Raw genomic sequence first — 120,136 nt, forward strand, 5'->3', positions numbered from 1 at the left:
CAAACTTCACTCTCCAGTGGAATTCATCAATAGATGCACCATCAGTAGATGATGTGCGAGATCTGATCAGCAGGTAAATAATGTAAAACCTTTCTATATGCTCTAATTACCGTTTTATTAATGATATGATGATATACGTGTTTCAATGCTATATGTCTCAATAAATTATGTAAAACCTTGCTAAACCTTTTATCTGTTCGGCCGTATTGACTTTCATCTCGGCCTTTTTGACTTTTTGTCACAGCCCTTTTGACTTTCACCTCCACCATTTTTACTTTTTCTAAGACTTCACACCCTTTGGTCCTTCGGCCCTTTTGACTAGTCCCCAATACAATTTAAGGTGTGTGTGTGTATGTGTGTGCATGTGTGTGTGTGCGTGCATGTGTGTGCGTGTGTGCGTGCGTGCGTGCGTGCGTGCGCGTGTGTGTAGGGGTGGGTGAGGTCCTTATGGAGAAGTCTACGTACGGCACATAGGTTGTGGTACCAAATTCTACATATAGTTTCACCAGTAAGTGCCTATTCTACAGGTCTTCCTGATATGTTAAATATGCGCTAAATATACCAAGTATATTTTGATTTTAGAAGCAAAACATATTGCCGTCTTTGATTCAATAGCAGGCAGACACTACGTCGGTCTGCTTGTTCATCTCAGCATCCGAGTACGTTAAACCATATGGTCTCTGGTTAAAACAGGGGGAATAGACGACGTATCTAGCGTTAAAGATTATGCCTGGTTGGACTGTCAGCCATGTCAGGGAGCCTGACCACCGGATCCCGTTAGTCGTCTCTTACGACAGGCATAGTTTGCTGAAGTTCAGTTCTAATCCATCTTCACGGGTCTATTTCGGTCATGAATAGGAGTCATTACCTAAATAAACTTCGAGTGGTATTGAGAGTATATGTGTTTGGGTGAAATATGTAGAGGATATCATATGAGTGCCCATGTCATACTATGTTTACGACACGAATGCCTGATGTTGGTATTTCCCGCGCGAGAGCGAGTAATGTACCAATATTTAGGCACGAGTGTCGTAAACGTAGTATGATATATAATATTCTGTTTATACCGAAGTCGTCAGTTTGAGGAAAATAAACCCAAATCTACTTTCAAACGCAGGCAGGCTACCCTCCGTCGCCGCATGTAGAACGCAACATCGCAGGAGAAAAGTGACATCGTAGCATCGTTCATGACGTCATGTCACCATGACAAAGTGATGTTGTGCCCCAGGGCATCATATGAAAAATATGAACCCATATATATGTTCGCCCTCATAGGTAATAAATATCATTGTTGGTGTGATTACATGACGTGTAATTGCAAATATCCACAAAAACACATTATCGACATCTGGTTTGCTGTTCTACGTGGTATATTGAATTTACCATGCCAGATAAGTTTAATCAATGATACCATAGCGTTCCACAGGATATAGAGGATATTATAAGAGTGCCCATGTCACACTATGTTTACGACACGAGTGCGTAAATGTTGGTATTTCCCGAGCGAGGCACGAGTGTCGTAAACATCGTATATTATGGGCACAAATATAATATTCTGTTTATTACCGAAGTCGTCAAATTGAGAAAAATAAACCCAAATCTGCTTTCATGGGCTGCCTACCCGCCGTCGCTGCGTGTAGAACGCAACGTCACAGAAGCATCGTGACGTCATGGCATTGTTCAGGACGTCACGTTTCCATGACAAAGTGATATTGTGCCCTAGGGCATCGTATGAAAAATATGAGCCCCGATATCTTCGCCTTCGTAGGTAATAAATAGAGGATACTAAACGACCTTCCGTGTAATACCATTTTTATTATACGGGTTAATGATTTGGTATCAGACGAGCGAAAGCGAGTTTGATACTAAATCTTTAACGAGTTTAATGAAAATGGTATTTCATGGAAGCGAGTTTAGTATTCTGTTTTTTACTCGCCAACATAAATCGACAGAAACTGCGGCGAAATTGCCTACAGTGTGAGGACTCTCAGCTTTCAAGTCAAGAAAGGTCTAGTAAAACGGCGACATCAACATTAGCATTGTGACGTCACAACGTTGAACCATTTAAACGTCATACGTCAAGTGGTATTACACTAGTGTGATATTGAAGTGAAAATATTACACTGCAGTATCTTCAACGGGCGAGTAATAAATGTATACCTCCACTTAAAATTCCTTAAGCGTAACAGATAAAATGCACTTAAAGTAAGTAAAGGTCACCATCATATATCCATGGTTCACAACCGTTACAAGTTTTAAGCAAACTGTCAAAAGAAATAATTTTTGTTGTATCATATTATGAGAAACGCTGGGTATTGGGAACCTGTATTCTAATCCAGATGCAGTCACTTCCCATGTTCTTGACAAGGGTTCCTGTCAGTGATGAACTGCAAGCTTAATACGGGGTCACCCCCGGACAACACACTAACAAGATATGGAACTGGGTAACCCAAACCCAAGATGAGAATCAAACAAGTCTCTCGACTTACTGAAGGAAGCAATTTTACTTACACCACAGGTTTAACAGAAGAAGTTTGCTGTGAAATAAACAACACAATCAACTTCTACATAGACAATTCATCCAAAAGTTTTGTTCCCTTATTCTTAATTTTCAATATTTTCTTCATACATATTTTCTTCTTCATACATTGTATAGCAATGTCCACAGTTGTTACAGCTAGGATGCATCACCCTGCACAGACAACTCATACTGAAGTTCCTGAAAGGCACTTAGAAGTTGGACTGCCTCATGTCAAACAACAAGCACTAAACAAAAACTAGAAAAAGCACAGAGATACATACGTATACAAAAATAATTTATTGCAAACCAATCCATTTACATTCATATTTAACTTGTTTTTCAAAAACACTGCCAAGTGTGTCTGGGTATGACTGTGATAAATGTTATTGTTATATAATTATAAAATAGCTGGTGTCAATCACAAAGATTTATCCACACAACATATTTTAAAGGACATGCCATGGTAAGCTGACAAACTCATTCGAACCAGTACAAATAAATAAAACCTTCAGATCAACAGGACCCGTTTCTGTAATGTTGGCACTCCAGACACTATGACACAACACCGCAAGGTTCAAGTCTGGGAGAGTCTTCAGTTTTCAGCGATTGTCTAAGATCCTGAGAAAGCACTGGCTTTACACTTTGCATTGATGGGAAAAGAACTGATGGTTTCTGAACATCGCACAATTGCATATGCTACCCAACAAGCATGTTTCTGTTATGAAACATGGTGATGAAATATATCTTGAAGCTTGATTTTTGAAAGGCACTTCCAATAAACTAGTCTACAGCACATTTCTGAATTTGGGCCATATATTTGACAGCGAATAAACTATATCGCTATAAAAATTCAAAATGTTTCAAAATTTACATAGATGTTAAGATACCTATAACATGAACAATGCTGGTATTGGCTAACATCAATCCCTCCTTTGTGGTCCCATTTTGAACATGGGAGAAATCAACAAGTTGTTTCAGATTTGTACTCATAACTGGACACATGGACAACAAGCAGTGTCAGTCCCTGCACAAGAGTTCATGGTATACTGATTCTATGAGCAAAAATTTCCCTGATGTTTCAGTAGTGATGTTCATTAAATAACTAAAGTTTGGAGTAAGTTGCTGTTTCTTTTGCCATGGCTGCCATGGCTGATTTGATCAAATCTTCACTCTGAAGCATGCCTTGGTTCCACACACGCTGAAAAAGAAACAAGGTGTTACTTTCTTCACATTGTGGGTAATTTATATTTCTTGGCTGGTCAGTTAACTGTAACATTTCTAACAGGAATGTGAAGATAAATTAAGTAGTTCATTATAACAGAGCTCCCTCCTCATCAAACTGAAATTTTACTAAATATTTTTAAATACTACCTAGCATGTGAGATGCTTCTGTGTACAGGTGTATAATATTTTTCTTCCTAAAATACATCTAAAAATGAATATCTACATACTTGACAAACATTCTTTCTAAAAAGCTAATAAAATGGATGAGAGGGAATGTTACATACGCCACATGTTCTATACGACTTATGATATATTCCTGACAACTAACAGAATGGATGAGAGGGAAAATTACATACACATTAGGCTCCCTGTTACTTACAATATGTTCCAGACAGCTAAAAGAATGGATAAGAGGGAAAGGTACATACACTTCACATTCCCTTTTACTTACAATGTGTTTCAGGCCGTCTGCCACTCCATGATCCCGGGAATACACCAGACTGACCTTTGAACCCTGTACAGCTATGGGACTCTTGCTGGCTATAAGCACGGCCAGCTCAAGGGCCCCTTCCACCATGGCTTGCTTATCAGGGAAGATGCGACTGTAAAATTGAAAGCCATAAGTTAGTACCAGTACCTAAGGCAGAAGAACTACTGTGAAGTAAGTACTAGTGAAACGTAGGATCTGTTAAGGCAAAAGGTGAAAAGGTGAGTGAGTGAGCAAGTTGAGTCTGATGCTGGTTCAAAGAGTGCTGCAGCTACAACACACAAATGATACAAGGAAACCTTTAAGTGCTGCACATAATACACTAAAACCTATTTGGGATACAAATGGTGAGGGAGGGAAGGAGTACAGTTTGAGCAGGTATAGCAGAGTGCTTCTTACAAAATCTGGCTGAATCTTGAGTCACAGGATCATGAGTCAGGGAGGATGATCATACAAAGCTTTTGGCAATAGTCCAGCAATATGACCATGCAGAACACCATAAATGGACATCACACGTTGTACACATATGGGTAATCACATCATGGGGAATCCCATCCTGGCCTTCACCACTAAAAGATCAAATACTATAACCACTTGGCTACCTTACATCCCTGTAATATGAATCCAAAATGTATTTAGAATCCATTGACTTCCAGAATTTTTTCAAAAGAGGATAATTTTTTTTCTTCAACATATGGGTAATAACAGAAAATATACAGATAACCATTTACACATGGTTGTGTCTAAAAGGTGTTGTCAGGCAACACTGCCATTTAAGAAGAGTACTTGCTAACCTGACAAAGCCCATGGAGAGAGCTTCATCAGCATAGAACTTCCGGACAGAGTAGACCAGCTCCCTCACCCAACTGTCATTGCCCACCACCTTGGGGAACCTCTGCAGTGTTCCAACATCTGCTGCCAAGCCAATGTCCACCTCCTGGACATAGATTAGACTGATTTTATATTGATTTATTTTTAGTATTCAACCATGAATAACAAATAGGTTCAAACATGTCAACCTTCAACCTATTATAACTTAGACTGAATGTTGTCTGTTTCACATCTTGTCATCATGTCTATAGATTGGAGAAAAACCTCTGGAATATATTTTGGAAATTTCATATTTGAGTTTTTAATAGTCTTGCATGGCATTTGTTCAGCCTATTTTGATGTGCACTTCCAAATTTCACTATTTACTCATACCATGACAGTACTAATTCACAGCAAAAGATATAGATGTTTTAAGGATGGAGGACAGGTATGATAATGTAAAGTTGATATACTGTAAAATATAAATTCAAATCTTTAAAGGTAATATGAAATTGGAAAGGTCATGGAAAATCTCAAATACTGACTCCATCATAGTCCATGCGACAACAACAACAAAAATTTTTCCTTGCCTTAATCTGAAACCATGCATCGCTGGTACAGTAGCGTATATCACAGGCAGAGGTCATGTCAAGGCCCGCACCCACACAGGCATTGTGCATGGCTGCAATCACTGGCTTAGTACACTGTAAAAAAACAGTAGAGGGAACTTAAGTGTGGCAGAATGGGTGTTGTAACACCGGGTGCTACAGGAGGAGTCAGACATATTGTCTACAACCTAACAGCAGAGGGCGACTGTGAGTGTGGAAGAATGGGGTGTTATAACAGCAGGTGTTACAGGAGGAGTCGGACATGTTGTCCACAACAACCTAACAGCAGAAGAGTACTGTAAGTGTGGCAGAAAGGGGTGTTGTAACACCAGGTGCTACAGGAGTCAGACATACAAGAGGTTCTTATGAACAGCTGAACTGCCTGTCAACATAACTATAATTTTCATGGATAGTCACAAGGATAACACTTTCAAGCATATTTCCTTTTATTAAGGGTCTATCGTAACTTTACCACCATATAAACCATGTAAACCTAATAAACGCCATTATGTTGTAGAATCAAACTACTATTGCTGTAGAATGAGAAACACTTTGTAATTATATGGTTGTTTTTTTAAGTTTTAAGTTCTCAAAAACCAATGTTACATGGAAGCAGCCCACATTTGACATAGGAGTCATCAGGTCAGAAGATAAACACTTGAAAAGGTCTAAGACTTGCAGAACATCTGAAATTGGGCATACTGGTGAACCACTTTTAGCAATATTCCAGCTGTACCATACTGGGTAAATGGGTTACATGCCCTCTCGATAACAGTGAAGGATTCCTGCATTGCATTGATGGTCTGACCCATCCTGAAGGCCTTCCTTCCCACATCATCATCGCCCTGTATGATGCCAGCAAAGTCTACCATATCCAGGCCTGTAGTCAGAAGGAAAGAAAAATTTCAAAAGGAACCAGACCTTTATTTTTTCTCAGCTTTGTGGGTTTATTGTTGTTATTGATCTTTTTCATAGTTGATGAAAATATTCAACACAACCATTTCCCAGTGCTCAAAATAGACACAAAATCAGACTTTTTGTGAAAATATAGGGTTAGTGTTGTCGTTGCAGGTTGACAACAAATCAGTCCTTATTTATTTATTGTGAACTTGACAGGAATGTTAATACACATTAGACTTTCATCATTCATATTTGAAATTTCAATTCAAATACAAAAATTTCATCTAATAAGCGAAATTCATAACATGTCTCTTGCATCCCAACAGTTGGTATAGTGTTTAACCCTGTTACCTGCAATGGTAATTGCTACAACCAAGATTCCCCTGACTAACACAAACAGACCAAGGCAAATCCCTGCACAGTACTGTCCCACCTGCTGTGAAGATCTTCCCGGCTCCAGTCAGTACCACAGCACGACACTCACTGTCTCCATCTAGGTAGTTGAAGCACTCGACCATCTCCCTGCGGAAAACAGTCTCCTGCTACAGTTACATGAACTATTACACAATGTTCCAAATTTCATACTTCTGACCTTATGGAATAATATTACCATATATATTGCACATCCCATACAGTGGCATACTTCTACAGGAAAACATTCATATGTACAGTACGGGAGCACTGAAATGAGAACTGAACGACTGTACCTCCAGAAAAACCTTCAAAAGCTTTTAACTTAATCTCACTTGTACTCCATGATGTCTGTATCATTCCCTCAGAACGTATATGCCATATCCCTGTATTACATTTCATACATTTTGACTTTGACTTGTTTGCCAATCTCAACTTCATCCCCTTTGTAAGGCCTACAGTGCTAACACCTATTTCTATGACAACATTACGCTTGATTATTTGAACACAGAACTGTAAATCCATACACTATGACACAGATTTAAAAGCCGATCTCAACTTCATCCATTTTTCAACGCCTACAGTGTTAACACCCAAATGTATAAGAACATTATCCTTGATTATTTGAACTGAGAACTGTTCATTCACTTGTGCTTGTATTATTTTTCATTTTACATTTCAATAAAGATTTGTTCACCAATCTCAACCTTATCCTTTTGCAAGGCCATGGTGTTAATACCTATTTGTGTAAGTACATTGTCCTTGATTATTTGAATTCAGATAGTTCATTCACTTATCTCTGTAACATTATTCATACTCTTTGACAACGATTTGTTTGCCAATCTCAACTTTTCCCATTTTGCAAGGCTAAGGTGTTAACACCTATTTGTATAAAGAACATTACCCTTGATTATCTGAACACAGATCTGGTCACTATCTTGTCCCTGTATTATTATTATTCATACTCACTGACAACGATTTGTTTGCCAAACTCAACTATTTCCTTTTTGCAAGGCCAAAATGATAACATCTATTTGTATAAGAACATTATCTTTGATTATCTGGACTCAGAGTCAGAACTGTTTAATCACTACTCTTACGCATCCACTGTCTGTGTATACTCTCCTTGTAACCTGATGTGCTGGAATAAATAAAAATTAAAAAACAAACTGTACCTCCAGAAAGCTTGGTTCATGGCGTTCCGCTTCTCTGGTCTGTTCAGTTCAACCTGTACCACCTGGTCCCGTGGTCTGGTGACATTCAGAGTCTCGAACTTGGGAGTCTGTACACTACACATGGCTCTCACAATGTACTGTAGCTGACTTTTACATCGTGTGGCTGTGGACAAAGATCAAATATCTCATCTTATTTCCTAGTATCAGGGACCAAAACACTGACAACATGTCACTGAGTGAGGAAGCGAGTATGATTTTACTGCAATATCACGGTTTCACACACTCAACACATGCAGGGAATAGAACCCTGGTTTTAATCTGACAAGCATTTGGCATGGAATGGTGTATAAGAACTCAACTACCTTAATTCATGTAAACATTTTTTTTCATTTACTTTAGATTTGATTGAGGCTGATAATAGCCATCAACATGTTTTTCGATAAGAAAATATACTTTTGAAACCAGTACGCATCAGTCTCCAGAAAATTACAGCGAGGAGAATTCACTGCAGTTAGCTACGTACAAAAACTCTCAGACATGAACGTATAGCAATAAAAAGTAGTGTTTATGCAGACCGAGAGGTTGTGCTGTGTGTAATGAACCACTTGGAGGACTTTGACCGGTGGTAAGGTAACAGTCAAGATTCTGGCAGTTCATAACTAACACTTTGGATTTTCCATTCAGTGCACTGTAAAGAATATGCACATAAAACAAACAAATCTACATATACATTCTGAAAACACATACAAAGTCATTTCAATATTTACATACCCGTGACAACTGATTTCCAAACCTTGTTCGCAAACATTTTGATTTCTCACAGCTCAATCCCTGACATTAGAGTTATCCACCCTTGAGACTTCGTCTGCTCTCCTATGATGATTGGTCGAAAACTAAAAATATATGCCAATCAATGCTGTTCTTCTTTTCTGATTTAGGCTGGGCCCAGATGTAAACAAACATGGCGTGGTTTTGGGTTGTGGTAGTTGGTGGAGTTTCTGTATCCTTGCTGGTCCTGCGTCGAATCGCGAACCGTGCTAAGGTGTGCCCAAGCAAGGCAATGATGACAGGAAAGACCGTAGTGATAACTGGTGCTAACTGTGGTATCGGCAAGGCTACTGCCTCCGAACTAGCCAAACGAAACGCAAGAGTGATATTGGCATGCAGGGATGTGGGCAAAGGAACGAAAGCTGTCAAGGAAATCCGGCGACGCACGCAAAGCGGGGAGCTGGTTGTCAAGCGCCTTGATCTAGCGTCAATAAATTCTATCCAGATGTTTGCTGATAATTTGCGGAAAGAAGAACAAAGGCTGGACGTGTTAATTAACAACGCAGGTGTTTTCCAATGCCCATATACAAAAACTGAAGATGGTTTTGAGATGCAGATGGGTGTTAATCACATTGGTCATTTCTTGTTGACTAATTTGTTAACAGACATGTTAAAGAAATCTGCGCCAAGTAGAGTGGTAGTTGTAACATCATCTCTTCATAAGAGAGGAACTATGAATTTCGATGACCTCCAAAGTGAGAAGGCATATAACAAGGCTAAGAGCTATGCCAATAGCAAACTAGCGAATTGTCTTTTCTCAAGGGAATTAGCCAGGCAGCTATGTGGTGGCAACGTCTCTGTGTACTGCGTTCACCCAGGAATGGTAATGACAAACCTCAGTAGACATGTGGTGCCACGCTTCATTAAGATTCTCTTAACGCCATTGGCTCTCCTGCTCGGTGCGCGAACAAATTTTGAAGGTTGTCAAACAGTTTTATATTGCAGTGTTGCTGATGAAGTTGCAAAAGAAACAGGAAAATATTATGGAAACTGTAAAGTGGAACCATGGCATCAGGTAGCAACTGATGATGGTGTTGCTAAAAAACTATGGGAAGTCAGTGAGAAATTGACCAAATTGGCATGACCAGATTCAGCTACCAACTGGACAGAGTGATGTAGATGAACAGACTACCCTTGATTTAATTATGTTTGTGATAAATGTTTAATAAAATGGATGCTTGTAATGACAAGCATTTGTGCAGATAAACAAATGTTTATATATGTTTTGATGCAGCTGAAGCATATGAATGTGATGACCTCTCAATAAAGAAACCATTTCATTTTACAAAACAAGCTTTACTCAGCACAAGAAACATTTACAACAGTGGATCAAGGATACATCATGAATACGTTTTTGTCCAGCTTTCTGATATCTAAAGGTTTTCATTCTGAATTTCCTTGAACAAATAAATAATATTAATGCAAACATTCAAGGAAATGTTCTATTTGGAGTAGAGTTTGTCACGAAGTTTCTTCCTCTTTTTGGTCATGATGAGTATTACTTGGAACACAGTTTCAACTACCAACATAACCAATGCTGTGGAAAGACCCAAGCCAACTATGAAGAAAATACGACTGAGTTTTTTGAGAGGCAGTGGTTCTCCCCCAAGCTGAAAGGCAGTAGTGGCAGTACTTGGAGTTGTGTTCCAGTACTTGTCCACCCAGTGCTCCATGATGCCAGTTTCTTTGATGTTCCTCATTCTGAAAAAAAATTATTACTGAGTGAGCGAGTATAGTTTTATGCCGCATTCAGCAATATTCCAGCTATATGGCAGCAGTCTGTAAATAATCGAGTCTGCGCAATTGGGAACTGATGATGTGTCAACCAAGTCAGCGAGTCTGACCACCCGATCCCGCTAGTCGTCTCTTACGACAAGCATAGTCACCTTTTATGGCAAGCATGGGTTGCTGAAGGTCTATTCTATTTTGGGCCAAAACTTAATCTAATTATGAAGGAGAGGAATAGTTCTTTTGGGTGAAAATTCAGTCCCATCACATTTCAATATATTCTTTCACAAAGAATAGAAAGGGTTATGCTCTTTGTAAAAGCTTCTTCAACTATAGGTTGACTAAATCGGTGGCTATACCCAAACGTCTCTGTAGTATCACATCTTTCTTTCAAACTAGGTTGGTGCTTAATTAATGCATGGGGATACATATTATTTTTCAACAATATTCTATGAAAAACAATAATACATTAAAAGAGCACAATTTGAATCTCCTGTCAACAGGGCAAAAATGTTTGAAAGACCGAATCCAGGATCCACTAAATGTGTTGATAAATGTTTTATTGCCAGTCTAAATAAGGTTGGGCTCAGTATTAGCAGGGAGACTATATATAGATAGACTGTAGATTATCCCATGTATTATTCATTACACTGCTTATGCTGAAAACTCAGCCTGTTTAGCTAGAGTGTACTACTGGCATGTCACTTACACCCACTGCAGCTCAGGGAGTAGAGGTGAGTCAGTTGGGACACCCAGCGCCACCCCAGACGGATGTATGTTCTCCCCTACCATGGTGAGCACTACTCCCTCTGGAGCTCTCTCCACCATGACCTCCAGTGTGTTTCTACTGGAGATGAAGGCATACTTGCTGTTGATGACCTTATGTAGATGAGATTCAATGTCTTTGCTCAGAACGCTTGGGTCCTTCTGAGCGAACTCCATCAGGCGGTTATATGTTTCTTTGTATAATGGGTTGTCCGACGTCTGAAAACATAAGTGCAACAGATATTTAACATCCAATTCTGGCTTCCCCAAGAGATATCATTGTGGTGTGATCAAATAGCAAAGAAGGTACTTCACTATTCTCCACCACTGAATTAGACTTGGTGTACTTTGTACTCCTTTGCCCTGAACAATCTAATTGTGTATAATTTTACCAAGTGAGTGAGGTTAGTTTTACGCCACACTCAGCAACCACCCGATTCCGTTAGTCGCCTCTTACGACAAGCGTAGTCGCCTTTTATGGCAAGTATGGGTTGCTGAAGGCCTATTCTACCCCGGGACCTTCACGGATGTGTAATTTTACTAATACAACAACAGGTAATATTGCACCCATGTCTATCAAAGGTCAAGGTCAAGTTTAAGTTGATGAAACATGGTCACACCATCCATTGACAGTTTCTGTTACTGTGACACTTATACAATACTGAGACTTGGCCATTTACATATCTTAAGACATTCAAATGAAAGGCTTGGTCATGTTGTTTGATTGTAAGTGTCTTGTGTCTTTTAAGTCTTTTGATGCTTTCTCGAAATTGCAGCAGGGGGCCTACTTGAAGATATATATTTAAGGCTGATATAATTTCATATGTATCAAAGATGTGTTCTTGACTGTTAAGTTGGCAGCGTTTCAGTGATTTTTCAAGTTCAGTAACGTTTGAGCAAAGTTTGAATATTCTTGGTCTGGTTACTCTTGCGTATTTTCCTGGCACATTTGTTTGAGTGGCGTTCTGGAAGTTGGTGGTATAGAGGTGACAATACTTAAAGGATGGTCAACTTCTCTGTTTTTATAATAGAGACCATTTCGATGTGGTTTCTCATACCGATTTCAAACATAACATATATCATATCACATCATATGCTTGAAAGCGCTCAAGAAACTATACCGAAAACTCACTTTATGTGAAAATATGTGAGTTTAGTTTTACACCTCACTCAGCAATATTCCAGCTACGTGGCGGCAGTCTGTAAATAACCGAGTCTGGACCAGACAATCCAGTGATGAACAGCATGGCCATCTGTGTGCGCAAAAAGGTTTATGATGTCACGTGTTCGTCAGAAATTTAGCCCGTCACGGTTGGTCGGTCGGTCGGTCGACACTATTTATTACACATCTGTAACCAACGTACTCCGAACAGTAGAGTGTTAATAGATCCATCGAACATCCCCCACGTGTAGTCGCTGTCTTGAACCAGTTGCTCCAGCGACGTGAATGGGACGACTTTACGCTGGACACAGAAAGACACGGTAAGGGTTGCGCTGTACATGGCAGCGAATACTAGACAGAACAACCACCATGACGACACAAGCACCCTTCCACTGCACGACTTCGGCCTCAACGATCCACCTACAAGGAAAAAACACAACGTACTTAAGGCAACAAAACAGAAAAAAGTCATTGATGATCGCATTGTCTTTAGGTATGTCAGAACAGAGGTGGCAAAGACAACTGCCGGAGAGGTAAATACGGCATACAATACCTAGAACGACCACTTACCAGATATTTAACAGGATCATACAATACCTGTTACAATACCCGTATCGACCACTTGCCAGAGATACAACTGCATCAATCAACCCTGCAACGACCACTTGCCATAGATATAACTGCATCATACAATACCCGTATCGACCACGTGCCAGAGATGTAACTGCATCATACAATACCTGTAGAAACCACGTGCCAGAGATGTAACAGCACCTTACAATACCTGTAGAAACAACGTGCCAGAGATGTAACAGCATCTTACAATACCTGTAGAAACCACGTGCCAGAGATGTAACTGCATCATACAATACCTGTAGAAACCACGTGCCAGAGATGTAACAGCACCTTAAAATACCTGTAGAAACCACGTGCCAGAGATGTAACAGCATCATACAATACCTGTAGAAACCACGTGCCAGAGATGTAACTGCACCATACAATACCTGTAGAAACCACGTGCCAGAGATGTAACAGCATCATACAATACCTGTAGAAACCACGTGCCAGAGATGTAACAGCACCATAAATACCTGTAGAAACCACGTGCCAGAGATGTAACTGCATCATACAATACCTGTAGAAACCACGTGCCAGAGATTTAACTGCACCATACAATACCTGTAGAAACAACGTGCCAGAGATGTAACTGCATCATACAATACCTGTAGAAACCACGTGCCAGAGATGTAACTGCACCATACAATATCCGTAGAAACCACGTGCCACAGATGTAGCAGCATCATACAATACCTATAGCAACCACGTGCCAGAGATGTAACTGCATCATACAATACCTGTAGAAACCACGTGCCAGAGATGTAACTGCACCTTAAAATACCTGTAGAAACCACGTGCCAGAGATGTAACAGCATCTTACAATACCTGTAGAAACAACGTGCCAGAGATGTAACAGCATCATACAATACCTGTAGAAACCACGTGCCAGAGATGTAACAGCATCATACAATACCTGTAGAAACCACGTGCCAGAGATGTAACAGCATCATACAATACCTGTAGAAACCACGTGCCAGAGATGTAACAGCATCATACAATACCCGTAGAAACCACGTGCCAGAGATGTAACTGCATCATACAATCCCCTTAGAAACCACGTGCCAGAGGTGTAACTGCATCATACAATACCCGTAGAAACCACGTGCCACAGATGTAACAGCATCATACAATACCTGTAGAAACCACGTGCCAGAAATGTAACTGCATCATACAATACCTGTAGAAACCACGTGCCAGAGATGTAACTGCACCTTAAAATACCTGTAGAAACCACGTGCCAGAGATGTAACTGCACCATACAATACCTGTAGAAACAACGTGCCAGAGATGTAACTGCACCATACAATACCTGTAGAAACAACGTGCCAGAGATGTAACAGCATCATACAATACCTGTAGAAACCACGTGCCAGAGATGTAACAGCATCATACAATACCTGTAGAAGCCACGTGCCAGAGATGTAACTGCACCATACAATACCTGTAGAAACCACGTGCCAGAGATGTAACAGCATCATACAATACCCGTAGAAACCACGTGCCAGAGATGTAACAGCACCTTACAATACCCGTATCGACCACGTGCCACAGATGTAACAGCATCATACAATACCTGTAGAGACCACGTGCCAGAGATGTAACTGCATCATACAATACCTGTAGAAACCACGTGCCAGAGATGTAACTGCACCATACAATACCTGTAGAAACCACGTGCCAGAGATGTAACAGCACCTTAAAATACCTGTAGAAACCACGTGCCAGAGATGTAACAGCATCATACAATACCCGTAGAAATCACGTGCCAGAGATGTAACTGCATCTTACAATACCTGTAGAAACCACGTGCCAGAGATGTAACTGCATCTTACAATCCCCTTAGAAACCACGTGCCAGAGATGTAACAGCATCATACAATACCCTTAGAAACCACGTGCCAGAGATGTAACAGCATCATACAATACCCGTAGAGACCACGTGCCAGAGATGTAACAGCATCATACAATACCCGTAGAGACCACGTGCCAGAGATATAACTGCATCATACAATACCCGTATCGACCACGTGCCAAAGATGTAACTGCATCATACAATACCTGTAGAAACCACGTGCCAGAGATGTAACTGCACCTTACAATACCTGTAGAAACCACGTGCCAGAGATGTAACTGCACCATACAATACCTGTAGAAACCACGTGCCAGAGATGTAACAGCACCTTAAAATACCTGTAGAAACCACGTGCCAGACATGTAACTGCATCATACAATACCCGTAGAAATCACGTGCCAGAGATGTAACTGCATCTTACAATACCTGTAGAAACCACGTGCCAGAGATGTAACTGCATCTTACAATCCCTTTAGAAACCACGTGCCAGAGATGTAACAGCATCATACAATACCCTTAGAAACCACGTGCCAGAGATGTAACAGCATCATACAATACCCGTAGAGATCACGTGCCAGAGATGTAACAGCATCATACAATACCCGTAGAGACCACGTGCCAGAGATATAACTGCATCATACAATACCCGTATCGACCACGTGCCAAAGATGTAACTGCATCATACAATACCTGTAGAAATCACGTGCCAGAGATGTAACTGCACCATACAATACCTGTAGAAACCTCGTGCCTGAGATGTAACTGCACCATACAATACCTGTAGAAACCACGTGCCAGAGATGTTACAGCATCATACAATACCCGTAGAAACCACGTGCCAGAGATGTAACTGCATCTTACAATACCTGTAGAAACCACGTGCCAGAGATGTAACTGCATCTTACAATCCCCTTAGAAACCACGTGCCAGAGATGTAACAGCATCATACAATACCCGTAGAAACCACGTGCCAGAGATGTAACAGCATCATACAATACCCGTAGAGACCACGTGCCAGAGATGTAACAGCATCATACAATACCCGTAGAGACCACGTGCCAGAGATGTAACAGCATCATACAATACCCGTAGAGACCACGTGCCAGAGATGTAACAGCATCATACAATACCTGTAGAAACCACGTGCCAGAGATGTAACTGCACCATACAATACCTGTAGAAACCACGTGCCAGAGATGTAACAGCACCTTAAAATACCTGTAGAAACCACGTGCCAGAGATGTAACAGCATCATACAATACCCGTAGAGACCACGTGCCAGAGATGTTACAGCATCATACAACACCCGTAGAAACCACGTGCCAGAGATGTAACAGCATCATACAATACCCTTAGAAACCACGTGCCAGAGATGTAACAGCATCATACAATACCCTTAGAAACCACGTGCCAGAGATGTAACAGCATCATACAATACCCGTAGAGACCACGTGCCAGAGATGTAACAGCATCATACAATACCCGTAGAGACCACGTGCCAGAGATATAACTGCATCATACAATACCCGTATCGACCACGTGCCAAAGATGTAACTGCATCATACAATACCTGTAGAAACCACGTGCCAGAGATGTAACTGCACCATACAATACCTGTAGAAACCTCGTGCCTGAGATGTAACTGCACCATACAATACCTGTAGAAACCACGTGCCAGAGATGTTACAGCATCATACAATACCCGTAGAAACCACGTGCCAGAGATGTAACTGCATCTTACAATACCTGTAGAAACCACGTGCCAGAGATGTAACTGCATCTTACAATCCCCTTAGAAACCACGTGCCAGAGATGTAACAGCATCATACAATACCCTTAGAAACCACGTGCCAGAGATGTAACAGCATCATACAATACCCGTAGAGACCACGTGCCAGAGATGTAACAGCATCATACAATACCCGTAGAGACCACGTGCCAGAGATGTAACAGCATCATACAATACCCGTAGAGACCACGTGCCAGAGATGTTACAGCATCATACAACACCCGTAGAAACCACGTGCCAGAGATGTAACAGCATCATACAATACCCGTAGAGACCACGTGCCAGAGATGTAACAGCATCATACAATAGAGGACCACTTACCAGAGATACGGCTGCATCACACAATATCCGTAACGACCATTTGTCAGAGATACAATACCCGGATTGATATTAACATCTTACCCGATACTTGACAATATTTTATGTATATAATGTACTAAAATCGGATTAACAGAGTATGAATTACCTTATCTCTATAATACCACGTCTTCAATTCGTACAAGACCATCGGTGTTTTCACATTTCTTTTAGAATACAGAGTTACCTCTCGCTTTTCCTACCTTGCGACAAAATGGACCCAATCATGTACCATGCTGCTTCCCACAGCAGGAGCGGAAATGTCTTCGGCCGCACGCCGTCCGCATACTCCACCAAGACGAACAGTACCGTGACGATGCCGAGACACAGGGCAATAGACAGGAGGGCTACAGGTTGTAATGGCGTCGTCAGTTGTTTGAGACTAAGTTCGGACTCGTTGTGGATACGGTAGAGAATATCAATGACCTCTGTCTTGTATGATGGGTAGACGTAGTCCATTACAACGTCTCTGCTGGCGTGAATACCGATGTCGGCGAGAGCGATGTCTATTTCCTGAATATTAAAAACAGTCAGTAGACGGGTTAGAGATTTTGAAAGAAGAGTTGTCAAACTGGTGCCGTCTGCTCAAGTGTTTGCCCTTAATCCCGAAAAGCTGCAGACCCAGAGGACCAAGAACCATAAAGAACCGTGGTTCCTCATTAGAATGCGTAGGTCTTATATTCAATATGGAAATAATTCTCTCGGTTAGTGGGGATGAAAAAGCTGTCGGCCATAAGGACCTGAAGAAAACAAAAGCTGTGCATATACCGCTGTTGTGCTTAGTATTGCCATGATTGTATGGCTGCATGGTTAGAGCTTATCGTGTCGGCTTATTTAAAGCCCGTAGAATACCAAGTTCGAGTCCTAATATTGGAGTTCTGTCATAATGCCAGTACTAAACGTTAATTAAACCCTCATTCATGCACTCGCTCGCTCTTACCCTGTCCTTCAACTGACGGACAAGTCCTGTCCAGGATCCATTCACAATGGCCCCCCATTCCCCATCTTCCACCTCCTCAATTGTGTACCTGAAACACACAGGCACTCATACGTAACACACAAAACAAATGTACGGACATTCATCTTCAGAAATTAAAGAATTTACTCAATCTTCGAGAGATGAAAGTTAATTCAAATGATCGTCTGTTTGGATTTGATACCATGTATTGGTTCTTGGACTCACATTGGTTCATTTTCGATCGACTGGTTGCCTTCCAAAGCGTTATGCTTTTTGTTACTTTTGATGTTCTTTCCGTGTGTATTATTTTTCAATCTGATAAAAATGATGGAGAATGTAAAAGTCTATAGAAACCATCTATATTTCATTTTGACATTTGCTTTCTGCTGGCTATTCTTACATTCAGCTATAACTCACGTAAAATTGATAGCATCCACCATGCTGTGGAGAAGATCAATGCACATCCCGCTGTAGGCGGTCTTGTTCGCCACAGTGGTCTTCTCAACGAAACCCGGCCACTAAGGAGGAGGAAATCAGCATGGAAGGAATACCACAATTTGTCACCTAGATTTGACACTTTGACAATGTGTATCCCACATGTTAGCCCAAGATGGCTGACCAGTAGATTTACCGGAAGTCATACGGGCCACTGACAGATTAACATAACAGTACTTTCTTCGTCAGAAAACTAGTTTAGTACGAACGAGGAGAATTGTATTTCTAGTACCCTTATTATTGCCTGGTATGGTTTGTCACACCTAGACAAGGTTGAAAAGTATGTCTGATTCCGGTGTATTTTCCAACGTTTAACCTTTAACTGGAACTGGACCAGACTCTGCCCACCATCATGGGGTTGTCTGCATGCGTGCCCCTGGCGTATGTCAACGGATAGTATGTGATCGACGTGATTACATACATGCAATACTTTGACGAAATGATGAATAAGTTGATGAAGACAAATGAACAGGTTGATGATGACGAAGAATGACAAACAAGTATACATGAATGAGGTGAGCGGACTTCCAGCTCAACCCCAGGGCCTTTCCTGCGAGCGGCAAAATCCTGCTCGCGGTCGTCCCTACTAAAACAGTCGGAATGCCGGACACCGCACTCACATCTCACGTACAGTATACATGTGAGAATACATATACATGTATATAGTTTTTAACAACAATAGTCAGGCAAAGATTCAACAATGGACAGATAGAGAAACTAATAGCACTTCCTTCCACAGTTGATGTGATGACAGACACAGCCAAGGGGGATGACCAATAAAGGCCACAAATGTCATATACAGTAATTAATGGAAGTGACAAAGAGGAACAAGGTAGCTGACAAGACAATGTACTCTGCGGTAGTGATGAAGATCAAGATTGCAGATTGAATAATAATAACTAAATATCATATAGCCTGGCTACATAGTTTTTGGTCTGTAGAAATATTTGGACATGGTTGTCCTGAAGTAGACACTATAACACGTACATTAGCAGCGGTCCACATTAGATAAACCAGGGATAAAGCCTCAGCTGCAAGTAGTTTTAGACCAACACTATACATATTATCGTTTCGGAAGGAGAATGAAGAGATAGAAGCAGCCTCCCTGACCAGTTTTAGAATGACTGAAACTGGAGATACGTTTCTGGGCCAATAAAGCGATTTCCAAACCTGTTTTGTAGAAGATTAACCCCATTCCGTATGTAATATTCATTTTATGTAATGTTTCGGAAGGGGAAATGAAGCAATAGAAGCGGGCTCCTTGCCCAGTTTAGAAATGACTGAAACTGGAGATACTTATTGGGCCTATACAGCGATTTCCGTACCGGTTTTGTAGATAAAAGAAGATGAACCCCATTCCACTTGTACTTCTTATTGGGGAACAGCTTGCTGGTCATATCACTGAGTGGTATGTCCTTCGCGTGGACCTTGTCAAACCTCGCCATATTTCGCACTTCCGTCAGGGTATACATGGTCAGGGTGTCCGTCGGGTCATCAAGTAACTGTGGAACCCGGATGATAAAACAATTATTATAGATTCAATATGGCGGTTGTAAAACTCTTGCGTATTAAGGAATATTTGAACTCTGTATTTTCTGTAAATCGGAATGTAACGATTCAACACGCACTGTTTTATAATATTTACACAACATAGCTAAAACAGTTCATATTACACACAGTTTCTCAGTTAGAAGTGACTCTACTACTGTACTTACTTTCATAATGTATCCCACAATGCTCTTTTTCAATTCTTTGTCATTGTTGCATTTAACGTTTGGTGATGCCACGTCGAAACAAGTGCCGATGTTAGATTGGAGGAAATCCTAAAACACTCTCAAGCATGAATGAATTTCTGTTTGAATTCAAGAATTAAGTATGGTTTGGGCTATTTGCCCGAGTAAAAGAACCCACGTGTTAAGTATTTGAAACAAACCAGGGATGTTGATATTTATTTCATACGAATGTTCTAGCTGTGTTATGGTTCTCGAGCTTGTATTTTTAAGACCATTTTCAGACTTTAAACGTTTTGGTAATTTTAATTGTTTGGTCAAATCTGCTTTTCAAGCGCTAGCGTTCTTTTCAAAGGCAGGCTGTATTGTGTACAGATTCGCGATACACTGTAAACATATTCGACGTACCTACAGTTCTTCAACCATTACTGTAACTAACAATGTGCTTGGAGTTACATTTTTCGATCACTGTATTGCAATACCTATTGTTTTCATGTCTGAAGTTGTACATACCGGTAAACCAGATATATTGCACAGCCCTACTAAAGGATATCCAGTTCTGTGCAGCTACTCATCACCTGGGCAACCAAAGCCTCTTAGTGTAACAACGCAGAAATTAAGCATATTCTACAAGGGCTCTTTTAACGAAACAACTTTTATTTAGGCGATATCACCTGAACTCCCATTCTTTAATTGCACTGGGGTTATCATCACCAAAGTGCTTTGTGAAAGGAGACCCAGAAAGCTGGGAAGCCATTTCTATCCTATTTCCGCCGTGTGAGTCTAACATCAGCTATCATTATGTAGTGAGTGAGTATGGTTTTAGGCCGCGTTTAGCAATATTCCAGCGATGTCACGATGGGAAACCGAGAACTGCGCTTCACAAAAAGCGTCAAAAGAGTTAACATACCACCAGCTCCCCAGGCCTGGCTACCCTCCGGTGCTGAATAGTAAGAGACACCAGTATGACGTTCTCTAAACTATCTACGACTGGAAGGAAGCTGTTGAGATCCGTGACATCCGTCAGCACCAGCCAGTGTGACAGGTGCCGGAAGTTGGTAGTCCGGTTTGATCCCCGGTCGAACGAGTTTACCTGGAAAACACATAGAGCATCTGATTACACCGTGACATGTATGTACAAGTCACTGCACATGAAGTGACCCATTGTCCGTAATCGAAACATTATCACTGTATATAAAAACATATTTATTGGTCGCCATCAATACAGTTTTCATAGGAGCGTAGTTAGTCCTAAAAAGCCCATTAGGGAAATGGGAAGTATATACTACAGAGACCCCTTGCACAGAGCACATTTAAACGCCTTGACTGAAAGTCTATGTTAAAGTGAAGGAGTTATGAAAAATGACTTCAACGGGGTTTAAATACATTATGATGCAAGTATATACTTTCAATAGAGCTACGCCAGACAACAATCTGGTGCAAATACCCCGTTGAATTATTCTCTTATGTCGTGGGTTATCTAGTACATTGTATTTCTATAAATACAATGGAACCATTCGCCGCCATATACAGGAAATGACGTCAACAAATTATTCACTCATAATTCTCGGCATGCATCGTGTGTAATGTCTTTAGCCGATCCTTTTCAGCATCATATCACATGAATCAGCCCGGACTCTCCGGTGATCGAAGACCACCTCCGTGGTTCGGAGGATAGAACATAAGGCCAGGGAGTGAAAGGTCTGTGATTCGATCATGGCATGAGGCGGATAAAACATGAACGGGATTCAAATCCATGTTAAACTGCAGCACTGCACCTCAGAGGGCAAGCACTCAGCAGTCAATGCCGACAATACCAGCATACTCATGCGCGCGCACACGCATTACCTCACCTCACCCTCACGTGCTACAAACCAGAGCAAGTGTGTTTAGGGTGGTAGCTCGGGTTCCGACTAGCAGGAAGTAGATTCCCCTCTGATGCAACAGTTTGTGGACATAGGCCAGTGTCTGCCGCCACTGGTTCCTTGTGGTCAGTTCTGGGACGGAATACACGAGCACCTCTGCATCCGCTCCACATGCGGTCAGCCTGTCCATCAGCTCCCCGACATACACATCTGAAATACACGCACGAGTGGGTCAACGAATAAAAACTATCCTGGACACCCACGGGTATTTGAGTAGTACCATTGGGCTTGGAATGCCGAGACAATGACCTCTGTTTATACGTACCTGTTGAATCGTCATGGAGGACGACGATCACGTCCTGGACTACGTCCTGGAGGTAGAGCAGTAGAAACTCAATTACCCCTAAGTCGGGGTGCCTCGAGACACATATAATTCGTCGTGTTAGTGAACTTCTCGCAGCGTCTGTCATGTTCGCGAGGGGGGTATTGGTGAAGGGAGGGGTAATGACCGTCAGGCCATTGTATGTCCGCCGCCCTTCTCGTGACTGACCGATAATGATGACGTCATAATTCTCTGACGTCAAATCTTGAACTGCAACAGGCATTCAGAGATTTCAATAAATCTAACAGAAGTCCCCCACATTAAGGTAATTTGGGGACTGGGTTTATTTCTCAGTAAAATTGTATATCGTGATCAATTTCAGCATGTAATATCCAGATGCGACTCTAAGTATAAAACAAGGTACCACATTCACCATGTCAAATCAAACAAATTGTAAGCTTGTGCTAACATTGTATAGTCAAATATTCAGCTAAGACTTGTTAATGGTTCTGTTCATATTACATATCTCAAACGTCCATTGAACAGAAATATATAGTCAATGAAGGCATTGTTTTGTCTGTGTCTGGATTCCTCGCGACGTCTTTATCCAGTGGGTCTGCACCTGCGCTAAAAAGGACTGCTATCGTAATTAGGTAATTCGTATATACGTTTGGCAATCTGAAAGCCATTATGTACAATTTCAAACATGTGGGCTGACATGTTATTGTCTATTCACGTTCTTTGATTTTGTGAAAATGAGAACCAAATAAGAGAAATGGTATCGAAGCACATATTTTTAGGTCACCAAGCCTTCGGAAGCCATGAACGGAAGGCATGACACTCCCATTAGAGAGTGATATCTACTCCAGTCGATCGTGCATGTATTTGTACAATCAGTTCGTGATAGTCTTTCGGAAGTTCAGGCGTTATGAGTTTGTCATGTATTGATAGACGTGAAACTGAAAGAATTCAAAGGAGTAATGTACTCCAAACGCAAACACCATGCACCTGCCATCCAATGTAAACTGTACAGCAAAACAGGTATTGATATGACACATATTATAATTATTTCTTGTATTTCCAATCAGCTATGAACACAAATTCAACACAGGTACAAAGAAAGATGCAACAAAGTACTAATTGCTCGTCATTTCTGTAACGAAGTTCGAAAATTTCTTGTTTGGAGATGATAAGTCTTGTTTATATTTTATCACTAAGGTAGCCTTGCAGCTGCTCACACTTGGGTGTGATCTTGCTACAATAAGTAAAGAGGATGTAAAGAGGTAGTTTCCCTAGAAGTTAAACAGTAGTTAAAGATATTATGGCCACGCACCCTATACACTAACAGACGCTAAAGTCTGTACTGGAACCATTGCAGAGAGCGACATGGCGACTTACAAAGCCCAACACTTCACCTTTAAAGGGACACATATGCCCAATAATGCATCATTTTTTATTAATTCTGAAAAAAAATCAAAGCAAGACTTTCCTTTCCGAAAGTGACGATATACGTCTGTCTTCTGCTATTATATACTAAATGACAATTCTTACATATTGTTATTTCAGAGACTAATCGATAGTCTGAAGAACGTTCTCAAGGCACATTGATGTGGGGTCAGTACATGTATTGGTCACTTTGGACTGTAAACAACATACATGTGGTCATCACAATGGATGTTTTGTCAGCAGTGGGCAGTCGAGACCGGAATCAAACCGGAGTCGATATCAATGAGCGCACTAATGGAATCGGGTCTGGGAGAACGTGTATTTGAATACCGAATTCCGATATTAATGTTCGATCGTTCCCATGTAAACACTAGATCTGAGTGTTTTCTAATAAACCAGTGTTTTTATGACGTTCCTCTGAGTTCGTTATTAATTCCTGAACTTACTTCTTTCGTAGAAATCTTTTTGTTGCTGCTGGGTAATGTTAAATATGACACAGGCGTCCCCACATTGAGAGAAACACATACGTGAGGCATAACTTTCCTGTCTCTTGAACGGTGACCATTCGGGATGAAATATTCCACCTGGAACACAATATACTAGTTACTATATATGGAATTGTATTGTATTCTGTGTTACATACAAGTAACCCTAGTTTTCAGGTTGCTAAACCTATTTACAAACATCACATGCTGTTTAACATTTCAATAGTGTGTTTCGCGTACATTGTAAATTAGTAAAATATGCAGTATTGGGTTATTATGTCACTGAAAACTGAAAGAATATCTCGCTGCTTTCAAATGAGAGGGGTTTTTTTTCAAATTTTGAATAATTCTACAACATGTTTTTTAGCACGGTGGGAACCGATCACTTGTGGATATGGATACATTAATCACCGGTACAAGGTAGAATATAAATAACCTCAAACCTGAGCAGAGTTTATTTAATAACTACCGTACTGAGGGTGATTAAACAGCTTACACCACGAGAGCGTACCTATTTAATACAACTGTAATGTGTTAGACATGAGGATGATCCAAATAAGTTCAAGTGTATTGCCTTTAAATAGGTGGTAGCTGACAACTTCGCATTAGTGATTCAGAATGTTTCGAGAGACACTCATCACTTGTGCATGTGTTGGTGACGGGTGACGCCAGTGAGACAGGAAACGTGCGTGCACCTTTTCACGAACACCTGCTGTAACTACGATTTGATACTGATTCATTAAGGCTGGCTTCGTGTACAGTAGGGGCTTTTTCGACTATACTGGTAGCAGTGATTTCCTATAAATGAACTAAATTGTGTCACTTCTATTTTCTTAACAAAATACAAAAGCACTTTCCACAAATGAGGAAATGTATGCTCTAATGTCACTAAGTCACTACGTACGTTCCCAGAAAATTATCATTTTCTGATATGATGGCAGTATTGCATTGTCTGTTACAAGATGATTAAACTAAGAATAAAATCTGCCGGCTTACCCACTCGGACGTCAAGTGAAGCAAAACTGGAAATACACTGTGAAACAAGTAAGAACTTAAGAAAGGCATTTATCATCGTGCCCATCGCACCATAGTTTCAGGAATCGCGAAGAAGATGTACAGAGAAGTACACAATTAGAGTCGATCTTGATAACCTCAGGGAGAAGACGTACACGGAGATACACAGTTAGAGTCGATCTTGATAACCTCGGGGAGAAGTCGTACACGGAGATACACAGTTAGAGTCGATCTTGATAACCTCAGGGAGAAGACGTACACGGAGATACACAGTTAGAGTCGATCTTGATAACCTCAGGGAGAAGACGTACACGGAGATACACAGAGTCGATCTTGATAACCTCGGGGAGAAGACGTACACGGAGATACACAGAGTCGATCTTGATAACCTCAGGGAGAAGACGTACAGGGAGATACACAGCTAAAGTATATCTTGATAACCTCAGGGAGAAGACGTACACTGACATACGCAATTAGAGTCGATCTTGATAACTTCAGAAAAGATGCAACCTATTATTTGTCACCATAAATTGTCATTTTCAAAGTTGGATTGTCCATAAAACAAAGTCCATATACCATCACTGTTTTCCGTTTAGCCCTGCATGTGCAAATCACGCCATAAACGTAAAAGGATCGTGTCTATAAAGACAGGACAGCCTTTGAAAGCTTCTGCGCGCACATGATTGCTAACAGTTTTGCTGTTCAAACATTGCGCCCTATGTACAACTACCTGTACACCTGATGTGACCAATCAGAGATACATCAATGAAGACGTCTTGGGAGGCTTTCATGTTGTTTCTATACAAACATGGCCTTATGTAAGTATGTTTACTCACAGTGGCAAAATCATACATCCATTCATTCTGGCACTGGGGAAAATGCAATACTTTCATCGATTCATGTAGATATTTTTCTTTGTAATGATTGATGCATGATAAAAAAAATTCTTTAAAGTTGCAGATTTTCAGTCGACATGCGAGAATAAGTACATGGGAATAGTATTCTCATATTCGTAACTGCTGGGGTCACTCGTCAACTTTCTTCTTGTTGGGCACGGAAAGAGGCGAGTTATTACGAAAGAGTGTATGTGCTCAAATCTTCGAAGGGTAGTTAGAATTGGAATGCATAAGAAAAGAGTATCTATGCTCTTTTGTGACGTCTTCTCGATTACCCAGAACATTCTATTTGCAGTCAATAATATATAGACAGATAATACACTAGAGAATGTCTTGTTACATTATCTCATGTGTTATTACGATTACACCTTACACTCGGTTACGATACCTCTTGCGGTGGGGAGCCCATTTCTGGTGTGTCCCGAATTGATACCACTGACACATGCTGAAAGCGGTGTAAAACTAAACTCACTACGATACTTCTGTGCGTGAAGATGTGAGGACGCGTCCCTGAAGGTGAACTTTCCTGACAGCCTTATCCTCAGGCTTCAAAATTTACCGAAACCTCCAGACAAGCAGATATGATTTCTGTATCTCGAAAACAAATACAACTGACGACTTCCGAATGCCAAACATCAGAGCCACGTTGCCATATTGCCAAGGACATACACGGGTATGCAGCATAGGCGGGTCCAGAATGGGGTAAGGGGTGCGCATCACCCTTTTGTCCTGAAAGTTTATTGAATAACCATTGAAACTCTCGCGAAAACGGTTGAAAATGTGAACACACCATTTTTCTGAAAAGGTGCATTCACCCCTGTACAGCCTGTCGTTTCTAGGCGGAATGGCATCAACGTACAGTGTTTTCCTTTGCTCACATTATCATCACCGAATCGACGTGAAAAAGAAACAAATCCCCCAAGTTGACTCAACGGTTTGCTCTGGTTCCACCTGACCTTCACAGGTGTCCGCGGATCTTTGCGCATAAAGGCATCACACCTGAGTTCATACAGATTTTACTGACGTTAAAGGTTGTTCCATTTTTTCTTTATACTAGCCACATAAAGAAACAGTACATTGTCAAAATATTATCCCAGTTGATAAGTACTGTAACAATGTCAAAGGTACAAATAAGCTTTAATGGAGGGACCATGAGACCATAAGAAGCCGGGAGGATTTCAACTGAAATGTCAATCACATTGAGTCCACAAGACGGACAGGGGTGCAACGACCATATAATGGAGGGATCATGACACCATAGCAAGAATTTCAATTGAAAAGTCAATCATAATGACGTCACAAATCCACAAGCGGGACAGGGGTCAAACGACCATGTCACAAACTCAATAACGGGTATGTCCACCATCGGCACTGAGAACAGCAGTGCATCGGCATATCTGAGACGTAGACGTTGATCCATCTCGTCCCAAACATGCTCTATTTTGAGATCCGGTGAATTTGCAGGCCAAGGCAGTAAGTCAGTGCTGTGATGTTGCATGAAATCCATAGCAACCCTTACCATATGAGGGCGGGCATTCTCCTGTCCCAGGGCCATTACGTTGCAGAAAAGGAATTGCCAGAGGTTGAAGAATCTGATCCCTGTAGCCCACATCAGTTAAGCTGCCCTAAACAATCACCAACGGAGTTCTTTGGCGTGCTATTTTCCACCCCAAATCATCACGAAATCACTACCAAAGCGATTCCTCTCCAAGACACAGGCCTGTGCATAACGTTTTCCCACGTGTCTATAGGCGCGTTGACGTCCATCACTATGGGAAATGTTAAACCTGGACTCATCTGGAAAAAAACATTTCTCTCGACAAACAAGGGTCTGCGGACATGATTTCGGCACCACATTCGGCGAGCTTGTCGATAACGTTGTGTCATGTAGGTCGTATGGCGGGACGTCGTGGTTTGATCCCGTGATGACGTAAATGTTATCGAACTGTGCTGGGGTGAATACGGCGAAGTCCTGGGATGGTCAGGGCAGCCATCACTGCAGTCTGAAACCTGTGGCGAAGATGGGTCACCCTCATCCATCTGTCCTGATGTAGCGTTGTTACACATTGTTACACGTGGACGTCCAGAACGTGTCGATCAATGACGTTATGTTCTGGTAGCGTCTCACCACATCCTCGATATCTCTAGGGTATACGTTCCGATAAATCCCCACTATACCCTTGACGCATCTACGGTTCAACACGATAATTGTATTACCTCCCTTTGCTGGCTCCGTATTTCCACAGCAGCCAATCACCTAGGCCGCCGTTATAACCGAGCTTGCCAGTGTAGCGGTCGCAACTGCGAAGGTTTGCTCGCAGTGCGACTCAGATTTTACTTAGGGAAATCATACAAACAAATTGACAGGTCCGTTTCAAACAACATATACAAGAACTCCTTCTACCTCTTCCAGAGAACCTTTATCGGACAGAGCCGTAGATGCGTCCAGGGTGTTCAGGTAGCGGTGGAAATGTGCAGCCACTTGTCGTTGAAACATTCCCTGAGGGGCCATCCCAATGGCTTCATGAGCAGACGTTAGCCTTGACATGCTGTGCGTTTATTTGTTTTTAACGATCGCAAGGGCAGGGGTTGAGCTTTCCAAAGTGACAGTATTGCGTGGCATTCATTTGCTCTGTTTCTCTTTCCCTGAATGCACGTGCAACAACGTATTGCACGCCTCAAGGACGAAACCACTGACGTCACGGAACGTCGCACGTACATGCATGTTGGATACATCTAACTAACCTCTGTGTTTAAATCCTTGGCTTAGATTTTCGAAGCTCTCTTAGCGTTAAGATAGTCAAAAGTGCCATACATTAACATTAACTTACGCCTGTCGTCGCTCTAAGGGGGCTTCGAAAATCTAGGCCCTTATCTGTCTGCACAGGTTTGATAAATTTAGATTAAATTTCTTTGCATGCACAGTTTCTTTATGTGCCTAGTATGTTCATTCACAAGCAAGTCCAGGATTGAAAACGAATGCAAGTAACCAAAACTGGGATTCACTGACAGCCAAAACATAACTCCGAAGTTTCAGCCTAGTTCGGTAGTATTCTATACTGAGACACTTACGCAACCTCTTAGCGACAAAGTCTTCGCACAGACTAATGGTTCATTTGGCTGCATCGATCGTCACACAACAGCACGCGTCCGTTGTTCTCTTCGGGAGCTTAAGGGTCCCGTGCAACTCACGTATGTTACAAAAACATGCAGACAAAACAGCTTTTCAGAAGTTCTTATTTAACAGCAAATGCTTCTATCTAAATAACACTTATGCTACAATAGCATCGTATGTCATGGCTGAAGATGGTAGGTTGCCATCGTTATATTATTGGAACTAATACTGGAGCATTATGTTAAACGTAAGTGCACTTGTTATTCATGTAATATGTTTATAATGTTGATTTTAATTGTCAGTCCAGGTTCTCATCAAAACAACCAGTGTTTACACCCTCGAAGCAGCTGATTGACCAGCAGAAAACTGCAATATGATACACATACGAGCTTAAACTTAATCTTCTCGAACCATCTGCTCTACGCTGCCGAGATAAAGAATACCACGGCTTCAGGAGGCCGGTTCCGAAGGCATATAAAGCACCGAATTTGGAACATTATGGCTGAATCTATAATTCAAAAAAAAAACGGAAAAGAAAGTGGAGAAATCTATGCATTAAACAATTCTGGCTTGAAACAATATCTTCATGTACAGTCATGTCAGTTGAATGAAACCATAATCTGACTTTTCAGAATCTAATCTTTACTTTGTGTAACTGGATTGGCCCTCCTTTCACAAAGCACTAAGGTGATCGTAAGTCACTAAGGTAACCTTAGTGCAATGTTAAAGAATGGGAGTTAAGGTTAGCCTTAGTAAAGGTTGCTTTGTGAAAGGGGACCCTGGGCCCTTACCCTCCAAAACGTTCTTAGCCCAAAGAATTCCTAACTTTAAAGGTTGAATTTGTTCCAGACATCACTGATGTCAAAGATGTTTCTGATGCACCCAATGTTGTGATAAATGAAATCTGAAATCTACTGAAGGGCATGCTGGAAATCCTGACCCTAACTATGGGGGAATGCAGTGATGGATTTTGCTGCTCAATATGTTTCCACATAATCCCAATTTGAATTTGATCTTGCAGTCGCAAATAAAACAGGTGTTACATTTGACCACTTTTCAAAAGATTTGTGAATTCATAGCTATGGGTCACAACAGCCTTGCCAACTTACTTGTACCTGAAGGATAATCTGGACTACCAGATGTCAGATGTTTGTGGAAGTCTTCCTTGCTGAGTGGATTAGATTGTTGACTTAGCATGCCTGTGAACTGGTGCCTCAGTCAGATGGGACTATGAGATACCATGCAGCAGCTGAACATGAATATTCGACAAGACTCATATCCCTTGTACTTCTTCGTTAAAGCAAAGCACCAGGCAGGGCAACAAAATGTACCATTCTGTAATGTTGTCCACATCAGGGAAGATGCTCTATCAACTTGCACACAGCTGGTCAGTTAAGGTTGATCATTACTAAAAGCATAATAGCTGAACGGAAGCTTTGAAAAACAGTTTTATTACAAAAGGTGTCATACATTAAACAATGGACTTGTGTGTTTTGTTTATAACATGAAACCCTGAATGTAAACCAGTCTTTGATCAGGAGGAAAAGAAACCCCATGACAGCATAGAAGTATAATGGAGTCCATCCATCAAAACGAGATGATACACAGCACACCATCATAAATTAGGAAGTACTGGCTCATTATGTAGGTTACCATGGTAACATACACAAAGTTAAAACACTTCATCAGTCTCACGAAAACACTCACTGACACTCTCATTTTCTCTCCCTCTCTCTCACACACACAGATATATATAGAAGAGAGAGGGTGTGTTCAGGTAGGAGCAAGATCACAATATCAGAGACAGTCAACTCTCACTCTGAGATGTGTGAGTATAGATTTATTGCTAAAATTGTATTCTCACCTTCCAGTCCATCATATGTTTTCAATGTATGCCACTATATTTGCATGACCTCATCAGAAGCCCATCTCAGGTAGAAGTAATCAGCAATCCATATGTATGATATAAGTATATTGATACACTCACATCAGTAAAGTGCACAATCCATGGACACATTGAATGTTGGGCTGTATACTCCTCAGAGAGCTGATAATACAGGTGGAATGTAGACTGATCACATGGAAGGGGAAATAATCTAATGTGTTTAGAGCATGCCAACATAGCTGTATCAGGTTTATAATCAATCATTACAGTCAAAGCAGTTATATCTAACATTTGCAGAAAATATCAATAGTTCTACTTATGAAGGTTTTTTTTATATCTCTAACTTGACCCTATTACTGACTGACCTAGCTATAACACAATACCTGACCTGTGAATGTTATGCAAATTACATTCAGATAATAAGAAACACAAACAGAATCATTTCTTGTATCTATGTTTATGTATCTGCAGGCATTTCATTCCCATCACTGGACGAAGTAAACTTAACTCTATTGTGGTACAGTGCAAGTGACTTAATTGTGGCAGTCTAGTCAATCTTTGATGGTTCAAGGTATGCCATGTTCAGGCAATGTAACTGTATACAAATTCTAACCTGTGCTTGAAAAAGGAAATGTGTTGGCCATAGCAATATTTTGAACTATAAAATCTGTAAATTGAGTTTGATTCAAATGGGAAATCCACATATCTTGATTAAATAGCTGGAGCAGTTAACAAGAAAGGGATTGTATGTTCAAGAAATCCAACGATATGATAAGCACAGGCTTATCAATAACCATCATATTGTCAGGGCTACAAGTCAGCATATGCTTCCCCACCACCTGCACCCATCACAAACACATGCAAAGGCATGTCAACCATTAACCTGAACAAGTCATGATGTGATACATAGTAAAATTAATGAAAGCTTAGCCATGACAGAGAGATGTTGAAGTGCATGATAGTGACAACACTTAGAGGAGCTGTTTAGCTGGCAACACTGTAGAATCCATGTTCCAGTTGATTAACATAGTTAACATTCCATATGTTATATTACATGCCAGATTTTAGTAAGCACTGAGCCATCGTTGTTGTCTTCCACATAACTGTGTCCAGAGCAAGCCATCATGTAACCTGTCAAGTATTAAACAAGATTGTACAACACACATCATTTGTATCAGTCTTACAAACAGTACTGTTTTGTCCATTATATCCTGAGGTGCATTTCAACACAATGCAAAACCTGGCACACTGTGAAACACTATAATGCATCTCACAAAGTTGGGTTAATTCTTGGAGTAAACCTACAGCTGACACAACCTTCTATTTCTCACTATTCCTCATGATGGTACATGTTTAAATGTCCACTGTTTGACTACCAGGATAATGTTCAGATAAATTATGACAAACATACCAAACTGCAAAGACAATCAGACACATACATGGCACAATGACACCATTGCATCAGGTCTTTGAGCACAATGGTAACAATCTCCTACACAGAGATCTCATTCAGTGATCAAATATTCCAGCAATGTACAAAAAACAGAGATCCTGATGGCAAAAATACTCCATGTGTTCCTAAATCCATTCTACCAAAGACTGGAGACATTTTGATGCAGTTGCTCAATACACAAAATCTAGGTACAAGCTTGATACCTCTTGGTTTTGACTCGAATGACTACAACTATGTGTGTGAGATGGAACAGTGTTCAACATTCCTATAGCACTTACATAGCCGAGGATGAACACTATCTATTTGTTCGTTTAACCCTGCACTCTGCAAAATTAAATTCCAGCTTTCAAATAATCAAGTTTGGAAAAGACAAGCCAGTATATGATGCTGTGAACTCTATCCTATTAACAATAATCAACTTTCCAAGACAACTTGATCCATTCAGCTGCATTGTGTGACACTGGTTTGGGGCACCAGTCCCGACCTGGAATCTCCAGATGTACAGCAGCTCCTACATTTTCCCATTGTCTTATTCCACACACAGAGAGAAAGATACTTCAAAAGCAGATTTCACATATTCACCAGACCCACAAACTTGTCACAGCACTCACATATCTTAGAGGTGTGTTTATCAGTGCCATCTTAAGTGAGTCACTTATTAGCCTCATAGTCATACAGTCTTACTTGTAGCTCCGGGAGGTCTGTCGACATCACAGACTATGTACACATCAGGAGATCACCATGTTGACATTCTTTACAGTTTGGCATTCACAAATGTCTGTCAACAGGCTGCAAAATGTGAATGTTTCCTCTTGGCAGACACACAGTTTGGCATTCACACTCGTCTGTTGACATCCTGCAAGATGTGAATGTTTCCTCTTGGCAGACTGACACTTTGGCATTCACACACGTCTGTCGACATCCTGCAAGATGTGAATCTTTCCTCTTGGCAGACTGACACTTTGACATTCACACACGTCTGTCGACATCCTGCAAGATGTGAATGTTTCCTCTGGGCAGACGTATAGTTCGGCATTCACACATCAGACATCCTCACTTTGCTTTTGCTGGGAATGTCATTGGTAATAAATCTTTGGCAGGAAATCCATGATTCACTAATAAAATTGTTGCCATGGCAACAAAAGGAGCCAAAACCAACCACTGTAGATCTTGGAGAATCAGTTGATTAAATCTGGAATGTGACACAAAGAGAGTATTTCAGTAGATGGTTAAAAAAATGAATATTATTACACTGTCCAAGAACTGTATAGCATATATTATGATATTTTATGAAGAAATGGTCTTCTTAGAGATGGTCAGTTAGTCGTGTTCATAGTTTGCTGGTTCTTAATATTTTGTGTTAATATATGTCTCAGGCAAAATTCCAGATACATCATTTTGTGGCAATGGCAACAAATGGAAGGCACGTATTTTGACTCATTTCAGTCTGAAGTTGCAACACTGCCCAATCAAATATCACTACACAGGAAGATTGCAACCATCTGATCAACACCCCTGGAATCAACCACAACTCGTCAGGTTGTCAATTACTTACTTAAGTGGAAATATGTCCTTAAATATCTGGCCATGCTGATTGGTCAACACAACTGTCACATGACCTCGACCTGGAACTGGCCACACTGGAACTTTGAGAATGTATATCCCCGGCTCTGACTGCTGTTCCGCTGCCAGTAGATGCTTACCGTAATACACCTGAAAAACAGGTAAAGCGCTATGAATATCATAAGGGATGCAACGATTCGATGACACTTACAATGTAACAGATACATAGATACAAATGATACATGCATTGTCATTTTGTGAGATGATCATGTGCTATAAATAGAACAGAAAGTGTTGGAGTTGGATACCATTATGTAGAGTGAGTGAGTGAGTAAGAGAGTGAATGAGTCACATGAAGTTCACAAAAAAACACATGTGAGTAAGTGAGTTCAGTTTTGATCTGCTTTTAGCGATATTCCACTTCCAGCAATATCACAGCAGGGGGCACCATAAATGGGCTTCACACATTGTACCCATGTGGGGATTTGACCCCAGGTCATCAGCACGTATACACATGTACCTTATAAACACAAATAATGCTCAGTTCATGTATAAACACTTTAGCATTTCACCTAATGGTAGAAGTAACACAATGCATGAGGAAACAGGGCAGACAATGAAGGCATGATTGTAACACGATATGTCCACTGCACCATTTTGAACAAAGTTTGTGGTTCATGACACCAGTGGTACTGTCAGTTCATATCATGACATGTATTTTCTTGCAAGATGTCCTGTGATATTACGCTCTACATATAATACGATTATTGCATTCATAAATTTTATAAATTATTCAGACTGAATATAAACACAAAGACCAAAATTTGCTGGAGACAGAGAAATTTCTATATCTTCTCCTCATGCACATAGCATACAATTGAAAAACATAAAAGCAGAGGCAATAACATATAAGTGGGAACAAAACACACAAGACCAATCTGATCAAAGTGAAACTGTCAGTCTGATACAATACCCGGCCTCTTGGAAGTCTTTCCTATCAATCAATCAGCATCAAGATCTTAAATCATAGAACGTACAACAGCAGCATAAAGAAACACTATCTGACTCCTGACTTCTGACTTCTGTTGATTTTAAGGAGACTGCATCATTCGATCCAAAGAGAATATACAAGACAATTTTTTTCAAAAATATACTCACATTTGTAGTTCAATAAAACAATCTGCAGACCACTGAACAAATGGTATGCCATTTGTCATCAACGTATCATCACACCCCATGACCTGTGACATATATGCTATATGGTACACCAACCTGCAAACCAAAGTGATACGTACTTGAATAGTGTAAGGCGCCTGCTTCAGGAAAGGGGATGTAGGTCCAGCTGACTCTATCACTTCATACTGCAGCCAGAAGGACCCGCCTGTCACCTCCACCAGATTCCTGGTGCTACTGGCAATGTACACACCAGTCTGCAACATGCACAATGTTACATCACAGACCACATCTTTGGAATCAGACTAACAACACAAATGAATGTTCTTGAAAAAGGTTCACGATTTAGAGTTACAAAAACATCCCTCATGGAAAGGAACACTGACTTCTGAGATCACATGGTGGACTGAACAGGAAACACAATAAAGCCTTAAGATATTTACATGATTGGTTTGTCATACAGGTGCAAGGCAATCTGAAAAATGGCCATATGTCTTATAACAAATGGATTTAAACTAAAATGTTAAGTTCATCTGTGGATGGATGTTCAATGCAACATATCAATGAATGCTCAAAGACACTGAACAGTTTCTGGTAAAAGTTGGAACTGTATAACTCATCAACATCATTCGCTCTACTGACGGTTGATTCCAAAAGGAAATATGGCCTGATCTGAACTCAGCAATATCTTTTGTAGAATTCAGGCAATGACTATACTTCTTGTACCTTCTGGTCATGGACTGTGAAGTCATTGGCTGTTTTCGTAACAGCAGGCCAGGCCAGCAGCTGAATCCCTTGATACCATGTCTCCTCTATCCATTCCCTAGGAAGCAGTTCAACTCCCGTCCCAAGGCAGAACAGAGTTCCATCATTGGTGGACACCAGGAGCTCCAAGCCCCGGGACATCTGGATTAACTCATGGCTGACAATCTCCACCAATGAATTCTCCCCCAGAGGCAGGTGGGCCTGACACATCTGATCCCCAGATACAAAGTACAGGTTGCTGTCGTCTGCTACAAACACCTGGAAGTCAAACATAAATGTGACTAAATTTATGTTGCATCAGCATTATTTTATTAATATCTTGGCAGCAAATAATTCAGCCTCAACCTGACAAATCTACAACTGACATTATAAACCATTACATCATACCAAAAACTATCACCCTGTATGAGCGTTTAGGAAAAAATTCCCATACATCAGATTACATACCAAGTCTATGTTGTGGTCAGTGGAACCAATCTTTGTCAGAAGAATATTTCCTGCTATCCTTGTGCCAAACTTCATAGGCCATTTTGGGAGGGATTTTCCATTAGTGCCATTCAGAGCATATACATTTCTGGAACCAGAGATCATTGTGGTTAAGTATAAAATGCTCTCAGTTCTATATGATCAAATTCATTTTCATATACAGGTGAAACACAAGTGTAGAATGAGCACAGCACTCATACTTCCGCTTCCTACTTTGGGACATTGAAATGACTGCTATTGAGATACAATGTGACAAGGATCAGAAGCTCACAAGACCGTCTCCTCTGCTCTACTAAACTTTTTATACATGTTAGATAATAGTTTTGCCATGTACACATTTATTTGCACAAATGAAATGAAGAAATTAACTGTTTAGAATTAATCAGAACTTGACTTGTACTTATGACATGAACAAAACAACCCATGTAGATACAGACAATAAATCACCTGTTGATAACATCAAGGAAATAACTAATGTAGATACAGAGTATAAACCACATATTGGTACATATGACATGAAGAAAGACCATGAAAAGTAAAAAGTTAACATCACTCTTTGAATAATCATATTTTGCAAATAAACTTAACATGGGTCTTGTCTATTAAGTATGGTGAATCAACATTTAATGATATATAATTTCAAACACATTTTATGTTGCCATGAAAACAACAACAAATAAATTTTAATAATTTGAAATAATAATAAATTTGAAATAAATTTAAATAGCAAAAGATACATCTACTGGTAATGATTAATTTGTGTGTGAAGTTTGTTGAACCTAGCATGTAAAATTTAAGTTATATACTCCGGACAAAGTTTCAGGGTGGACAGAAGGATTTACAGAATGAACGTTATACACCCACGTTACTTCATAGTGGGGCTATAATAACAACATGATACACATCAAAGGGGAAAATGTAAGCATGTTAGTTGCTGTAATACAGAAAGCACAATGTCCTGGAGTGTACTCCCACTCCTTCATCAAGTCATCAGGTGATGAAGGTGTGAGAATGTACTCAGAAACCTGATCAGGTGATGAAGGAAAGAGAATGTATTCCAAATTGTCATTAGGTGATACAGGAGTGACAATACACTGTAAAATGTCTTGTTCCTGATATTACAGAATATAATATGTTCATTTCATCATTTCATATTTCTGCATTATTCAATCAGCGTCATTACGTTGTGATAACAACTCTTAAAAACAAAAACATACTGAAGTCAACTCTTTTCAGTAAACCTGTCATCAATAAGTAGTGGATTCAATTTTACACAGGATTCCTGTAGTAAAAATATAACCATCCAAAATATTTAACATCTCTTATCTAACAATGAAAGAATATGTTTTGCACCTACAACTTATTTTCAAATGGCAAATATCATCAGTCAATCGTCTCTATAATAATACTATAGCAATTTTGTCTAAGGGCAAAAAATATGAAAAATGGAAAAAAAAAAGATGCTGCTTATTTAACATTTTTAAAATTACAATGAGAAACAGCTGTACTCAAAATCATAATTGAGGTTATATGAATGAAGGTCAGTCTCCACTAAACACATACCCATCACTTGTTGCTATGATAACATCAAGTATTCCATCCTGATTAACATCCGTGATCCGACTTCCAGGCGATGATGAGCCAGTTACCTCACCTTCCCACAAGGTGGTGCCATCTCTGTCTACACATACAACATTACCACTTGTGTCTATTCCAATAATCTCAAGTTTGCCATCTCTGTTAATGTCTTCTACTGTCACCTGGAGGAGATAGTGGCATTAAGCAGGTAAGCCATTGTCAGGATGACGTGGGAAGATTCAAATGATTATGTTTCACATGCAAACAATCTAATTATCTCCCCTTTTTCATTGTTACAATCTAGGATTGGGTGGTCAAACTAGCTGACTTGGTTGACTCGTCATCATATTCCCATTGTGTAGGTTGATGCTCATGCTGTTGATCACTGGATTGTCTGGACCAGACTTGACTATTTACAAACTGAGGCCATTTAGCAGGAATATTGCCCAAAGTGGTGTTACACAGCAGACAAACAAAATAAACATTGTTCTAAACCTGACAGCTCTATTTTGTTCTGGATTTCTAAAGATATTCTTCTGAAGTCTGAATGGTATTTTATTTAGAAACACCTGAGTGAGTGAGTTTGAGTAAGTGAGTGAGTTTGGTTTAACTCTGAACAGTATTCCAGTTACATCACAGGTCTCACACATTTACCACTATGTTGGATGACATGAGAATCAGTATAGCACTGATAAGCTAACAACAGAATCATATCAAATCAGGATTCGAACTAAAAGACACAGGGTTTCTGGCATTACCAAGGGGCACAACTCTGCATAGCAAGTTGCAGCTCCTTAAATGGCTTCCATAACTATGGTGTGATAAGTAACTGATCACAAGATGTTAACTATCATAAATACTTCATAATTACTGCCGTAATATTTCTTTCGGTGTAGAATCTGACACACAGGAAGTGATAGCTTGATTGCTAGCACCACAAGAAATATTGAAAAAAATTTGCTTAAAAATCTGATCATCTTTACTATCTTGTCATCATTGTACTTAAACAAAATTCTATTTTTTATAGCCTCTATTGTAGAATGATGAAACTGAAGTAAGACAATTTTGGTAAAAGTGAACAGGACATGGTATGACACCACCTGTCCTCAGTATCCAAAAACTTAACTGCTCTTGCTAAATTCATCTCACCTGACCATGTAAACTGTTCATATTTTTGGGGAAGCCTTTTCGCTGATGACCAAACTTGTCCAGGACATGCAGATTGCCAGCTGAGGTAGCAAGAAGAACCTCGAGATCGCTGCCGTTGCTGTCAAGGTCAATGACAGTTGGGGAGAACAGAGCAAAAGCAGGGAATTGGGCATATACCTGCAAAACAAAAACACTTGTTGACCATCTCCATCTCTCCATAGTACAAATACAATTTCAATTTAGACTTGGGTTCAACTACCTGGCCATACCTGCGTTAAATCATGGAACAGCTATTTAAGAAACCTGCAAACCCATGTTAAGTCAAGGACTTATTAAGAAATCTAGTCATTTACATACCATCATTACAATGAGGCAAAGAGGTACCTGTGTTAGATCCAGGTAGACATGCCTCAGAGGTTCCAGGCTGGTCAGATTGAGAACTGACACGCCATCCACTAAATACCTACTGAAGTGTGGAATTTTCAGATACTTCAGATGTTGCTGCTTTTCAGGAGTTCTGGAACACGAAGTTCAAACCTTCTTGCTCAATAACACCTGAACACAATTCATTTATCTAACGATCATTGATATTGTCATATATAATATGCAAATTACTTTCATTTGTTAAGGAAAACATTACTCAGGAAGAGTGCTTAAATAGGTTTTCTTCATGAAACAAAAGCGCAGAGTAAGCATAGTAACAAAAACCAACTGGGCATGTATTGCAGTCAGATCTATAAGCATGATAAGGAACGTCAGTTGTCAAGCATGGACTGAACAGCATGATACATGGGACACAGAGAATTTGAACAACAGTTTTTATTCATAGTAAGAAACCTTAAAAACATGCCTTTTTCCAACAAGTGTTTCAAACAGATAATGGCCTAAGTCAGTGCTTTTCTATCATGTTTCTCTCCATTTTCTCCTGACAAAAATCTTACCTGTAATCCTCTTCATCAAAGAAGTAGGTGACAGGTAGAACCAGTTCCTCCAGCCTGCCATCACGGTTGAGGTCTGCCAGAGCAGGTGTGGCATATACATGGGGATCAACCGGTAGGTAGGCCTATATACACAGTGGAATACACAACTGTATTAATAGCATGTAAATCAGCTAAATCGCTCATGATCATGCCCTACATCATCCAACACCCTTCCAATGCATGCCAAGTCTCAATGTAATAACATCAGATTTCTGGCTTGTCTTTGGGTTGTGCAGCAACACACAATACAGAGCACCACCAAGAACATCCAGAAATACCCTCATCAACAATCTGCCCCCTCTCAGACCCCATTATGGCACTGTCAGCTATGAAACTCAGAGACTTTTAAAGTGAGTGAGTATGACTTTATAACACTTCTACTTTCAGCAATAACCCACCTGTATCACAGTAGGGAACACTCTGGTCTTTTGCATGATGAGTGCATACCTTAACCCCCAGACCACCCACTTCCTCAAGACTCTTTAAACAACTAAATAGTAAATCTAACATAGTTTTCTAGAAGAAAAACAGCAATCAAACACCATTAAATCCACAGGAAACCACCATTCAGCCAACAACCACTGGATACAGTAAACTTTGTTCCATGTAGTTGTGGACATGCTTACGTTGTTGAAATATCCAGACCCTTCACAATGAAAATAAAAAAAACCATCAGACCTGACACACTGTTACAGAAACCAAAACCTTGCACTGGGTGGTTAATAATACAAATAAAGTCATGTTAACAATTGCTGGGCCCGTCAACTCTAAGATATGACCACAAGCATGCTACCACAAAGCTGACATAATGTAACCCAGTACTCTCAATCTCAGCTCACACATCACCATGAACACTTACGTGTTACTCCATTAAAATGGTGAGTGAGTGAGTGAGTGAGTGAGTGAGTGAGTTAGTCAGTGAGTCAGTGAGTGAGTCAGTCAGTCAGTCAGTTGGGTTTTACACCACTTTTAGCAATATTCCAGCACCATCACAATGGGGGACACCAGAAATGGGCTTCAGCCCTTGTACCCACGTGGGACATGTTCAGTGAAGTAGTTGTATACAATACTGAGTAAGAACTCACTGAAAATTCAGATCCATCACAATGTAGTATTCAAAAAACATCAGACCTTGAATACAGAAACCAAAACCTTGGACTGTGTGGTTAATAATACATGTATAAGCTTGTAAAGTGTCACCATTCGCCCAAAGTCCACTGATGATATTTTGGTGTTGCTAATTAGCATGATGTTGCTAATAGCATGGTCGTTCTATTCAATAATGACTCAGCTACATGAAACTTACACTTGTCTTTGTGACATGGTCAGCAATGTACTGATGGATTTCATCATGTCCAGCATACAGAACTTTCTCATGCCAGTCCTTCAGGACATATACAGGAGGTAGCTGAAAGCAATAGACATGTTCGTCATAAGGACCAAATATTGAAAGCATATTATGACAATAGGAATATACTATATGTTTCACCACGATGACTTTATCATTGCATATGCAAAACTGGACTGTTACATTATCTTTAAATGAAGTAGATACAATTTGTACTCATTGTGAGTGGATTAACACTGCTCTTCTTTTTCAGTGACTGTCTTATGTGACTCATATAAAGTGTCTCAAAAGACGACTGTACTATTTTCTGTTATAGATTTCGGATTCACTCTGTCAAATCCGTAAACTAATAATTCAATAATTAGTGATACCCAATTAGTTTATGAAATGCTAGAGGGAAGCATTTATACAGAGCACAGTTGTTACCTGATATGTGTACTGGGGCATATGTGTTCCATCATATTTGAAAAACTTCAGTTCCCCAGATGACATGACAAACAGAATGTCCAGCATCCCATCTCCATCAATATCATACTGAAACACAATCAGACAGCTGGAACATTGGCTGCTATAGTTCTAGCTGTAAAGTCAACTTATTAATGGCAGATCTACTGGCACACCAGCTCCAATCTGAAAAACAGTCTGTCCCTGTACATACCACTTGAAAACACCTTTTCATAAACACAAAGTCTGATTACTGTGTCACAGCCATAAAAATTTCCAAGCCCCATACTGGGATTCGAAACACAGACAATCTGATCTGACGCTGGAAGCCTTGTCCACATGACCAAAGACATTAACCCTGTCATCAAGATGGCATGGTAAGGATGCCATCTATGGGATGAAGCCACATACTGCTAGAGTGGCATTAATGATTTCATCAGAACTTTGAGTTTGAAAGTACCTGAAGTGGACTTGAATGAATAGAGTTCTCCAAGTTTTGAGAAGGCCAACATGAGTTCTCCAGTGTTTTGCCATTCTCTCCATTCAACACTGTGAGCGCCTCACTGAACGGTGCAGCAATGACATCAGTCACTCCATCCCCATCTACATCAGCAAGTAGCGGGGATGCAGCAAATGGTGAATATCCCACCTCGGCCTGCCACAGGATTTTCAGGTTATAGCCACACCTAGAAACACAACAAAAACATCTGATGAAAAATTGTACCTACAAAAAGAAAAGCCACTGACAAAATGATGATTATATTTTCCCAATGGGGGTTCAAGTTCATTCACTATGGCTATAATCACTGCTACATTAGGATTCTACAGAAAAATTTAAGGTATTGCTGGCATCTGATATAAGCACACAATACGCACATGAAACACATCAACAAATGCACATTTTAACATAATTATCATAACGCTGCTCAAAACCCAAAGGTAATACATGTGTCAGATGTTTACCTGTTTGCTGATAAACCTAGACACATAACTGAAGCCAAGTAGGAATAGGATTCGAACTCACAATCATGGCTTTCTGGAGGGGTGCCTCTCTGGGTGACACATTTGGGGGCCTTAGAAAAACTCACCTGTGCTTCCTTTCATGTTGGAAAATATGTTAGCAACTAGCTTTTCAGTTAATAATGATGTGTCATTACATGATGTGATGTTCTAGAAAGAAGGATGTGTTATCATCACTGACAATCCACATCCATACATCATAAAATTCAGTACCCTAAATCTAGGTTCAAATCCAACTTGATGTCAACGTAGGATTGATTCATTTGATTCTTTGAAGAGTTCGGATATGAAGTATTTATCCGTTTCCAAGCTGACAAGCGGAATCCCCACAACATCCCCGTATATTCTCACCTATTCATAGCAAGACATGATAAATCCTGACGTTGGAAATGGCCCACGAGATCACGAAACGAGCGCTACAGATGGTTCCTACATTCGAGAGAGCTGCTTAACTATTGACTACTGTTGCAGGGGATGACATCCTGACATGCAGATACCATGACAAGCCGTCCGTGGTTCGACTAACGGAACTTTGTCTTTTATATGGCATCATCTACATGGCCGTTCTAGGGCTAAGCACAACAGCTACCATCGACATGGCACTATTTTCACTATTTTCTTGAATATTAACAGTTTTTTCTCATGATTTTGTGTTTACCTTTTTATTTCTTTATGTTCCGATTTCACTTTCGATGCAATATGATGCTCATCTCCATTACAGGGTTGAAATGACGTTAACAAAACAACGGATAACCAAACAACACACTCTGAGCCCGTGGGCGCAGACATCTTGAAATACAACGCCATCACACGAAAGGGAGCTAACTCTAGCTGACAGAAGCGTGACCAGGAAATGTTCATTGCACATCCAGGGGAGTAGCTACCATTATTACGAAGAGCCCGGTGCGCTTGATTTTGGCGAATATTGGACAAACCCTCAATACCATCTAAACATAAAGCTTTGCAACCTATCAGGCCTACATGATCTGTCACGCGCCTGACATCCCATACTGTGACACTTGGGCCTTGCTCAAACCAGGGAGACTATATAGAGATGTAGTAGAATATCCCTGCTCAATCACAATTTTAATTGAAAAGAAAAGGTAAATCATGTTCAAGCTTTGTTTACAGATTAATCATGCTGAATATAAAATCTAAATCAGTGGTCGAAATGCCATATGCACTGGCGGACGCTATTTGTTTGTTTTAGCATCCCAGTGGCGCAAGAAAGGACCGTAATTTTATCTCTTAGCCTGATTGGTCCGGGAAGGCTTGACGCATGGGCACCCCTGGCAGTGGCCCTGGCGCGACATGAACATTGTTCCCATGCTACTTGGTTAACGATAAGGTCGTGGTTCGAATCCCAGAACCCAGACTAATAAGACAGACCGAGTGTCTTACACGGTGAACGTGTATAAGGTTTGCATACGGGATTTGCCCACCTTTGACGTAAAAGAAGAATGTCTAAAACTGACTCATCTTGACTCGTCCAAATCCAGGTTGCAGAAGACTTGATGACGTGCAAACGGGAATACGGCAATGTGTGTTATGATATATGCTAATGAAAGTAGTTGACGAAATCTACAAGTTGTTTAAGGTGTTGCATGTTACAATTGCACTTGTCTAGCAAATGTGTTACTGTAGGTGCCTCGTTTGGCAAGTTTCTTCGGTCGAAATATGCAACTGCTTACTCAGCAGTGAACGGGTACCCGGAAAGAGATAACAATATGGATAAAAATGCTGCATATCTTTGAGACAGACTGCCACTGAGGTTTGTCGCCATCCATCCACAGTCTATAGGTTGGTATGATGCGATGGACAAAATGCCGTCATGTCGACCCCTTTGTACAAGTGGTAAAGAACCGGAAGTTCTAGACTAACATTTAGGGCCTGTGAAGGTCCCGGTTAGAATTGGTTTACAGTAACTTCTTTGTCTTGTCAAACCCATGTTTTGAGTTCCGTCACCCATCCAATATCTTCATACACAAGTCTCGTGAAGAGCAGGGTTGAAACCGGTCATCAGCAATACATGCTTGTCCCAAGAGGAGATAACTGGATCGCTGGTCAGGCTCACTGACTTGGTTGTCACATGTCACTGTTTCCCAATTCCGTAGATTGATGCTCATGATGTTGATCACTGGGCCATCTGTTCCAGACACGATTATTTACTGACTGCCATCATATAGCTGGAATATTGCTGAGTGCGGCTTTAAACAACCAACCTACCAACCAACATTTTCTGTCAGCACTGGACTGTTACATATTTTACAGAAGAAAATGTCTTTTTTGTTTATGTTCATTAAGTATAATAAAAATGTGAATTCAAATGGACTAAATGTATTACAATAGGTATCCACTAGCATCATTGCGTTTAAATAGTAGCAGGGAATTATCACGGCCCATGTGAAAACAAGGTGTTTCGAATTGAGGTGTAAACATGTGGTATGAACAAGAAATGAATGAACACACTGTATAGTTTATTGCCTTTCAAATTCTTCTCTCGTTCGGATTTATTTAGAAACGTTTTTCAAGTAACTATTTGGACATCAGAGCTACTATGTTGGATGACAATTACACTAGGTCAGAAAGCACACCCGGGTTTGCAAAGTTGCTGATAGGTAATTCAACATGATAACACAACAATATTCACATAGCGCCGAAAGTACCAAAGTCCTTTTCATCCTTCCAGATACTCAAAATTACACTACACTGGGAGGTAATACACATCAATCTTGAAAGTAATTTCTGATCACTGTTACTGTGGTAAATGATTAAAGCTGTCTGTGAATGTGACAACACTAACACTTGGAAAAGCAAGCTAATCTCCGATCCATGGGGTCGTCACGGGATAAACATACTCATTTCTGTGAGAATTTCATGTTACGAATCACAGGGCATACAAGTTGTAACATTTGTCAGCCAAATTATTATAATTTGTGAGCATTATTTTGCATGGAATCACAATTACATCAGTACAATCTGTATTAATTTTTATTGCTGTAATGAAAGTATAGGAACACATTGATTATATGTTGCTGTCAGGACCTTGCTCGTCTTTGCTGTGTTTTCCAGACGATTTGTTTCCTTTTCCGACGAATGTTCCATCCTGAAAACGAATTTAGAAAATGATAAAATTTGTCAGTATAAATCCGATTTGAAGAAGGCTGAATAGTAAAATTCATTTACATCAGAAGAATGTCTGCAGTTAAGCTTTTGACCAACGTATGGAGAAAACAATTTCAAGACAATCCTGGGGTAGTAAAACTATTATTATATTCGAATTTGTACGGGCGGTCGGGATTACAAAATGTCTAACTTCATATAGCTAAAATCAACCTATTTCGTTTGTTGCACCAAAATTTGAGCGACTGTCATACTCAGTGGCATCAAGAATTAGATACATACCTGGGTGACGGAGGCGTAAAGGGGATTGTTGAAACCATCATCAGTTGTGTCGAAGGTTGGTTGGATTTCCGCTGGCATCATCTCCATCGGCCGGACGTCATCGACCATCTGGAACAACGACCGTTAGCGATTAGGATTTCGTCAATACTGGTAGGCAGCGACAAACGTACACGAATCAAAGGATTGAAACTACCAATGTCGATCACTGCCCATGAGACACAACTCTGAGATTTGTCTCTGTAATGTCAACTTTAAAATATTACGAAATCCACTAGTTTCGCATGCTCATGTATCCCAGACCTCATGTAAAAACCCTGAGCCCCACTATCTCACTGATCTTGTAAACCCCCAAGACCCACCACACGTGAGAATCAAGACCATTCGCCGCAAAAAATATACCACAAGGACCACCTTCCACAGATGTGAAACCACGACATCCAGCTACCCATGGTACATGATTAACACCACCCATACCACCATGTAAACAGCACATCCCACAATATAAACAGTCCTCTCCACAATACAAACATCTATGCAAAATAATACAGCAATACAGCGCTTGACGGGTCGTGGCTAAAATGAAACTTTCGAAGGTGATGTATGAGGTGCAGGTATCACACTTGTGTTCAGGATCTCTATATGGAGACTGCTTTCAGCCTAATATCCTTTTGATAACGTTTATAGGAATTGTTTTACCAGATCCAAATGGCACCTGTCATGTATACTTCCTATTAGAACAGACCATATACGCAGATTTGGCATCACCAAACTGGAACGGAATTTGCACCACTTAGATAATCTCTGACTGTGGTACCTACCACACCCCCAATATCTCCATAAAGAGGGTTCCCAAACCCAGGGTCGGTCATCTCGATCTCGTAGCGGGGTCTGCTGACGTCACCCGGCACGCGTCGTCCACGTGGCAAGGAGCGTCTCACTCTGCTTGGGATGTCCATCACATCGTCCAGCATGTTGTTGGACCTCCTGGAAGCAATATTAAGTAAGCATTAGCGTGTGAATATTGTTTGACGCAATGAAAGTCCAGTCATACCAGGGCGGTTTGTTAACAACAGAGATCAGGGGGTCTTTCTACGAAGCAGCCTTTACTAAGGTTAACCTTAACTCCCATTCTTTAACATTGCACTAAGGTACCTTAGTGAATTACGATCACCTTAGTGCTTTGTGAAAGGAATCCCTGAGCAGGAACCCAGTAAGTGAGTGAAATGAGCCTTATACCGCTTTTAGCAATATTCCAGCAATATCACGGGTGGGGGACATGGGACATGGGCTTCACACATTCGGGTCATATGGGGACTCAAACCCGGGCCTTCGGCTCACGAGCGAGCGCATTAACCACTGGGCTACTCCATCGCTCCCTGGAACACAGTGATTGGACCTGAATTAGGTTGGTTTATTTTCAGACATAATATCTGTGTATAGTGGAAAATATAAGTGTTGAGTGTTGAGTTCCGTCGTCACTCATTCGATCTTTCTTTATGCACAAGAGAAACGTGAAGATCAGGGTTAAAACTGGTCTTCAGAACCAATGTTTGTCGTAAGATGTGATCGGTGGTGATGATCGCTGACGTGGTTGATACAGATCATGCTGTTGATCACTGGGTGGTCTGACCCAGGCGCGATTATTTACAGACCCAAACTACATAAGACGACGTCTAATAGGCTAACAATGTTATCCTCTTTCAGAGTTTAAGCAGTGCATGGGACAAGCTCTCGATGCCTACCTTCAAGTGAAACAGTATGACCATACATCTGACAATTCCCCCTTGACCTAAACAACAGTAATAAAACAAGAAGCATGCATGTTACCCAGTCCTCTTCCTGAAGAACAGCAGCCCAAACAAGGCTAGCACCAAGACCACAATGAGCGCTATAATTATCCCTGCAATGGACCCTCCTCCAAGTTGTCCGCCTGGCAACATAATACAAGCAAACATCATTGTATCATTTATGTTGGAATTTTGGCTTTCGGTATTTTAAATTGCTCTGAATATTTCTTTTAAAAACACCGCCTTTCTCATCCGTATGGTCAGTTTCGGAAGGAACGGGCAGGTAGAATTACTTTGGTTAAGAATAATATAACGGATAAAACTGATTAGTTGTCACCTATGTGAGTGCGAATGCTGTCAGGTGTTTTTTGTTTTGTTTGGTTGTTTTTTGTGGGGTTTCTTTGGAGGGGGGGGATTTGTATTTTTTTAAATTTGGGGGGGGGGGGGGGAGCAAAGGGTAAAAAAGACACTAGTTTTACCGTGTTACGTCTTGAATATATTTTATGATGAAATACTGACCTACAAAACGAGAACTACATTAGCAGTGTTAGCATCGATCAAGCTAGTACGTCCTCACGGTCATTACCCGTATGAGCATTCGGCCCGGAAGTTGGTTGAATCGCCCCCGAGGATTCCATCAGTTGGATGCCATCCAGGCGGTACTTGTGGCCCCCTGTCCGGGCATCTGGGGATAGAGAGTTTACGTCATGCTCTACCATACTCTAAAATATAATTAGGCTTTTAGTGATACCCGCGAGCACCTGTACGGTGCTGTCAAACCTACAAACATAATCAGTGGGAATCTAGGATTCAAAACACGACCACGGAGTAAGACTTCCTGTGGCACATGTGAGGGGCAAGGTCGTGTACAAAGGGCGTAAACGCTATAAACTTCATGAGATAGACAACAGTCTATCAGTGCCTTCGTTAACTTGGACACACGTGTATCCTTCAGGTGATAAACGGAACAGAAATCGATACTTTATTCCTCTCTGTAAACCTCTGCGATACTGTAATCCCCGTAATGGGTCATGATCTGGATGCGACATGAATTTATAGCTGCGCAGTTATACTATTATTTCCATGAAATAAGGGAGCTGCAGTTACAAGGCACGACAAAAATCTCAAAATCCATGAAAGACGTTAACAGGTGGGACATTACAAGACTTCCTGTGGCACAAGGTCAAGGGTATGTACTGAAGGCGTAAAGACTGGCGCCTTACATATCAAAGACCAACTTCCACAAAGCAATCGTTGTACTACAATCATGATAACTCCACTACTTTAATAATTATATACTTTCCACGGCCGTTGTGCTACGATCTATGTAAGAAATGGTCCCCTTAGCAGACCTACCTGCATCCATGTCCGACTTAATGGTTTCTGCAACTGGGATGCTTGTATCCCCGTTATCACCAGTGAGAACTGCCTGAATGAAGCCCATCCCCGTCTTCGACACGATAAGCTTCACTGTGGCGTTATCATTCTGTGATATACATTTACTGGATTATGTCCCAAATCATCACAGAATCAACAATATATATATATATTGATTACAAACACTAACAATACGGGGAAAATGTTCAATACAATTTGCATAAATGTGCCACACTCAAAAGTAATTATGTCATGTCATTGTTTTCTCTGCGGAATATCACGGTACCAAAAGACAAAGACTCTGTATATTTACTGTCCGGACCTATCTTAAGCTCTCGGTGCTAATCCTTAATTCGTTTTTCGAGTCACACAATAGCTTTTCGGTATGTATTCCTCCGGACTTAATGGTTAATACATTGTACCTGTAACATACATAGCTGCAATATGTTGTTTTAAGGGAAAAAGCATACCAAAAAGCAGTCCGGCCAACCCTACATGTGGGTACACACATATATCTTTATGGCCTATTAAATTTCCTCATGATCCACTACAAGTCAGTCGGCCGGTCTCGATCAGTGCCGGCCATATATGAATTCTGGCGTATTATGGAGAGACGAGCAACTCCAGGCTCATTAGTGTGCCGCCTTACACCGAGTAGAGTACTGGCAAAGAGACAGGTTAGAATTGATCCTCAGAAACCCATGTTTGTCGTAAGAAGCGACTAACGGGATAGGGTGATCAGGCTAGCTGACTTGGTTGCACATATTATCTTGTCCCAGGTATGTACTTCGATGCTCATGTTGTTGATCACTGGATCGTCTGGTCCAGACTTGATCATGTACAGACCGCCGCCATATGGCTGGAATATTGGTGACCACGGCGTTAAGTGATAAGCAAATACACCGAGTAGATACCTAAGCTGTCCGTCTCTGCCTCGGTGGACTCGTTTTAGAACATGATCCATATGTTTACCTTCATTAGCATACAAGCACCTGCTCCACCAGAAACCTACCCGGGCAGATATGAACTGCTGCAAGATGGTCTTGAATGTTGCAATTCTGAATCCAGTTCCTGCCGTCCCATTGAACATGGCGCCTTCAAGCACAAAAGTGTCATCCGATTTATAACGGCGAATTGAAATTAGATTGATATAAAAATAGTACTTACAATGAAAATGACCGAAACAGCATGACAGGTCTTGAGGCTATTCCTAACACGGGATGTGCAATACTAAGTATGTAATTCCTTATATTGATAGGTAGTACTGAAGGGAGCCCGAGCTACTACTAACAAACCACAAACATCACAGCAGGAACCCGAGCTACTAGCTGCCCGAACTAACTCACCACAAACATCACAACAGGAACCCGAGCTACTAGCTGCCCGAACTAACTCACCACACACATCACAACAGGAGCCCGAGCTACTAGCTGTCCGAACTAACTCACCACAAACATCACAACAGGAGCCTGAGCTACAAGCTGCCCGAACTAACTCACCACAAACATCACAGCAGGAACCCGAGCTACTAGCTGCCCGAACTAACTCACCACAAACATCACAGCAGGAACCCGAGCTACTAGCTGCCCGAACTAACTCACCACAAACATCACAACAGGAGCCTGAGCTACTAGCTGCCCGAACTAACTCACCACAAACATCACAGCAGGAGCCCGAGCTACTAGCTGCCAAACTAACTCACCACTAACATCACAACAGGAACCCGAGCTACTAGCTGCCCGAACTAACTCACCACAAACATCACAGCAGGAACCCGAGCTACTAGCTGCCCAAACTAACTCACCACAAACATCACAACAGGAACCCGAGCTACTAGCTGCCCGAACTAACTCACCACAAACATCACAACAGGAACTCGAGCTACTAGCTGCCCGAACTAACTCACCACAAACATCACAGCAGGAACCCATAGGTCGGAATGGGATCCGACACTGAGCTCGTGGGCATTTCTGACTAAACACGGAGCATATCTTCTTGAAGATCTGAAATGTTACAAGAAATCATTTGTAAACAATGAAATGAAAACAGGCACCTGTTGTATCTGTATGGCTAGAAAAGACCTATAGGCATTGTCTCCCGGTGAAAAGACTCAGACACTTCATTGTTGCATCATGGCAAGAAAATTTTAGTGTCATTGTGGCCTGATGACAAGACACATTTTGTGCCTAATGACAAAACACGCCAACCTGCAAACCCATTATCCATACAACAACAGGCATGTATTTCAGTACCATCCCGCATGGCAATACACATCCACTGCTATTGTCTACGTATGACATGGCAGTGAAGACTACCGTTATCCATATGACAGTAACGCACATACTTATCCACCATCCACATGACAAAACAACCAATGACCATTAACCAGAACATCTCAAGATGTCTTTACGCTTTACTTCCCCAGTGGATTGCAGTCAGCCTGAAAACCAAAGGATAGTTTCTCATCCCCTACCCTGAGAGGTTCAACACTAGGTATCATGTCTCACCTCTCCTTGGTCGTTGCCGCACGTGCATCCGGTGGGGTCGTTACATTTCTGTCTGGAGACAGTGACACTAGACCGCGTACCCCCAGTGCCTTTGGGTGGCGGGAAGATTCGCTGCCCGTCGGGAGACTGTATGTAGTTGGTGAACGTCGTGGTGGTGTACGACTGCAAAACGATACAGAAACGTGCAGTTAAGACTTGAGTGATCAGAGGTATTTTGACATAAAGATGACACTTACGATTTTTCATGAGTTTCCGCTAGCCCTGAAGTTTCGGGACGTCAAATAAGAAAAAAGCCCGTAAATCAGCTTTCCCGAAAAAAGCTAAATAAAAATACCTTTGCAAACTAAAATAATTTCAAGTCAGCTTGATCTTTCTTGGGGTATTTTTATTAGAAAATCGTTTCCGAAGCATAGTGACTCGAACTAATTCATACACTGCGTGTGTGCGTACGTGGCCGCAGACTTTAAAAGTACCTCCCCAGTGCAAGGGACTCGCGAAGAGATAAATCTGAAAGGCATGTCTACCCGCGTCAGCTGGTATCCCATTCTTAGCTAAATGAGGGGAGTTGACCTGTACAGTAAATTCTAACTATGTAATGTGAGTAACAAATTGACAGTCTTTTGAATTTGGTGCTACGACATTTTCTGTCTCTTTTTTTAAAACAACGTAATGAAGATACAGGTTTTCAAAATAAAACTCATTTGTACTGTGTACTTCAAAGTGTATGTATTCAGGCTTGATGTCGTCACTATATGGCTGGAATAACGCCCATGTGACCTAAAGTCAAACTCAACTCATCTCAACTTTCTGTATGGATATATTAGGCATTGTCTGCTTCGGCTAGCCTTCGTCGAGGTGTTACTGGTATACTCCTGTACGGTGTAAAGCCTCATGCTCAATGTATTTATGACATGGCAACAGGGGAGATCAGCACTTAGGGATTTCCGCCGAAGTTGATATAACCGAAATACTGTCAAAATGGGGTTTCGTTTTACCAAACAAAACAAAGAAACACGCTTACCCTGCCAGACAGTTTCAGCGACTTGACGTTGATATCGAGACCAGTGTCGAGGTCGACGTAGAAAGCCTCGTCCCGGGGGAAGACGGCGTCGTCGGTGGCGCAGGGCACCCTCTCCGAGTCAAGCAGTGGCATGGAGCTGCAGGGTCCATTCTCAGTGTCCGTCGGGCACCAGTTGTCGGGGTTCACCCACTTGTGGGGTGCAGATACAACGTATTCCACATCTGATAGGAACAACGTGATAATGGTCAGTCATATGTACGTCACACATGCAAATATACCAAGGTTGTGTTCCACAAAACGATATCAATGTTCATGTTAAGCAAGGTTAGAACAAGTATGGGAGTTTCGATTGACTTAAAGCCACCATTGTTGTTTTTTGGAATTGATGGCTGCAATTCATATGCATAAATCCTTTAGTAGGACTTTCATGCCTTTGCGCAAATGGCTCCTGGGTCAGTTCATTGAAGCGGTTTCAAACCTACTGCACGCAAGGTTCTCTTCCACAAATAGGTCCGCACAACGACTGGATGTAATGTACACTGTAGCATGGGGGTTGGAGTGGCTCGATGGTAATGTCTCCGTGGCTCGGTTCCACAGATTGGTTCGACCACTGTGTCACTGTGTTAACCTGTGTTCAAGGATGACAGTTGGGCTATCATCGCTTTGTGCAAATGGGAACTTGGTCAGTTCAGTTAAGCGGTCTCCGAGCTACTGTCGTAAATATATGGAACAGGTGTTGTTTAACGCAGTTATGCCACCTATATGGCGTCTGTCAATAACCGAGTCTGGACCAGACAATCCAGTGATCAACAATATGATACGATGACATGTGTCAACCAAGTCAGCGAGCCTGACCACCCAATCCCGAAAGTCGCCTCTTACGACAGGCATAGGTTGCCGATGAGAAATTCTTACAGCGGTCCTTTGTGACAGTATAGTCGTAGTTTTGATATTGTTTGATGGAACAGGGTCCAGGCTAGGTTTAAAAGATCTTCAACCCAAGCGTTTTATGAAAATCGAGCACAGTGTAAAGAACTGTTTTAATAGGTGACCCCTCTCCTTAAGGGGCATGTATTCCCGTTTAAACTTTTGATATTTTTCTCGCATTGGATGTAAGAGATTTATTTAACTGAAACACTCATCTTCATCAAGTCAAATGCTCTCTTACACTGTCACGACCAGAGAAAAATAGGCAACCCATGCTAGCTGGTTCTTAAAGACGACAAGCTGCAACCGGGTTATCAATGACACCGCTGACGTACATCATCGCTTCCTCAACAGCCTAGTTCGATGCTTATGTCAATCACTGGATTAACTGGCTCAGTCTGGATCATCTACACACCACCATAATATAACTGGAAGACTGCTGAGGGCGAAGTTCACCAACAAACATAACCTGTTACACTGAAACCTATGCTTCGGGTGTATGTAACATTGTGCTTTGTAAACTGATACACGCTGTCGGTTGCGGGAAGAACGTCTTTACACAGTGGTCAACAATCGTGTGCACGTTCAAGTATGTGAATAACACATTAAGTTGTCGAAGGTCATGAAAGTCATGGAATATGTTATGAAACATGAAAGTCACGCCATATGTGGGCGTTACTGAGGTAGGATTTATGCAGATAAATTACAGCCGTCATTCAATACGTGTGTTGGAAGCTAATGCGTTGTAGATACGTATGTCAGCTGGTACGGCGTGGCTTTGAAATATACCTCGTAACATTAAGAGCACGGGTCAAACTCCATGCGTCTCTAGGCTGTTTGTCTGTACAGTGAGGCCCTTATGCATTACATTGGTGACACAAATATCACGGTGTCATGTCTGCGAATCTTAAAATAAATATATTACATAAGCAGTCTCTCTAACATGAGAATCCACTCAGCCACAGGTCCCACCAAGCTAGATTTTTCGTAAAAGTCCGACAGGTTGCAAAGCTTAATATTGAAACTTTTTTAAGGAGCAATCACGTGTAATTGTTTGATCGGCATTCTACATGTTAGTGAGTCAGAAATGAAGCATACAAGTTTACGGGTGACAACTTCTTGTTTATTGCGTTAGGCGAAGCTTCGATGTAGATGCTTGCTTCATTATTAAGTTAAAAGTGACGACATGTTTAAGCCCGGGCTCTTTTTTAAAAATATTACTTACGTCCCTGGCTCCGCACAATCTCTGACATGAGATTCTCCACACATCCTCCACACTCAGTCTCTGATATATAACATGAGACTTACTCTATCAAGGATTCCCACACATTCTATATCACATGCAAATCAACTCAGTAGCTCCTCCACACACCCAGTCTCTGATATATAACATGAGACTTACTCTGTCAAGGATTCCCACACATTCTATATGACATGAGATTCTCCACACATCCTCCTCACTCAGTCTCTGATATATAACATGAGACTTACTCTGTCAAGGATTCCCACATATTCTATATGACATGAGATTCTCCACACATCCTCCTCACTCAATCTCTGATATATAACATGAGACTTACTCTATCAAGGATTCCCACACATTCTATATCACATGCAAATCAACTCAGTAGCTCCTCCACACACCCAGTCTCTGATATATAACATGAGACTTACTCTGTCAAGGATTCCCACACATTCTATATGACATGAGATTCTCCACACATCCTCCTCACTCAGTCTCTGATATATAACATGAGACTTACTCTGTCAAGGATTCCCACACATTCAATATGACATGAGAATCAACTCAGTAGCTCCTCCACACACTCAGTCTCTGATATATAACATGAGACTCATTCTGTCAGCGATTCCCACACATTCTATATGACATGTGATTCAACTCAGTCGCTTCTCCACACACTCAGTCTCTGATATATAACATGAGACTCACTCTGTCAAGGATTCCCACACATTCTATATGACATGTGATTCAACTCAGTCGCTTCTCCACACACTCAGTCTCTGATATATAACATGAGACTCATTCTGTCAAGGATTCCCACACATTCAATATGACATGAGAATCAACTCAGTAGCTCCTCCACACACTCAGTCTCTGATATATAACATGAGACTCATTCTGTCAGCGATTCCCACACATTCTATATGACATGTGATTCAACTCAGTCGCTTCTCCACACGCTCAGTCTCTGATATATAACATGAGACTCACTCTGTCAAGGATTCCCACACATTCTATATGACATGTGATTCAACTCAGTCGCTTCTCCGCACACTCAGTCTTTGATGTATAACATGAGACTCACTCTGCCAAGGATTCCCACACATTCTACAGGACTTGAGAATCCACCCCACCTCAGTCATCATATTCACCTACCTCCGTCAAACGGTGCACAATTCGGGTCTGAAGCACTCGTAAAGGCAAGGATGGAATTTTTCCCGAAAATCACCTCACCATTATCTGGAAGAATCTGAAAATACGATATTACATGAACATTTCGCTTTAATCAATCAAGCAGATCTAACTCATCTACGGAACATCGATTTTAACAATGATGGCATCAAGTGCATACTTCCCAGACAGCTGGCGAGTCACCCCTCCACGGCATTCGTAACTACTCGGGTCATTCCGGAAAGGAATACGGTTACGGAAAGAGGCGAGTAGTTACGATTGCCCTCCACGGCAGACCGTCGTACTCTTGGCACGAATGTACATTCTCATGGTTTGTATGACGTCATGGCAAGATAGCGTCATAAAGTGAGGGACTTTAGTTTTACGCCTCACTGAGCAACATTCCGGCTATATGGCGGTGGTTTGTAAATAATCGAGTCTAGACCAGACAATCCAGTCATCTTTTGTCATAAAGGGGTGACGACTGTTATATTTCGGTTACAACGTTTTACTCTCCCGTATTCATACCTGACTATCCAGAGGGTAAAATCAATTTGCAGAGTTGGGGCAGCAGTATCAGTTACTCTAATTGTTTCGTTATTTCTGTCATGCCATAGTAAGATTAAAGGGCTTCAAATATGCTATTGGTGAGAATATTGTTTTATGTTTTGGAGTTAAATGTTGTTACACGTACCAGTTCTTTCAGCGTCGTATTTGTCTGCACATACACCACAGGACTTTCATCGGGAATCAGCACGACGTCATTTCCGCAAGGTGCGCGCCCAGCGTTCCAGTTGTTTGGGCTGTTGAAGTTGGTACTTTGCAGCCATCTTTTATACACACCCAAGGCTGGCACTGGGTGAAAGAAAAACGAATCAAACTGACCCCCCTTATCACGCATACAAAGGGATTGTCACTAAAAAAAATAATATTTTAGGAGTGTGCAGGGATGGTACGTCTAAAGCCATGATTCGACCCGGGTTCGATTCCCATTGGTACAATGGGTACAATGTACATTAGTGCTATGTGTGAAACCCATTTCTGGCGTCCCTTGTCGTTTTATTGCTGAAAGCGGCGTAAAACTAAAGTCATTCCATAACACAATGTTTGGGGTTTTTTAAATAAAGAGAACAGTATGAAAGAACATTGACTGTTTAGTTTGGCTATGGCCTATGATAATGATTATCAGTATTCCCGGAGTTTCGCAATCGTCTAGAGATTCATTCCTCAGTTTGAAATTCCATATTTCCCATGTTTATTTCTAGATAAATCAGTTTAAAGATTCATAGTTCAGTTTGTACCATATATGAAAATATATAGCCGGATTTATTGATAGATATATCAATATAGAGGCACATTTGTCAGCTTGGTACGAAATGCCGTATATCCTGCATTGAAACATATCACTATGTAGAATAAATTCTATATAAATTTAAGGTTATTCTCCATTTTCCCTCATTTTCCATCATATTTGAAATTGAAAAACATATTTCTCTATGCATGTGTATCGTTCAGTTTGGACCATAAGAGAAGTATAGTTTATAAGGATTTCTCTTTCAGTCAACGTTGTCACTTTCAAAGTTACATTGAGATTTCGAGAATATTTATTAATATGAAAAGAGTGTAATTAAGATTATCAATGAAAAGCCGATTAAATTAAAAGATTTGAATTGAAAGGAGTTATAATGTGAAAATTTACGATGTATTTTGACCATTAATTCTACACGAGTATTTCTGAATTAAAAGGTTCCAGGAACTGCATCAGATTTAAGTATATAGGTTGTGCAAGCTGGGCGCTCGGCCAAACGGCATGAGTGATACGTGGTTATAATACACCATATACAGCAAGAATCACCAATCACCCCGACAGCAATGGAGAAATGATAGGATGTGATTGTATAATGGAAAAAAATGTTTAATAAAATTATTTGGATTTATAAGCCTGACAACAAATCAAATAATTGTAAGAATATACGTTTGAGTCACTGTTTGTTTTCATTTTCGTTTGGTTAATTAACGTCACACTTAGCAAGATTCCAGCGGTTTGACGTCTTGTATCTGGATCACACAATCCAATGATTTGTATTTGTTAAAACCGATGAAATCGTCGGGAGACCCGAGTTAACGAGTTAGACAAAACCGCCCATTCCATCTACCATATGACATTTACCACTGCACATGAAACATACTATCTTGAACACTTCAATGGCGTTTGGTCCTTTTCCAAACATCTCTGTCAATTGTTTTTAAGAAACACATAAAAGAAAAATAGTAAAATACCTGTCAGTTGTAAAAGGAGAAAAACCACCAACACAGTCTCCATCCTTGACCTGCTGATCTGTGACTGACAGATGTCTATTTCACCCTTAGAAGGGGGCGTATACTGGAGCTGATAAGGCTCATCCTGGTGACGGCATCTCTGAAGGTAATGTGATACATGTCTATATCACTTGTATATACACACACGGGTTCGGGACGCATGCCGACACATGATCTGAGCTTAAGGGGTTCATGACTATAAGACACCAGTCAAGTCAGGTACACACGCAAGTCGGGGATATATTCTGCTATATGACATGAGTTCATGTCATAGGGAGACAATCAATCACAACTGTGTAGTCGAACATAGCAGTGTACTGCACGTGTTGAAATTGCAGTGAATTGGTTTCGTTTGGCTTGTTGTTTAACGCCGCACGCAGCAATATTCTAGCTATATAGCGACGGTCTGTAGATAATCGAGTCAGGACCAGACAATCCAGTGATCAAACTGTGCAGTTGGGATACGATGACATGTGTCAGCCAAGTCAGCGAGTCTAACCACCCGATCCCGTTAGTCTTCTCTCACGACAAGCATGGTTTACAAAAGGCCAATTCTAAACCAGATCTTCATGGGTCTCCGCAGTGAAGCAAGAAAGTGGCATTTTTTATGAACAAGTTGTCTTTATTTCATTGATATTATCGAAGGTGTAAATATATTAGAAATTATCCAGCTTCAAGGATGACAACTTCTGATTATTGGATTTAGGGAGATTCGGTAACAAGCTGGTATTGCCATTTGGGTGTACGGGACGTTGGTATGTAGACACTTGAAAATGAAACCTGTACAATAATTAGGACATTTTCTAATACGAATAATTATATGTGCATTCCAAATTTAATGTGATTGATACCATGATGAAACTTAGCATGGTGATAATCACATGTATGTTGTCTTGACATACTGTCAATACTGATTGTCCTGTCACGGTACATGTGTGTCCAGGAGGTTGTGTGGGTGGTGGTGGATTCTACGGGTTCTGTCTTGTGTAAATCGACTCCATAATTCCAATAGTGCGATGACTGTCTGTGCAAATGTGTGAGACGTGGAATGACGTTGATGTCACTCGAGATGATCCAACAGAAACTCTATCGGTTCAGACCTGGCACCACCTTGGTGATCATTTCATGAATGTAGAAACAGTGACACGATCTGAATCTGGTCTGGTCATAATGAGGAATGAAGAAGACGACATTATTAAATGATGTGTACCATGCAAAGATCTAAATTTAATTGCAACTTTATCACAGAGGATTATTTGGATTACTAAGAACTATTACGAGAGGAACGTTTTCTTTAAATGCTAAACATGCATTAAGTTCCTCTAAGCTATTTATGGATAATATTTATATGAGCAGTTTGCTTGTACTATACCGTCCATAACGTGCAAGCCTCAATTTAGTAATATTTAATGATATCCAAAAAAACAGACTTACATATAACATGGTACTTGACACTTGCGTGACGTGAGAATCGATCTCCGCAAGTGTGGTGCCATGTCATACATCAAGTGAGAACGACCACCTGATCCACTTAGTTGCCTATAGTTATAACATGAGTTGCTGAAGACTAGTTCTAACCAATATGGTTTACAGGTGCAACATATTTGGGACCCTTTGAGAATGATTAACGAATATATGTCCTGGTCAGTTTCATGCTCTTGGTTATCAGTGATCGACAATGCTATCATGGACAACTAACATTGACTGGATTCATCGTACAAACGTTGGTCCGCCATAAAGCTGGAACGTTAGACAAACTGGTGCTGGTGTAGACGTTGGCAGGCGTATTAGATTCATCGGAAACAGAGTTATAGAACCTTGTATTCGTAAATACATATGCAAATAATTCCTTTTAAACTGCATAGGCGGATCCAGAGGTAGGTGTTAAATGTCCATTGAAACTCGGGGTGAAAATACAGTGCGCGAGCACACACACGAACACACACACGAACACACACACGCCTTTCCTCAATAGTGTGCATAAAGCAATGTGAATGCTGTGATAATCGTGATTGCCAAACTTTAACATGGATTTAGCGCAGTAGTGCAAGTGGACCGAGTTATATTCAGATCCCCAATCACAGCGCCCATGCTTCTTGTTGGGTAGTTAGACTAACCGATGGTCCTTAAAATATGCATAATTAAGTGCTGGGCCAAAGGAAAATATCCTCGGTAATTTCCTGGAGATTATCAACAAGATACTCCCTAGAGATTATCGAGGATGAAGGGAAAATAACACACCACTGAGTGGTGTAACTTAATCCTGGGTTAAGCTAGTCTGTGTCACAGACCCTAATGTCAGATTTCAGGTCCTGAATCTCTCATCTAACAGTGTCTCCTTTCCAGTTTAAATGGTCTTATTCGACAAAATTATACATATTCAGAGACTAAGCGTTACCATAGGTTGCAAGAAGATTGGTTTAACACCGCTTTTAACTGGGTTCGAGCTACACCAGGGTGTATCAGTGGGAGGAAAGCCCTAAGAGATGCACAAATGCGACATTGTAACTTTGGTGCAACCCCCATGCTCTGCATGAGATGAATGCATTTACCTTTCATCGCCCAGAGGTATGTCTCCGTATGTCATCGGGAATAGCAAACCAAGGATATTGTCTCCTTTATTAATGCATGGAATATGAAAGAAAAAGAATTTTGAACATGTCTAAACATTGATTACAGAACAGTCTCGTTCCCTGTTAACTGGGTTCCGTTTTATTGCGCAACTTGGAACAATAACCAGTCCAGAATTTTTAGACTATTTCATTTAACTGGATACGTAAATATTCATTAGTATGATCCGAAACGCCTAAGCACTTGTAAAGTGCAACACTACGCTCCTTCTATTCCTTGCAAACACGTCACAAGGCGTGTCCTGTCGTGCGACGAGCCCTGACATTTGGGAACCTGGACATGGTGGAAATTCCAAAACGAGGCTCTGCCGCTAGAAAAGTTTGGCGGTCTGGAACGGAATTAATACTATATCAATCACATTGTGCGTTACAGAACTACTCTGAATAAACACAAAAAACACATAACAGGTGTAACTAGTGAGCCAGATACAGTGTGAATCATTTTACGACCTCATCATACAGGTGCAGTCTGCGATTTCTGCCTAAATCTCCACATCAAAGATAATTAAAGTTTAAAATCAAAATTCATTTTGTAAACACCAGTTTCTTATGGAACAAGGAATTGGAATTCAGTGTAACCAGAGTTGTTTGTGGTGTCTAGTTTCACTTTCAGATTCGGATCGGATGAAACGTAGGTAAGTGTCTGAATAGGTTAATGTGACTCATGCTTCGGTATGAACACTTGAGATCAGTATAACCTAGACTGCTGCTTTTATATGTACATTTAACAGCTATTTTACGCAACTTTCACCAACAATCCAACACTATCGGAGGGGTAGCCTAATGGCTGAAGCGTTCGCTCGTCATGCCGAAGACCCGGGTTCGATTCTCCACTTAGGTGACAATGTGTGAAGCCCATTTCTGGTGTCCCTGATATTGCTGGATTATTGCTAAAAGCGGCGTAAAATCACTCACTATGGGTCGACCATGACATATGCCGGAACAGAACTTCTGGCGTATCAGTCAGTGATATAACAGGAACGCCAGTCAAAGCGGCATTAAACCACTCTCTCAGTGAGTGCCATGGAACACAAAGACCGCATCATCACCTTGACTGATATATCACCGTTATTGATTCGGTCGGTAAATACCGCAAGCGTGTTCGACGTAAGTCCGTTCTTTCATTCAAACCACGGTTTCCAAACAAGCTTTCCTTCATGAAATGTCTTATTCCCATGTTGTTAAGTGGTCAGGCTCGCTGACATGGTTAACACGTGTCATCGGTTCCCAACTGCGCAGATCGATGCTCATGATGTTGATCATTGGATTGTCTGGTCCAAACTCGATTATTTATAGACCGCCGCCATATAGCTGGAATATTGCAGAGTGCGGCGTAAAACTAAACTCACTCACTCACTCACGCATGTTGTAAAAGCTAGTGAAACGCACATAAAAACTAGGTTAATGAATTAACACCAGTTTGAGCTGTACATTCTTACCTTTCTTTGTTAACATCGCACTCAGTGCTACTGCAGGGCTATATTGCAGCGGTGAATAACAAAGTCTGGACTATAACAGACAATCCAGTGATCAATGATCCACGCGACTGGGATACGATGACATGTGTCAACCAAGTCAGTGAGTCTGACCACTCGATCTACTAAGTCGCCTCTTACAAGGAGCCTGGGTTGCTGAGGATCAGCTATAACCTAGCACCTTTTCCTGCAACTCCCAAGCCTGAGATGAAGGAATATGCTTTTGACTGAGCAGCCGTATGTCTCAATATGTCACCGGGAATAGCAAACCTTGGAGAATGTTTTCTTTATTAATACATGGAATATGAACGAAAACTACATCAAAAGCCGACTTGGGATTAGTATATACCTGGATGATGTTTTTCATAAGTAGTTTTGACAGCTTTTTTAAAGCATCAATCCATCACTGTCGGGACGGAGGGCGTAGGTTAGAGAGTTAGCTCGTCAGGTTGAAGACCTGGGTTCGATTCCCTACATGAGTACCATGTGTGAAGCCCATTTCTGCAGTCCACCGCCGCGATATTGCTGGAATATTGTAAGAGGCGGAGTAAAACTAAACTCACTCTGACATGATAAACACAGCACTGGCCAGCTCTGTAGCATCTGACCACCTTGAATTCTAGCTACCAAATCACATGTATGGGCGATGATCACAACTGGATCAAAATGGTTTTTTACCTCACTGTAACACTTTATCACTCAGTCATTCTATGATCGTCTAACTGTCGGAATATCCTGCCGGTTTCAAACATACATGACATAATATCGTACATCATTTCCCACAAATTCTAACGTTATCGCCGTGTGAACGTCGGGTACATTCAGCAGTCTTCTGACCAGCAGTACACCATTTTGATACTCCCGTTTTGATACAAAGCTACTTGGTTTTGATCAAAGTCCGTGAGTTTGAGCGTCGTGACATTGACTTCCTTGACGCGCTAGAAGCATTAGATTTAGCTTTCGTCTTTCCGTTTTTCAGATCTTCCAAGTTGAAGTCTACGATGGAAGATCTTCGTCTGGTCTTGTTTGACTGTGTGTTCGAGGTAGCGCTGGAAGGCATATCCTCCTGAATCGGATTAAGTGCTTCTGAAAAAAAATAGTTTGTTCTAAAAGCATCATTAACAAACATGGACCAGTTCATCGTGTGCCAAATGCATTCTTTCTTGTAACGATTTAATCAAACAAGCTTAGAGAGTCGTTTTGTCGGATCTGAAACCACGGTCCCAATTTTGTTATTAATTTTCAGCGTTACAACGGAGTAGCTAAAGCGTTAGCTCGTCCCGCCAAAATCCCACGTTCGATTCCCCAGAGGAATATTATTCGTGAATCCCCTTTCTGTGGTCCCCATTCGTGATAATTCTGAAAATGCTGAAAGCTTAGTAAACCCACCTACTTCACTCTCTCACTCATTCGATAATCAATCGTAATACTCCACACTGACTGTGCAAATATCCTCCTCCCCTACCCACATGAGTGAGCGAGTTTAGTTTTACGCCGCATTCAGCAATAATTCCAGCAGTGTCATGGCGGCTGACATCTGAAATGTTTTGACCTCACGACTGAACTTGAACCATTATAGATCGGATCACATATTGTGTGACCAATGCTGTCGAGTACAGGTGGAATGGATGGCTTTGCTTCCTACAAAATGCTAAGCCACAAAGATTATGCCACAGTCACCTGTGAAATAACTGGGATAGTGCCTACTGTGGAATAAAACAAAACTCGTTCACTTTACCTGTAAACTCTCTGTTCGCCCTGAGGCCGGCTAGCAATGGTATAAACTTCAACCTTTCCTGGTTGTCTTCTCCCTTCGAGTCTGTAAACAAATGACAAACTCCCCATCAGTATTACAGGTCACCCGGGCCTAGATTATCGGAGCTCTCTTAGCGCCAACATAGTCGTAAGTGCAATAGGTTCACATTAACCAGTAATGATACGGTTATTTGATATTTATGGGTAGGGCCTAAATTTCCGAAGCTCTCATATCGCTAAAATAGTCGCATGTTAAAGTTAATGTATGGCACTTAAGACTATCTTAGCACTAAGAGAGCTTCGAAAGTCTAGGCACAGGGTCCTAATCCACAAACCGTTCCTAGCAATATGCCATTCGTAAACATATGATAAAGTATGGAGTTACGACAGGTCGTAAAGTTACGAAAGCTTTGTGGATCGGGACCCAATAGCTTTGGTTTTTGAGGGTTTTTGTGTCATTTGAAGCCTCACTGGGCAATATTCTGAATACAATCATGTCTGGACCAAACAATCTAGTGATCGGTATCTAAAACATTTCCTGCGCGTGTTTGCGTGCGTGCGTGCGTGCGCGTGTATTTAACGAGGTAAACTTCAATCTGTCTTTCTTCCCATATTTGGTCGTCATGCCGCTGACATGCAATATACCAGAACTACCATAAAACTTTTAGGAAAAACACTCGCCAACCAAGCACTGGAAAAAGATATTTTGCAAAGGTAAAATCAAATGTGAGGCTATACTCACGATCGACTCTGAGTAAAATGAGAGATTCTCTTCTCTTCAGGTAATCCGTTCCATAATCGTTCAGATTATTTCGTAGGTTTTTAACCCGTCCACTTTCATCAGACAAGTCTATAATATCTGAAAAAAATGTAACGGAACACATTTTCAATGTATAAAACCGCAAGTCGAGTACAATAATGGAATACCTACAAATCGTTCGAGACACATAAAATAGTCACTCATCATTAATGATGCACTCCTGATTTTCGGGACAAGATTATTTGTTTCTTGCAGGTAACGGAAAGAGGCGAGCCATGACGAACGGAATCTGTGATTGTGGAGTTCGTACGGATTCCCTAACAACGCATTTCATGTCATTGTTCCCATGCTACGCATGTTGATACTCATAATAGCAATCACAGGTTTGTAAAGTCTAAACTCGGTTACTTACTGACAGCCGTTATACTGCTTAAATATTACGGCGTTCAACAACAATCAAACAATTTACTGCAGTAATATTTTACATGAACAGTTCGGATATAGGCTTACCGTTTTCTCCGCAGTCGCAGCAAGATTTGATGTGATGAAGCAGGATGTCGTTCCTACAGTTGGCGTTGAATATACGACTTCTTTGATCTAAAACATTGTCAATGGCACAACAGTTACTGGTAAAGTCTAGATTGAGGTGAGACAGAAACAATAAAACACCCTTGAGTCCAAAACGGTTTACCCCGTTAGCAAGCAGGCAAGGTAAAAATTTTGCTGTTTAAACTAAACTCACTCACTGATTTTGACCAAATGCTATGTGCGCAGCCCCATGTTCGGTGTAGCGGCTTAAAGTATCTATACTGAGATTCGGAAGCCATGTCGACACGACCAAAGAATTTAACCCTGTCAGCAGGGTTCAGGGTATCACCTGTGAGATGATTCAACGCCCTGTTGACTTGAACCCTAAGTCTCTGACTATATATGATTTTGATAATAACAAATAAACCCATTTAAATTGAGCCCCAGTGAGATGGGAGATTCAGAACCAAAACCTGAGGAAATCGAGATTTGCATCATCTATATCTCTAGCATTGCAGGGAGGGCTAGGCAATAGGGAAAATAACATGGTTTAGGGACTGAGGCAGACTGAACAGCCTACACCAATGACTAATTTTTCCGTTCAGGGTATCTTGATAAGATCACGTATTTCCCCTGTGAAGTATTTGTGTAAACAAGCCAGCAATGGACATTCCATTATAGAGACATCACATGCAATAGAGATGTTTTGATATGGTGTAGTATAATATGGTATTTGCACTACGCGATGCTGTTGGCTTAGGTATTTGCTATGGACTTGCTGCCTCGTGTCAAATCCAGTCACACAGTTCGTGGTTTGACCAGCTAGGTAAGTATTGTTTCATAGCTGACACGCCGTCGACTTGTCCCTGGGGAGCAGACATGTTGATCTGGTTTCCTGGATAAGTCATGGATTATATAATGGCCACTTGACCGTACCACATGTCAGTAATCCGCCTAATACATAGTAAGTGGCTTACCGTTAAATCCTCCGAAGGTCGGACAAGACTGAGGGAGGGAGGAGTTTTGTTTTACGCCGTTTTAGCAATATTCGAGCAATATCACTGGAACAGGGGGATTAGACTTAACACATTGTACTCAAGTGGGGAATCGCACCCAGGTCTTCGGCGTGAGGAGCGAACGCTTTGACCACATGGCTACCCCAGTGCTCAAGGGCAGCAATGAAGCAACCTAGCGCATCAAAGCAAGACGAGGCAGTCAAAATAAACAGCTCGATAAGGAGATACATATTAGTGTTAAGTGCTTAACTATATTTACTGTGTGAAGGGAACAGTTATAGTTTCCTTTTGGTCGAAACATGTCGCCATCCTTATGCTTTGTTGAATCCAGTTGACAGCATGGAGTTTCCCCTCTTACAACGTTTATGATTTCGTGTCAGTGCTTGCTTGGAGGTGGTCTGTCAATCAGGATCAGACAATCCACTGATCAACAGCAAACTACGCAACTGTGATACGACAGGTATCAACCAAGTCAGCGAGCCTAACCACCCGATCCCGTTAGTCGCCTCTCACGACGAGCATTGTTTACAAAAGTAAACCACAATGAGGCAAGAAAGTGACAATCCAGTGATCAACAGAATGAGCATCAAATGAGAATGAATGTGATACGACGACGCGTCAGCCAGCTTAGCGAGCCTGATCACCCAGTCCCGTTAGTCGCCTCTTACGAATTCTTGGGGCGCTTAAAATAAATAAACGAAGACAACACGCTTGCTGTCATGGCGAATTAGACAATCCAGTCATTGTCACTGTAAGAAGAAAGACATAAACTGACCACCCCGTGCATTAAGCTAGGTCTTAAGAACAATGGCTGTTTTGAAACAAATCGCACCAGGAAAATACATTGGACTGGCATAGCAAACTATTAATAATCTGTCTTTAAGAAATGGATGATCAAGACGCATTAGTTAGGTTTAGAGAACTCCTATTGTACGTGTTCGTATTGTACGTGTTCCAGAACGTGTTGAGTAGTTAGATCCAAATAAAATATCAACAATTTTCATTTATCAGAGGTTCGATGTAAATTAGGGATCGGGTTTCACAAGAAAGGTGCATATCTTCCTCGTAGCATCAGATTTTACAACTTGTAACTGTTGCTTTAACGAAAACAAGACCCTTACAAACAATATATGTGGAATAAAGTACAAACCGTGCCCCTGAATATACTTACCTCCATATCTGACGGTTACAAACATGGTTTCACAGATCCGTCGCTTTCGGGTGCCCAAAAGAAACAACACCGAAGTGACAATGTGAGTCAACACAAGAATTTTAGAATTATACACTCCCAGATTAAGATAGTGAATCCTTCCTCAATAAAGCGTTTCTTCTTCTGTTCTTTGTCCGAGACCTCAAAAGCCTTGAGACCATAACATCAAATCCAAGCCGAATGTCCATATTTTACCCTAATCCATTCATTTCAATGAGTAAGGCAGTGCCTGGCCTAAGTGAAAGTAGTATTGATTAACATAATGACAAAGCCATATCGTGTTTGGTACACATTCCGCAAGGTGTTACAGTATCGGATCCCGTGTCGCACACTCGAGAAATAACATGGTATATAACACACCACATTTCCTGACTGCACGTTTTGGCGAATGGAAGGAGTTGGGTGTTTGGGTGAAGTGTTGTGATGTGTCAAGAACATTGTTTCAGCTTTCAACATATTTTCTTTCGTACTGAGGTGTTGGTTGATTCAGAGGTATATGGTCCCTGGTTGATTACATGAGTTCGGTTTAAAAGCTAAGGGAATGCAAGTCTTTCTTTAACGCCTCTAGCAGCACTTTCCGGAAATTCGTCTTATCGTGAATTTACACATTACTGCTTTGATTGAAACATGAGATTTGACGTCCGTGTCATGACGCCCGGTGATACAGAAACTTACTTTTTCTCAAATTTCAATCATTGTCAAAGAAAGTTTATAAAATGTGGTGTACCATCACACAATGAAGGTAACATAATGTAGGATTGCCGTTTCGACATTTTCAAAGTATGTGAGACAATCGTATTGATATTTCCCTTCGAAATTAAATATGCAGATAACCTAACTCTACCTTGAAAACATGGGGTGACTGTGTCCAATAATATACTCTGAACTCTTAGTTGACCATTTCTACCTAAATACACAACTAGATAACCCTTTCCATGAATACAGCCAATGCTTAAGATTTCAACGTTGTGGAGAACTGACCATTGAACTAAGATCATTCGTCCGAACACACCTTTCAAGAGGCCGCTATCAAAGCCACAGCCAGAAGGGTTTACAGGTCATTTTCCCACCTGTATTTTGGTAATAACCGATTAATCGATCCACTTATTGATTACTCGCTATCGCCGACCCTCGACATTAACCCTTACTGGTTTTTATTGCTTGTTCTCAGGCCGTAAACACGGCTGATAAATCAGCATTGGACTCAAGGTTATGATATTGGGCTATAAATAACACTCTCGTGTATTGCAATAAACAAATAAGTAATAATTGTGTCAGTTTATATTCATACAAATTGCTCATCATGTCACGAAAGCTAGACCCTGTTAACCGTACGTTATCACTGCTTCAACGAGATACATGGACTAAAGTTATTAATACAGCGGAGAAATGAACAAGAAAACGTGTTGCTATGGGAGGCAAAAATAGGACATAATTAAAACCTGCCACACAAGTTAAACAGAATAGTTAATAAACGGCACAATTTCAAGACATTGTACAAAAATATAGTTTATGGTTTGATTATTGTTAAGATTTAAAGACGAAATGTTTGGCGGTGAAGACACTGAAGTTTGTAGCAACAACATACTCAGCGTCTAGTAACACAATGTACATGTAGTGCATGTGTAGCATAACTTTATTAAATCACCCATACATCTAGACCCAGAATTACAACATGAGTGTCCTAAATGGTTTGAATATAACCAGTGATGTACATTGTCAAAGCGGTACTTGTGTGTTAGAGTACTAATTTTCAAATAATTCAAACATAATCGGAAGTAATTAAGATATAAACCTACTCTGCAGTTGATATGCGTTTAAGCTATCTAATTATGTTGTAATGATTAACGCATCAAGTGGCTCTTGAAAATCTGTGTAGCCACAGGATCAAATGAAAACAGGCATGTTTTAGGTTAAGGGTGCGGTTAAGTGTTATTTTATCCTTGCTCGGCTGTGTTAACTCCTATCCATGTAACCAATCTTGATGTTAGGGTCGGTGAAAGCCAGATAAGAACTTGATCCCACCCTCTCTAAATTCTCCCTCCCCAGGGACGAGTTGTCGTAACACGCTCGTGTATGCCACACACTATCACCTTGCTTTGAGAAGGTCGACGATAGATTCCAAGATTGGCTGTGACCTATAATCAGTATTCTAAACGCCCCTTCCTTTTACACTAGAGAACTCAAGACAATAGAGAAGGACGGCCAGCCCATTGCGTAAACTTTCTTTCAGACCTTTACAAATACAGACATCCAGGTCGTCAGGTGAGAAATACAAAAACACGTCAATCTGTAGCGACAGAACGTGTTGGTAAGGACGTTGTAACATTCTTTAAATGTGCATTTGAATACATTCAATAAGTAATAAAGATCATTCAAGGGCTTAAATTGTGAGAAAGTGGGTCATGTGTAAAGTATGCAATGTTAAACATACACTTGCCTACACTGTGTCTGTGTGAGTGTCGGTGAACTGACTTTTATAGCTACATTTGCTATATAATAATCTTTTAACCTTTAACCGTATGTTGTAGTATTTACCAGTGTAGCTGGTGATGAACTGTTCAACGAAAGTCTTCAATGATTCCAAACTAATTTCCAAAATAAAAAGAAAGAAAGTTTGCTTAAAGAAAGATACATATTGTGTATCTGCGCCGTAAGTTCAGCTGTGGTCTATTCACTTACATCAAATGTGTACTCCCTTGAACTATCATCAGTTTTACTGGTCCCCATTTAACTTTTGTTCATGGGAGTGATCTCCCTTGTTTCACGTTCACGTTCGGAAAATCGCTTCGCGTACGTTCTTTTATTTACACGAACTTTGGGGACAACTGTCAGTATGAACCAGTGATAGACGCGCATTATTTAGCAATGATCTGTTATTTAGTTTCCGAACTGCCCCCATAAATCTTAACACTATTGTAACGCACTCTTTCCCCATCGGGGAGGTACATTCTGTTACTAACGAAACCCAGATAGCGTTGCTATGATGCCATTTTGGATTTCCATATCTGGTTACTCGAGCCATAGTCGTATTTGATTACGTTCGCAGATTAGACAAAGTCATTTCCCCTGACAGCTGTGTTCAGTCAGGACCGACACAAGGTAGATTCTATGCTGGTTATGTTCCTTTTTTTGTTCCCCAATTTACACGTTTGACCAGGGTCAAATATTTCAAGAATACCCGACAGACCATTCCAGACTGTTGTTTTAGCTTTGGCTGAGCTCTTGGACAAAGAAAGATCTAAGCCCGTATGCCTAAATAAAATTACACGGTGATGAATTTGCTGTAATTCAAATTGTAACAAATAAGTAATTCCTTTTACAGTCCTTGAATTATACGCCAAAGCTCTGTAGAGTTTACTGTTCGACTCGCGAGAGAACAGAAGTGGTAACTGCACTACAGGTGAGTTTTGGCGTCCCTCAACTAGAGATTCCTCTCGACAACTAAGCTGTAGCCACCACAGTGCTGTAAGTGACAGTTCTCTTTTGTTACGCTGGATATTTCATTTTATATCTATGAATCATCATTCCTAAGGACATGACTTCCAGACGTGTGACCTTCTGTACACTGAAGCAGTAAAATCTACCCAATATTACAGTAAACAGTCTGTTAATTTTGTAATACAATATATTTACATATTTCAGAGGTTTTGCTGACCTATCCTAACCTTTGCCTGGATCACGGAGTTCAGATGTTTCTGGAGAAGCAGATTTGACAGTCTGTGGAACTGGACTTATACAATCAACACAAGATGCTCAAATCTTTTTCTGTGGGGCCATCTGTGTCTGACTCTGCTCTCCCCACTGATGGTCTTAGAATTTATGAAAGTTTTGATATATACTTATCTGCTGCAAGACAACTGGATAAAATAAGGAGGAGGAAGTTCCCCTTTCTGATCACAGGAACTGCAACGAAATGTTTACAAAACCAAGGGAAATCTTTCTCTGACTCTGATCTAAGTCTTGTGATTACATCAGACAGCAACATCAGCCTCCAGTCCAGCTCAAGTGTGAGTGTGAACCATGCACAGCAACAGGAAGACTTTGAACCACAGCCAGGACCCAGTGGTTATGTGCCTGAGGCAGGCAGATTTAAGAACTTGAAGTCTCAGTCTGGTCCTAACTGTTCTGCATGTTCTAGCATGTCGTCCCTGTACAGTACAGAAAGTGAAGTGAATGTCTTCTTTGATGAGTACATGGTCAATATGCATGATGTGAATGCCCACAACTGGGCTGACTTTGATGATGGTGATCTCTCAGTGTCTGCTGTGTCCAGTCGGGAGTCCATCCTATCAGTTGTATCAAGTGTTTTGTCGTTTCATGTGGACGAAAACCAGTGGAATTTGAATGTGGAAGATGAACTCGTTGGACCTCTTGGTGATGATGGATGGGCAATTGGAGCAGCAGAGGTTATCATTGATGTTGATGACACTCTTGAGCTCAACACACAATATCCTTCTATGCAACCTCAGAGTGAGAGACAATCTTCCAACATTCCCCTCAAAACTCCCAGCGAGTCAGTGTTATGTGACAAGAAGAGGAAATACTATGATGAGCTGATGAGTGATGGTGATCATCCCAGGAAGAGGTCACGAGCATCACTCAGTGACACAGCAGTATCCCGTCCTCCGCAACATCCAGAGGCAACACAGCAGCCCAGAAGAACAATAAGAGCAGCTCGTCGCAGGTTGCCCAAAGAATGAACTGAGTGTTACAATGAACATGAGTGTTTTGTTTGTGACTGTCTTGTGCTATGCTGTAAACGATGTAAAATGTTATGGGTCTTCATCAGTGTTCATTGTGTTGTCTCCAATCCTTGTTTAATCCTTGTAAACCACAGTTAACCGTTTAGTCATAAACCACTCTGTTCATCAATGGTCAAATTATTACCAGATCTAAAAGGTATTAGTCAGGTTACTCCCAGAGATATATACACTGACGATCTTGGGGATTCAAGTACCTGAAATTATATGACCCATTTAAAGACATGTGTTCCGTTTCACAAAACTCTCGTAAGCTTAAGATCTCGTAATGTTTCTCGTAGTATTCTACCTCCAATGTAACATGGGGGGTAAGAATGCTACGAGAAAAGTTACGAGATCTTAGGCTTATGAGAGCTTTGTGAAATGGGGCCCAGAGCCCCGGACTACAAAGCGTTCGTGACCTTCAGACCTGTCGCAACTCTATAGATGTCATAGGTTTACGAATCTCATAGCAAAACGAGAGCTTAGTTGATCGGGGCCCACGTGACCTAAAAATGCCATTGACGTCCCTATTGCCATTTAGGTAACTCTGAACTGTCTGCTTTCCCTGTGAAGTAGAAGTTCCAGATCTACATGCATATAGCTTTTCGGGGCCGTTTTGACTGCCCCATAAGTCTAGGTATCTCTGAAGCTGGTCTGTACCATGATCACTGGGAGGGTAAAGGTTAGTGCCGAAGGATGTCATGGTCATTTAGAGTATCCCTTGTGCTGGATTTCCTTCGATCACAGATGTGTACCGAAATATATGCGGTTAAGTAGGATAAGTAAGGGGAATGTGGAGGCAGATTAACCATTCATTTGGACAAGGTATCTCTATCACCTAAAACAAACTGCATGGTATCAGATATTCGTACTTTCGTCGATTGTAATAAAGACAGCAAATTTTGCGATTCTGGAGAGATATGTTGTAATAAAAACAACATACTTTAGTCTGCTCTCACAAAATTCGAATTTCCTTGACAAGTCATAATTTTAATACTGATCTAGTATACGAGCAATGAAAACGATTTACATTATGTCCCTATGCATGGAACAAAACTCAATCGCGTCTCTAACAAATATCTTTTCATAGTATATTGATGTCGTATATTTGAGAAACAAAATAATACAACTTGAGACATTGTAACCATTAGCTTTGTTCTTTATATTTTTAACTGATATCTAGAGTTAAACGTTTGCAATATAGGTAGTATTTTGTGTAAAACAAGTGCAATACATTTTATTTTCAGGTACCATATTTTCAAAAGAAGGTGATCAATACCTGTTGTCTTTGTTATCTGTGTAATAAGCTGTTTTGTACTTAATCCTTTATTGCGTATTTGTTGATAATCAATTCCACGAATCTACAAAAATACCCAGTGTGTATGTATTTCTTCTGCTATAATTGAGTGATGGATGTTTTTCCCTTTACGTGCCAATCACAATGTTTCCTGTAACATCTAACGCCCATACACGCCTCATGTTTCTGTAGCAGGCCCTTATTGGTTTTCCATCACATTTGCATTAGCGGGTCGTTAAATGAAATAAATCACTGTCGCAAAAAGCCTGGTTACCTCCGTGTTGCTCCACGGCATCAGCCCTGAGTCAATCATAGTTCGGGAAGAATTAATTGATTCATCTTTCACTGCAATCTTGATATGATGTATTTGTGCGATCTGTTCTCGTACTGTGGAAAATGTATACAATTGAATAAACATGTTTAAACGTGTCTTTTATGAACTTCTAAGGAATCATTAATTTAAATATGAAACATGTTACAAATTGTACATGACGGACGATTGTTTTGGAAGAAATAAGTTCACTACGTGACGTCATACAATGTATCACTGTATAGAAGGAATTGTGTGCTTGTTCAGTAATGATATACTCTTAGCAATAACTAGGCTATAGCACGACCAAGACAGCTAAAGGTTAATAAAACTCGAGTACATGTTACAGTTGAGTACCCAGACATGTTTGTTATCAACCAAGTGAGAAAGCGTGACAATCCGATTCAAGTCTGATCATACGAAAAGCAAACGTTTCAGGGTAAGTGTTCCAACACTGAGCTTCAGTCCTTTCCTGCCACTGGCTACAACAATGTCCACTGACATGAAACACTGCCATAAGCTCAGACAAAGTAGATACAGAAACATTCTCTTCTCTGTGACAGTTATGCTTAGCTTGATTCACACTGTTCTGTTTTCGCGTGGTTCTCCCGACGCGAAACAAAGTTGTTGATTACAAACCATGGTGAAACAAACTTGCCTTCCTGATCACGATCTGCAACCACCTTGAGTATTACCTGCGCGCCTATGATAGGCAATGGAACCCGATCTTTAAGCTTAACTGGCGAACCACAAAGTTACCCAGTAATCTTCCTTGTATTGTAATACCAGTCAAAGGAAGTTAAGGACTCCTGATTATTCAGTATTACTGTCGTTCACTCACTCATTTGAGCAGTATATATATTTTTCTGTAACTTAACGCTACATAACGCCCCCTTCCAAACATAACCGGCACGTTTCCCGCCTGCGTTACTCCTCGCCCGTGTCTTCTATGCGTGGGGTAGACTTGGTCCTAATCAGAATCAGAAAGTATGGCTCCTTTGTTTGTAATCCGCTCAATCGATTTCTACTTTAACGTGAACAACAACCCGCCATGGTGACATGTCAATACTTGTAGCAGAGCCTTGATCCCGAGGGTTTTAACACTTGATAAGATTACATGGCAAGGGTGCAAACGCTTGTTAGGCCTGGAGGAAAATCGGCCTTATAGGAGGACCGGAACCGCTGCAGGAACGCACGGTAGAGTTTATGGTGAAAAGCAATTTCTCAGCGTTGTTTTCGGAAATACACCAATAAGCTGATAAAAACCTATAAAAACAGAGACACGTGCGGTTTCATAACCAATGCATCATACTGGACACGTACTCTAGTCGCCAATCGCTGTACAGTTTTGTTTCGTAGTTAAGCAGTGATCCGCTGATGTAGGTTCGAATTCCAGATCAGCTCTGATATTTTTACCCTTTTTTTATCAGCATCACATCTGTGTCATCGGGTGGTAAATGTCTGAGCATGGATAATTCCGCGCAATCCTTCAACTAGCTGACAGCCTGACACGCTGATATATAGCTACTCTTCTCATACAGTCAAGTGATTCTACAATATGAGAAAACAAATTCTTTCAGAATACAATAGATCGCACGTAAACATCACGTAATTATAAAGGTGATGTATTTCTGGAATAAAAAAACTAAATAGCTGGTATCTTAATTTGGAGTGAAGCAATGTGAAGTATCTTTGTTTGGGGTACACAGCAGCCCGGGGCATATTCACTTATGGATAAGGGCGTGATTTGGCCAATTCAGAACCTAGACAGTCTTAAACTCTAAGAGAGTTCTTCAAAGAAGTAGTTTGTGTACATGGACCTTCAATAACTTCGCTAGGTTCACGGACGAGCCAAGGTAAAATAAAATGTATTCTGAAGGAAGTAGATGTATGTACACCTTATACACCTGTCACAGCGGACAGACGTAACTGAACGGACAAAAAGACGGTTTATATACACAAAAGACATTCATTAAATGGTATCATCAGTTCAGGGTTACAGCGAACTCGGTCACCCAATAGAGCGGCCAATTTGTGAATGGGTTTTCTTTCTGGAACAAGATTATGTGCTCTTGACAAGCCGTGGATTGTATCATCGGTTAAAGAGTTGACGCATTTTTCACGTAGGAGGTTTGCGGCAAATTAGCGTCTGTAATATTCACTTGGCAACGTAACAATGGTGAACGTTTATCGTTAACCAGAGACGTACCAGGAGTTAGCTTCCGGTCACTTTACACAATATTTTCAACATAAGACTCTCTAATTAATAATATCTGGAGAGGTATTCCAAACGCTTTCATTTCCAGCGAGCGCTACACACCAACTTGTGTTACAAGATGGTAGTATTGCTACCGCTCGTCATGAAGGAGTTGACTTTCGCACAAATAAGTACACAAACAAGTAAATAACCTACTCGTTACATTAAAAACCCATGTTGATTGCGACAAGCAGACTCTGTCAGAGAGAAAACTCAATGTCTGGTTTATTCACACCTATATGTCAGCCTGTCTGTCTGCTTACGACACCTTCAGTCACTGACCACATATCCAATTTGAAATTAACACCTATCCGGTTTGTCCGCTATATACAAAGTACCGTCTAAGCGTATGCACCTAATGCACCAGTGATCAGTGACAAGGCGTCGTTACACATGAATGTACACCATTCTTTGACTGGTTCTGCATCGCGGCTGCTTCGTTTCGAGGCAGGTAAACCTAAGTACAAAATATTGCAATTTTGATTAGCGATTATACGCTTATGATTTTCTTCATTTGTTTTTTCACAATCAGCAATGCATTTTATATGTCATGAACAAGTGATATTTTTGATTATGTTTGATGTTTTGGGTTGCATGTGACTTTTAACAAAACGATCTAGGTACTTAGGTGGTCGTAACTCCCCTTTAACAGTCGCAGCGCTACGAAAGCTATGTGAAAGGGGTGCATGACTGACAACTGTATAAGAAGCTATACAGAAACGTCGCACCATAGAATAAAGAATTTGTATAAATGGATTTTGCTACGACAATCTTGAAAGGTGATGGATCCGCAGTTCTCCACACGTCTGTTTAAATGGATTATAGTCTTCAGCAGTGCAGGTAATAGAGTGTTTTACATTCAACAGTCTCACTGTATTTTTCCACTCATGTAACAGGCAGTATAGAGATGGTAACCAATACACTATAGACAACACAGGCATGCATGTTCCTTCCACCAACAGGGAAATGGATAGTGCAGAGGAGGTATTGAGTTGTTTAGTGGAGACAACAAGGAATTTGGACAGCTGTGTACAACTAACATGCATGGACACTGACACCATCTATATTGAACATGGAACTGTCGATATGTTACTCTCTATAACCTTTTTTTTCACTCATCATTGGTGCTTATAGAGAGATTATTCACTTCATGCATAATCATGCAAATACTTCTGTAGTGTCTTGTGTCTAGTAGGCCAAGTTGCCGGATGTATATTTTAGCACCGTTTTAGATTATGTATGTATATTTTGGATATGACACATAAATAAACCATTTTCTCTCTCCCACTCAATATTTTTACCCAGGATATGAAACTCCCAAACATTTCAGCCAGACCACAGGGCTGAATAGTGGAAATACTTGCAGCCCTGACCAAAACTTACCTGCCCACATAAAATACTAATTTATTTAGAATAACAAATTAAAACTGGTAAAATATTGGAAAAAAACTAATACCAAAGCAAGAAAATATTTAACTGTTTATTTCAGATTTAATCATTTATTATTACAAGTGAATTAACCATTATTCTGAAATATGATGCATATAAAAAGTTTAACCGTACCATCCGAAGGTGAATTTGAGAATCTGGCAGTCTCTGTTGAATATAACCCAGGTGGTCAGGTAGGCAGGTATTTGGAACACTGATTTACCATCTCTAACCAGTGAGTGTGAGTGAGTGAGTCAGTGAGTCACCTTGGCAGTTTTTCAGCCATATCGTGACTCGATCAGGTTATAAGGGTGCACGATAATTAGTAAACAATACATTTCAAACTAAAACCTGTCAATACAGAACAGTAAATTAAATAGATGATCACAGGTATATGTCTAAAACTTGGACCTAGGCATCTAAACCTGGGCTTTATAGATCAGCTGGAGCCACCATACTAAAGTCAACATCAGGGGTACTTCTGCAATGTCAGCTTGCCTTTCACCGTCCATCTGGCTAACAAGAGAGCATGGCAGTGAGTATGGTTTTGTGCTGCCTTTAGCAATATTCCAGCATTATCATGGTGGGGAACAACAGATATGGGTTTCACACAGTGTACCCATGTTGGGGGTTTGAACCCGGGTGTTCGGCGTGATGAGCAAACACTTTAACTACTAGGCTACCCCACAGCTCCTTGGCAGTTGCACAGCATTAAAATTTTCATAAGATATTCACAATATAGGGAGTTACTGACATGCAGACTGACATATGTTGTCAAGTGATAATTACCCAGTTTAGTGACAAGGCCTACTTTAAGTACTTGTTGAAATAGGCATTGATGATTAGATAATGAGACTGGCTGGTTGACTGGTTGTTGAACACTGCACTCACCAATATTCCAGCTATGTGGCAGCAGTCTGTGAACAATCGAGTCTAGACCACACAACCCACTCATCAACAGCATGAGCACTGATCTACACAACTGGGATATGATGATGGACAATCTGGGGACAGGGGAGGGGATTCGAACTTCTTAAAGCTGATCATGCATTTACTTGTGTCTTCCTGAGTTCACACTCTTTGTGTCACTCCATAGTCACAGCTATAATATCTTACTCTTCTAGGTTTTTTAAAAGATGAAAAACAGAAGATATACATCCATTCTAAATTGTGACAGATGACATCTTTGCAAGTGTTCCAAAGCTTATCTCAAAACATTTGCTCAATAGTTTTTATGTACAAGACAAGTCTAAAACTTTTAAAATACCATTGTGACATAACCTTCCTTTTGCATTTTAGTAAAAGAACAAACAACAGGTTCTCTCCTTATTGTCCACCCATATAACTTGAGTCCTGTGCACTACACAACTGACTGAGTTTAAAATTACGGTACTCTTTATCAAATTTATTTTGAATTAAGGAATATAGATGATCACAAAGTGGTTGTAATGGATCCCACTCAGCTAGTTTTCCAACACATCTCAACAGTGTGGCTGATCTATACACAGTCTCATACTGCTGTTGATAATCTCCTGTCTCCACAAATAATGTCTTCCTGTCCACTTGCTTCAATGATGAAATCTGTTCAATCTGATTCTGTAAGGCAGTTGAAAGGATCAGCAACAACTCCTGTGTGTAATGAGTTGTCTCCCTTGAGAGCAGATGGTAGAGGTGGCTACCACACAGGCCAACCAACAAGATATCTTCTCTATATGAATTCATCTCTCCTTTGTCAAACAGGCGCACACCCTCACTCTGAAGATATTGGAAAAACAATAATCAGATACCTCCCCAACATTAAAAAAATACACAAAATCAAATGATACATGAATTTTCAAAGAAATAAATGACTGTCACTCACCTTTGGAAAGAACAAACATGTTCCATGAACAAAGCATGGAACTAAAACAAATGAAATGAGGACTTTGAAACATAAATTGTACACTGCTCAAAAGACATTAAAGAACACACTACATTAGATCATATGTATGTTCTTTCAGTTCTGTTGAGTAGTGTACATGACATCACAGTCATTATCAAAGTTCAGAGTGAGCTTAGTATTACCACTAGGCTACCCCTCTGCCTATCAACATATCAGTGAGTGAGTGAGTGAGCAAGCTTAGTTTACCGCTAGGCTACCCCACTGCCTATCAACATATCAGTGAGTGAGTGAGTGAGCTTAGTTTACCACTAGGCTACCCCACTGCCTATCAACATATCTGTGAGTGAGTGAGCTTAGTTTACCACTAGGCTACCCCACACCCCATCAACATATATGTGAGTGAGTGAGTAAGCTCAGTTTACCGCTAGGCTATCCCATTGCCTATCAACATATCAGTGAGTGAGTGAGTGAGCAAGCTTAGTTTACCACTAGGCTACCCCACTGCCTATCAACATATCAGTGAGTGAGTGAGTGAGCTTAGTTTACCACTAGGCTACCCCACTGCCTATCAACATATCTGTGAGTGAGTGAGCTTAGTTTACCACTAGGCTACCCCACTGCCTATCAACATATCTGTGAGTGAGTGAGCTTAGTTTACCACTAGGCTACCCCAGTCCCCATCAACATATCAGTGAGTGAGTGAGCATAGTTTACCACTAGGCTACCCCACTGCCTATCAACATAACGTTGAGTGAGCTTAGTTTACCACTAGGCTACCCCACTGCCTATCAACATATCTGTGAGTGAGTCAGCTCAGTTTACCGCTAGGCTACCCCACTGCCCATCAACATATCCATGCGTGAGTGAGTGAGCTCAGTTTACCGCTAGGCTATCCCATTGCCTATCAACATATCAGTGAGTGAGTGAGCTTAGTTTACCACTAGGCTACCCCACTGCCTATCAACATATCTGTGAGTGAGTGAGCTTAGTTTACCACTAGGTTACCCCACTGCCTATCAACATATCTGTGAGTGAGCTTAGTTTACCACTAGGCTACCCCAGTCCCCATCAACATATCAGTGAGTGAGTGAGCTTAGTTTACCACTAGGCTACCCCACTGCCTATCAACATAACATTGAGTGAGCTTAGTTTACCACTAGGCAACCCCACTGCCTATTAACATATAGGTGAGTGAGCTTAGTTTACCACTAGGCTACCCCAGTCCCCATCAACATATCAGTGAGTGAGTGAGCTTAGTTTACCACTAGGCTACCCCAGTCCCCATCAACATATCAGTGAGTGAGTGAGCTTAGTTTACCACTAGGCTACCCCACTGCCTATTAACATATAGGTGAGTGAGCTTAGTTTACCACTAGGCTACCCCACTGCCTATCTACATAACGTTGAGTGAGCTTAGTTTACCACTAGGCTAGCCCACTGCCTATCAACATATCGTTGAGTGAGCTTAGTTTACCACTAGGCTACCCCACTGCCTATCAACATATAGGTGAGTGAGCTTGGTTTACCGCTAGGCTACCCCACTCCCCATCAACATATCCATGCGTGAGTGAGTGAGCTCAGTTTACCGCTAGGCTATCCCATTGCCTATCAACATATCCGTGAGTGAGTGAGCTTAGTTTACCACTAGGTTACCCCACTGCCTATCAACATATCTGTGAGTGAGCTTAGTTTACCACTAGGCTACCCCACTGCCTATCAACATAACATTGAGTGAGCTTAGTTTACCACTAGGCAACCCCACTGCCTATTAACATATAGGTGAGTGAGCTTAGTTTACCACTAGGCTACCCCAGTCCCCATCAACATATCAGTGAGTGAGTGAGCTTAGTTTACCACTAGGCTACCCCACTGCCTATTAACATATAGGTGAGTGAGCTTAGTTTACCACTAGGCTACCCCACTGCCTATCTACATAACGTTGAGTGAGCTTAGTTTACCACTAGGCTACCCCACTGCCTATCAACATATCGTTGAGTGAGCTTAGTTTACCACTAGGCTACCCCACTGCCTATTAACATATAGGTGAGTGAGCTTGGTTTACCGCTAGGCTACCCCACTCCCCATCAACATATCCATGCGTGAGTGAGTGAGCTCAGTTTACCGCTAGGCTATCCCATTGCCTATCAACATATCCGTGAGTGAGTGAGCTTAGTTTACCGCTAGGCTATCCCACTGCCTATCAACATATCTGTGAGTGAGTGAGCTTAGTTTACCACTAGGTTACCCCACTGCCTATCAACATATCTTAGTTTACCACTAGGTTACCCCACTGCCTATCAACATATCTGTGAGTGAGCTTAGTTTACCACTAGGCTACCCCAGTCCCCATCAACATATCAGTGAGTGAGTGAGCTTAGTTTACCACTAGGCTACCCCACTGCCTATCAACATAACATTGAGTGAGCTTAGTTTACCACTAGGCAACCCCACTGCCTATTAACATATAGGTGAGTGAGCTTAGTTTACCACTAGGCTACCCCAGTCCCCATCAACATATCAGTGAGTGAGTGAGCTTAGTTTACCACTAGGCTACCCCAGTCCCCATCAACATATCAGTGAGTGAGTGAGCTTAGTTTACCACTAGGCTACCCCACTGCCTATCTACATAACGTTGAGTGAGCTTAGTTTACCACTAGGCTAGCCCACTGCCTATCAACATATCGTTGAGTGAGCTTAGTTTACCACTAGGCTACCCCACTGCCTATCAACATATAGGTGAGTGAGCTTGGTTTACCGCTAGGCTACCCCACTCCCCATCAACATATCCATGCGTGAGTGAGTGAGCTCAGTTTACCGCTAGGCTATCCCATTGCCTATCAACATATCCGTGAGTGAGTGAGCTTAGTTTACCACTAGGCTACCCCACTGCCTATCAACATATCTGTGAGTGAGTGAGCTTAGTTTACCACTAGGTTACCCCACTGCCTATCAACATATCTGTGAGTGAGCTTAGTTTACCACTAGGCTACCCCACTGCCTATCAACATAACATTGAGTGAGCTTAGTTTACCACTAGGCAACCCCACTGCCTATTAACATATAGGTGAGTGAGCTTAGTTTACCACTAGGCTACCCCAGTCCCCATCAACATATCAGTGAGTGAGTGAGCTTAGTTTACCACTAGGCTACCCCACTGCCTATTAACATATAGGTGAGTGAGCTTAGTTTACCACTAGGCTACCCCACTGCCTATCTACATAACGTTGAGTGAGCTTAGTTTACCACTAGGCTACCCCACTGCCTATCAACATATCGTTGAGTGAGCTTAGTTTACCACTAGGCTACCCCACTGCCTATTAACATATAGGTGAGTGAGCTTGGTTTACCGCTAGGCTACCCCACTCCCCATCAACATATCCATGCGTGAGTGAGTGAGCTCAGTTTACCGCTAGGCTATCCCATTGCCTATCAACATATCCGTGAGTGAGTGAGCTTAGTTTACCGCTAGGCTATCCCACTGCCTATCAACATATCTGTGAGTGAGTGAGCTTAGTTTACCACTAGGTTACCCCACTGCCTATCAACATATCTGTGAGTGAGCTTAGTTTACCACTAGGCTACCCCAGTCCCCATCAACATATCAGTGAGTGAGTGAGCTTAGTTTACCACTAGGCTACCCCACTGCCTATCAACATAACATTGAGTGAGCTTAGTTTACCACTAGGCAACCCCACTGCCTATTAACATATAGGTGAGTGAGCTTAGTTTACCACTAGGCTACCCCAGTCCCCATCAACATATCAGTGAGTGAGTGAGCTTAGTTTACCACTAGGCTACCCCAGTCCCCATCAACATATCAGTGAGTGAGTGAGCTTAGTTTACCGCTAGGCTACCCCACTGCCTATTAACATATAGGTGAGTGAGCTTAGTTTACCACTAGGCTACCCCACTGCCTATCTACATAACGTTGAGTGAGCTTAGTTTACCACTAGGCTACCCCACTGCCTATCAACATATCGTTGAGTGAGCTTAGTTTACCACTAGGCTACCCCACTGCCTATTAACATATAGGTGAGTGAGCTTGGTTTACCGCTAGGCTACCCCACTGCCTATCAACATATCGGTGAGTGAGCTTATTTTACCACTAGACTATCCCACTGCCTATCAACATATCATGCTGCAGCGATGGTATATTATTCCAGCAAGTACAAAATGCTTGTTCCATCACCTGTTCCTCCTCCCTACTTTCTGTGATCCATCTTGTCAGCGCCGTCACGCACCCAACAACGTCCCGGGCACCATGGTGGTCACTCAGTAGGGACATCAGCCTCTCCAACACCAAGGTTGGCTGAAGGTCATCTGAACATTTAGTAGACATATGGCATATTAATGCTTTCAAAACAAGGGTCTTATTCAGTCATTATTATCCATACAGTGAAACATAACCGAGTACATAAAAATCACACACCATGTTTATTGATACGAGATTTCAAGAAAAGGTAAAATGATAATGACAAGTGGAGCACACGTTACTGACAACAAATGGCTAACTAATCACAGTGCCCTTAAACATTTGATTCAGAAGTTGCAAGACAATAATATAGCTCCAATGCAAATCATGCAAGTGTCTGGACATAAAAATGTACAAAGTGTGAACAATTATTCACGCCTTTCTGATGCACAACACTGGTGCAGTGGGAAATCTGTTGTCTTCGACCGGAAATCAGCCTGCCATGTTTCCATGCTCGCACTGCGTGTATTCCATCGTTCCGTCATTGACAGTTTGTCCAAAATAAATCTAACATCCCAATGCATGTCGTACACAAACACAAGAAACGCCTTGTCTAGTGATATAGTGATCTTCGGAGGTCCAACATGTAGGGGGGACATTCCACATCAAAACTGACAAGCCTTCTATGGCAGTAAGTGAGATCAAGCCGTACAAAATGTCATCGTGTTGCTCGCTCTCCTCTCAGTGACTCTTCTCACGAATAATAACTTTCCCATCATTAATGTTCCCAGTTACACAATTCTTACGGTTACTTAAGTTGATAAAGACTAAATTTCAATTCAAAATGTGTTTGTATTTTTGTCTTCATGCAAGAGTAGCTAGTCAATATGTTGCTCTTTTTTCATAGTAGCATTACACGTCCATAGTGCTGTATTAGTGTATTCATACGTAACCTTGACCTGTACGTCAATTGACAACAGCTGATTTCATTTTGCATGGAGTTGTTTAGAAATGAAAAGTTAGATACAAATGGATAATAAAGAAATTAACACACTCATGAGTCTGTCATACTGTTTTTATGAAACTTGTGTCAGAAAAATCCATATTTCCCTCCCTCTCGATCTGGAAATATGTATTTTTTCTGACACTCGTTTCGTAAAAACTATATGACACACTCGCGAATGTATTAATCTCTATTTATATCCTACTAAGCTAGCAATTAGTATTCAGGAATGAACTGAAGCCAAAATTTGGTTTCTATATCCAGTGGCTGCCATGATATGGTGTATCCCTTTGACCACAAAAGATGATGAAGGTTTTTATGTTGTTTGGTCAACATTCCAGCCATATGATGGCTTCACACCAGTAACGTGACTCACTCATCTACATGAGTATTGAAACTAGTTCATAACAGTGATGAGTCAAACTGGGCCACTTCATTCCTTGGGCCATCTTGACATATCAACATTTTGGACAGTTGTCCAGGAGCCCCTTGGGGCACCATGCAAATTGATATGTTTAGACTTGCTGTAAATAAGTAAATAAATACCATACTAATCAACAACAATATGAATATTTGTTAGTGGAAAATCAATAGTTATTGGTGATTTGAGACGGATATGAGCCCTACCATGAGTCTGTGTGTTTTCAAGGGCTGGGAGAACCATGGCTGCTGTTTCCTTTACATCCAGGTCATCCTCTTGTAGAAGGTCTATGGCTACCTCCCACATGTCAAATGCAAGGTTACCTGAGGTCAAGAACGACATATCATCAACTTTACCCTTATCACTTTGAATCAGTATGTGAAAATTTGTATACACATGTAAACGTGATGGCTTGAAGATTGTGTGCTCGTCATTACTTCCATGCTTAAGCGCTAGCTGTACCAGACATCCTAACTTTGTCAGGTAAACCTCTTTGACCATTTGGATAGCACATCCCGCCTTGGATCAGTGGCTTGAGATGCCATCATTGGATTTGGAAATTGTCTGGTGTCAAACATGGAGTTGAGCCATATCAAATTTGATAAGAATATATAACATAAGAATAAGTACAAAGTAAGCAAATCTGGACATGCCTTCTGTTGACAGGGAGTGTAGCAGAACATGAAGACTACCAGCAGACGACATCCTTACCTTGCTGGCTGTAAGACGGATTAAGCTCTTTAAACATGCTGACTTTCTCAGATCTGAAGGTTTTTTGTTTAAATCACATCAACCCCAGTTTGATTCAGGACAGATTGATGCTCATGTTGTTCATCACTGGATTGTCCACTATTGGTGTAGCAGTAAACAACAAACCTGAATCTCACCACAGGACATATGATATATTACTTACACAGGAGATGCTGAGGATCTAGCAAGAGAAGGACAGAGTATTGCTGAAGCACAGATGCACAGCATAGCTGGAGGTCGGCACTCTGTCCTGTCTGACTGCACTCCTGGAACACTCTGCACCAATCCTCCATGACTGCAGCAACAGCCTTGGACTGCAACAACACAGTCATTATCAACATTCTGGAAGTTCTCAGGACAGTATTATGACTTTCTAGGAAAGTAGTACAGATGTCTCGACGTGGTAATGCTCCCAAGTACCCAAACACTAAGTAATCCAAAGTAAACACTTTATCCAAGCTGCTACCTTCTCCTTAACTGTTTAAAGAGTCAAGGCACAATGGAAGAAGCTTAGGGGTAAATTTGGAATATGCTAGTTGAATTCACAGAGTAATAATATATAAGAGTAAGCTAAGACTAATATTCAATTCCCAAAAGTCACTTAGCACATCCATCAACAGACCAATAACACAAGCTGCTGCAAGAGAAAGTGTAATCCAGATATGTGATGAAGTTTTTGTAAAGTACGCAGATAGTTCCCACCTGTGCCACAAGGTTGTAAACTGTAGGCAGGAAGACGCCAGAGAACTCCAACATGGCTGCCTTCACTTCCACTCTGAAAACCGAGAATGCAATGGTGATTTTATTTTTGAATAAAAATATTGTTGATGCTTATCCTGACTCATACAATATGACAGATAGTATGAGTCAGGATAAGATAAAATAGGATATTGTTGAATAAGAAAACAATGGTGTTATATATAACTATTTGTAGGTGTAACATACATTTCCAGACCAGCAGTTAATATCACTTTATCCCAAGTCATAGTTTACACTCATCATGCTCATTACACATCACGATTAAAGACTTCAGAGACTACACAGTGCAGCAAATATATGGAGTCTGCTGGGTCTATTTTATCAGCCGTACATCACTGAGTGATAAAATAGTAAAGATTACATAAAGAAATTCTGACAAAACGTTCAAATGTAGTCCTTGTGAATATTAACATTAGGAATTGCACCGTGCCGATTCTGGGAACATAAACAAACATTGAGGGTACATCAAACAGTGAACAACTTATAATATGCAGCATAGGTCATATTTGGGATTTCACTTTCTTTTTAAGTACAAATTCTAGTACTTTTTGGGTTGAGTCCCATCTGGGATTCGAACCCACACCCTCAGAGTCAGGTACCAAATCGCCAGCACACAAAGTCAGACGCCTAGCCCGCTCAGCCACCACAGCTTCCTCAAAAATGGAAGTTGGACAACTAGTAGTCTAGACTGTGTACTTTGTGTACCCCTCTGATAAGAGTAAATTGGCACGGCTCCCATGTCCGAGGGCTATGATTACACAATGCCATTTAGAAAGTGGTCAAATGTACCATATGTCATATTTGGGATTTCACTTTCTTAGTAAACTTATAATATATCACTGCCTCATCAGTCGATATAAGTCGCATCAACAATGTCTCCATGGATACAAGACTGCTACATGAATGACTGAGCAGCATATTACCTGGCTTCCAACTTCATCTTTTCCACTATGAGCTCAAAAGTCTGAAACAGACAAGCAAATTTCTTAAATACCTTACAAAAACAACAACTCTCTCATATGCATAAATGAACTGTAGTTTGAATATTGCCAGAGGCACATGAAAATATTTTAGACAAATATTTTGTAACAACTATTTATACCTTATATTTTTTATTATGAAGTGATATCAGTTTATGTCACCTGAAAACCTTCATTTACCCTTCACTGATAAAATCACTTGCTAGGTCACCATGAGTCAGTGAGTGAGTTTGGTTTTACACCACTTTTAGCAATAATTCAGCAATATCACAGTGGGAGACACCAGAAATAGGATTCACACATTGTACCCATGTGGTGAATCAAAACTGGTCTTCAGCATGATGAGCGAACACTTTAACCACTAGGCCACCCCCACCACCCCTATGCCAATATGGAGCACGGTCTGCTCATATCCAACTCACTCATGTGTAAATTTGTGACTCAGTTCAGTTTCTGGTGTCATTAAAAACAGTTGTGACAACGGACACTTTACCTTGATATCAGTTGTCTGGGTAATGGTGTGGACTGATGAACTGACGTACAGAACTTCATACACCTGGGCACAAAGAGAAAAAATGTAACATAAAACACAGACATGATGTACCTGTGTCGGGTATCAATCCCTGAAATATTTGTTCATTTAAATGACATATTTCTCACAGATGTAAAACAGTTGATTTCAAATAGATATCTTAAATGATAAAAAATTACAATCTTTCATGTCGCTGTGGTTTAATACATAAAGCCATACACATTGTTTTACAGTTGATACTTGAGGTAATTCTGGGTGTGGTGACACCCTATGGCCTTGGTTACAGGTAATCAGTAATATCACTACAGGAAGCATTCTCATCATTTTCAGATACTCACATGTGACTTTCATGTCATTGGATAGGATATTTATATAGCACACATATCCATGCAACTTGTACATGCTCAAGACGATAGTATTTTTTTCAGTCTCAATGGTAAATCATATTATCAATCTCAACTCCCTTGAGATCATAAATACTGATTGGTCAGTAGAAACAGTAACAAGTCACAATTTGTCATTATTTCCAACTGTTCATACTGATATCCTGAAGTCAATTGAGGTAGATGCTGCAGTCAGAGAAGATTGTCTGTATGGTATTTCATTTAGTTCTTCATTTTCTCTCTTAGAGTGTCTTTGAGTTATATGTACTATCTACTTGAAATTATTGCAGACTATCTGTCGCTTGTGAATACAGTCTGCAAGACCCTCTTGTTACAACACTTACCATCACTAGACACTCATGATGCCACTCGGACACCAACGCCATGTCCAGCAACTTTCTGTACACTGGCTCTGACCTTCCGAGTCTCTCTACAGTGTCTGCTGTCATTCTTCCATGCTCTCCTTCTCCCTCACCATTGCTGAGTATACCCCTCCAGCCTGACAATTGGCTGAAACTCCTGCACAATGGCCTTAGCACTGATAGTCTAACTTCATACATGTCCGATCCAAGAAGACTGATAATCACATTCTCTTGACAACATAATCCTCCATATGCATCCAAGTCAGACTGTCCTTGACCTTTGACATTTTGACATATCTGACCTTCACCCTTCTGACCTTGACCTTGACCACATGTTATCACAGTACACTCCATATTACTGTTGGTTGTCTGCAATGTCTGACTTTCCAGTTCATGGCAATGTTTCAGACACAGGTGAGCAAGAGTTGATGTGAATTCCGAAAGAGCAGGTGTGTGACTAGAATGCTGACATTTCTCTAACAGTTCTTGTTTTAATACCAAATGAACTAGGTGCATGAGTTTATCTGTATTCTGCTTTATGTCATCCATGTTTTGTCCAGTATCGAGAAGATGGTCACAAATCTCCAATGCAACCTTCCTGGTGATGACACAGTTGTTAGACCTGCAATAACATCAGCAATATTTCAAAGCCGCAAGATTCATATTCAGTCAGGTAAGATATGAATGCTTAAAATTAATTTAACTTTTCACATGTCTCCATCTTTTGTGGATTTTCAGAATTAGTATTCATTCTCTTAGAAAACTGACTCCACACCTGAGATTAGTGTGGTGCTTACTTTCAAGTAAGTGTGTTTACCCCTGAACTTAGTGTGGTATTTATCTTCACGGTAGTGTGTTTACCTCTGAAGTTAGTGTTGTGCTTACCCTGAAGTAAGTGTGAACCCTAAAGTTTGTGAGGTGTTAACCTTCAGGTTAGTGTGTTTTCCAACCAGGTTAGTTTTGTGTTTACCCTCAAATTGTGTGATTACCAACTAACCTGGTAGTCAGCCATGAAACGTCCAGCCAGCGTGGCAGTATGGCTACCACAATCTCCTCCCTGGCTGCCATGTTCATGTGCGGGACCAGAACCAACAGGTGCTCCATCTGCAGTGGAGAGAAAAGTTCTTTAACATAAACATTCCACAGACATTAACAACTTTGGTGGAGCCAATAGGCAGGAGTTGGAAATCTAGAAATATAATCAGGACAAATGTGTCATTCAAACCAACTTTCTCTCATACATAAAACAAGAAAGTCTACACAGTGATTTGTCATGAGTGAGTGAGTGCCTGAGTGAGTGAGTGAGTGAGTGAGTGAGTGAGTGAGTGAGTGAGTGAGTGAGTGAGAGTGAGTGAAGCAATATTTCAGCTATATGGTGGCAGTCTGTAAATAATGAAGACTGGCCCAGACAATCCAGTGATCAAGCATTGATCTTTGCAATTTGGATATGATGACATGTGTCGGCCACATCAGTGAGTCTGACCATCCAATCCTCACCTCTTACAACAAGCATGAGTTAATGAAGATCAATTCTAACCCAGATCTGCGCGGATCTCATCCCTAAGGGGCTTCAAGTGGTATATATAAGTATTACTAAATAAAGAAAACTATATTTATAACTAAGATGCTTATATTCAACTCATATATTTACTGAATTGTTCGAAGGGTTGCGACCACTTACTGTTTATTTCACATCAATTTGAGTTGAAGATAACCATAGTTACTGAGAGAGAAACAAAAACTGCCCCAAAGATGATGTGATTTTAATATACCTGAAGGAGAACACCATGTATGTGGCTTTGCCTCATGTCATTGGCTGTTTCATGTGGTAACCTAGCAACCAGCTGCAAGAGAAGGGAACTCATCTGATCTTTTATAGCCAAAGGTTGGAGAGCTCGGGCAGCCATTAGTCTCGTCTTGAACACTGGACTTGAGGCACATCTGAAATATTTCACATGATGTACATGATGTAGTCTAGTCTACCTCTCTGGATTGATATCTCCAGAAGAATATACAAACATCTGTCTAAACATTACATTCCCTTGTAGCCCATCTATAGCTCAAGAACCAAACGTTGCAAAATTGACAATATCTGACTTTCTAGCAATAGTCATGACACATAATGAGTGGTCATATCTTTACTTGAATCTGGCCAATCTGAACAAAGTAAAATGGTTAATTTATCACTTGATACAGGCAAAACATTTTAAAAATAAATTGAAAAATAGTTCCATGTTTTATGTTGCATGTTTACAAAGCTCTTGTTCAGTATCAGCTATTGCTGAATAAATCTAAACCTGTTTCATAAAACATGATGATGATGACATTAAAACAAAGTTAAGGTGGAAGGGGATGCAGATGTTTATACAACATCACTTACTTCAACACAAACGGAATGAATGCAGACAGGTTGAGATGTGTGTCAGCGCCCTCTAGTGAGGATGGGAAGAGTCGACCCAACACCATGAGCACTGGGTAAAGGCTGGGGTGTAGATGTAGTCTCTCCCTACAGCTGACAGAATATGAGAGTCTCAATCGTGATCATGTCCAACAGGCTCTCAGAATTTACAATGATCTTAAATGATAACTACCAGTTTATTCTCAGATAGTTTTAGTTTTCATTAAGTAAACAGCTGTATAAACATTAAGGAAAGTCCCAATGAGTCTACAACAAATTTATCATATAATCTGACCGACAATGTGTTACTATTCAAACTCAGTGGGTGGTGAAACTATGCTGTGTAGTGTTAGAGAGAGAGACATGTGAAACAAATCAGCAAGTCTGACCTCTCAATCCAATTAGTCCCCTCTTATGACAAGCATGGATTACTGAAGATCAATTCAAACCTGGATCTTCATGGGTAGACATGTCCTTATCTCCTCAAACAAAATTGAAGGGCTTATTCCATACATACTCTATGTCCTGTGTAGCCTCATCAAGCTCTGACAACAGGAACTGATACAGAGAAGGGTAGCGATGGAAGAAGGCACGTCCCGTCTGACTGAAAGAAGAACCTTAGTGGTCAATAAAATGTACAATACTTCACAGCAATGCAATCAGGGTTCTCTCTTCCTCCTCGCTGCCAAACAGTTGAAGAATTATTCCTTTCTGTGTGTGTGAACACATTTATGCAGTTATACTCCAACAACCTGCATGAGATACTACCATGGCACACCCCTGCAAGATCACTGAGATCAGCCAGTGTTTATCTCCCCTTAAGAACCAAACAAGTCCAACAGTGACTGTTTTTTTAAACTACATACCTCTGCTGTGTTACATTTGTTTGTTTCCCACTCTGACATCCTTCCCAAACAACCCAAACCAATTACCATCCTGTGAATTCTACTGATTGTAAATCACCTTCAATCTATGTCAGAGATAGATTACCTCCCTTTTCCACCATGATTTCAGTTATTAATTGAAGCAACAGTGAGCACTATGGAACCTGCTAACCCTCCTCATACATCAAGCATTTATCTAAGGGTAAATATTATCCCTGACATCATAAAACATAAAATACGTCTTGATGCATCCTGCAGTCCATACCAGTTTTTCTTGGAGATGGCATTTTCATCCTTGCTTCTCTTCACACCAAATATCCTCGTCATCAGTGCACTTAGCAGAAGGGTGGACGAGTTACGAACCTACAATGAATATATTGATATCATTTCTAGCTGATCTGCTATACATCAGTGAATACCATCAGCTAGAAGTTGTCGCTGAAAAGTACATGATAAACCTTAGCTAAAGCATGAGCTGGAAACATTCACTATTCATATCCTGGATTTATTTCTGAAATTAGGAATGCATGTTTCGTATTTTCAGACATAAAGATTTACCGCCCAAACTTGTGACTTGAATCCTAAGATGGCTGCCTTGAGTCCGTCTGCTACGTAAGGAACAACATCCTCCCCAAGCCTTGTGTCCCGGAACAATGCCCGCAGGATGTTTAGTGAGTGAACCTGGGAGAGAAAGTGATTAGATACTTGGCATTATATTTCTTGTTTTATTCTGGACCACAATGTTTCGATGCATGTTCCAGTCCTTGATGTTCTAGGCCCCAAACGTTGTGGTCTTCATTTTCAGATACAGTAGTTTCTGGAATAATTCTGAACCACAATCACAAAATCAATTGCTTAATATATTTTTTTTCATCTTGGCCCCTTCAGTTTATACTTTCATGCTCACCCACAACTATGTCTAAGGACACATGAATGAATTCAAGGAATTCACGTTTCTGTAAGTATGGCCTGAGAAATCATATGTAGTACCTGAGAATTGTTCATCTGAGTCCTATTGCTATGTGTGAGAGCCAGCATCAGCAGACGTGTCATGGCCGACTTAAAACACACTCTACCTGTCGATGTTGGCTCAGTTGTCACGAGGGCCTGTAACAAAAGGAAATCACAAGTACTTCCTTATGATCCATTGGATGCAAGTCCTGCTATGGTATAACCCAAAAGTATAACAACATTCATGTAATCTTGTGTACCCAATCCAGCCATTTCAACTAAGTGACCATTCATAATTCCTGTCTTGGTAGGGTTTATGGAGATTTTAAGGAGGAATCACACATTAAGTTCTGGGGAGAAAGGAGGTGGGGAGGTCATCATTTTGTACACATTTACTAGGGAGTTGGTCAGACAATTTTTAGATCAGTCCATCCTGGATTCCGCAGGTTTAGAAAAAATCGCAGAATTTACCTTGCCATGCAGAAAAACGTCTGGTCTGCGTAAAACGGATTTGTTGGCAAAATCTGTGCAGAATTTGCCACTTTTTTGCCACATAAAAAGGACTGACATATTTATTGACAACATTTTAAAAATAATCATGATTAAAGATATTTTATTAATAAAGCAAGTTTTAGGCACTTTTCAAATAATATTTGATGAATTTGCAATTACAATCTCAAAATCAATCATTTTGAAAATTGAAATTATTTCAGATGGCTTTTAGGTATAAAACTGTTTGCATGAAACCGGAAGTTGTTCGTCTGCATCAAAGTTACAATTGAGAGGAGAGAAATAACTATCAGCAAGTGTTTAATTCTCTAACACAGAAAAAGGTGTGGGTGCTCTGTTACTCAAGATGTGATGCGTACTGTGTTTGAGAAATAACTTGACATCTATGTTTGAGAATTAAACTATGAAGGTGTGTATTATGTTTTTGTTATTTTCTCTAAATGTTTTAGCTGCAGAATGTTTTGCAGAATATTGAAAATTGGGGATGCAGAATTTGCTTAAATTTGCCACGGAATTCTTAAAAATTTGCCATGGAATCCAGGAGGGACTGGTACATGACATGTAGGGGAGGGGTGGTCACTTACTTTGTACATAAATTTTAGGGGAATTATCCATATATTGCTGACTGACAGAGTAGCTTCCCCTCACCTGGACATAGAATGGCACCCCTGCACTGCGCCGAGTTGCACACAGCCGGGAATCAGGGTTGTCACTGATGATGTCACACATGACTTCCTCCAACCACCTCCTCGGCAGGCTGTGGAGGTCGACACTTGCATGTCTGGAGGGAAAAAAATAAATCAAACATTGAAGAAAGGCAACTGTGATAAAATGTGTGACAATCTGTCATAAATCTGTGTAAATTTTCAGTAAACAGTAGTTTTCTATTTTTCAAGATGAGGTTAAAGATTATTGAACTCATTGTACACCATTGTATTATCGTACATGCATGCTTGTGTGTGGCTGCATGAGCTAGTATGGTCTTAGACAACTTTCAACAAAGTTAAATAATGGAGCACTAGATACAGAATGCACAGAGTTAGTAGAGCTGAATGTTCTGTAGCATGAGAAGCATAGTACACATATAGGGTCATGTCAGCAGGTAATAACAGTGATGAAAATATCACATGTTTATGCTAAAGTGTAAGGTCTGTGATACTTTATACACTGAAACCCTGTTTATCCATTTCCATTGAAATAATCCATATCATCCCATATCTGGATAAAGACAGTATCACTCAGAGTCAGAAGAAAAGCAAGATTTATGGATGTCAATGTCTTCATTGTGGATAACACGTTTCAGAGTGTATGCTTGCTCCTTCATCAGGTGAGCAAGCATTCGCTCTGAAACATTGTATTATGCACAATAACTTTTCTCATGCTTTTCTACCTCGAAATGCCCTTCAAAGATTTATTCAGAGCCATTCAGATACAATGCATTCGCATCATCCCAGCCAGATACCGAATATTCCTAAGAACTGTCTGAAGAAGGACCCAGGCTGCAGTCTTAGCACTGAGGTGATGGTGACTCAGATACTAGAACACAGGCTTAGCACTAAGGTTGTTTTTTCAACAGCGCCCTAGGTATCAGGACAATGGCAACAGTGTACAAACCTCCACAACATTTCACACATCTTGACAAATCCTGCATAGGCCAACTCAAAAGCTCCCCTGTGTTTAGATTCCAACAGCTGGGTGGTGAAGTAACTGCCTAGGGCCTGGACCTGTAATACAGGGCAATCTCATCAAAATCACATGTTATCTATACATGATGGCCAAAATAGGATGACAGTTACTCAAAGTCTTGTCCATTCACAATGAAGTGAGAGACATAATAATTCTGACAGTATCAGATGTACATTCTGAAACTGTTGTTCAAAGTATGTCAACCCTTTGAAGGATGCTTGAAAAGAAAATACATTCCAATTGTCACTTTTCTCATTACCGAGGCCCTGACTGGTCAGATGAAAGGTCATATCTTCATATCATTGTTTAACAACAGCAAATACTAAGATCGGACTTAAAATATAGGTTACCACAGTTGTCACAGAAATGGTAGGACAAATTAAATCTATGTGCAATTGGTCATAAATGTTAAAATGCTGTTCAGAACGCCAAAAGGTTACAATTGTTTGTACCAGTATGTGACTGCACTAAGGTCTAAGTCTCCAAACAATGCCTGCAACAGATCTAATGTGGATAATAACACCGGTGTCCTCAACAGTTTTGAAGAGACTGATCTACCCACATAACAATGGAATACATTCTCTACCTGCTGAGGACTGATCAGACCAGTGTCACCGACTGTAGCCTGGAGACAGATCTGACCCAGGATGAGAGAGACTTCCTTGATGGTACGCCAGCAACACACCACCAGATACTCTGGCATCAATGTCACCATCTTCTCACTCTCTGTAGTCTCCAGTAGCAGCTTCTTCTCCTCCTCCGACTGCACAACAGCGTCAACATTCAAACCAGGACCTATTCAAACAAACAGCCCTCGTCACCAACATTGACTTTAACTTGTACACCATGGATATAGCACAAGACTGATCATTTTGTACAACATTGTACTGCCACATTATACTGTGTGGTGTATGCTAGAGGTTTGTGTATGTTCTACCTTCATGAAACTGACAAACGTGCAACAAAACATTATGGGAGACAGTGACTCTGAGAGTCCTTCAACAGACGCAGTTTCTTAACCAATATGTAAGGTATATTATCACACAACTTTTTTCACAGATGAAAAGCAGTCATGTGAACATGTAAACTGAGATATTCTGTTGAAGTGCCCTGCAATTCACAAAACATAATATCCTTTGTTGCAAATTTAAAGGAAGATAACATTTTAACGATCATATATAGTCTAATGGGGAACAAATACGTAATCATTTATTGACATTGTTATAAATGAAACCTTGTCATTAAAACTACTGATTTCTACATGTAGTTGCCTTAAGTCGACCTTTTTGACAACAGCGCACAATTCTCTCCTGTGAATGAAATTTCAACCAATCAGAAGGGTGTGCCTTCATGAAGTAATGTGAGGTATACCTATGTGGCTTGCTGTAGTATTCATGTATATGATTCTGTTTACAGGTTTGTCTAAACCTGCAGTCGTGACAATTGTTTTGAAAAGTGAAAGCTCTATGTTTTCATAATCTACTGCCATTTAATCTCGTTACCTGCTTTGCTTATTTTCCAAGATATAACCTATTTTCATAGACGATTCTGTCAAAATTGCTTGTTGTCATAATGGTCATAAATCATCCATATAGTTATGTTACAAGCAGTGCAGTGCAAAATCTTTTTGGTCATGGTTCAAAAACATACTAAACTACTCTCTACTGGTAACATGTATTTGACTGATAGACAACAGGATTTTGAATGACAATGCTTATTACTTAACAATTTGAGGCGAGATGGGTGTCAATATGATACTACTTACAATTCCACCACAAACCATGCTTACCCATGATAGCCTCAGTTGGTACATTGCCCTCTGGTGAGGAGTCCTGTACAACAGGGGAGACTACTCTTGCCAAATCAAGACAAGCTTCTATCAGCTCTTCCATGAAATATTTCCAGTGAGGGAGTACTGTGTCTGGAATATTTCTGTACCAAGGAGGAAAAAATGAACTCAAACAATTTCAGACCTTCTGGATTTCAAATTTAAATCCATTTACTATCAGTCAGCACAATCATTCTGGGCAGTGTTACATAGCTGTTTCTTGTCAAATGAAGGTAATTCATACTATAAGAACATGAGGACATGAGGAAGTCTCTTTGTCGTTATGGTAGCCATTATTCAAAACAAGATCACAAATCTTCAGATAAGGAAATCTTGAGATTTTACAGGCACTTCAAGGATAACGCCTATGAGTAGCACTTCGAAGATGGAGCAGTGAGGAAGGATAACAGTATTTGGATGAACAACTTCATTTCAGTGATAGTGACTTTTCGGTTTATGTTCTAACACCATTATCACACAAGTGCACACTGAAACATCGTTCTAACTGATAAAAAGAAGCTGTTCATTTATATATTGCTATCCTTCCCCTCTCGCTTCAAGCGTGTCTTAATCCTTGAGGAATACAATGTTTTCAGAATTACATGATAAAGCAAAGATTTCATTTTGCCAGATTCAAGATTATCCAAAGTAATTACATGCATCTGAAAACATAGCAAAGCAAAATTACCTTAAATCTACATCAGACAGTATGTGGCGAATACAATGCATCGTGGGATACATAGGCCGATTGGCTGCAGCGACAATCAAATTTGCTCTGGCAACAGCAGTTTGATCCCGGAGAGACAGCAACAACATCTTAAGCAACGTCAAATCAGGACAGCAGTACAATGTCTGGTCACTCTCCGGTGTTGAGAAAACTTTAAGGTCAAGGACATATGACTTCATGACCTTGACTACATCTGGTTGCTGTAGCAGGACCTGAAAGATGTGGGACCCAGTCGTACAGTCATGAGGCTTGGTGCTCCTTGACAGCTCCATGGCAGCAGAGAACAGGCTCCTTTGGGACTTGGTCTGTACAACATCCATGAGGTGGTCAGTCAGAGAGTGAATGTGGAAAGGAGAATGATAATTGGGAGGCACATGTATCCACCAGTCAGGGGAAAAAATAAACCCCATTTGAACAGATACAAGCTTCTAAATACATGTGGAACAAGAACAAAAAAAATTTATTGTCTAAGGGTGCACTCAGCAATATTCAAGCTACATCACAGCAGTTTTAAAATAATCGAGTCTGGACCAGACAATCCAGTGATACACATCATGAACATCAATGTATGCAACTGGGATACAACAACATGTGTCCTTTGTGATAACATGTGAACATTTCATAATTACATGTAGTTATAGGAGCAATAATATCTAAGTACAGTTGAGACCAGACCATATAGCAGATACAAGATACAAGAATGCTACTTACCTGCAAACTACATCCATGGTTGAAGCAAAATGTCAGGACCCTAACTGAAGCAACCTTGTTTTCCTCAAATGTGTCAGTAAGGCATTCCATCATTGTGTTGATATGGCTGGAATCAACTTGGGATGTGAACTGGTACAGTTCCTTGTCATCTGTATCAAGTAATGTTTGGCGATGAAGACTACAGGACACTGAAATGTTGACTGATATCCTTACAATTCCTTCCCTCCCTATGCAGAAGTAAGTTCCTGTGTTGTCTACCTAATGCCAGTATGTCATAGCAGAGATTTAGTCAGAGATTACAAACAGCCATTCACACTTAACACTTTTAGGTATGTTATCATCAATCAATCAGACGGACGGACGGACGGACGGACGGACGGACGGACGGACGGACGGACGGACGGACGGACAGACAGACAGACAGACTGACAGACAGACTGACAGACAGACTGACAGACAGACAGAGAGACTCACCTTTGTGAGGGAAGACCTCTATGATGAGCACAAGCCCTGCCAGACTGGTCAAACGTCTTGCAAAGGCTGATCCTGGATGGAGGTTCCTGAACAGGTGGGACTGTAGCCAGCGGAGGAAGGACTACAAAACAAATGACACAATGTCGGCTATCTCACAATATCACATATATCAGATCTTTTACTCTGATATGATAACTATATGATCTGAACATGTCAGGTAAAGTTTCAGCCAATCAACATTAAGTCTAAATCCTCTGTATGCGAAGCTGACCATCAGTCTAGTTTGTGTATTATCTCCTACGTGCAGGGGACATGTTCTAGCCAGCAGATCAGACAGGGTTCAAAGCTTCAGATACAAATGCCAACACTTCTCTGGTTAGAGAACACTGATAAGTTCCAACCAATTTTCAACAATGATGTTGTCTCACCATGTAAGACTCTAGCATTTCCAAGGTCTTCTGAGACTCAGGAATCTGTTTGTTCTGGCTTGCCAGACGGGTCAGTGTGGTGCCACTCTCCTTCAGTCTCCCTAACAACTGGAACATAATCCATGGTAGACTCAAAATTATACATGTACAACCTTCAACTTCCAAATATCAAATACAAAATCCCCAATTTTTATGTAGCCTTCTTTCTTCATAAAGTTGGAATGAGAGATCAATGGACAACCTGTAAAAGATTTTCGGACAGTTTTCTTTTCATGCAGGGATTTTACACACAGTTATCTTTAGTTTTGGCTATAATTTCGATATAATTTTGTAATTTTATCACAATCTTGCATCCTTGACCTAACTGACCTTGTGGAGGTAGGCCAGCATATACTGTCTGAAGGCTGGTGATTGGTTGTTAAGGTTGAGAGGCAGGAAGTATCGCAGCAAAGACAATTCCAACTCAGTGATTGGCTCTGTAGTCTTCAGGTTTTCACACAACAAGGCAAAGGCGTCCAATCGAACCTTCACAAATGAATGCAGTACTAGTTTCAAATTTCAATAAAGTCATGAATCACAAAGAATGCTGTCCAGATATGTATAGGATTACTAAATAAATTCAAGTTTGGATGTATAAATTCAGTTCTATTGTGACGACACATAACAGGAAATACTCCCAACTTTGCATTTCCAAGTTCAGTGATTACAAGAACATTTTCATAGTTTATTATTTATTAAATGTTCACTGCTGAAATAATTCAACAGATAAATATGATCATATTTTAACTTTTCACATGTTTGAAACATGTTAACAATAGTCAACAGTATAAACACTCGGCATTATTTCCGCTGTATGATAGTGGCCTGTAAATAATCTAGCAACTGAGGATTAGACAATCTAGTGATCAGTATAATGAGCAACAAACCATACAATCACCATACGATGACCTGTAAATAACCTAGTCCACTACCCACAACAAGCACATGTTGCTTGGGAGCTATTCTGATCTAGAATTCCCACAAGATGTAAAACAAAGAGATGGGTAATTAATCTTCTTAAATATGGCAGTTTTATAAAGATAAGACGTAAAATTCAAACCTGTTCATCACTACACGTGAGAGCATATTTCAGGACATCAGCACTAACCAGGCCGTACCACATCTCAGGATTATCTAACCTGCCTGTAGAGGGAGTTCTGGGTGAGTTGAGAAGCCCCAGGGCACGGGCTCTCCGGATACACATCACTAGGGCACCGATCTGTCCACGCGACTCCCCATCTAAGCAAATGTAAAAGTTTGACAGTGTATAAATACAAGTGTACATAGATAATTTGTTTTATCTTCACGGCAGTATAACGCAGGTAAATCATTGTCTACCCAGGGTGGTACAACTATATACTAGTGTCTTAATTCTATCATGTATACACCTAATCAAAAGTAACGCACCACCCAATATTAATTACCCTAACTTAACAATTTTTCCAGTGATGATTTTTATGATAGGTCTCTATGAAAAACCGTTGTTCTGTGCATACTTTCTGCCTAAAGTATGTACCTTGGGGAAATTCACGTGCCTGTGAAACGCATGGGTAACAGGCCACCATCTCAACACGAACATGCATGTTTACTCTCAGATAAATTAGGCTGCGTTTTTCATCCCCTGAGTGACTTTTCGGTTAAAATGGCACCCAAGGTGTCCATAGGACAAAGATGGCAGATCATTGGTATGCACAGGACTGGGATGTCATGCCGTGCTATTGGCCAAGAATGTAATCTAAGCCACACGACAATTAGCAGGTTAATTGCCAAACATGGTGCCACAGGAGAGATTAAGGACCGATCCAGGACAAGGAGGCCACGGAAAACAGATTCCAGGGAGGACAGAGCTTTGGTTTGAATGGATAGGCATAATCCATTCCTCAACAGCGTGCAGCTACTAAACCTATGGTGCCCTTTCCAAAGACTGTCCACCAGCACTGTCCGGAGACGTCTTCATGCTGCAGGTCTGAGAGCAAGACATCCAGTCAGAAGACCATTACTGACACCCAGGCACAAACAGGATCATCTAAATTGGTGCACAAGGCAGGGGTGGAACATTAGATAATGGCGGCGCATTCATTGGTCAACTCAGTGATTGGAAAGCTAGTTCCTTCTGCTCGTTACAGACAGCTGTGTGCGAGTCTGGAGGTCAAGAGGAGCAGCATATCACCAGGGAAACATCCAGGAGGAGGTACCCTTTGGAGAAGAGAGTGTCATGGTGTGAGGTTGCTGTTCCTTTGACTGCAAGCTTGATTTGGTCATCATTCCTGGGAATCTTAATAGACAGAGATACCAGAATGAGATTCTGAATGAACATGTGGTGCCTCATTTTGACAACCACAATCTTGTAAGCCAGCCTGCCTTCATGGACGACAATGCTAGACCTCATCGCGCCCATGCTGTTCGCCAGGAACAATGCCATAGATATGATACCATGGCCAGCTCGAACCCCTGACCTCAACCCCCTGGAGCATCTGTTGGACATTCTGGGCCGCCAGGTCAAGCAGAGAGAACCTCCAAGTGGAACAGAATACCATTGAGGAGGATCCGGAGGCTCATTGAGAGCATGAGGCGTCGTGTCAGAGTGACCATTGCTGCCAGAGGTGGATAGACAAGATATTGAAGACATTTCCCTGTGTGAAACCGTCCCATAAAACGTTCAATTTCTATGCATAATCGATGTCTTGTGTTCATTTAATAACTCTGGGTGGCAAAACTTTTCAGGGGCTCGTTTTGGCAGATACTGTTGTCATTAAAAGATGTTGCCTCAAACTCATGTATAACCATTTTGTACAGGTGATTTGCCAATGAGAACTGAGAAAGATACCTAAAGATCACAAATATCCCATTCAACGGTCTTTGAATACCATTTTCTTTCGCACAGTCATCTTTATGTACCACAACTTTCTTAAAATGTGGGTGGTGCGTTAATTTTGATGAGGTGTGTATATATATATATATATATATATATATCACAAACAGACTATGAAATCAGTCATCTCGTGAAATGTTGAAAAATTTCAGTCACTTCATGAAACGACTAAGAGGGTCAGCCATTTCGCATCATTTTGTGTAACAACAATCAAAGTACTTCAGTAATTTCAAGAAATTTTGCTTAATAACTTACTCTACAAAAGTGGATCACAATTTCAACATCACTTATTGTCACTAACAGTTAAAACTACTGTGGCAGCAACTGTTGCACTTCAGCTTGGCTTTGAAGCATTTACAGAGCAGCCACACCTCACAAACCCCTGTCCACCACATATAGATAATTTCACGAAATGACAGAAATATTTAGTCATTTCACAATCTGACTGTAAAATATAGTGAGCAAGTGAGTGAGTGAGTTTAGATTTACGCTGCTTTTAGCAATATTCCAGCAATATCGTGGCAGGGAACACCAGAAAATGGGCTTCACACATTGTACCTATGTGGGAAATCAAACCCGGGACTTCGGCATGACGAGCGAACACTTTAACCACTAGGCTACCCCATCGCCCCTGTAACATATAGTGAATGAGTGAGTAAGTTTAGTTTTACACCGCACTCAACAATATTCCAGCTATATAGCAGCGGTCTGTAAATAATCAAGTCTGGACCAGACAATCCAGTGATCAACAACATGAGCATCGATCTGTGCAATCGGGAACCGATGACATGTGCCAACCAAGACAGCAAGCCTGACCACCCGATCCTGTTAGTCGCCTCTTACAACAAGCATAGTCACCTTTTATGGCAAGCATGGGTTACTGAAGCCCTATTCTACCCTGGGACCTTCACGGGTCCTGTAACATATAGACAAAACATTTGCATGGTACATGACTCACCTGTCATGGACAGTGTGCTGATCATGTAGTTGAGTGACTCCCTACTGAACTTCAACAATCGGGGCAACACATACTGGGAAAAGAAGTGAAAACATGACATTCTGTTCAGAAGGAAACACCTAAATAGAAGAATTTGAAGAAAAACACTTAGTGACCTTTTAGTTCAAACAAACAAACTGGCATTATGGCGTCAGTGCACCACACAATGATGTTACTGTGACACATTCCCTCACCTCCATGATGTGAAGCTTGAGTCTCTTGCTGTCCTGACACAGAGTGTGGACCACAGGGTCCACCCACGTAGACACCCAGGTGCTCAGACCTGCACTGTGATTGGTGGATTCCTTTGCGACTAGCTCAGCATGACTGGTCTTAAACAACTTCTCATACAGGTCGCTGGCCTGAAACATAAACTTAGTTGAATCTTGGTATTCTACAAACAAATTTTTCAAAATTTTTCATAACAGTTTTAAGCTTTTAAAATGTACTTCCATTATGAAGTGTGTTGTCTGTGCAGTGTGTATCTTAAAATATCAGAATTGTTTTTAACACTTGTAATAATTTATTGTACATTCTAAAGTAAAACTGGATTGATGAAAAGTTGGTGGTGCAGTAAAATAATAATAATAATGCCATATAGCCACTCCCAAGGTCCCACAACCATCGACAACCACCCATCAGAGTGAAAGAGGAGAGAGCCATAAGCATGGTTGGTTATGTGACTGTTTTGGTGGGAAAGTATGCAAGGTAGGCAACTTGTTGGTTAGTAAACTTTTCTGTCCTATTCAAGAAACTACAAGGGATTTCAAGTGTTCATATATCATTCGCACAGAAGGTGAGACAAGCATACTAAGCATGAGTCAGGAAACAATTAACAGAACATACAGCACTTCCCAACGGACAAAGATCTTGGAGTGAGTGATTGTGGTTCACACCATTTTTCGTAATACTCGATCAAAATCATGGCAAACAAATACCATAAATGGGTTTCAGACATGGTACTCATCAATCAAAACCAAACCTACAGACTGATGAGCAAACACTTGAACCACAACACCAATTCACTGCTACTATTCCTCAAAGCAACAGCGTAAAATTAAGATGAATTTTCACACTTCATCCACACCAAACATGCAGTATCAATATACACCATTTCTCTTACATAGCAAGCCAATGACTGTTCATTAAGCTGTGACAGCAACTCTGCTGCTATCCCAGGGTTCATCTCCAGCAGGGTGGAAGATCCAATATGGCCGACAACAGTTCCAAGACAGCCATACTTGCCCTTGTTGTTCCATGTAACATCCAGCAGCTTCAGGGTGGACTTGCAGAGAAACTCATCCTGTTTTGGGTTTGCTGCATGAAAAGTATCACAATTACAGATATCATGATAGATATTTCTGGAGTAACATGTTTTAAGCCAGAGAACAATATACTGAAGAATACAAAAGTTGAAAGCTAAATGTCTTGTTTTGTAGTGACCAATAAAACACTGACATACAAGAGATTATCTATAGTGATTAACATGGAATAACAACCACATACATTAATTTACAAAGGTACTGACAATATTTGGTGTAAAAGGTATTCTCACTTAACTGTGAAGACATCACTGAACCTACTGTGCACTGAGTTTCATTCTGAGACTGAGCAACAATCCAATGTGCCAATCACTAAAACTACCAAATGTAAAATACACTTTAAAGACTACAAATTTTCATGTAACAAAAAATCCATTATTAATTCACATAACAATTCAGAATAAATGCAGTAGTTTCTGTCAGTGTTAATCCCCAGAGACATGCAGAAGACTTTACCTGATTTAGCTGCCAGAAGGTGAATCTTCAGGCAGTTTTCAAACGTAATCCTGGCATTCTGCCTCAAAGCCTTCAAAAGACAACAAGAAAAGAACATGCTGCCGAAAGTGAAGCTGATAACAAAATATCAAGGACATTCCTAAGGACAAAAACATTATATTTCCACATAATTTATGCAGACGAGCACATTTCCTTATCAACTAATGTATCAACTTGGGTAAGGAGTAACTGCACTTTGAATACAAAGGCTACTGGGTGTGATTACCTGAGGGGTGGGATAACAGATTGATGAGGTATATTCCAACATCACTTGATTGTATTTTACAAAATGAAAAACTAGGTCATGTAGATAATGTCAGTGTAACAATTCTCGTGACAAATCCGGATTCAGTCACACTTTGCTCCCTGTGCGACATAATGGCTTGGATTATTACTGATATTATGCACCAGAGGCAAATAAGGTCCAGACACGCAGTCATGCTATGGTTTTAACATGAAAAAAACATGAGGCATAAAACAACTCAGTCTCTTACTCACTCATTCATCATTTATCTGCTCACTTACACTCACTCAGTTTCTTGACTGATATCGTGAGTATTATCACATGATACCCTACCATGAAAACAACCTACAGTTACTTACATCTAACTGATCATCCCATGTTGTCCACACATATCCAAGAACAGTGCTGATCACTTGACCATCTCCTCTCAGAAAGGTTGTGAGGTCTCCTGGACACATGCCATTCTCTAATATGGTGCTGTCATAATGAATTCAAATTATCAAGTCCATTTTCTACCATTCATAAATGGCCACTTCAATCTTCATTTTCAGAATGCTATTACAAGTTAACACATGAAGTAGAATGAAATCCAACAGGTTCCCCCTGTTCACCATTAGCCCAATCTGACCCCAGCATGACTGTCTGTATTGTCATAAGTATTACTGCAAACTCTAATACTGAGAAAAGCAGCACAGACTGCTGCAATGAACACCTTTAAGTTCCATCTTCATTCAACAGCATCTCATGAAAAGTTGCTTTACCCTTTCCAGGAATAAAGTTGACACAGTTAATATACTTGTACCAGGATTTCTAAAGATCTGTCCTTGCACCTGTACTACGCAGCAGTCTTTACATTGTATATATCTTACTTCATGTTAGATCAGACACATCAATCATTGCCCTTGTATTTGTGAATCATTATGACCAACACCATCCAACCATCCATTGCCCACCTACCTGGTTCTGTTGGTCCACAAGGTGACAGCTTTAGCCAGTAGCACCTTGCTGCTGGTGTCCTCACACCTGGAAATATCATCAAGAAACAGTCAGTGGAAGATACAGGTGCCCTTCCATACTCCCACCCTATGGAGAATATTCTGCTTCATCGCATGAACCTTTGACATCACCCTCTGTTCTTAATGAGTGAGTGAGATCAGCAGTATTACAGCTATATGGCGGGCGTCTGTAAATAATCGAGTCTGGATCAGACAATCCAGTGATCAACAACATGAGCATCAATCTGCGCAATTGGAAACCGATGTGTCAACCAAGTCAGCGAGCCTGACCACCCGCCTCTTCGAGAAGTATAGTCGCCTTTTGTGACAAGCATGAGTTGCTGAAGACCTATTCTACCCCGGGACCTTCACGGGTCCTCTGATCTTAAGCTTTACAAAATGTATCAAAACTTTGACAGTATGATGTGTCATCGTAGATCATTTCAGACTTTCAATCCACTAACACAACAATAGTATCCATACTGTGTCATACCTGTTATTGATATTCAAGGTAAGTGCATGTGTTTTGTTTTAGGCTGATCTGAACACTACTTTATGTGGATAAAGATATGCTGCCCCAATGTCAGAGTCAAATAATTAGTGAGACAGGCTCATCACTAGAACACTGGTTGAAAATAATACCACATATCTGGAAGGAAATCGACCTGGGACTAGAACCTATCATGTTCAGCAGATCCGGTATGACTCAGTGATGCAATTAATGCACATTAGACCATGGCCCTAGCCAATCGGAATGGCATCATACATGTGAAAGCAGTGACTTATCAATACCAAAACATAAGAATGATTTCAAGAAAGTGGAGCATTATTCAGTGAATGGTCATTGTTCACAATCAGCACATGTACGCAGAATCCTTACAGCAGCATGGCTAATTTCACACACCGTCCACATCCCTTATTACAATGGCATCATGAAGGTGTACAGAGCCTACATGGTGCAAACAATGTCCATCTACCCATGCAATCACCCTCTGCCTGTCCCTCGGCCGCCTCCTAGTTCAGGCCCTACCTGGGAGCCAGGGCCATCAGCTGGTCCAGAAACACATTAGTCAGTATCCATCCCTCTGTGACCAGTGGAAGGACTGCATCTGTAGCATCCACCATGGCGAGGAGACCAAAATACAGGCAGAGAGTGGAAGTCAGGGACAGGTTGTGGACTACTCCAAAATCAACTGACAGCAGGGGTGCTGGGGTTGGAGTTATCCCCTCCTGATTTGAGACATCTTTCTTGAATATTAATTGCAGGAGCTGCAAAGCGGAATAAAAAATATCATACATTATGAGAAGTGTTCTATTTCTGTTGTAAAGGACCCATCTCAATGCAAGAGAACAAAGATATACCAGGTAAATTAGCATTTGAAGATTACTACATCATAAACAGTTGTCAGCTACAATTGAAGAATTCAGATGATCAAAGATAGAGCTGAAATTCCCAGTATTTGCGGCACCGCACAGCAGCCTCATACATCACCAGACTAACACTATGGGAACCTACAATATGAATGTACCGTTTCCCCAGAGACATCCTATAGGAACTTACAATATGAATGTACTGTTTCCCCAGAGACAACCTCAGTGCCAGAACCATGACCATTCCAACACCACAACGGCAGTCTGTCAAAAAGTCATCTGAAATCAAAGAATCTGCATGAGATATGAATGCTTCCAAATGTTACTTTTTCAATGACAAGTCATATCATTGCCGTCACTGTCATCTTCCATGGAGAGTTCTAGTCTAAAGGGTTCAGTGGTGCCAGGGAACATGTCACAGGGCTAGATTTAAGAGATTTTAACTATTTGCACCAGGTGCAATGTAAGATAAAAAAAACTAGTTGCACCAGACAAATTCCAGATGTGCTGCTTTTATTGCAATGGGTAATGAAAGAAATATGCTTTTGAATTACATTGTATTTAGATGTTCCATTCAAAAATTTAAATTCACAGTTATAAGTGCAGAACTGTCAAAGCAACAGACCCTGATTCATGGGATGGTCTCACCTGAACAATGAACTAAGGAACCGTAAAGGTCACATGCAACCAAAAAATCAAACATAATTAAAACACAGTGCTGGGGGAAAATTAGTGAATCATTTTAACTCTTATTTCGCAGACATTTTTACATTGCATTTTTTTTCAACTTTACAGGTTGAATTGCCATTTTGGATGATTTCCTTCTGAAAGTGCATACTGAAAGGTATCAGAATCTGCAAAGTTGTGTTTTACATTACATGTGACCTTTAAACGATGCTCCAGGCAACCTTAAATGATGTTCTAAAATGCTCTAAATAATGCTCTTAAAGTACTTTAAACAACACTCTAAGGATCATTAAACAATGCTCTAAGGAACCTTAAACAACACTCTAAGGATCATTAAACAATGCTCTAAGGAACCTTAAACAATGCTCTAAGGATCATTTAACAACACTCTAAGGAACCTTAAACAACACTCTAAGGATCATTTAACAACACTCTAAGGAACCTTAAACAACACTCTAAGGATCATTAAAAAATGCTCTAAGGAACCTTAAACAATGCTCTAAGGATAATTTAACAACACTCTAAGGATCATTAAACAATGCTCTAAGGAACCTTAAACAATGCTCTAAGGATCATTTAACAACACTCTAAGGAACCTTAAACAACACTCTAAGGATCATTTAACAACACTCTAAGGAACCTTAAACAACACTCTAAGGATCATTTAACAACACTCTAAGGAACCTTAAACAACGCTCTAAGGAACCTTAAACAATGCTCTAAGGATCATCTAACAACACTCTTAGGAACCTTAAACAATGCTCTAAGGAAGCCAAAACAATGCTCTAAGGAACTTTCATAAAGGCTTTATTGAACCTAGACAATGATCAGAGGAACCTAAACAATGCTCTAAGGAACATTATACAGCATATGACAGTGCTAGTATCCTACAAACATCACTGACCCTGCTGGAGAATCTGGAGTCCTCCCTGCAGAAACCTGGCCGCCATAACCTGCACTGAGTCATCAGGACAGTGATCCATGGCTGGCTCAGCAAAACACTTCTGAACCAGGAGATTGGCAGTTTTGATGGTGGCCAGACAGTGATGCATTGTTTTGTTCCTTTCCACTGGGGAGGACTTTTGGCTGCAATACAGGTAAGTTTCTGGTTTATCAGAACATTGACAAATACATTAAACATGATGCAGTGACATAAAAATGTTCGCTGTCTCCAGCAGTCTCTTTATCGTAGACTCTAGTTCACTCAGTGGATGAAATAAGCCAAAAGTCCAGCCAGACATAAGGACTGATAGCTTCAAAATATTACCAGCCCAAAATGGACTTAACCAGACCAGACAGTCCAAGGAAAATAACTCAATTTTTAGCTGAGACATTTATTTTCTGTCCAACAGTCTATTCACAATAGCCATTTTCAAAGAAATCACACACAATCTGACAGTAACGTCATGCTCAACTCGATTTTAAATGGATTTTAAGATATGGTGAATTTACTCAGATGTACGGAACATGTTACCTAAAACCTTTACTGGACAAAGGGCAAGCTAATTATTAATTCAGTCTGACCATCAGAAATCTCACCAATCTCAGGAAGTCGGATAGGCTGTATTTCATGCGCTGGTTGACTAAAGACTAAATAATAATATGCAACATTTTATTGTGAATTTTAACATTATTCATCTTCCACCTCTTCAAATGCGTAAATATTTCGATAAATATTTTCAAGCCTATCTCATATTCATATCAGATAATACATAACAAGACCTAGATGTCTTGCTTTACAGTGAGTGAGCTTGGCTTTACTCTGTTGAAGTAGCCAACTCCAGCAGCATCACAACAGGGGTTACTATAACAGGAATACATGGGGATTCAAAATTTATACTTAACTCTAAAACCAGCTTGATTACATGAGATAATATAAAGGTGAAGCTATTTTGCAGGGCATTATCATTCGCTGAAACCTGAGGTCTTTCACTACCTGCCCGATGAAGGATTTTATGGGCATATCATCATTTCTGATAACATGCAGGCATTTTAAGGGTAATTTTATCCATTTTAGCTATATTGTCAACAATTTTAAGGATAATTCTATGCATTTTAGACTTACAGTACATCTGATTCCTGCAATGGACCTAGCTGGGTTTACACCATCCCTTCAGCAATTTGCACGTCAGGATTAGTTGAACACTGGATCGTCTGGTCCACATTTGATTACTTACAGATCTGTGCCATGTAGTTGATTTATTCTTGAGTGTGGTGTTAAACCAAAAACACAACAATCATCCAGGTAACAAAACTTCAAATAGATGAAATACTGCTGATGCACCATAAAACATTTTAATTCCTAATATCCTAAACAAGAACTGTACTTACTGAGAGGCATCCACAAAACTTTGCAAAGCATGAGACAAGAAGTTGAGAGCTGAAAAACAAGTGAATGTCATAGTTAAAACTGAAGAGTCAAGAAATTTCAAAAGGCAAACATTATCGTTGGTTTAATTAAATTTATCAGCTTGGTATTGAGATATGGTAAAAGATTATCTCCCTTTGAAGTCCCTGTGAAGTTTCCACGTTATTAATTACTAATAATATTAATAATCATTCTTTATGGTTCATCTCCCTTACCTTGCATCCTGGTTTCTTTTAAGCATGCCTCTCCTGAAAAATGAATTCACAGCTTAATCAATTGACATATGGTTCTGTTATTTATAGAAATATCTACAACAGAATTGTGCATGCATATTTTTAAACATATGCATTGCTCTACAATGTGATGAAACAGGGCACCAAAGAATGGACTTAAGTAAGATTCATGATGGAGAATACATACTGCTAAGCATTCACTAGTAAAATCAAAACACACAAAAGAAATGCAACTATGGATCTTTGTCAAGTTTATAAATAGGAAACATTAACTGTTATGAGTGTTCATTTTCTTTCGAAAATTGTGTTTCTTTTGCTATTCAGTATATGATGCGTTTTATTTTTTATCATACAAAATGAATGTAATTGTTTGAAAGGCATTCTAGAGGTTGGTGAATCAATAACAGAGCACTAGATTTAGGGGTTAACAACTTCTTGTTCATAGTAGAGACCAACATTTCAGTGTTGGTTCTTACACCATTTTCAAGCTAAAACATTTTGGAAGTTAGAAAGCGGTGTACCTGCACAAAAACATTGTTCTATGCATTGAACAAGAAGTTATTATCCATTAGGCTGTAAGCTTTATTAAGGGTAAAAATAAAATGTTCATAAAAATTGCTTAATATAAATCAGAATTCACTTTTTAATGTATTCATTAACAAGTTGTATGTACCTGGATCTAACAATACAACAAACCAGTCAGTAATCATCATTTGCAAAACCCAACTTACAGTGATATATATACACAAAATATCATGTTTTCCTTATGACTGTCATGATCAGTATTTCCATGATGATTTGGCATTTAAACCAGTGGCTTTACCACCACTATTCACATAGTTATTTCACTGACAAGGAAAACATCACTGGCTACAGACTAAAGGCCAGAAATTGTACCAAGAACTTGTGACACCCTCAATCTGGGCCCTCAAATTAATGTTTTCTTGGTTCAGATTTATTGGCCTTCTGAACAACATTGAACATTTTTGGATTCAAAGTAACTATACCTTAACTTTCCAATGGTTTCAATTACATCTCAAGCTACGATTAGAACAGCTCACCCAATCGGAAGTTCTCCATCAGAGAGTTTATCGCTTCCACTAAGCTCCTGACAACATCAGAGTCTGTGAGGAGTTTTAGAGAGGCATCAATTCTGGTCTGAAGTTGTATTTGCAGCTCAGTCTGATAGCGGTCTCCCACTTTGGGAACCAGACCCTGCAGGAAGCTGGTAAATACAAGTAAAAGTGTTCATATTCCATTTTATCAGGTCCATTTTTTTCTATTTCAAGACCTAGTTCAATAATTCATATTATAAAACAGAAAAAATAGCAAGTATGCTTCCTTGTTTTCTAGGATATTATATAATATGTGCAAAGAAATTTCAACCGCTAAGAAGGTTTGGAATAAGGGCATGCCAGGGATCCTTGAGGTTTGTTTGCATAGTACATGATGTGTCAAACAGCCACCTTCCTAGCAACATTTAGGTCAGACTAGCAATTCTGAAATATTTTGATTCTGTCCCACAAAAATAATCCACAACAATCATTTTTGAACTTGTAAATACATTTTTGATAAATATGTAAAACTCACTACCTGTGTGAATGATATTTTACAAGCTGCACAACTCATGGTATACACATCCATCAGATAGTTTACCTTGCAAGAATTCTTTTAGCTGAAAACTTTGGTCCACATTCAAAATACACTTCAACCAGTGTCTTCACAATTTGATTCCTCTCCAGAAGTGCCTCGTTTTCTTTGAATGTCTTCAAAACCTGAAACATTAATTACACAACATTCTGACAGATATTATGATAAGTGCAACTGTATGAGTGGGTTGGATTAAATAATAAGTGTTCAAAATTAACCTTTACATGAAGTATCAAGTACTGCCATCGGATTTGAAAGTAGGTAGCAAAGTCCCTTGCCTGGTAGCAGCATTTGTCCTCATCGCATAAAATACACTATATACTCAGTTACTGGCGTGTTATAAGTATATCTGCATACTGGTATTTATCAAGTTATTCAAAGGTAATACCTTTGCTTGTATTAGCAGATGACATTTTATCGGCCTTCAGCTTCAGGAAATGATGACTGTCCATTATCAAATATATCAAGCAGTAACGTTATACTCCTGCACACATGCACTGAGCTGGGTGGTTCTCTGTTGCAATTATGCAAGTATTGCAATGCATACATGACCAAGCAAAACTACGATGAGAATTTTCGTTTTTCACTTAAAATACCAGTATCAGTAGGTTTACGAGTGAAAGTGCACGAGTGGAGATCTTTCCTTTGAAAATGATGGCTGATATTGAGTAACATAAGCGGTTTCGGTAAAATACCAGTCAGCAAATTGTTGATACTGTGTATTTTTTCAGGCAGCAAAATAGGATTTTGAATTGCAATTTTTCTGTCTCAGAGCATTATTTTCAAATCCTGATTATGCACAAAACAGTTTTTCAGGAAAACATCCCTCCTCAAAAGTGAAATCCCAAAATGATGAATGGCTTATGTCTGTACATCCCTGCTGAAACACAGAACAGGTATAACACTGATGAAAGATAAAGCTGAGTTTCAGACCCACTCATAGGATTCACAATAAACAGGGGTATGTGGATGGTGTACTTTGGCTTGTGGGATATGTGAAACTTCAATTGTCATGTACACCCCTTTAGTTACACATATGCTTTATCATCTAAAAGATACGCAGGTGAATCGATGAATCATGGATATGTTACAATATTAATTGTTTGCAGTTCAATGTCACATTTAGCCATATAACAGTTGCATGATGGCAGACTGTAAATAATCTGACAAGATTTTCTACTGTCTGACACAAGATGAGCATTTGGGACACTATGGTACTTAATCTGCTCACACTATCCAATTCATAGTCTCTCAGTATACCTGTGTCTGAGATACCTACCTGCCCGACGACCCAGATTCTCAAATTCACCTGCCTGACGGTCAGGTTAAAATTTAAACATGTATATGAAAATAGTCATCATATTTTTGGGTAATAATGTAATTTTCTGAATAGAATTGATAGTTTATACTTATCCTGACTCATGCTTAATTGCTTATCTCCTCTTCCCTGGCGAAGGTAGTGGAATACCTGAAATACCTTGAAGTTCCCTTCTAAAAGAAGAGGACATAAAATACACTCACCCACGAGTAACCTCCCCTTTCCTGCGCAAACAGTCAGCTGACCAACTATGCTTGTTACTCAGGAAAAGTATAAAATATCAATTTTATTCGGAAAATTACACATTTTTCCTAAACCTGACTCATGCCTAATTGCTTACAGAATCCGACGGAAATGGCGGTGGGTCAGGCCACGTTGGATTCTGCTGGCGGGAACTTGTGTAATTCCGTCCTGTTCTTCTAATATTCATTTTAGATTCTGGGGGGATCACATCCAGTCGAACTTGTCTTCTGCAGAAGGCTTCATTGACTGGAACGTGATGATATCGAAAATAACTAGCGTTCTGCTAGTGTCTAATGCAACTGAATGTCAAGATTCCCATCAAGACTAGTTGCGATCCTTCTTCATTTACAAGTATCTTTATACAGGGTCATAATCACTCATGCTAGTCTGTCCAAGACGTGCGCATGGACTCTCCACCAAAATACTCCGCAGAGTGTCTGGCTTCCACAAGTCATGTGATAAATCGGGTGAGTAAACTCAGCGCCTTCGGGGAGCCGTTATCAGCTGCGCAACTACGAGAAGCCCAAATTGGTGAATGCCAGTGACGTCCTCCGTGGCTATGTCTCATAGGTAATGGTTGGCAAACACTGTGTTTGACTTCCAAAAGCAGCCCTCCATTATAGTTGATAGCGAGCAATTCCCATGTAGTGCTAGTGTAGAGGCTAGGGCTCTGACTTCGTCTGGGGTGGAGACTCGCAGAGGTTCCAATCCTGCTGCTTTGTAGGCTCTCAGCATAACAGCTCTGATCCACACTGAGATAGTGTTGTAGGATACTTCCATGGGTGTCTCAGTAGATATAGGGCTGAACAGGTGCTTGAAACATTGTCTTCTAGACCTGGTACATGAGATGTATGTCTTCAATGCTCTGACTGGACATTATGATAAGTCTTGTGTATCATGAGATCCCAGGATTGAAGACAAGGCCAGTATGCGAAACTGCCTATCCAGTTGACCTGACAGTTGATTGTTCGCAATAAAATCCCATTGTAGACCCAGATGAGCTGTCTCTTGATGACTTGCATCAAACCTCATTCGACTGAAGTCGAGAGCATGAATTTCTGACATTCGTGCTGCTGCAGCCAAGGCAAGTAAAAACAGCATCTTCTGAGTTCAACTGAGGTCTGGACAAGCGGCTCATACGCATCACTTGTGAGATGTTGAAGTACAACATTTAGATCCCATGCTGGAGCTCTAAATCTGTGTTGTTGATCTTCCACCTTGAAGGAGTGTAGTAAGGCAAGTAGCTTGGGTACTTTAGTCACCTTGGTCCCTGTTTCCATGGTGACATTTGAGCTGACAGCTGCAAAGTATGTAGATAATATAGACCCTTTCAGACCTCTAGAACAACGTAGATGGCATAGATAACCTGCTATCTGAGGATGTGTCACCTTCATCGCCATGGATCCTTTCTTCCTGGCGTATGCCTCAAATCGTTTCCACTTGTCATCATGCAGGGTGCGAGTGGATTTCCGTAAGGCTAAGGTGACTGCTTTTGGTGCTCTGAACGAGTATCCTCTGTGCTTTAAACAGGTCTTGATACGGTCCATACGTGAAGTCGGAACACAGATGGTTTGCCGCGTGTCTGTTTTGCTCCCTCTTCAATCTTCCCACTATGATAAGGCGGACAAGAGACATTGTCGTCAAGGTAGATTTAGCCCCACAGTAGAGGCAAGGAGTTCTGACGTAAACTGCTGATCCTTCTTCTGTGTGATGAGTGCTGACAGGATCATTCTCTCTTCCTAGTTGGCAGGATTGTTGAACTTTTAGATGAGAGTCTAATTGATGGCTCTAGATCGAGCTAGTCCGAAGAAGGTGCATCTCGCAGTGGTGTCAAGCTGAGCAAGCCACTTGTCGTCTATCCCGTAGGATTGGTTGTGGACACTGCTGATGATTTTGTATGCCTGTCTACATCTGGTGTTCTTATGAAGGGCTCCATGGAGAAGAGGGAAGCGCCAAGCATTGAACGGTGGCATATGTTGTTGCTGACTTGAATGCCACAGATAACGTCTCGAGAATCGTAGATGTTGGAGCTATCGGCGGTAACGCCAACGTGTCAATGTCTTCATTCTTCATCTCATAAGTGTTGGTGAGTCCAGGTCTGAAAGGAACAATGAGTACTGACGGCGTCTTGATGAGCTGGGGAGACTGATGAAGACCTTCTGTGCTGACGAGTAGACATGTGAGTCCACTCACGCGAGCGAGTGTCCTCCCTCCCATGAGCGTAGTCACTCATGTGAGTGCACTCACCCATGCGGGTGCACTCCCTCGACTTAGGTGGATCTCTCTCTGAACTGTGACGGCATGACAAGGACGACAGTGACGATCTTCTAGAACAGGTGCATGCATATGCCTCCTCTTCATCCTCTGGGTCCACTTGCACAAAGCGACCTTAGCGCTACGACTGTCTTAAGCCTATGTTGGAGTATGGGAATTACAATCATTGTAGCGCTAAGATCGCTTTGTGCAAGTGGGCACTGGAGTGTAGTGAAGGCTGACTCTTAGAGTTGTCTGCTGCGATGACCAATGCTGCTGACAAAGCCTGCGTTGACTGATGATCCTCATAAGGGTTCAGGAGCAGTGACGATGCAGATGAGGTCGATCTAGGTGATGAGGAAAGTTGTCTCTGCCGGTTGACATTCTGCTCATGAAGAATCAACGGCAACTCATCGCAGATATGTCGCTCCTGTAGAGGGATGATCTCATCGCCAAAAGACTTCTTTGTTGAAGTATGTTGATTCTGCAATGACTTTGTTGCAGATGACTTCATCTGCGATGACAATGATGATCTAGACTTCTTAGGGACAGCCCTGTCTCCGAAGAAGTTCTTCCGTGTCTAGGGGATGACTCATTTGACCCAAGGGGACACACCTGACTGGTCACTGGAATGAATTTCAGCAGTTAATGATAAAAAGTTACCCAAAGCTAAATCACCCGATTTAGACATGGCTAATGAAAGCCGACGTTGCCCGTCCCTCGCATGCTTGTGAACAGAACGAATTCATAAAATAAATTCTGAAACAGACAAATATCTGCAAAATTCACAGTGAATAATAGAAGAACATATGGGCTTACACGCCAGAGAAACTAAGTGAGGGTCAACCGCTGACAGCCGTAATCTACTCTGCAAAAACGATTTCCTGCTATATAAATACACAATAATCACAAAATTAACAAATTATGATACATATACATAAACCAAATACCGCATATGACATAAATTTAGTTAAAGGACCGAAATAGTTGAAAAACTTATCGCCGTAATCGGGACCCCAGGTGCCTCCTGCCATCCTCGTCAGTCGAGGAGGAAAGAAAGACAAGCATGGTCTGTCATCTGATTGTTTGTGCAGGAAAGGGGAGGATACTCGTGGGTGAGTGTATTTTACATCTGTTTCTTTTGGAAGGGAACTTCAAGGTATTTCAGGTATTCCACTACCTTCGCCAGGAAGAGGAGATAAGCAATTAAGCTTGAGTCGGGATAAGGAAAAATAGTCATTATCAATTCACCCATAAAAGTAAATGGTGAATTCCAATTGGATGATAAACTACATGTACATTGCTTGTCGAACCTAAATTATTTGCAGACAGGTTAAGTTTTGGTCAGGACTGGTAGTTATCAAGTTATATATCTAACCAGCCTAGTTCAAGTTTTAGGGAGTTTCATACCCTGAGTATACATAACACAACTTACTGGGACCTAAATTCCCAATACGTGTTTAGATTATTGTCAATTCATGTTAACTATTTACATGTAAAGGGTAATTTCACTGTTTTCTTACATCTTTTAAAGAAATCAGATAGTCCTTGGAGTTATTCACAGGCAGGAGAGACGCACAGAGGGCATCAGTATCTACTTTGCCAGAATTCTTTCCCTTGGATTGAAGAGTCGCCATGATTGCTGCAAGAGAAGTACTCACATTGGAAAATTAACAAAAACAATTACAGTTGAGACACATAAAATACCTAACATAATTTGCTGCACACTTAAGTCCAAAAATGTTCCAAGATAAATCATGAACAGTGTTATAGCCAAAACTTGACTGTAATACTTAGAATTGGCACAAACTGAAATGTTAACACATCTATTTTAGAGTGAGGAAGGAAAGTTTGATGCTGTACTGAGCAATATTCCAGCTATATCGCAGCAGTCTTATATAAGAAGGCAATAATCCCAGATACAAACATACCCCAGTAGGCTAATGCATTCATGATATACATTTCACTTTCTAAATGTGTTATGAGATCTTTAATAGGACTGACACATTATTAATTATAGTGAGTGAGTGAGTTTAGTTTTACCTCAGGGCAATATCTTTCTAATAAAAAAAATACTTTGATTTTAAGTTTAGCACAAATTGATAATGAATTGTGTACATGTATTGATTTACACCTACTTCAAACCAATCCACTGTTAAGATGAAAATATGTAACATAAAATGGAATTTTCCAGGTGCAGCTTACCAGGTGTAGCTCAGCTAGGCTGCCAACTGTTTTTTTTCAGTTCTGGTGTGTCGCCTTAAACATTAAGGTGTGTTGAGGCTGCTGAAGGGCACAGCACAGGTACTACAGTTTAGTACCTCAAGTCCATTCCTGTATACAGTCACACTACAGAAATGTACCCTGTACTTTCAGCAACAGATGATTCAATATTCTGCAACCCAAAAATGAAAAACTGCATGTAGATTTCCCTGTTCTGCTGACAGAGAGGTATTGTGCAATGTGAAATATTTGTTAGTGTGCATGTTCATTTCTCATACAAGACAGTCAAATACATCTAAGACAACAGTATCCGATAAAGAAAACACCACAAGGCCGAATAGAATCACCCTAGGCTACGTTTCTGTATTCTAAATTTGACTTTGGTACATTTCTG

General features: G+C 40.6%; 7 protein-coding genes and 1 pseudogene across 8 annotated transcripts; 2 read left to right on the top strand and 6 right to left on the bottom strand.

The window, feature by feature from the left end:
• Positions 1-2,795: 2,795 nt before the first annotated feature.
• Positions 2,796-9,091, bottom strand: LOC137293413 (delta(3,5)-Delta(2,4)-dienoyl-CoA isomerase, mitochondrial-like). The gene is made up of 8 exons (XM_067823933.1): positions 8,908-9,091; positions 8,137-8,299; positions 6,984-7,072; positions 6,412-6,530; positions 5,633-5,746; positions 5,027-5,169; positions 4,197-4,347; positions 2,796-3,719 (listed from the first exon to the last, which is right to left on the bottom strand). Exons 1-8 carry the CDS (start codon positions 8,942-8,944, stop codon positions 3,624-3,626), a joined length of 912 nt encoding a protein of 303 aa, XP_067680034.1. The 5' UTR covers positions 8,945-9,091; the 3' UTR covers positions 2,796-3,623.
• A 6-nt stretch (positions 9,092-9,097) lies between these two features.
• LOC137293412 (retinol dehydrogenase 14-like) lies at positions 9,098-10,254 on the top strand. The gene has a single exon (XM_067823932.1). The coding sequence runs from the start codon at positions 9,098-9,100 to the stop codon at positions 10,046-10,048; it is 951 nt and encodes a 316-aa protein (XP_067680033.1). The 3' UTR covers positions 10,049-10,254.
• Positions 10,240-28,000, bottom strand: LOC137294477 (glutamate receptor-like). The gene is made up of 14 exons (XM_067825501.1): positions 27,965-28,000; positions 25,809-25,938; positions 24,497-24,634; positions 22,608-22,874; positions 22,293-22,492; positions 21,328-21,510; positions 20,403-20,510; positions 20,013-20,189; positions 18,610-18,710; positions 18,175-18,262; positions 17,438-17,747; positions 12,822-13,039; positions 11,402-11,676; positions 10,240-10,665 (listed from the first exon to the last, which is right to left on the bottom strand). Exons 1-14 carry the CDS (start codon positions 27,998-28,000, stop codon positions 10,407-10,409), a joined length of 2,490 nt encoding a protein of 829 aa, XP_067681602.1. The 3' UTR covers positions 10,240-10,406.
• A 2,995-nt stretch (positions 28,001-30,995) lies between these two features.
• On the bottom strand, positions 30,996-44,200 carry LOC137294812 (uncharacterized). 2 transcript variants are annotated; one of them, XM_067825932.1, is made up of 14 exons: positions 44,063-44,200; positions 42,845-43,070; positions 42,367-42,474; positions 41,899-42,000; positions 40,554-40,675; positions 39,997-40,129; positions 39,613-39,789; positions 38,449-38,645; positions 36,847-36,973; positions 36,361-36,657; positions 35,757-35,891; positions 34,454-34,611; positions 33,939-34,090; positions 33,713-33,743 (listed from the first exon to the last, which is right to left on the bottom strand). In XM_067825932.1, exons 1-13 carry the CDS (start codon positions 44,191-44,193, stop codon positions 33,952-33,954), a joined length of 2,052 nt encoding a protein of 683 aa, XP_067682033.1. In that variant the 5' UTR covers positions 44,194-44,200; the 3' UTR covers positions 33,713-33,743; positions 33,939-33,951. The 2 variants fall into 2 exon arrangements, with proteins under 2 accessions (XP_067682032.1, XP_067682033.1); XM_067825931.1 differs by having other exon boundaries at positions 30,996-34,090.
• Positions 44,201-45,864: 1,664 nt separating this feature from the next.
• Positions 45,865-59,226, bottom strand: LOC137294005 (protein amnionless-like). Its single transcript, XM_067824918.1, has 13 exons — positions 59,122-59,226; positions 57,536-57,696; positions 56,827-56,920; positions 53,502-53,722; positions 52,481-52,642; positions 51,880-51,976; positions 50,986-51,068; positions 49,953-50,082; positions 49,183-49,281; positions 48,637-48,739; positions 47,628-47,793; positions 46,810-46,917; positions 45,865-46,510 (listed from the first exon to the last, which is right to left on the bottom strand). Exons 1-13 carry the CDS (start codon positions 59,162-59,164, stop codon positions 46,430-46,432), a joined length of 1,548 nt encoding a protein of 515 aa, XP_067681019.1. The 5' UTR covers positions 59,165-59,226; the 3' UTR covers positions 45,865-46,429.
• Positions 59,227-61,849: 2,623 nt separating this feature from the next.
• LOC137294592 (uncharacterized protein CXorf65-like) lies at positions 61,850-69,032 on the bottom strand. Its single transcript, XM_067825643.1, has 5 exons — positions 68,496-69,032; positions 66,291-66,377; positions 65,763-65,879; positions 65,004-65,084; positions 61,850-64,351 (listed from the first exon to the last, which is right to left on the bottom strand). The coding sequence occupies exons 1-5, from the start codon at positions 68,518-68,520 to the stop codon at positions 64,143-64,145; spliced, it is 519 nt and encodes a 172-aa protein (XP_067681744.1). The 5' UTR covers positions 68,521-69,032; the 3' UTR covers positions 61,850-64,142.
• A 3,194-nt stretch (positions 69,033-72,226) lies between these two features.
• Positions 72,227-73,237, top strand: LOC137293441 (uncharacterized; annotated as a pseudogene).
• A 5,373-nt stretch (positions 73,238-78,610) lies between these two features.
• On the bottom strand, positions 78,611-119,914 carry LOC137294631 (tRNA (32-2'-O)-methyltransferase regulator THADA-like). The gene is made up of 40 exons (XM_067825689.1): positions 119,725-119,914; positions 119,043-119,161; positions 113,712-113,830; positions 113,117-113,280; positions 112,038-112,070; positions 111,786-111,834; positions 110,359-110,540; positions 108,958-109,046; positions 108,427-108,665; positions 107,359-107,424; positions 106,761-106,878; positions 106,119-106,188; positions 105,464-105,657; positions 104,535-104,702; positions 104,302-104,374; positions 101,532-101,710; positions 100,802-100,957; positions 100,433-100,540; positions 100,005-100,125; positions 99,531-99,679; positions 98,781-99,124; positions 98,054-98,196; positions 96,851-97,059; positions 96,193-96,302; positions 95,227-95,359; positions 94,108-94,224; positions 93,676-93,798; positions 93,383-93,480; positions 92,751-92,837; positions 92,216-92,347; positions 91,608-91,776; positions 90,833-90,939; positions 89,818-90,457; positions 89,052-89,114; positions 88,502-88,542; positions 87,522-87,594; positions 86,983-87,133; positions 86,276-86,392; positions 84,643-84,773; positions 78,611-80,326 (listed from the first exon to the last, which is right to left on the bottom strand). The coding sequence occupies exons 2-40, from the start codon at positions 119,154-119,156 to the stop codon at positions 79,898-79,900; spliced, it is 5,808 nt and encodes a 1,935-aa protein (XP_067681790.1). The 5' UTR covers positions 119,157-119,161; positions 119,725-119,914; the 3' UTR covers positions 78,611-79,897.
• Between the last annotated feature and the right edge of the window lie 222 nt (positions 119,915-120,136).

The sequence above is a fragment of the Haliotis asinina genome, chromosome 8 (genome assembly GCF_037392515.1).
Source record: "Haliotis asinina isolate JCU_RB_2024 chromosome 8, JCU_Hal_asi_v2, whole genome shotgun sequence".
NCBI lineage: Eukaryota > Metazoa > Mollusca > Gastropoda > Lepetellida > Haliotidae > Haliotis > Haliotis asinina.

Excerpts from the sequence above, each read along its gene's own strand:
- LOC137293413 (XM_067823933.1), bottom strand. The coding sequence starts at position 8,944 with ATGTTTGCGAACAAGGTTTGGAAATCAGTTGTCACGG. Across the intron at positions 8,300-8,907 it reads TTGGAAATCAGTTGTCACGG|CCACACGATGTAAAAGTCAG; the intron begins GTATGTAAATAT and ends CTTTGTCCACAG. Across the intron at positions 7,073-8,136 it reads ATGAACCAAGCTTTCTGGAG|GGAGATGGTCGAGTGCTTCA; the intron begins GTACAGTTTGTT and ends TGTTTTCCGCAG.
- LOC137293412 (XM_067823932.1), top strand. The coding sequence starts at position 9,098 with ATGGCGTGGTTTTGGGTTGTGGTAGTTGGTGGAGTTTCTGTATCCTTG.
- LOC137294477 (XM_067825501.1), bottom strand. The coding sequence starts at position 28,000 with ATGGCCCTGGGACAGGAGAATGCCCGCCCTCATATG. Across the intron at positions 24,635-25,808 it reads CTCTAACTGTGTATCTCCGT|GTGGAATATTTCATCCCGAA; the intron begins GTACGTCTTCTC and ends ATTGTGTTCCAG. Across the intron at positions 22,875-24,496 it reads AAAAGATTTCTACGAAAGAA|TTCAAGATTTGACGTCAGAG; the intron begins GTAAGTTCAGGA and ends TGCCTGTTGCAG.
- LOC137294812 (XM_067825931.1), bottom strand. The coding sequence starts at position 44,193 with ATGTCTGCGCCCACGGGCTCAGAGTGTGTTGTTTGGTTATCCGTTGTT. Across the intron at positions 40,676-41,898 it reads ACCATGTCACAAAGACAAGT|GCCTACCTACCGGTTGATCC; the intron begins GTAAGTTTCATG and ends CTGTGTATATAG. Across the intron at positions 36,658-36,846 it reads CTGACCACAACATAGACTTG|GTGTTTGTAGCAGACGACAG; the intron begins GTATGTAATCTG and ends TTTGACTTCCAG.
- LOC137294005 (XM_067824918.1), bottom strand. The coding sequence starts at position 59,164 with ATGGAGACTGTGTTGGTGGTTTTTCTCCTTTTACAACTGACAG. Across the intron at positions 53,723-56,826 it reads TTGTGCACCGTTTGACGGAG|ATGTGGAATACGTTGTATCT; the intron begins GTAGGTGAATAT and ends TGTTCCTATCAG. Across the intron at positions 49,282-49,952 it reads TAAGTCGGACATGGATGCAG|ATGCCCGGACAGGGGGCCAC; the intron begins GTAGGTCTGCTA and ends CTCTATCCCCAG.
- LOC137294592 (XM_067825643.1), bottom strand. The coding sequence starts at position 68,520 with ATGTTTGTAACCGTCAGATATGGAG. Across the intron at positions 65,880-66,290 it reads CTGCGACTGCGGAGAAAACG|ATATTATAGACTTGTCTGAT; the intron begins GTAAGCCTATAT and ends CATTTTTTTCAG. Across the intron at positions 65,085-65,762 it reads CATTTTACTCAGAGTCGATC|ACTCGAAGGGAGAAGACAAC; the intron begins GTGAGTATAGCC and ends ATTTGTTTACAG.
- LOC137294631 (XM_067825689.1), bottom strand. The coding sequence starts at position 119,156 with ATGGCGACTCTTCAATCCAAGGGAAAGAATTCTGGCAAAGTAGATACT. Across the intron at positions 106,189-106,760 it reads CATGGGATGATCAGTTAGAT|GCTTTGAGGCAGAATGCCAG; the intron begins GTAAGTAACTGT and ends TGTCTTTTGAAG. Across the intron at positions 97,060-98,053 it reads ACCAACTGAGGCTATCATGG|GTCCTGGTTTGAATGTTGAC; the intron begins GTAAGCATGGTT and ends TTGTTTGAATAG.